The sequence below is a fragment of the Maniola jurtina genome, chromosome 4 (genome assembly GCF_905333055.1).
Source record: "Maniola jurtina chromosome 4, ilManJurt1.1, whole genome shotgun sequence".
Classification (NCBI taxonomy): Eukaryota; Metazoa; Arthropoda; class Insecta; order Lepidoptera; family Nymphalidae; genus Maniola; species Maniola jurtina.
In genome coordinates, this window is record NC_060032.1 from 5,495,521 (window position 1) to 5,598,523 (window position 103,003).

The following is a 103,003-nucleotide window of genomic DNA, read 5'->3' on the forward strand; positions in this document are numbered from 1 at the left end:
CCGGAAAACCAAACAGTTCCCACGGGATCTTTAAAAACCTAAATCCACGCGGACGAAGCGGCGGGCATCCTCTAGTATAGGTATTATAAAGTACGGTACCTTAAATATAGATATGGATATCTGTCGGCTCTATTTAATCGTATCTATCCATATCAACCTTTTACTTTTCCTATAATCTCTGTTTATTTATAATATGACGTGTTCGATAGGCGTTTGCGGATTAAATTTAATAAGACTACTCACGCTTCACTGCACTATGAAATTTATTTTAATCCCATTACAATTAATTTTGATTCCCGTAAGACATTTAGCAGGGCTACGGCTTTTGGTGATGCGATAGGCTGAGCGTTTAAAGACACCGGCTGCAACCAAAGATTTACTTAAGAGTCTCTATAAAATAACTTATTTCTTCATTTAATAACTGAAACTCTCTATTGTTGTATTTAATTAATTATTGCTAATTGTTTCCACATGCACGGATGAATGCTCTTATTACATGTGTGTAAAATTTTATAAAAGTGGTTGTTTCCTACGGTATGTCCATTATCTGAAAGATGTCTAGCGAAGTGAGACCTTTGAGGCTGGTTGTTTCTAAATGCTGGCATATGTATGTTCTTTGTATCGAGTTTTAAAAATTACGGCCTGTTTGACCCACATTATGTAGCTTTTTTTACATTCGGACCACTCAAGTTCATAAACCCCCACAAGTTCAACGGATTATAGCAAATTAAGCTTTTGGTTCCTTGTATATCATGGACTTCCACAAAGAAACGCTTTCTTCTATACATGGTTTGCTGCCGTTTGTTCACCTGTCTGTCGTTGGACCACCCACTGATAGTCTACCAAAACTGCACTTTCCAGTGCGGTGACCCAGCACAAGAATGCCGCCAACTTTTGCTACCAGCGTTCCTCCGAGCTAAGTATTGCATTGCCACTTCGTTACTCTGGGTTTTCTGCGAATCTTCTTATTGCATTCAAGACTATTCACGTACGAAAACAATTACGCTTCAATTACAAAAACTGTCCCTACATTTCTAGGCAACTTACCCGCGATCGATGGATTCATATCTTTCCATACAATCAATAAATAAGCAAGTGGCTTCCTATAGAAAGGTACCATGCAGAGTGTTCTTACCGCGAACTAACAAAATATCCGAAATGTAGACGAGAAAATACAAGCTTTTTTGTATAGGTATTTCCGCTTGTCTTGCTGCACTGAGTTGTCGCTTTTGCGACCCATGGCCCTGCGGCAAAGTAATTTACATTACGTTTATTTTACCAATAGTCCGGATGATGCGAGTTACGGGATGACTCCCTCTCGTGAGTCGTGTTAAATGTAAGCAAATGATCAATCGCCGATTATAGCTTTCCCGTGTGAACGTGCGAACGTCTTATAGTCTGAGAGACGGTTACTATTAATATAGTAACTAATATTTAATTTACATCTGAGTTACAACTAAAAACTAATAAAAATAATTAAATTAAAAACTAAAATCTAAATTTTTGAAACAAAGAACCTAAAACTAAAAACCTTAAAAAATATAATATAATAACTAAAATAAAGAAGTCCCTTTAGGCAAGGTTCCGAAGATACTGGCAGCGTTCCCCCTTTGGATGGCTAGACTAATTCTTTGTCCGAGGTAGCTGTCAGTTCTTCGGTCTCCTGTGATGATATAGTAACTTTATTATATTATGTAGGTATATAAAAAGGAGAAACTGACTGACTGACGTAATATATCAATGTACAACTCAAAGGGCCTGGATACTTGAGATTTTGCAAACTTAAGTTATTGAGGATAGAAATAAAAATATTTTTCAGGTAAATAAACTTTTACAAGTGCTTTTGAATCAAGTGAATCTAGCACCAGGTCCGAAATGCCCGAAGATCCAGCAAGAAACTCGGTGATTACTTTTTTCAAAAATTCAATTCAAATTATTAGTAGGTATGTCATGTAATATTTTAATAGAGAAAAGTCAATATGCTATGTGAAATATTAGAATTTCGCTGCGATCCGCTGCCAATGTCACAGGGTATGAATTTTCAAAAAGCTATTCTCGGCGCTGACCTACGTTAAATACAAGGCATTTCAGGCTTCTAGAATTTAAACTTTGCGTTGTCTTTCAATCAGTTAAAGAATTGTATTAAAGTAGGAAGGTATAGTTACATAGTTTTTAATTTTCTGATCTTCTACTACATTTTCTTACTTCTACTACTTTACCTAAAAGTATAATCCATCTACTGGTGACATAACTATGATCCTGCGTATATTATGTACCTATGTTGTCTTGCGGGCACCCGATTTAAAACCTAGCTCTTGTATTATTAATATTATATTTTAACAGTTTCTTGTTCAACATGAGCAATACGTATTCGTATGCAATTGTTAACATAATTTATATGACATTGTGATGTATCGTTGAATCTTTCTACGAGTTAAATAATATTTTTATAAACGTCCTTTGCAAAATACAAAAAAAAAGAACTAGACGTCGAACTGGGTGTAAACCCGTGTCGTTTCAGCTACGCTGGCTCTGTATAGATCATAAAGTTGCTAACGCGTTTGATATTATGTTTTGAACATTAGAAGATGCCTTCGGCTACATCTGCGTAAGTTTTGGTTTTTTAATGTAAGAATTATTTGATTATCCTGGATAACAAGTGTAAATTAAAAATTTTATAACTCCTCCGACAAGTGAAGGTTTCGTAACTAGAAAAGAGCAGATAACTTTCAAACGGCTGAATTGATTTTCTTGGATTATAGCTAAGAACACTCTCGATCAAGCCACCTTTCAAACAAAAAAACTAAATTAAAATCGGTTCATTAGTTTAGGAGCTACGATGACACAGACAGATACACAGTTACACACGTTAAACTTATAATACCCTTCTTTTTGGGTCGGGGGTTAATGAACAGCATAAGAAGTATCAAAAGATTTATGTACTTAGTTTACGACCTTGTAAACTATTTAAGGAACGTTAATAATAATAATCATATGTGTAGCTGGCAGACAGAGCTAGATGTTACTCATTATTTAAATAAATTAGATATGGTAAGTAATTATCCTTTAGATTCAAAGCAAGATACGATTTTTTTTTAACAAAACAAGAACAAATATTGTACAAAACCGCTTCACGACTTAATAAGCACATTATACAGGGGCTCGTGTCCCTTGAAAATTTATGGAGGAACACGATCCCAAGCTCCCAGGCGATAAATAGCTTAGCAAAGTAGGTAACAATGAAACCAATTCCTGCATGAAATATGGCACATGCGGGCTTTGTATCGAAATGTAGGTACAGTATACCTACATATTTTATGTAATGGAGCTGCATGAAACTAGTGCCTCAATGCCTTAAGATAAACAGTACCTACTTAGGTACACGACGCCATGATGACATGGCTCCGAAACGTGGTCAATTTCTATGATTAAATTGGTTAGCGTGGTTAGATAGGTTGTCTTGTTCTTACCGTTGTATGTAGTTCATACAACGGTATTATGCCTATTATTTTAATATTTGTTCTAGATCTAAAACTAAGAGAGATATTGATTTATCTCTCTATTACTCATTGAAGGCGAGCGGACGGACAGTGCTCAAAATATCTCTTGGTACCTACGTGATCAAATCAGAAATGAGGAATATACTTATCCGGGAAGGAGCCAGTGTACCAATAAACTCAATAGGTTACGAAGCTGAACTGGTAATGGGCGGAAGCCGGAGCATATGGCTCGAAAAACCAATAAACATTACGGTCTCTAGATGCTGTAATGGGGACCTTGCAGGAGACCCTAATATACCCAATATAGGAGTGATTTGTACACAACGTCATCAAAATGCAAAGACTTCTATGTATACAGAAGTCATTGTCAAAATGTGGATAAAGACCCAGTTTGTTACCTACCCACTAAGTAGTTACCTAGCTGAGATAACTATGTATATTGTCATAATTGAAACTGCACTCATAATGCATACGTTGGTATTTACTGTCAGCTGTCACTGCTGTCAGACTGGATATTTTATGTTGTTTCGCTAAAAATCAACTAAATATGACCTTGGCGCGCTACTCGCTATGCTATAAATAAACCACCAATAAACTCAGTAGTTTGATATCAGTCAGTCAGGACAAGTCGTTTAATATGTAGCCATGTAGTAATACCAAACCAAGTAGGTAGAAATGTAAATATCATTGCACTGATAAGTATATTATTATTATCTCTTTAGTGAAATTATATTTAGTGGAATCATTCGTACAGTGGTCATTGTACAAATGTGTAGTGTCGTAGTCGTTATCTTCGCGGTGTTATGTTGCGGCGCAGCGTCGAGTGAACAACCTCCGGCACGCTTGGTGGAGTTACCGCAAGGTCCCGTGCGAGGATATAGAGACACGGAATATGGAATTTATGCCTTTTATGATATCCCATATGCGAAGGCACCCACGGGAGCGGATAGATATAAGGTAAGCATTTTTGAGATAAGAACGTTTTGCTGTTTCCTGAGATACAGGTCTAACTTGTTCCGAAAACAGATGCACAATGGTTTCTGTTATAAACAAATAATAGTAAGTAACAGCGTTTGTATGAATTTAGTTTAATATAGTATAGTTATCAGCTATCAGAAATAAATGTTTTCATTTAAATATTTTAACTGCTGACGGCATAGGTATATTATTATACAGACAGACGGACGGACGGACGGACGGAGGGAGAGCAGAGGCTTAATAATAGGGACCCGTTGGCTCCCTTTGGGTACGAAACCCTGAGAGATTTTTCATTCAGAAGTGAAATTACACTGTTTTGTTCGCCAACTCCTCAATTATTCTTATCTTATAATATTATTATGTGTGCAGATAAGACAAAGGTGTTATAACTTTAGATAACAATATTTTAATGTCTATCTAATCTTCTAGGGTCCTTTGCCACCTCCGGTATGGTCTGAGGTGTTTGAAGCTGTAGATAGGGCGATAATGTGTCCACAGAACGAAAAATTTGAATTGCTTCCGGACAAAAGAACAATGCAAGAAGATTGTCTAACTGCAAGTGTTTATGTTCCCGAAACGAAAGAGAAGAACTTACCAGTTGTTGTATACATACCTGGTGGAGCCTATATCGCGGGATGGGGAAACTTAGGAACTCCCAAAAATTTGGTTACAAGTAAAAAAGTAATTGCAGTCACTTTTAATCATAGACTCGGTGCACACGGATTTCTTTGTTTAGGCACCGAAAACGCTCCTGGCAACGCAGGAATGAAAGACCAAGTAGCACTACTGCGATGGGTAAAAAATAATATAGCGAAATTCGGTGGAAATCCCGACGAAGTTACAATTGCAGGGTATGGCTCCGGGTCGTCATCGGTAGATCTTCTGGTGATCTCAAAACTTGCCAAAAATTTATTTAAAAGAGCAATTCTAGAAAGCGGCGCCAGTATCGCGGTGTATGGTCTTCAGGTAGATCCAATCAAAAGTGCAAAAGAATTCGCGTCTTTAATAACATCTGAGCATTTTGAGGACCTTGATGATTTAGAAAATTTCTACAAGACCGTTTCATATGAGCAATTAAGCTCAGCGAGAGTGATTACCAGAAGAGACTCTAATTTTTATATGGCACCTTGCGTGGAGCGTGATTTGGGCGAAGAAATGTTTCTAGATGATAGCCCAGTTGATATACTCAGAAGTGGAAATTTTAAAAAGGTACCCATGTTGTATGGGTTTGCCAGCATGGAAGGATTGTTTCGCATGCCACTTTTTGACCACTGGAAAAATTTTATGAATTCAAAATTTTCCGATTTCCTGCCGGCTGATTTAAAATTCAAAAGTGAAACTGAAAAGGAGCAAGTCGCAGAAAGAGTTAAACGATTTTATTTTGGAGACAAGTTAATAAATGAGGAATCCGTGTTGGCATACATAGATTACTTTACTGATACTATATTTGCGTATGCATCGCTTAAATCGGTCAAACTCCAGATTGAGGCTGGAAATAACCAAATATATTTGTACGAGTATACATATTATGACGACGATACACCTGCAGTGCCTTATACAAATGTACGTGGTGCGAGGCACTGCGCACAGACTGATATAGTTTTAGACGGATTATTCAACAAAACTCGAATCGATATTTCTGATGATCTGGAAACACATACAAAAGTCATGAGAGAAATATGGCTTAATTTTATGACAACTGGGTGAGTAACAAAATAATATAAATCATCATCATCATCAACCCATCACTGGTCCATTACTGAGTAAGGGTCTCTCAAGAGAACTCGCAGGTATGCAGGTTTGCTCGTAATGTTTTCCTTCACTGTTGAAGCTAGTGACTAATAACACGTTTAAAACGTACATAAGTCTAAAAAGTAAGAGGTCGTGCCCGGGAGCGAACTCCGTACCTCTCTAATAAGAGGCCGACGTCTGAACTCTGAACAACTATACGATCACCACTCTTTTACATAATGCACAGTAATAACAATAAATCTTCAATTATTTACGATACAGAACATTATCACACTAATATTATAAAGGCGAAAGTTTGTATGTGTGTGTGTGTGTGTGTGTGTGTGTATGTTTGTTACTCCTTCACGCAAAAACTACTGGACGGATTTGGCTGAAATTTGGAATGAAGATAGATAATATCCCGTGGATTTAGGTTTTTTGAAATCCCGTGGAAACTCTTTGATTTTCCGGGATAAAAAGTAGCCTATGTGCTAATCCAGGATATTATCTATCTCCATTCCAAATTTCAGCCAAATCCGTCCAGTAGTTTTTGCGTGAAGGAGTAACAAATTATATTAGTGTGAAGTGTGATATTAGTGTGATCTGTCTATTGGGTAAAGATTACTCTCATAATATATATTCGTATAACCGGGATTGACAACTAAGCTCTTCAGAGCACGGAAGAAAAATAAAGGCATAATTTGGAACACCAAAGTTGAACTAGAGCACCCATCTAGTTACTGACTTAAGTCAACGTTGATCATACAAGCCTAAACAATTATATGAGCTGAGTCATCTAGTCTAGTCATCTGAGTCCCTCCAATTATAGATCAATTTTTCTTTTCAGAATGCCGGTACCTGAAGATTCTAAGTTGCCTACATGGCGACCTGTTGGTGCAGATTGGTCTCCGTATATGTCACTAGGCAAAACATTAGAACTAAAGGATTCTCTTCTCAAGGAACGAGCCCTGTTTTGGGATGATATTTACGAAAAATATTATTTTAACCCAATACCACCTACTTCTCCATTGGAACATACGGAATTGTAATTTTTTTTGTAAATTATAAATTGTTACTGTAATTTGTAGGTTAATTAAAGTAACAATTAATTAATTATATTCGTACTACAAGAGAGAGTTCATTTTTTCTAGTGCAGGTGGGACGCGCCCAAATTTGACTCCCCAAGTTTACTACCTATTACTATTTAGTTTTATTACATAGAAATATGATTTAAATACTTACATATTTAAAATAACTTCACTGATTGACACTATTTTTCACATACGACTGTTTCGTCGAAAGAAGTCAAACGACTTCTAGAAATACTCGTCTGTGAAAAATATGCTTTGATACAGACCTGTTTTAAACTGCAACTTTGAATAAATTAATAACTATTTACTTATTTGAGAAAATATGGTTCATGGAATAGGTAGGTTTATGAGAATGCTTCAGTAACATCCAAAAGATATATTTATTTATCACCCTGTGGTAGAATTCATAGATAACAAACTACTCAGTGGTAGGATTAGTAAAATCACTGTTAGCAATAGTAATAATATATTATATACTTATTTTTGTATGTTATGTTTATGTCCCATTTTCATACTTGTATTATAAGTGTGCACAGGGGCATGTCTCTCCTTTATTCACAAATAAATAAAACACACTGGATTAATTTGTATTATATATATTATCATATTATTGTAGGTACCTAGTAGGTACGTACCTAAATACTAACTTACATACAACTAGGTATCGTAACTTTACACTATAACAATAATAACTTTGCACAGAGATAAGTGCATCTTGGAGACAAAAATAGTATAATATTAATACCGGAAATCCAAACAATTTCCACGGGGTTTAAAACCACCAAATCGACAGGGATGAATTCGTGCTACTTTGGTACTTTCAGCTAGTTTCAGTTAGTCATTATTGTAAGGTGGTACCTACTGTGGATCTGGAGATCACCGGCTCCTGAACTATAATGAAAACCTAAAATAAAAGCAATTATTTCAAGGCCTTTGAAAGTTGATAGACTATCTTACGCAGCTCATTATTTTGCGAAGGTATTTACATACATTTTATAAAACATGGGAATGAAACCCCTTATGTAAGTAATTAATGTGGTTATATATTTATTTTAATTAAGTAGGTACCTAACTACTCTTCTTTAGTCCCTACGTGAAAATTACTCATGTAAGTTTGTAAGTAGATAAATACTTATTCTTTGTGTACATATATATTTTTCCAACGAAGGTTTTTAACGGACATTTGATATGAGGATCATTCATTCTATTTGGCGGAACGAAAGAACGCGGCAATTAGTTGGCTGGGCAGCACTTTTTGTTGCCCAGCCAATTAATTGCAAGTTGAGCAAGACAGAGAAAGGCTTCGTTTCCATCGAGTGTCAAACAATTACACCTCATGACTTTTTATTTACCTTCCCACCTCCATAGACCTATCCCACTCATACTATACTTACATACCTATGTCAGAAAACTCCTGAAACTGCCTCATTTAATTTATATAATTTTGTATGGATAATCGTAATGTTATAGAAAAAAAAAAATACATTTCCACATTCCACTCTCCCTTTAACTACTAGCGAGAAACTCATATTATGCATTTTTAACTTCATTTGAGCCCCATTCCGAGCCCAGAGGGGCTTATTCTGCTGTAATAATGCAAGTAAAATGCACGCACATAACCTACAAGTTTGAATATGAAGTAACGCAGACTTCAGAAGTTTAAAAAAAATCTTTATTTTAAGAGATTATTCGCTTGGCGAATATGCCTCTCTATAAGTATAGCTACAATATAGTGCATTCTAAATCTAAACTAATCTAAATTAAAATCTACCCAGTAATCACCTTATATATAAAACAAGTGTGTAAATTAAAAATATATAACACCCCCGACAAGTGAAGGTTACAGTAACTAAAAAAGAGCTGATAACTTTCAAACAGCTGAACCGATTTTCTTGGATTATAGCTAAGAACACTCTCGATCAAGCCACCTCTCAAACAAAAAAAAAACTAAATAAAAATCGGTTCATTATTTTAGGAGCTACGATGCACAGACAGATACACAGATACACAAGTCAAACTTATAACACCCCTCTTTTTGGGTCGGGGGTTAAGAAGTAATAGGATTGGCATCGAGAAAAAAAACAGAAGTTATTGTTGTCTTTTCTCGATGCCAGTCCTAACCAACCGTAACAATTGCGTGGCCTCCGCCGAGAGCGGGTAGGCCAACGCAGTATTAATAACGCCGACAGAATTGGTGGCGGTACGAGTATATCTAAAAAGTCTTCTTCTATGTTCCTCATTTCGGGCACACTCCATTGAAATATGGACAACATCTTCTGGTATATTGCAAACACTACAATTAGGCGAGTTAACTCCCGGAACGAAGAAGATTTCAGAAGTTCAGAGACTAGGTACTGTACGTAATTATTGAAGTCTGCGCTTTTACATTTTCAAAGATAACTTTGAGATATATTTATAATAATAATATGTGAATGATGACTTAACTCACAGTTGGAGTATGCCCGACTAGTTTCAAACCCGTTAGGGGTCCTTATTCACGGGCTGCTGTACGTGACGCGGGAGACTGCGAGGCTGTGCCACGCAAGGCACGCTGTGAAGAGGGCAGCTGTTCGGGCTCCTCCCAACAGTTCCAGCAGGTCTTCGTCGCTGGCAGCGTCAACGTAGTCCAGACATGCGAAGCTAATGGTGTCCTGTTCCAAGGATGATTGCGTTGTCTTAGCATATATATATATATTTATAAAGCCGGTCAATGAATAAAACCCGGTCAAGTGCGAGTCGCACACGAAGGTTTCCGCAATATCGTACAAGAAATCTCAAACCAGTATAGTAAAAGTTTGCAAGTAAATGTTGCAAGCGCCATCATGATGTGATTCAAAAACCTAATTATTGCGGAAACACATACCTTTGTTTTTTTTTGTGATGGAACCACAAGTTCAGAGTTTTCAGATTTTTCCCTTTACTTGGGCTACAAGAACTACCTATCTGCCAAATTTAATGATTCTACCTCAACGGGAAGTTCCTTATAGCTTTCTTGACCGAGAGACAGACAGACAACAAAGTGATCCCTTTTTTCTTTTGAGGTACGGGTTACGGAACCTCCAAAAATGAAACCAAAAAAGGTCGAGTAAGTAAGCTGAATGAAGAGGCGACGGAGCGAGTCTTCTGGTGTAGCCTATTTTAAATATTATTATCATCAATCTTCCTCCCTCCACCTGTCTCCAACCTCCCCCATCATCTGCCTCCACCCCTCTCCACCTCCCTCCACCTCCCTCCACATTGCTTAATATATAACCAGTTAGTATAAATAGAACCACTATAATATTAAATTTATAGAGACCTTTTCTTGCATGCGTGTGCCCGGCCGCAGGCTGGTCACTAAGGTTCTATTGAGTTAATTATAGAACCTAACTTAAAATCACTTGTCCGTTGAAAATCTTTGGTTGGATTAGATTAGAACATAAATAGTTACTTACGTTCTATTGGGTTACTATACCTAAGATAACCTAAAAAAACCGGTCAACGGGAAGTACCCTGTAGGTTTTCTTGAGAGACACGACGGACGGACGGACGGACGGACGGACAGACAACAAAGTGATCCTATAAGTGTTCCTTTTTTCCTCTTGAGGTACGGAACCCTAAATAAATCTCTAAGAACGAAGATCTATCATTGAAAATGAGAATCAGTCATTAAAATAGATGATCGTTTGGCAAAAATAAAACGATCATATAAATACACATGTCGTAACATTCAGCTGCCTAATAAATAATACCAGATATAATTTAAAAGATACCCACAATCACACTTTTGGATTTTTAGTAAGTTTGAAGCACCCGAATCACAATAATTTGCCACCACCTTAAATTAATATACAACCCTTTTTATAAAGACTACAGTTCATTACGTCTTGTTGAAGGTGGCGGTGGCGGTAGAGGAGCCCGGTAGTATTTGTCAAAGATTCTATTCCAAAATAAACATCGCTCTTTAGACAGAGCTCCTAGAAGTTCTGGATTCTTTTTTAAGGCCATATGGGGCGACCAATGCTCGCCCACAGGTGGCCATGCTGGCACTTGGGAACTTTCAGGTTTTCTGTAATGAAAACATACAAAGGATGAAATACAGGGACATACACTCTTGGCAACGAGTGATTCATTCATATACTTCATCATTTAAAATAGGTACTTTATATTTAAAATAATACAATAAAACTTATCTTATGCCGTATAAAATATATTATACTGTACATAATATTTCAAACATTTCAACATTATATATTATTGCATTTAATACTTTAAAACAAGAGCTTTACTTCTTAAAAGCACACAAAGAAAAGGATGCTGGTGTGCAAGTGATAACTTACCCTGTAGCTATAAAATTTCCCCACAGATCTCTCATTATATATTTCATTGTTCGGAAGTCGTCGGAAATATTTCTTTCATCCTTTGATGATACCAAATTAACTCCATCTAATACCGACATTGTCTGTGCAATATGACTTGCTCCACGTACATTTGTATATGGGACTACTGGTGTACTATCATCCACGTAAGAGTACTCGTATAAATATATTTGATTATTCCCTGCTCTAATCTGCAGGCTTATAGATCTTAACGTTGGACAAGCGAACAAAACATCAGTGAAATAGTTAACATAATCTAATACAGTTTCATCGCTAACATCTCTATCACCAAAATAAAACATTTTAATTTTTTCAGCCACTGCTTCCTTCTCTTTTTCAGACTTGAATTGTAAATCAGGAGGTAAGAAATCAGAAAATTTTGTATTCATTTTATTTTTCCACGAATCGAATATATCAATCCGCATCAGTCCTTCCATATTTGTGTAACCATATAGCATAGGAAGTTTATCAAAATCTCCTCTCTTTAAAATATTAACAGGGCTATCTTCTAGGAACCTCTCTTCCCCGATATCTCGCTCCACACAAGGTGTCATTAGAAAGTCGGAATCAGTTCTATGAGTAACGTTCCCTGATTGTAGTAGTTCATACGAAATAGTTGTATAAAAGTCTTGTAAATTATAAATATCCATATCGCCATCATACTGCAATAATTTGGCATATTCCTTAGCATACCGTATGGGATCTACTTGGACACTGAAAGGAGAAAGGTTGGCACCACTCTCAGGTATAACTTTTGAAAACAAACCTTTTGCCATTTTTGATATCATCAACAGATCTACCGAGGTCGAGCCAGCACTGTTGCCAGATATTGTGACATCGTCAGAGTTTCCTCCAAAACTTGCGATATTTTTCTTTACCCAGCGTAAAAGTGCCACTTGATCTTTAATTCCGGCGTTACCGGGAACTTCTTTTGTACCCAAGCATAGAAAACCATGCGCTGCAAGCCGATAGTTAAATGTGACTACAATTATCTTTTTGGTAGTAGCCAATTTCTTCGGCATCATAAAATTTCCGTAGCCAATAATAAATCCCCCGCCATGTATATAAACAACAACGGGAAGATTGTTTTCGTCAGTATTGGGTACGAAAACATTAGCGATTAAGCAATCTTCTTGCATGACTTTTGTAGTTGTATCTAACCCGAATATAGACACTGGCATTTGTGGACATATAATCTTCGTATCTACAGCTTCCAAAGTCTCCAACCATATTGGCGAAGGCAGCGGTGCCTAAAAGTAGTTAAACGGGGTTATTACAAAAACCGTAGGCGCTGTTTACGTTTTACTTTCTGATACATTATATAGAATTAAAAGGCTTAGCAACTGCTTAAGCCGGGCCTAAGGTATTTGTAATTTGTAACAGTTAATTTTGTAACTGTCTCTGAGGTATATTATCTATTATAATTTAGTTTAAGTTGGTTGCTAACTATGAATAATACAACTACCATTACAATAATTTATTATTCAGTGGTTACCACTTGTACAAATTTGTAGATACATAAGCTAGACGTAACATTTTATTTAGTAAATAAATTCTGCAAGCAATTCCCAAACGGCGGATATTTGATTATTTATAAATACAAATATTAAAGTTCATTATGTTTCTGCGACGGAGATAATATGAAAGGCGGTACAGGATTGTTGTAATGGTTCTCATATATTTCGTTCCAAAGAGAACATCGTTCTTTCAACAAATGTTTTCCAAGTTGTGGGTTTTTTTTGAGGTCCATATACGGTGACATATGATCTCCAACGGGTGGCCAGACTGGCACTCCAACGCTTTCAGGGCGACTGAAAATGTTACAAAGGTTACTCTTAAGGTCCAAAAGCATTTGCGCTGAGCTGCGCGACGCGGATATGTTTTCTCAGTTTTATTGTACGGGGTAGAAGCCTGGACGTTAACGCAAGCAATGAGCAATAAACTGGAAGCGTTCGAGATGTGGGTACATACAGGCGAATGTTGCGAATCTCATGGAAAGATCGTGTTCGCAATACCACCGTGTTGCAGAGAATGGAAAAATCCATTGAGTTACTGAAATGTGTGCAAAGGAGAAAGCTCGAATATCTGGGCCATATAATACGCAACTCAAAATATGACCTGCTGCAGCTTATAATACAGGGCAAGATAAAAGGCAAATGTAGACCTGGCTGTAAACCAACATCCTGACTTAAGAACCTACGCCAGTGAAAAATATGATATTTATAAATAAAAGCTTTACTTCTTAAAAGCGCGCAAAGAAATGGATGCTGGTGTGCAAATGATAACTTACCCTGTAGCTATAAAATTTCCCCACAGATCTCTCATTATATATTTCATTGTTCGTAAGTCGTCGGAAATATTTCTTTCATCCAATGATGATATTAAATTAACTCCATCTAATAACGAAATTGTCTGTGCAATATGACTTGCTCCACGTACATTTGTATAAGGGACTACTGGTGTACTATCATCCACGTAAGAGTACTCGTATAAATATATTTGATTATTCCCTGCTCTAATCTGCAGGCTTATAGATCTTAAAGTTGGACAAGCGAACAAAACATCAGTGAAATAGTTAACATAATCTAATACAGTTTCATCGCTAACATCTTCATCACCAAAATAAAACATTTTAATTTTATCAGCCACTGCTTCCTTCTGTTTTTCAGACTTGAATTGTAAATCAGGAGGTAAGAAATCAGAAAATTTTGTATTCATTTTATTTTTCCACGAATCGAATACATCGATCCGCATCAGTCCTTCCATATTTGTGAAACCGTATAGCATAGGAAGTTTATCAAAATCTCCTCTCTTTAAAATATTAACAGGGCTATCTTCTAGGAATCTCTCTTCCCCGATATCTCGCTCCACACAAGGTGTCATTAGAAAGTCGGAATCAGTTCTATGAACAACGTTCCCTGATTGTAGTAGTTCATACGAAATACTTTTATAAAAGTCTTGTAAATTATGAATATCATCTTCACCATCATATTGCAATAATTTGGCATATTCTTTAGCGTTCTGTATGGGATCTACTTGGACACTGTAAGGAGAAAGGTTGGCACCACTCTCAGGTATAACTTTTGAAAACAAACCTTTTGCCATTTTTGATATCATCAACAGATCTACCGAGGTCGAGCCAGCACTGTTGCCAGATATTGTGACATCGTCAGAGTTTCCTCCAAAACTTGCGATATTTTTCTTTACCCAGCGTAAAAGTGCCACTTGATCTTTAATTCCGGCGTTACCGGGAACTTCTTCTGTACCTAAGCATAGAAAACCGTGCGCTGCAAGTCGATAGTTAAATGTGACTACAATTATCTTTTTGGTAGTAGCTAATTTCTTCGGTTTTATAGAATTTCCGTAGCCAATAATAAACCCTCCGCCATGTACATAAACAACAACGGGAAGATTGTTTTCGTCAGTATTGGGTACAAAAACATTAGCGATTAAGCAATCTTCTTGCATGACTTTTGTAGTTGAATCTAACCCGGGTATAGACACTGGCACTTGTGGACATATAATCTTCGTATCTACAGCTTCCAAAGTCTCCGACCATATTGGCGATGGCAGCGGTGCCTAAAAGTAGTTAAACAGGGTTATCACAAAAACCGTAGGCGCTGTTTACATTATACTTACTGATACATTGTATAGGATAAACAGGCTTACTAAAGTTTTTGTAATTTGTAACACTTAATTTTATAACTGTCTCTGAGGCATATTATCTATTAGAATCGTAATTTTAATTGCTTACTATAAATAATAAATAATACAACTACCATTACAATAATTTATTATTCAGTAGTTACCACTTGTACACATTTGTAGATACATAAGCTAGGCGTAACATTTTATTTAGTGAATAAATTCTGCAAGCAATTTCCAAACGGCGGATATTTGATTATTTATAAATACAAATATTAAAGTTCATTATGTTTCTGCGACGGAGATAATATGAAAGGCGGTACAGGATTGTTGTAATGTTTCGCATATATTTCGTCCCAAAAAGAACATCGTTCTTTCAACAAATGTTTTCCAAGTTGTGGGTTTTTTTTGAGGTCCATATACGGTGACATATGATCTCCAACGGGTGGCCAGACTGGAACTCCAACGCTTTCAGGGCGACTGAAAATGTTATAAAGGTTACTCTGAAGGTCCAAAAACATTTGTGCTGAGCTGCGCGACGCGGCTGTGTTTTCTCAGTTTTATTGTACGGGGTAGAAGCCTGGACGTTAACGCAAGCGATGAGCAACAGACTGGAAGCGTTCGAGATTTGGGTATACAGGCGAATGTTGCGTGGAGAGATCGTGTTCGCAATACCACCGTGTTGCAGAGAATGGAAAAGTCCACTGAGTTACTCAAATGTGTGCAAATGAGAAAGCTCGAATATCTGTGCACAACTCAAAATATGACCTGCTACAGCTATATACTCGTAATACAGGGCAAGATAAAAGGCAAACGTAGACCTGGCTATAGACGAACTTCTTGGCATAAGAACAAGTTCAATATGAGTACAAGGTCACTGTTTAGAACAGCGGTGAACAAAATCCAGTTAGTTTTAATGATTGCCAACCTCCGATAGGAGATGGCAATCAGAAGAATGAGTTTCACGTGAGTTACTCACAAATTAGTCGATTGGTTTGACTAATTTCTTAAACTGGACACTTTCAAGTTTCATTTTCATATAAACCTGTGCAGATGATACTGCCATTGGCGTAATAAGAATTCCATAAGCCTACTTTGTCGTATTTGTTAACAAATTGCAAAAAACCAAATTAAATTTGAATTTCGCTGGCAGACCCGTAATGGAAAACTGTATACACTTTGCCGCGCCGCGTTGCGTAGCCCAGCTCAAATGCGTTGGGAGCTTTATTTTTAAGGTAGAGGTTTATAGGTGACATATTAGTATCCATATTATATTATAAACGCGAATATGTATCTGTCTGTCTATCTGTTAGCTTTTCACGGGCCACTTAACAGATTTTGATGTTTAGCTTACATCCCAGGGACAGACAGCTAATTTTTATCCCGGAAAATCAAATAGTTCCCACGGTTCCCAGATACTCAAAGATCCATCCATTTAACCGATTTATATGAAATTTCGTAGAGAGGTTGCTTATGTCCTAGAAATTGACATAGGCAACTTTTTATTCCGGAAACAAAAAGTTCCCACAGGATTTAAAAAAAAACCTTAATCGACGTGGACAAAACTGCAGGAATGATCTTGTGTAATATATAGATGATATAAATTTTGGAAACAAAATATTCATACCCATATTTAGCAAAATTTGACCAGAGCTCCCTCATCAGGCTCTTCATTTCTTTTAAATCTTCGGATATGCCACTTTCATCTGTTACATTGAATTCAGCTCCGTCTAAAACTGCCATTGTTTGAAAACAATGTCCTGCTCCACGCACTTCCGTATGTGGTATTAAAGGTGTGTTATTGTCGACGAAAGAATACTCATAAAAGTAAATATTATTATTGCCAGCTTTCAATTGAAGATCAACAGATCTCAGTGTTGGGCACCCAAAAAGTATATCTGATACAAAATCAACATATGCCAAAATATTTTTCTCATCGATGGGTTTATCTTTAAAATAGAACTGTTTTATTTTTTCCGCGACAGTGACTTTCTCTTCATCATTCTTAAATTGTAAATCAAGTATCTGTAAACTCATATATTCAGCAAAGTTTTTATTCATAAGATCTTTCATTTGATCAAAAATACGAACATGAATTGTTCCCTCCATGTTAGCAAAGCCGTATAACACGGGAAGTTTATCGAAATCACCACTTTTTAGTATATTAAAAGGGCTATCCTCCAGAAACCTTTCTGCGCCATGCTCTCGCTCCACACAAGGTGTCGTAAAAATATTCGAGTCAGCTTGAAACGTTACGTTTCCTGATTGTAAAAGTTCATAAGGAGCACTTTTGTAAAAAATTTCTAATGCCTGGAGATCGTCAACATCAAATTTTAATAATTTTCCATATTCCTTGGCATTTTTTATAGGATCAATTTGAATGCTGAAAGGTGACAAGTTTGCACCACTCTCGGGTATAACTTTTGTAAATAAACCCTTAGCTGACTTTGATAACATCAATAAATCTACCGAGACAGACCCAGCACTGTAGCCTGCTATCGTTACATCGTCAGGATTGCCACCAAAATTTGCAATATTTTTCTTTACCCACCTAAGTAATGCTACTTGGTCTTTCATCGCAGCATTGCCAGGGATATCTGGTGTGCCTAAGCAGAGAAAACCATGTGCTCCGAGTCGATAATTAAAGTTTACAACAATAATTTCTTGGCCACTAACAATTTTTTTAGGAGTAACGAGATCTCCAAATCCCATTATAAATGCACCACCATGAACATAGACTATTACGGGGAGACTAGTTTTTTTGGTGTTTGGTACATATACATTTGCTATAAGACAATCTTCTTGCATGTTCTTCTTGTTCTGCATTAAATTAAAATGATCGGATTGTGGGCACACTATTCCTGTGTCCACGGCATCTAATGGCTCAACCCATTTTGGCGGCGGTAGAGGTGCCTAAAAATATTTCAAATACATATGATATTATTATAAAATTATAAAATAATCATGGAGCGTACCTATACACTAAACCCACCTTTGAAATTTCAATAAATAGGTAATAATATTGTCGACGTTACGTAATGCCTAATCGCCTACAGCGATATATACATTGATAACCTATATAATAAAAATAAAATATTATGTTTATGACTCGATGCCATACTTGATACTTAATTATTATGATAAATATCAGTCAGTTTACACAACAACTCAATAGTCGAACTAGGAGTAGAGCTAGGAGACTCATAAGTGAAGATTCTCTTCTACTGACGAAACATTTGTCTTGATCACCGCCGGATTATCCGTGTTTTAAATAGGGTATATTTTGGAGAGTGTACTCAGGAGCTTTTCGATCTTGTCGCCCCTTCACCTTTTTACCATCGTACAGCAAGACGTCTCGGCCGAGTTTCCGGCCGGTTTTTTGATAATTTGTTTATTTTTAATTTTTTTTCTATGATATAACGACAAATTTACGATTTTCGGATTTACGGAACCCTAAAAATGTCCTTGTAAAACACTGTTTCCCGAAAAAAAACTAAAACCCTTATTTTTGATGCTGGTAACCCGCAAATCAAGAAGTGGCAGGTGGGAACACGCGTTTGCATCCTTCGGGTACGGGACCCTAAGAATGAATTAGTTTTCCTCAAAATAAATGTACACACAAGCAGTAAGTTGTTAATTCAACATAATATTAACATAGAATTAACTTACGTAACTAACCGGTTTTGTGTAGGTAAGTATAATCATCACATCACAGTCAAGCCTGTTATATTCTAGAAACTAATATCTGCTTGACTGTTAGTTACCTAGGTATAGTTGCTTTTGCGCATCGTTCGAATCCGATTGAGTTGAAAGTTGAAACTTTGTACAGTTGTTGTTCGAACTTGAGATAAGGTTTCTGACAAAGTATCTTGAAAGTACGAGTCGCATTGCAATTTGGAACCCACGCTGGGCATTAGTGACCAAGTTTGGATGAATATGCACTGGTCCTGTCCATTATACTAACCACTTAATATAGTAAGAACTTATTTTATTACCCATCCTAATGCTTCGGCTACATTAAGGTTATCGTCAATGCCCAACAACGCGATAATTTCCACCGGTAAACAACGCGTTGAATTCAGTGGCCACACTAACGGTCAACGTCAAATGCCATTTACAATGCCGTTTACATTGGCGTTAAAATGTCCTTATTTTAAGATGGATGTTGACGCCAGTACACTGTATTTAATGAGTGTCAATTTTTATTATATGGATGTATCTATCATTACCGAAGGAAGAAAAAGAATACAAAGAAAGAGAAGATGGTTGACTATACAAATGCACAGAAAAATCCAGAAATAAGATGACATTATCATTACTCCACTTCATGTCTGCTCCTGTACATTGTGAATGCCGTTGATCAAATTAGCGCGTTGCTCACGGCTACATCTGTGGTTAATGGGAAACGCCGTTGAACAACGCGTTGATGGCCGTTAATGTGGCCGGGACATCATATTATGGTGCCTGAAGTGTAATTTTCATCATGCCACACGTGTAGCATAAATTATTATATTATAATGTAACATAGGAAAAAAATATATAGGTACGGTTATTCTAACATTATTACATAAATATTCTGTAATGTTACCTTGAACCTATCGGGTCCACTGGGTGCCTTTGCATAAGGAATGCCGTAGTATACGAATATGTCTTCATTAGGATCCTTATAACCTCGTACGGGGCCTGAATCTATACGCACTACCCGTGACTCTGTCTGCTCACTCACTGTATAGCTGACTACAGCAAACAAATAACATGCAACTACGTACAACCACATCCTGATAGCTACTGACGCCGACCGTGGTCGCAATGCTCAATTGAATTACAGTGGCGGCTATCTATTTTGGGGTTCCTTGGTAATTTTGATTACAAATGTGTTTCAATTTTTAAAATAAGATAACTATACCAAGTGGGGAATAATATGAAAGGGCTTACAGGTATGAACATTCTAAAACAGATTTTTATTTATTTTTATGTATAATAAATAGTTTTTGATTTATCGTGCAAAATGTCGGAAAAAATACCCGACTACGGAATTCTCGGTGCGCGAATCCGACTCGCACTTGGCCGGTTTGTTGATAATTTGTTTATTTTAATATATTTTTTGTATCATATGACGACAAATTCACGATTTTCGGATTTTTTCCATGCTGTAAGATCTACCTACCTGCCAACTTTCTTGATTCCAGGGCAACGGGAAGTACCTCATAGGTTTGCTTGACAGACCCGACAGATGAACAGACAACAAAGTGATTCTATAAAGGTCCCGTTTTTCTTTTAACCGACTTCCAAAAAAGGAGGAGGTTCTCAATTCGTCGGAATCTTTTTTTTTTTTTTTATTTTTTTTATTTTTTTTTTATATTTTTTATGTATGTTCCCCGATTACTCAAAAACCCCTAGACCGATTTGGAAAATTTTTTTTTTGTTTGAAAGGGTATACTGTGCAGGTGGTCCCATATAAATTTGGTGAAGATCTGATGAATATCTTCGGAGATGGAGAACAGAACTCCTCAATGGATAGGAGCAAATTGCTCGCGATCAGTGTAATAGCTTAGTAAACAGTAGGGTTTTAACTGGGCACAGCATATTATAGTACAGTGGGGCCACTAAAAATTGTGAAATAAAAAATTTTCAAAAGAAAAATAAAACCGACTTCAAAAACGACAAACACTAAAAAGTAAAAAATAACTTTTGTTTAGCTACACGTGTAATGTACCTAGGTATGAAGTCGGGCGAGCTTCACTCTTGGATTTCTAATTTTGTTTTAATATGCTCGCTCGACTTCATACCTAGGTACATTACACGTGTAGCTAAACAAAAGTTATTTTTTACTTTTTAGTGTTTGTCGTTTTTGAAGTCGGTTTTATTTTTCTTTTGAAAATTTTTTTGAAGTACGGAACCCTGAAAATGTCCTTGTAAAACACTGTCTCCCGAAAAAACTAAAACCCTTATTTTTGATGCTGGTAACCCGTAAATCAAGAAGTGGCAGGTGGCAACCCTAATTCCGCGCGTTTGCATCCTACGGGTACGGGACCCTAAGAATGAATTAGTTTTCCTCAAAATAAATGTTAGGTACACACAAGCAGTAAGTAAATTGTTAATTCAACATAATATTAACATAGATTAATTTACGTAGCTAACCGGTTTTGTGTAGGTAAGTATAATCATCACATCACAGTCATGGTCAAGCCTGTTATATTCTAGAAAAACTAATATGTGTTTGACTGTTAATTACCTAGGTATGGATGCTTTTGCGCATCGTTCATCCGATTGCGTTGAAAGTTGAAACTTTCTTCAGTCGTCGTTAGAACTTGAGATAAGGTTTCTGACAAAGTATCTTCAAAGTACAATGGGTGGCGCGGGAGTCGCATTGCAATTTGAAACCCACGCTGGGCATTAGTGACCAAGTTTGGATGAATATGCATTGGTCCAGTCTTTCCTAAATCTGTGGTCCTGTCCATTATACTAACCACATAATATAGTAAGAACTTATTTTATTACCAATCCTAATGCTTCGGCTACACTAAGGTTATCGTCAACGCCCAACAACGCCTTAAGCGACGCGATAATTTCTACCGGTAAACAACGCGTTGAATTCAGTGGCCACACTAACGGTCAACGTCAAATGCCATTTACAATGCATTAAAATGTCCTTATTTTAAGATGGATGTTGACTGGCGTCAACATCCATCTTAAAATAAGGACATTTGACAATACACTGTATTTAATGAGTATCAATTTTTATTATATGGATGTATCTATCATTACCGAAGGAAGAAAAAAGAATACAAAGAAAGAGAAGATGGTTGACTATACAAATGCACAGAAAAATCCAGAAATAAGATGACATTATCATTACTCCACTTCATGTCTGCTCCTGTACATTGTGAATGCCGTTGATCAAATTAGCGCGTTGCTCACGGCTACATCTGTGGTTAATGGGAAACGCCGTTGAACAACGCGTTGATGGCCGTTAATGTGGCCGGGACATCATATTATGGTGCCTGAAGTGTAATTTTCATCATGCCACACGTGTAGCATAAATTATTATATTATAATGTAACATAGGAAAAAAAATATAGGTACGGTTATTCTAACATTATTACATAAATATTCTGTAATGTTACCTTGAACCTATCGGGTCCACTGGGTGCCTTTGCATAAGGAATGCCGTAGTATACGAATATGTCTTCATTAGGATCCTTATAACCTCGTACGGGGCCTGAATCTATACGCACTACCCGTGACTCTGTCTGCTCACTCACTGTATAGCTGACTACAGCAAACGAGTAACATGCAACTACGTACAACCACATCCTGATAGACACTGACGCCGACTTTGGTCGCAATCCTCAGTTCAATTACAGTGGCGGCTACCTATTTGGGGTTCCTTGGTAATTTTGGCTTATGTTTCCGGTTAACGATGCAATATGTATTTTTATATTAATGTATAATTAATTAATATTGTATAATTTTTATATTAAGGTATAAGTCTGAGAATAATATTAAAAATTAACACTGTTATAGTATAGAATAGATATAAGTAAAGTAATCGATACAAGGTGGTTTTAAATTATTTGGACTGTAATTTAAGTCAAGGTGGTTTTAAATTATTTGGACTGTAATTTAAGTCCAAATAATTTAAAACCACCTTGTATCGATTTTTATAGCAAAGTCCTATTCAGTATTTGAGTCATTATCTAATCATACTATTTCAAATTGATTTCAACGAATAAGTATTTGCTATTGGTATCAAAATAACAACTGCGATAAATAATAATTAATTTGAGATTGAGCTTGCGATTACTAATTTAGACTCGTCACGACCAATCGCTGGGAGCCACTAAAGGTGCCCACGCACTCAAACTGAACCGCGACACCGCAGTGACGTACGCGCGTCGCGGCTGGAGAGAATATCGTGCGGGGCGCTGCCGCGATGCGCAGTTTAGTTGCAGTTCATGTCAAGTGCGTGGGCACCTTAAAGAGACAGTACCAAACCGTGATGCGCTACCCTTTAAGAGACCTATGTCCAGCAGTGGACGTATGAGTATATCTATTGGTTGTCGATGAAAACGACGGATAATTCTGGAGACTGAATTTCAGTCATCAGAATTAATCTTAGGTTCTCTCAAATAGCACACTGCTCAAGGTCAATTTACAACACGGAAATCTTGGGAACCCGGACGACCATTCATCTACCAGACAGCTTTCAAAAAAAAACCCGGCCAAGTGCGAGTCAGACAGCGCACCGAGGGTTCCGTTACTTGGGCATTTATTCAACACTAGCTGATGCCTGCAGCTTCGCCCGCGTGGATTTAGGGTCTGAAATCCCGTGGGAACTTTTGATTTCCCAGGACAAAAGTAGCCTATCCGTAATAGCCCGTCCCGGGGATGCAACGTGTTTCTGTACCACGTAAAAACATTTAAACGGATGATCCTTTAAAAATCACGAGGGATCACCAGGATTTAGGAATGCAATTCCTTACAGCATCAGGGTTTTGAGGAGTTGGGTCCTCGAAGTCAACGACAAAGTCTTTACTTGGTACAATACCTTCAATATCAATCAATTTATAACCGACAGTTTCTAAATCCCATCAGTATTGATGGTGAGGTCCCCTGCAGCATCAGGATTGAGGAGTTGGAATCCAATTTTTTATGAAACAATGTCACAAAGGTCCTCTATTGATAAAAAAAAATACGCAAATTGGTTCAGAAATCTCGGAGATTTCGGTGTACATAGGCAGAAAAACACAACTCCCTTTTTGAAAGTCGGTTAAAAAAGTAGCCTATGTTACACCCTGGTCAATCCTCTACTTGTCTGTGAAAATCCCGTCAAAATCGGTTCAGCCGTTCCGAAGATTAGCCTTTTCAAACAGACAGACAGACAGACTGACAAAAATTTAAAAACGTGTGATTCAGTGTTGGTATCGTTCAAATAACCATATGAGCTTAATATGAGGTAATTATTTCGAAATTACAGACAGACACTCCAATTTTATTTATTAGTTAAGTATTATTTATTTTGCACGATAGCAAAAAAGTTTCGGAGGCCACTAACCAGAGGCGCATTTAATTACAAAAACAATTTCCGGGTATTTCAGTTAAGGCGCTGGTGTAAGGGGATTGTAGTAGTATTTTTCGTAAATGTTTTCCCAGAACAATGCTCGTTCTTTCTGCAGCGAACCCTTCAATTCAAAAGTCTTGTTTAGAGACATGTGGGGCGACCAATCTGCTCGAACTGGGGGCCAAGCGGGTAGTTTAGTACCACTAGGAACGGGTTTACTGAAAAAAAAAATTATATAAGAGACATTATACTTAACTAACGAATACTCGCTGTGTACTACGCTAAAAAAAAATAAACAAAAGAAAATGCCTAAAATCATCTTTGCATTATTGTTTGGAACCGGTTTGGGTTTTATAACAGAGTCTATAACGGTAGAAACATTTTTTATATTTTTATTAAGATTAGAATTTACTAAAGCAACTTGGTTACATACCCAGTTGTCATAAAATTTAGCCATAATTCTCTCAGACTTTTTGAATGATTTTCATCAACAGAGGCTACACCGTCTAATATTGCAAACGATTGAGCGCAATGAGCTGCACCCCGTATACTTGTATGAGGTATATAAGGCGTAGTATCATCAAAATACGAATACTCATATAAATATATTTCATGATTACCAGCCTCAACTTGGAATTTCACTGATCTTAGTATAGGATACGTAAACATGATATCCGCAAAGTAATTGACAAATCCTAAAATTGTTTCATCTTCTACATACTTTGCCCCAAAATAAAATTGCCTCACTTTTTCTGCAACTTCTTCCATTTCAGTGTCATTATTAAATTTAAGATCGGCTGGCAAAAAATTGGAGAATTTCTCATTCATAAGAACTTTCCATTGCTCAAAAAGTGGTACGCGAAATAACCCTTCCATGTTGGTAAATCCGTACAACATTGGTACTGTCTTAAAGTTTCCTTTTTTCAGGATATTAACTGGATTATCTTCAAGGAAAGTTTCCTCCCCTAAATTACGTTCCACGCAAGGAGATAACAAAAATGTTGAATCTCTTCTGTTTATGACATTAACTGAATGTAGTTCCTCATAGCCAATTGTTTTGTAAAAATCTTGTAAGGCATTAATATTGTCATACTTATCAAAGTTTAGCATCATTGCGTACTCTTTAGCATTTTTTATTGGATCGGACTGAATACTAAAGGCAGCTATATTTGCACCACTTTCAGGAATGACCCTTTTAAACAAACCATCAGTCATTTTTGAAAGCATCAAAAGGTCTACTGAGGATGCGCCAGAACTAAATCCAGCTATGGTGATTTCCTCAGGATTACCTCCAAAACTTGCGATATTCTTATTAACCCAACGCAGCAACGCTACTTGATCTTTCATACCTGCGTTACCAGGTATATCTTTCGTTCCTAAGCATAGGAAACCGTGCGCTCCGAGTCTATAATTAAAAGTAACAGCAATCACTTTTTTACTTTTTACTAAACTTTTAGGCACAGCGAAATCTCCCCATCCCGTAAAAAATGCTCCCCCATGAACATATACCACAACTGGAATATTTTTTTCTTCCGTATTGGGGGCATACACACTCGCAACAAGGCAATCCTCTTGTATCCTTTTTGGTTTGTGAATAAATCCCATTAAGTTTCCTTGTGGACATATTATTTCTTTGTCCACAGCTTCATAAGGTTCCGTCCAATTTGGAGGTGGTAAGGGAGCCTTGAAAAATAAATCGTTTAAAGAATTGCAAAAAGAAGAATTCATAAATTCCAATAACATACCTACTCGTAGATGCTGATACATTTATTTAACACAACAAACTACATAGATATCTTTACATAACTACCTACCTTAAATCTCTGCGATCCAGTCGGTGCCGTGGCATAGGGAATATTATAGAAGATGTAAATATCGTCATCCGGCTGCTTATAGCCACGGACAGGTCCCTGAATTATATTCACCAAACGGGACTCAGTCCGGCTGCATGATGCAGCGGCAAAAATGTAACAAAAAAGTATGAGCAAAATCATCAATACCAGCTAACACTTCGCACAACCATTTAACAAATAGCCATCCCATAAAGTATCCTGCACTATCAAAATAATGCTATATAACGTCGTGTAAATGCGTCTAAATTAATAACCCTACAATCAAAATCGTTAGTTAAACCAGCGAATGGCTCGTTATATTATGAGTAAATAATATTCACAAGCAATTTTCTAATACTTAACTATTAGAAAATTGCTTGTGAGTATTAATCATGGTGATATCTCATGCGCAACGGTAACTACATTATAATAGGCACACTAGACATTGATTTTATACAAAAATACGTTGCAAATTATTATTTACTAGCACACTATGTACACGCGAGTTCCAAACATACCGAAATTCAGCCCGATCCGTCCAGTAGTTTGAGCTGTGCGTTGATAGATCAGTCAGTCAGCTTTGTATATTTAGATTTACTTCAAACTTTGAATATATCGTATACTCACATAAAGAATTAGGTAGTAACAAGTGTAAATTAAAAATTTATAACACCACCGACAAGTGAAGGTTATAGTAACTAGAAAAGAGCTGATAACTTTCAAACGGCTGAACTGATTTTCTTGGATTATAAGCTAAGAACACTCTCGATCAAACCACCTTTCAAACAAAAAAAACTAAATTAAAATTGGTTCATTAGTTTAGGAACTACGATGTCACAGACTGATACACAGATACACACGTCAAACTTATAACACCCCTCTTTTTGGGTCGGGGGTTAAAAAGATTCTTAAGATAAAGATTTCAAGAAAGAATGAATAATAAATAAGCAATAATAATGACTATTGCCACAGCTTTACATGTACATGTACAATGTAAAACTGTGCTATTGCTGTCTCTCTAATTAACAAAATGTACTTGATACTTTGTTATCGTCGAGGTGCTTAAACTTTACCGGCGGCCGTCATCATTGGCGCTATAGGATATCTGTAATATTTGTCGTACATTTCTTCCAACACTAGACTTCGTTCCTTTAAAAGAAATCCTTTTAATTGTAATACTTAATTTTAATGTGCTGAATTTTACTGTTTCTTTTTAAAACCGTTGCAGGTATATATTATACAAAACGCGGACGGACTGACAGACAGTGACTAAATGAAACTAGAATGGTTCCTTCTTTTACTCGAACTACGGAACCCTAAAGTGATGTAAACTACCTATATTCATATTTTATTATCTATTTCAAAAGTAGGTAAGTAGAGCATTGTTTTTTAGGGAATCATAAAAATTAATATTAGCATTACATACGTACCATAAATTGCACATTATTTACAAAAACAAATAATTCATTTTTTAACTTTGCATTTTAATTTTATTATTGGGTTTATTGTAATAAATTATATAAATAGTAATGTAAAAATAAATAAACAAATATATAATGATTTTAGAAAACAGAACAATCTTAAATTACTGGCACTATCATAACTTGGTTTTGACATCGTTGAGGTTCCTGTACTTGGTCGGCAACATCGGCGGTATGGGGTAGCGGTAGTATTCGTCATAGATTTTTTCCCAAAATAAATACCGTTCCTTTATAGGAGATCCTTTCAATTCAAAAGTCCTATTAATAGACATATGAGGCGACAAGTCAGCTCCTACTGGGGGCCACATCGGTAGATCGGATCCTTCTGGAGTTGGTTGCCTAAAAATAATGTTAATCTTTATTTTAATTCCAGCTTAGCACATAGTGGGCGTAATATCCAAATACATATTCTATTGATATTTTTAATCATTATAATTTTGATTATTGTCAGTTTTTAGAAGACAGACATACCTACTAAATATTAGGTAGGTATTATCATCATACAGTAGTTTGGTCGCAAAATTAATTTGTAAAAACCGTGTGAATATCGCTATAATATATTTTTTTTTAATTTATTTATTCGAAATAATTTTACGTTTTGTAGCTCGCCAAACTGGTGGGCCAGTTTGTTGGCGAGAGCATGAGATTAGTGCGCACAGCCAGATTTTGACAAAGTAATTTTGTTTTATAATTAAACTAGATGAAGTCCGCGACTTCGTTAGCGTGGATTTAGGTTTAAAAAAATCCCGTAGGAACACTGATTTTCCAGGATAAAAAATAGTGTATGTCCATCTCCAAGATGCAAGATCAGAGTACCTACCTCAAGAAGTGATGCCCACAGCTTCATACATGTGAACTTAGGTTTTTAAAATTTCTGTGGGAATTCTTTGATTTTCCGTAATCAAAAGCAGTGTGTGCTAATCCGGGATGTAAGCTATCTCTGTTACCTTTCGTCAAATCGACTAAACACATGCCGTGAAAAGTTCAGATGGATAGAAAGGCGCACTTTCGTATTTATAAATGACTAGAGGGTGCCCGCGACTTCGTCCGCGTGGATTTAGGTTTTAAAGATCCCGTGGGAACTGTTGTTGCCTTTGTCAATAACAGAGACGCAAGCTATCTCGGTACCAAATTTCATACAAATCGGTTAAAAGCGGATGGGTCTTTAGGAATCCCGCGGGAACTGTTTGATTTTCCGGAATATAAGCTAACTCTATACCAAATTTCGTCAGAATCGGTTTAACTGTTGGGCCGTGAAAAGGTAGCAGACAGACAGACAGACACACTTTCGCATTTATAATATTAAGTATGAATAGTATAATATAGTATATGGATGATTAGCACCGATTAATGGGGTTACCTATTAGTGCTTTGGTTATAATACTTATTGACAAACTAAACATGAATTAGGTACATATAAACATTATCGCTCACCCTTCTATCATAAAATTTAACCAAATTGGTTTCATAAAAATTTTTCTTTGTATCATATCATCTGAAACATCTTTTTCATCGATTAAAGTATTATTCCAAAATCCGTCCAATATACTGAATGTCTGAGCACAGTGTATTGCACCGCGTATATTAGTGTTCGGTATGAAAGGTGCATTATCCTCGACATAAGAATACTGGTATAAATATATCTGATGATGTCCAGCTTCGACTTGATGTTTAGCAGATCTCAACATTGGGCACGCAAACATGACGTCTGTATAATAATAAATGAATTCTTTTGCTGTTTTTTTGCTTATTTGTTTTTGACCAAAATAAAAACGTCTAATCTGTTGTGCGATTTTTTCTTTTTCATTTTGGTTTTTAAATTGTAAGTCAGCTGGCAAAAAATCAGAAAAATTAGTATTCATTTCATCGATCCAATCATAAAATTGAGGAAATTTCAACACTCCATCCATATCGGTAAACCCATACAGTAGAGGTAGCTTTTCGAAATTGCCACTCTTCAATATATTGATTGGGCTATCATGAAGAAATCTTTCCTCTCCTATATCTCGTTCTATACAAGGTGCCATAATAGTCACAGAATCTTTCCTATGTGTAATTTGAACAGAGTTCAGGATATCAAGAGGAACGGTCTTGTAAAACTGTTCCAAAGCTTCTATATCGTCGACGTTATCGAATTTCAATAATTTAGCGTATGTTTTTGCATTTTCAATAGGATCTAATTGGACACCATAGGGGCCAAGGGCTGCTGCACTCTCTGGTATAACCTTCTTGAAAAATCCTGCTGTCATTTTAGATAGTATTAAAACATCTACTGCAGAAGCTCCTGAACTAAAGCCTGATATTATTATATCTTCAGGATTTCCACCAAAACTTGCAATATTCGTCTTTACCCAACGAACTAGTGCTACTTGGTCTTTCATTCCAGCATTTCCAGGAACATCTTTTGTACCCAAACAAAGAAAGCCTTGGGGACCAAGTCTGTAATTAAAAGTTACGGCAATGATTTTCTTACTTTTTACCAATGTCTTTGGAGTGAACATATTTCCCCATCCTATTGAATAGGCTCCACCGTGAACTATTATAAGCACAGGCAGGTTCGTTTTATTTGTGTCAGGCACATAAACATTTGCAATAAGACATTCTTCTTTAATTACTTTTGATGATCTAAATATACTCATCAAATCACTTTGCGGACATATTATTTCTTCATCTATAGCGTCGAAAGTCTCTGACCATGTTGGAGCAGGAAGAGGAGGCTAAAATAATAAAATTATAACAATTATTCTACCTACATAAATTTTTATCTTTGCCTTTAATTCTAGATTAATTTACAATAATTAGCAAGAACTGAGTAGAAAATGATTCTTTACCTCCGCCATTCAGAGCAGGATAAATAAATCAGTTTTGCCGGCGGCGGGAAATTCTGTTTATGCACCCCCCCAGGGTTTATACAAAAAAGATTCTCACAAAATACACGAATAAAAGAAATCAAACAAAAACTGATAAAGTAGAAAAATATCATAATTTTTTTCTGTTATTAATTATACACAATACTTAGTTGCTACATCATTAATTTTACTTAGGTAAGTAGTAACTACTTGATAAAGCGATGCTAAGTTTTCTGATATTTATGCTGAATAAAAATTAATTGTGCTATCATAATCATCATCATCATCATCAACCAATAGACATAAGTAACTTTTTTGTAATGTAGCCACAAATTCACGGTTTTTTAGATTTTTTCCTTTACTTGTGCCATAAGCCTTACCTACCTACCTGCCAAATTTCGTAATTCTACGACAGACGAAAAGACAGTCAGACAAACAACAAAGTACTTAAAACAAAAAGTAGTATAAGGGTTCCTGTTTCCTTTTGAGGTATGGAATAAAAAACAATAAAATATATTTACCTTAAACCTGTCGTTTCCTGTCGGAACCTTGGCATAAGGTATACTGTAGAAGCTGTATATCCCTTCAACGGGATCTTTGTATCCTCGCACCGGACCCTGAGCTATATGTACTAATCGAGAATCGTTTTCACATAGTGCAATTTTATGCAAACAGAACAGCAAAAACCAAAACATAGTAACAAAATGGACAATTTATACGTCTGTGAAAAAAGGAAAACGACGACCCAAAAGCCCTACATAACTACATATTTTATTTATCTAGTAATTAATTAATTTATATACTTAATAATCATTATCGTTATTATGTTTAAGAGGGCTCTCTCCGTCACTCGCTTCATACAATCGTAGTTCCAATTTCATTTGAATATTAAGCAACCAAAGTCCATGAAATTTTGCAGACATATTCTAGAAGCTAATATCTGTGTCTGTGGTGTTTTAGATTTTTGTAAAAATATGTAGTTTCAAAATTACAGGAGCTCAAAGATTTGTATGCGAATTTTTAAGACCGCGTACCTTTGAAACCGAATATTTTAATAGAAATCTGGAAAACCACAGGCATAGATATTAGTTTCTATAATATGTCTGCAAAATTTCATGGACTTTGGTTGCTTAATATTCAAATGAAATTGGAACTACGTTTGTATGGAGCGAGTGACGAAGAGACCCCTCTTAATAGTCATTATCGTTATTATGTTTATTTAATAGATGTTTAAGTTTTAGAGTTCCGTTGCCGAGACAAACTGGGTAGGCATAGTTACAGATCTAACGCCTTTAGCACACTAGCATTGAAACATCTTTAATCTTTATGCCTGTAAAGGCATACCTAACCAATTAGTGTACCGCATGTCGCTAACCGCTAGGTATTTCTTTCTAGAAGTCGATGTACAATATTTCCTGCCGGGTACTCTAAATAATATAATCTTCATGCAAAATTTCAGCTTTTTAGGTTCAAGGGTTTAAGGTTGGATGAGTATAACCGTTGGTAAACGAGTGATTCAGGACTTTTCTTTTTAAATCAAATATCAAATTTGAATAATAATAAGTAAGACCACAAAAAACTTAATATTACCTTCTCATTTCTGGTAAACTAATCAGAATATAACACGTTTAGTGTGGAAAAGCTAACGTAAACTAAAGGAACCTATAAGTTTCTACGGAACCGTTGTCCGAAATATTTGCTCCCATTTAAACTATTTACCTACGTGTGCACTGAGCAAGCGGTAGATACACAAAATATACAGCGACACAACACATGAACTTGACATTGCTGATAATGTTATCTCTTTTGATAGCTATGGTTCGAACCTTGGTTGTTAAGATGGATTTTTGTAATACGACTAATTATATAAAAAATATCTACGAGTATGTATTATAACGCTAACTTATCGATATTATAATATATACTTAGTATATTCGCCAGTTAACACGTGTAATGAGAAAGTACCTAAATAGTCATGAGCATAGCCGTAGCCACTAGCTGGGAATTGGTTTCGAGGGGGGGTTTTATCCGGCTCTTTACCGAATATTTTCATGAGAAATAAATCTATTACTCGACTTGACGGGGTGAATACCTGGTTTGTTAGTGGAATTTTACCTTTCAATTTGACAGCAGGATAGAATATAAGAAGAAATAGGAGCGAGAGCGCAAAAGAGCTCATCCATACCAAAATTTTGTTTTAACGCACCTTACTCGCGGGGTTTTTTAAATCCCAAATCAATGGGAATGAAGTTCCAGACATCAACTAATTTAATATAAAAGCGCGAGCGAAGCGAGCGCAAAATTTTCGATATATTTATTATCTCGGCGGGGGTTTACCCCCCCCCCCCCCCTGCCTACGGCCATGGTCACGAGTATTCCAACAAATTACCTTATTATATGATAATATGGCACAATACGGAGAAGATAACAATGCTTGTTAAATTATAAAGAATGTAAGTATAGATACTTAACCACCCATCTACAATTTATTAGGTATTTACCTTACTCTAATAATGTCATTAGTCCTTACTCATTACGCAGGTAGTACTTCAGTCAGTAACTATAGGTAGTTCTCAATGACATTACGTATATTAGTCCTAGACTAATAACGTCATTGAGTCGGCATTAGATATTAGTAAACAAGCCACCGAGTGCAGAGGTCATGTCTGTCGCAGGACCGATGGCCGATGGGGTAGACGTGTTCTGCGGTGGACACCGCGTACCGGTAAGCCCAGTGTGGGGCGATCTCCAGCCTGCTTGACCGATGATCTGAAGAAAGTGGCGGGGAGCGGGTGGATGAGGAAGGCGGAGCCCCGTGTTTGGTAGCGCGCTCATGGAAAGGGCTATGTCCTGCAGTGGACGCATACAGGCTGATGGAATTTAATGGAAAGGGATAAAGTTAACCAGCACTAAAACCATATATTCATATCTGCCATGCTAACATACTATGCCAGCATGCCTCAAGAGGCAGTTTGAAAATAATCATTTTTAGGGGATGATAAAGAAAAATACTGGCGTACAATAAAATGGGTGAAATCATTTTCTGAAGCACGATAACTCCTGTTGTCACACTTCATGTACTACCACAGCATGTACACAGTTCCTAGGTGAAGTCGGTATCGCCGCATTGGACTACCCAGCGCTCAGCCCCGACCGCGACGTCGAGCTGAAAAAGAGAGTTCAACCAGAAATTCGGCTCCTTCAAGTGTTAAAGAGCTGAAATCGGCTTTGATAGAGGATTGGGAAGGTATCCTATAAAATTTCATCAAAAAGCTGATGAGGTCCATGAGGAATCGTCTTCGTGATGTAATTAGGGCTATGAGAGGCAACGCAAAATATTGATAAGTACCAAATAAAGATTTTTCTTAAAATTTTTGTTTATTTTTGTTCTGATCCCCAATTCAAATCCTTCACTTTTTCTTACTCCTTCACATCAACCAGGACAACTCTTGCACTGCATAAATATGAATAACTCACACTCGACCAAAAAACGCTTACTTCCCGGTCTCGTTCAGTAATTTACTATAATTTATCGCTCTGGCTTTGCCATCGTTCAGATGCTTGTAGTCGGTAGGCAACACTGGCGGTATAGGGTACCGATAGTATTTGTCGTAAATTTTTTCCCAAAACAAACGACGTTCCTTTAAAAGAGATCCTTTGAGTTCTAATGTTCTATTGATGGACATATGAGGCGACAAATCGAAGCTCACTGGCGGCCACTCTGGTAGACCCGACCCTTCAGGTATAGGTTTCCTAAAAATAAAAGCTATACAAAGTACCAATTTTTGATCGCCTCACGAAATGTATTTGGTTGTGGGTGAACGTTCTACACCAAGGACCATACATACCTACATTTCAGGTCTGTACTCTGTACTTCATTTCGTACGACTACGAGCTAGAGACCTGTGACACGCGAACATACAGACACTCGACTGATATTAATAGTGCTCTACTTTTACTATTTGGGTACGAAATCCAAAAAATGGAGGATATCATTTCCTATAAGGTAAATATAGACACCTTTTTTGTAAATCAAAAAAAAATTACAAAGGTACCTACCCAGTTAGTATAAAATTTAGCCAAATCTTTTTCATGTAAATTTTTCGTTGTCTTATATCTTCCGATACGTCTTTCTCACCAACGATTGTGTTATTCCAATATCCATCTAAAGTTCCATATGTCTGAGCGCAATGGTCTGCACCCCGTACGTTAGTGTAGGGAATGAAAGGTGCGTTATCCTCAAAATAGGAATACTGATACAAGTATATCTGATCATGTCCAGCTTCAACTTGGTATTTAACCGACCTCAACATTGGCCACGCAAATAAAACATCGCTGAAGTAGTAAATATAATTTAGAACAGTTTCTTCACCCACAAGTTTATCGCCGAAGTAAAAATGCTTTATCTGTTCCGCCACTTTTTGTTTCTCATATTCGTTTGTAAATTGTAAATCTACGGGCAAAAAGTCAGCAAAGTAATCATTCATTTCATTTTTCCAATGATAAAACTGTGGAAGTCGAAATAAACCATCCATATCAACGAACCCATACAGCGTAGGAAGCTTTTCGAAATCACCACTTTTTAGAATATTGACTGGACTATCATCAAGAAATCTTTCCTCTCCTATATCTCGCTCTACACAAGGTGCCATAACAGTTCCGGAGTTTTTTAAAGCCATAACGTTTCCAGAATTCAGGAGCTCATAAGGAACAGTCTTATAGAAATTTTCTAAAGCTTCTATATCATCAACATTATCAAACTTTAACAATTTTGCGTATATTTTTGCATTTTCAATAGGATCTAATTGCACGTTAAACGGAGAAAGACCCCCGGCACTCTCTGGTATAATCTTTTTAAAATATCCTTTCGTCATTTTAGAGAGTATTAAAATGTCTATTGCAGATGCTCCAGAGCTGAACCCTGATAATATAATGTCATCAGGATTGCCACCGAAACTTCTTATGTTCTTCTTCACCCAGCGAAATAACGCTACTTGATCTTTCATACCAGCATTTCCGGGGGCATCTTTTGTGCCCAAACAAAGAAAACCATGGGGTCCGAGTCTATAATTAAATGTAACGGAAATTACTTTTTTGGTACTTGTTACTTTCTTCGGAGTAAACATATTCCCCCAACCCATAGCATAGGCTCCGCCGTGAACGATTATTAAAACTGGAAGATTAGTTTTATTTGTATCTGGTACGTAAACATTTGCTATGAGACAGTCTTCTTGTGGTACATTAGATGGCGGAAGTATGCCCATCAAATTGCTTTGTGGGCAAACTATTCCTTTGTCCACTGCTTCGAAAGTGTCAGACCATACTGGAGCAGGTAGAGGTGCCTAAAAGGAAATTACTATTCAATTAATCATTTTGTTTAATCATTCAGTTTGTTTAATTAAATAGCAAACCAACACACTCAATTTGAGAATTATAAAACGAATTATTCGTACCTACTCGGTAGGTACCGTTAATCATATACCTGCCACAAGTCCAGAGTAAATTAAAAATTTATAACACCCCCGACAAGTGAAGGTTACAGTAACTAGAAAAGAGCTGATAACTTTCAAACGACTGAACCGATTTTCTTGGATTATAACTAATAACACTCTCGATCAAGCCACCTTTCAAACAAAAAAAACTAAATTAAAATCGGTTCATTACTTTAGGAGCTACGATGCCACAGACAGATACACAGATACACAGACACACAGATACACACGTCAAACTTATAACACCCCTCTTTTTGGGTCGGGGGTTAAAAACAAGGTAAGTATACCTAATATGATTTCAGCTCACAACAAATACAGAAGCTTGAAATTTGATTGATGTGTTTTAGTTTTATTATTTTAGAGTTTAGTTTTAATTTTAATCTAATTGGAAAGTAAAGATATCTGAAAATAGACTTTTGTTTAAACATTAAAAACCATAATACTAAAAAAACGAAAAGTAAATACCATAATACTTTAATGAAATTACCTTGAACCTCTCTGGTCCTGTCGGCGCTTTAGCATATGGGATACCGTAGAAGCTGAATATCCCTTCATCAGGGTCTTTATATCCTCGTACTGGACCTTGAGACAAGTGAACCAAACGTGAACCATCATTGTTACATAATATAACTGTGTACAAACAGCAGAATACCACAAGCCAAAACATATTCGTTATCACACCGGCGCGGCACACAAAAACTTCTGCTAATATGATAAAATTGACCCGTGAAACACTTTGCAAACTGATTCTCGATAATTAACTAATTAAATAAGTAATATTTGTATGAACCATTATTAATAAATATATAGGATTCCGTAGCAAATCGTTCCGTCAGTTAGCAAACAATACCTAAGAGTACCTACGGACACGTCTGAGAAATCAAAATAAAGGGATTTAAAAAAATATTGCATGTACATATTTATGTATTGTAATTACAGTATAATTTACTAATGTCCTATTTAGAGGAGAGTCCAAAATATTTTCCACGTCAGTAAAGCCACGTCCACACCAGCCGCGCTGTTGGTCGCGCAAAGCTCCGCGAGACTGCTATGCTTAGTGTAGGTAGACTGCTATGTCAAGCACAAAATTAGAAATGGCGTGAAATAAAACATTTTACATATTATGTACGTAGAACAGATGAGGAAGACGTTCAAAATGCATTTCTGATTTTCAACCTTCGCAAGCCCAATTATTATTTAACCATATTAATCAGACCTAGGCAACTCGTTCTATAAGTTGAAGCATTTTTGTATCACAAAATTCAGAATAGCGGGAAATGCAAGCACTCGTTAATATGACACTTCGGTCGACAGGAAATTGCAATAGATTTAGCCGAGGAAAATGTTCAAACGCTTTTACGACTAAATCTCAGCCGGCATTTCGGAAATTGTGCAACGATTGAAAAAAATAAGACTTTTTAAATTTCCATTGTTCCGGGTTTTATATTTTATATCTATTTACGGTAAACTATACTTACTCAAGATTTTCACACTAATATTATGGCCCTGCAAAGTAACAAGACGCCCGCGCCGCCGAATATGTCTTAAGCATAGACACTGCATCCTTGTATAAGCACAAAAGTTTTTAATTATAATATACACTTAAGTAAATAATGGCCGCGAATTCGTCCGCGTGGATGTAGGTTTTTAAAAATACATTAATGAACATAATAATCTATGTCAGGGATTACAACCCTCAATAATGAGGAAAGGAGGAAAAAGGATGCTGATAAAAAATAGCGTGAATAACAAGGAACCCAGTTTCCGCCGTGACCCGAATCTAAAATCGTGCACGTTTTTCAATTTTCCGCATGTCTATTGCAATCCCACTCAATTTCCACCGTCAACTTCAATAACAAATTAGTTCTGTGACCATTAAAAGGTTGTGGAGGAATGAATGCGGAGAAACTAAATGCTCAATTGAAAATAATTTTTCTTTTTATATCAAAATATTTTAAAATTTCAAACGGCCTGCAGGCCTCAGACTATTTATAGACAGCAACAACTTTTTTAATTAAGCCCCTTACAATTTTCAACTTATTTTAACTATGGACAATTCTTTGTCCATGACTTTGCCACAGTCTACGCTGAATATATTATTTACCCAACCGCAGCATAGCCCAAAATGCCCTCCTTTTGGGCTTTGCGTTTGACCTGTATGTGTGTCCGTCCATTAGCTTTCCGCTCGTAACTACTCAACGGATCAACCGATTTTGATAAAAATGATAAGTAGCTGTAGGTACGTAATAAATTTCGTCTTGACGGCGCGAGTGTCACTGACTGCCTACATAAAATTTAAAAAAAATGACGAATATTATGCGGTTATGTGCAGTATGAAAAAGAGGCAGTGCAACCCGCAGTCGGGGTGTTATGAAAACTTTTTAAATTACTTGTTAATGCAAGAATTCATGCCATAACAGTTTTAATTATGGCGCTAGTTTTCATTTTGGTAGGTTTGATATTTGGTGTCCTTATTTGGTATTATATTGCATGGTACCGCTAAACGGGCTGTTATAAAAAACCTAAACCAACTGGAATCTAAGTACCTTTAGCATCATAGCATGGCGATTCAACCTGCCTGGGGCCCCAGGGACTTCGTCCAAATGTAGGGACCTACGTACCTACTTTGTAGACGCATTAAGCACCTTGTAAATTAAGATTAAGATCGTCCGGCCGACCCTTACCTATTACACACAGACAGAAAAATAATGTTTCGTTACCTGTTAGGACGAAATACATAAGAAATGCGGTTCGTAGGAGAGGAGAGGGGAATATTAGTCTATGGGGCTTTAAAAACAACTCACATATACATATAATTAGTTTCATTACATTGCAATTTTATTGATCACTGGATCTACTCGACCTGCAGAATCAGCTGCTGCGGGAGCCGGTTCCGTTTGATGAAACGACCACGTCTCTGTCTACGGATGGTCTACGTAATAAAATGTGCTACAAAATATATTTTTATACACTTGAATTCCATACAATTATATAGGAGGACTATCTACAACTTTCAAACGAGTGGATATATCTATAAAGTAAATCGTGTATAACATTTTCAAATCGAATTCAATCTTTTGTCAGTGTACAATTTCCAGCCGGCCGCTATCGACAGATTTCTTCGTAAAAGCATTTTTGAATATTTCCCTCACTTAAATCTATGTCGTGCGAAGTGCGATGTAGAGTGCTTTAGCGAGCGCTTTCCATACCATTTCACGCTAAAAATTTAAATATTGTATTGAAAATACTACTGCAGGGTTTTGTTGTCACTATACTTGGCTCAAAATATGCTCAAAATGATAGTAAACATTAGCATAACCATTAGCTAGTATACATACCTAAATCCTAAAATAAATAGCTATTATTATCTAATGAAATGCCTTCATCCGCACAAGGTCAGCGTGGCCGACTATGGTCAAACCCTTCTCATTCTAAGATGAGACCCGTGCTCAGTAGTGATCCAGCGATGCGTTGATCTAATGGTCCTTTAGTCTGAAGAGGATCAAAGTACTTAATATTATCAGAATAATACCTGCTTAATAGGGAAAATTAAAACAAAAGAGTCCCCAAGCCTTCATGAATTTATTCCGGCGCAGAAAAATTTAATTAGTTCCCGTTTTAATGAATATTAATCGGACCGTCGCGTCGCGGCCGCTAGTCGAATTTAAGTACCAATAGGGCGGCTCAACCAACTAAGCCGAGGCGTCGTCATAGGCTTGTAACGATCAAGACACTGCCAAAACTTGAGGTCCTGTCCAGGTGCATACTAACAGAAAAGCAAATAAGTAGTACCTAATTAAAAATATCAAAAGACATGACTGCTCTGCCATTTTGAATTTTTTCCAGTATCACGCGGGATAATGTACCTAAGGATTTTAACAATACCCCTTACAATTAAATCGGTTCAGGAATTTAGAAGTTGTGGTGGAAAAAATAAACTCGCATATATACATGAACATTGAAACATTACATTACTTTTTTGAGCAGTCGTTTGATAATATCATGGTCAGATATTGTCACTACCACAGATTTAAAATATAATAGGTAGATACAGTAGGTATCTACCATTTCTTTATTATTGGGGGCTGTGCAAATCCTTGAGTCACTGTTCTGTCACGTGAACCGTCTCCAATTCACTGTGATACCGCCAATTATATCACTACCGCGCAATAAATTATAGAAAAGTTTTTTTATTCAGATAAAAGTTGGCCCTTGATTGCAATCTCACCTGGTGGTTAGTGATAATGCAGTCTGAGATGGAAGCGGGCTAACCTGGAAGGGTATGGCAGTTTTTACTAACCCCAAATTCCTTTGGGTTCTAAACAATATCGTACTGGAACGCTAAATCGCTTGGCGGCACGTCTTTACTTGTAGGGTGGTACCGAACTAGCCACGGCTGAAGCTTCCCTCCAGACCAGACCAGAGAAAATTTATAAATTATAAAATTCCAAATTTCGCCTGCCGGAAATCGAACCCGGGAGCTCCCACTGATAAGTCCCCAGTGCTCAGCACTTTGCCAGGAAGGTCCTCAAAAAAAGTACAATAACATACATATCAACAATTCACGCTGAAGGAACCAACGTCAATATATTTTCGCTTATTCAAATTGATCTCTTGATCAATTCGCCCAACAGAATCGGCTTTTGCGGTGAGACCGGCTGGCCGGTCCGTTCTGTATAATACAAGGAACACATCGGTCTACGCTAGCCGGCTACGCCGTGTTCCTGGTTAATATGTAAATTGTTTATTTTTGCACTTACTTTCACACGGCAGTTTATTTTTCTCATGAAAGGATAGGCCTAGCTAGTAGGTACCTACCTACAACAGAATAATTAAATCTTAGAGCTTTAGTAGCTTATCTATATACATATAATAAAATTGTAGAAAAGTGGTGTCTGTACAATGGAAATATATAAAAAAAAAGTAGCAGGGGTTGTTATTATATCGATGCCGAACCCGAAATTGTAATTAATTTTTTTTTGTCTGTTTGTCTGTTTGTCTGTGTGTTTGTGCACGCTAATCTCAGAAACGGCTTATTCGATTTAGATACGGTTTTCACTAATATATTGTAGTAAGCTTCACTTAGGATTTAGTGTTTATTTCATGTCAATCGGTTCATAAATAAAAAAGTTATGTCAATTTAAAGAATCACGGCGCCTCGCGCCTGAGCGTCCGTGGCTATATAAAGCGCGAAAAGTCACTATTCCACGCGAACGAAGTCGCGGGCACAGCTAGTATGTAACTAAAATAGATAAGTAGGTACCTACAGTACCTATAGTACCTATAGTACACGACAGGTCGAGATGGCAATCGGGTTGGGGACGCCCCGTACACCCCCGCGCTAACCCGGTGCGGGATAACGCAGGTGATGTGCGGGTGTGTGGGGCGTCTCCCCACCTCATACCCTGATTGCCATCACGACTTGTCGCGTACTATACGAACCTAGTTTTCCTCCGTCTGTTCCTATGTTCGAACCTAGTTTTTCTCCGTCTGTAGGTATCACTGTACTGTACCTCTCAGCTACGCAAGGCTACCTTAGTTATATCTAGTTTTTAACCGACTTCAAATAAAGGTGGAGGTTCTCAATTCGTCGGAATCTTTTTACACATAAAGGTAAGACATGTGCAGAATGACTGGTCTAAAGTTGCTTTCAAACTACGGAAATATAATATAATATATAAATATCGCTCACCCTACTTTTAAATGTCACTGTTCAAAATTAGATGTAAGTAATATCTAGTTACATCTAATAGTGTGAACAGTGACATTTAAAAGTAGGGTGAGTGATATTTATATAATATAATATTATATTCCGTACTTTGAAATCAACTTAAAACAATAGATTTAATGCCGTTTAGTTCACGCGTAAAAATACCCAGAATTGTATTCGGACAAAAAGCTTACGAATCTACGCTACAATTTTGTCCGATATTGTAATTTTGTTTTCGATACGGGCTTTTTGTTTTCGCCAATGAATACTCAATGAATTGATTGAAAATCTGGTGCTTTTGAATTTGGAACTAAGGAATGTAGCGGTTTTATTTTGGCTCCATTACATATTGGCCATTCAGTAGGTATGCCTACACTAATGCCGGCCTGTTTTTTTTTTTTTTAAATAATATTTGAACATTGTTTCAGGATAGAGCCAATTGACGTTTGTATGAAAATGCCTTTATGGTGGTAACTAGCCACGGCCAAAGCTTCCCACCAGACCAAAAGCCCACCACCAGGTTTTAAGAGCTGATTCGATTTGCCCAACTGCATATTTATTATATTAGGCATGATAAGCATGGCTAATATTCTTTTTAAAAAAAATCTAAAAGGAATTTAGGTAACTCATCCGATTGGAAGAAATTTTATATAGGTACTCTACCTATATAGTCATATTTATGGCCTATGTCACTTTTGAACAAAGTAACTCGAATAGTGAAAGAATTATTAAAGTCGGTTTAATAGGTTCAGAGTTTATCACTTACAGATAAACAAATCTTTTATCTATAATATGTATGTACCTATAGTAGGTTGGTATAGATAAAATTAAAACAAACTGCTATGTTTTATTATATTATATATTCAAAAATAATATACCTACCTAAATGTACATAATTTTTTATAGTCATTCGGTTTAGTTTTGATAGCACAATATTAATAATAACTAATTTACAAAACCATTTTAAAATACGTTCTCCGATAGGTCTCCTACAATACTTACGGGATTTTTTGAGAGCAGTTAGTGAGACGAAAAAAGCAATTAGATCTTAGACATTAATTTATTATCGTTCTTTTTTTTTAAACAAAGGAATTTAGTTTAGGAAGTTCAGGGAAAAGAAAAACTACATTATACAATTTACGGACATCGTTAAAAAAATATCTAAATATATAAAAGGAAAAGCTGACTGACTGACTGATGCATGCAGATAGCTATTATGACGCAGACATCCGCTAAGTAAGGATTTTTGAAAATTCAACCCCTAAGGGGGTAAAATAGGGGGTTTAAATTTGTGTAGTCCATGCGGACTTAGCCGTGGGCATGACCTAGTATAATAATAATTCATAAATATTCGCCACACTGACCGCTCTCAAAATATTACACAAAATAAAAGTGAAGATAGTCAAAATAAAAAAATAGTCGCTGTGAAGTTGAGATCAAATTTTATTACAACTAAGCAATATAAGCAATTTTATTACACTGATCAATCAGCATTCAGCCTACGGAGTTATAAGTTTGACGTGTCTATCTGTGTATCTGTCTGTGGCATGGTAGCTCCTAAACTAATGAACCGATTTTAATTTAGTTTTTTTTTTGTTTGAAAGACAGCTTGATCGAGTTTTCTTAGCTATAATCCAAGAAAATCGGTTCAGCCGTTTGAAAGTTATCAGCTCTTTATTAGTTATTACTGTAACCTTCACTTGTCGGGGATGTTATAAATTTTTAATTTACACTTGTTGACACGGAATAGTACCTACTTACATATTTTTAGCGACCCCATGCCAGGTACTTTATGAGAGCAAACTTAAAAATTCGCCTAGGTAGGTTACGCCTAGGTAGTTTAGGAGTTTAAACACAGGTATCAGGATAGTAAATGAACATTCTATACTTTAGTACTGCATTCTAACACCCCAATATTTTTACAATTTGTTGATGAAAAGGTTCTCTCCAAAAATGTTACAGTAATTATTATTATTTACTAAGTATTATTAGGAAACTAATTAAAACTGGTCAAGTGCGAATCGGACTCGCCCACGAAGGGTTCCGTATCATTGTACATGATTATGTACTTTTTAATTTATATGGCGGCCATTTTGAAATTATGAGAAGGGACAGCGGAGGCTTAGTTATAGGCTTCGGGTGCTGAACCCTAAAACAAGCTAGGTTATCCAATAATACCTATATAAAATTATAGGTACCCCATTATGAATAGCCGATAAAAATTTAAAATGTACTTATAAGTAGATTTAGAAGTTTAGAAAAATCTAATTTCGAAAAATATAGTAGATAATTTTAGGTAATATAGTAAGTATTTACCATTGGAATGACTTAGATATTATAATAATTTTATTATATAGTTTAATTTATTACAACTATACACATTTTTGCAAAAGCAATCGTTAATTCTTTAAAAAAATGATGATTACAATTTAATAAATTATAACTAGCTAGAATAAAGTAGGTATATTCTATTAAAATGTAAAATCATAATATTGCTTATAAATTAATGTTTTTAATGATAAGTCAATATTGTACCTGGCAACACTTAAAGCCTGACTGAACTCACAAATATATAATTGTAAACTGAGATTACATAATTGACCAAAAGTTCTACTTTTAAGAGTAACGTTTTGAATAAAATTCTCAACAGCTCAGCGGATGTGAACTGAAATCTTTAAGATAGATGATCTTATGTATATATTCGTGATGATTAACATAGCTTACATACTTCAAAAAGTTATTTCGTCTTATTTGTCCAGAAATTCTCCATAGCAAAAGTTGGAAAAATGGCCTGGTTATGTTCCCCAAAGACAGCCCGAAGAGCACTGAAAGACGTTAGTCCTGCGCTTGATTTCTCTCTGGTCGTGACGGATTGCCGTTCAATCGGATTGAGAGAGTGAAGGAAAAGAGAATGGACCTGTTTGCACTATAATATATCCTGCTTAGTTGGTTAGTCTCTATTGAAATTTTGATGTTTTTTTTATGGAACCACTGTTTATACCAGTTATTAAAGTAGCCGTGACAATGGTGCTAATTTAATTGGACACACTCTCTAAACTGAACTGACAAATTTAAAAGTGAAGAGTGAATCATGAGTGATATGTAAATTTTAAGTTTAATCTTTGTAATAAATGGACATTCGCAGTGCACACACGCTGAGTTGTTCGATTCAAATCCAAAAAAATATAAATTAAACTAATTTAACAACAAGACTCCATTGAATTCTTATGTCCAAACTGAACTAAAATGAGAGATCTAAATATATTGCTATCCTTTTCATAATGCTCCCATTTGTATATTATCTATGATGCTCACAGTGAAAAATGATAGCACTATAGTGCGTTTTATCGAATAGTACCTATGGCGTTATGTTGGCTCCCCTGTCCGTTAGGTGGTCATTGGCACCATATTGGCATGAGAAGACGCAAATTTTGTTTATTTTCATTTGATTTTCATTTCATTCATTCATGAAAATCAAATGAAAATAAACAAAATCTGCGTCTTCTTATGCAAATATGGTGCCAATGACTTGGACAGACAGGGGAGCCAACATAACGCCATAGGTACTATAGAATAGAATAGAATAGATTTTTATTCAAATAAACTTTTACAAGTGCTTTTGAATCGTCAAATAATTTACCACTGGTTCGGAATGCCGTTCCTACCGAGAAGAACCAGCAAGAAACTCGGCGGTTGCTCTTTTCAATTGTGCAATTTACAATAATATTCTATACTATACAAGCAATTGCAGACCCGCGCATTGCTGGAGCGAGTCAAATCCATGCTTTTTTATCATTTACATAATCTTCGATTGTGTAATATGCTTTTGCCAGGAGCATACTTTTAATGGATTCTATTCGATGAAACACACTATACATTTAGAACTCCCAATTTAGAGATTGTGTACAGCAAAATAATTAGCCACATTACTTCTTTTAAGTAGAACTAATAGGACTTAGATGAATAAAGCACAAAATAATTTACAACATCTACCTAACTATAATACTTAAACTGGACCATTAAGGCTTAGAGAGTAGAAGAGTAATATACATAAACAGTCTTACTTTTAAGTGTTCATACTCACACCAACATATACAGCTGGAGCATGGAATAATGTGTACATTATACATAACAAACCTTAAAGCCCAGACATTTCAAGGTAACAACAGCAAAGAGCTTTACACTGCACCACCCTTGGAGACAAGACCAACCAGAGACAAGGCCTGCCTCGTCTCTATGGTTCCAAGTACGTTGCGCTCGCGGTGCGGCGCCATACGAGACGTCGTAAAGGCTTCGTCGTCACCCGAGCTATTTTGCAGCGGGTTAGCGCGGGGGCTGTGCGGGTGTGCGGGGCGTCCCCACGCCTCATACCTCGATTGCCATATCGACCTGTCGCATACTATACAGATTGGCTATTTGGTATTGGCTATTCCAAACTAAAATGTTTGTCGGTTGCTTATTACTTGATGTCCAGTGTCCTGTGTAGTTGACTAGTCTTTTCTAGAGAACATTTTAATGACCTTGAAATGGCTAAGCGACAAGCACACCATATATGTATATCGTACTTAATTTGGAGCCTGAAGAGCGGTTCACACGATGCACACACTAGCAATTCAATACATATTCATCTGTTAAAGTAAAGACTGTTCGACCATTATCTTTTCATAGCCCGTCGGTGGCGGATATCTGAAGTTGTCTAATATTATATCCAGAATAGCACCATCATCAACTGAAAAGAAAAAACAACAGAATTTATGAATAAAATGTTATTTGATGAAGTGATTTTCTTTCAGAAAGTGATTGTACTTCAAAAGTCTTGTAAGACATCTTTAATATTAAGAATGTAATATGATTATAATTATCTTGAAATCAATTCATACTTATTTTAAAAAATTTGAAAGTGTGTTTGTTTGTCTTTCTAAGAATAACGTTCATTTTTACATCTTTTGGACAAAAAGATGCTCAAGAGCTGTCCCAACTCCCTTGAAGTGTGGAATACTTTCCTCACATATCAATATGCCACATTGTAGCATATAATTTAGTGTCTAGTATGGTTTTAATGATCCTTTGTCTTTTACTAAAAATGATTCACTAAAAACAGATTATTTAGTACTGTGCTAATTAAAACTTACCATAAAGTGCAGGATACACAGTGCCTCTAACATTCCTAATAGGTATTTCCATATTCTTGCCGTTCAGGAAAAAATTGAGCTCCACATGATCATATGCCACTCCTATCACATCTCCCTCTCCAGGCATCACTGCTGCTTTCTCATTCCCTTTCTCACTCTCTGGTTTCTCATTCTCTGTTTGGTTGTCATGATTTGCTGTAGTGACTAGGATCTCTGTGGTCGGGGAGTCCTGTGGTGCAGGTTGGAGGTGATATAATTCTACATTGTCATGTCGAACTGTACCATCACTGTTGAGGCACCATGAGTCTTTGTCTACTCCACCTGAAATGAAGTTTTGTAAAAAGATATTGAATAAATCTTATTTGCATACTAAAAGTTGAGTAATGTGTGACAATGATGAAGAATTAGGTGATGTCCATAATTTCAGACATTATTCGTAAACAAAAATGTGTGATAATTTTATGAAGACCTAGATAAGATGCCTACAACTTTATCACTGTGGATTTAAGTTTTTTTTTATCCTGTGGAAACTTTGATTTCTTGGGACAAAAAATAGCCTATGTCCATCCCCATGATGCAATATATCTTGGTACCAATTTTGTCAAAATTGGTTAGACAGACTACAATCAAATGATGGCAGACAAACAGACAAACTTTCACATTTATATTATTAGTATGAATTAAGAATCCCTACATAATTTTATGCATAACTTTTTCTTGTTTTAAAGCTATATAAATAAGCAATAAATCTTCCTTAATGAATTACTACTATCTCTAAATAGTATAAAATAAAGTAGACTGTCTCTTCGTATGCTTACATTTTCAAACTAGGCAAAGGATTTTAATGTTGTTTTCACCAAAAGATAAGAGTGATTCAAGAGGACGGCTTATATGCATAGTTTAATATTGTTCTGTGTTAATTTGCGATAATCTACATTGCTACAGTGTGAAGCCGGGGTGGTTCACTAGTAATTTTTTAAATATGAAACTCACCATGTACCCTATTAAGATCAGCATCTCTTGTGGCCAGGCCAACCGCCCAAACTCCTCCCTGCTGCAGTTTGACCTCAAAGTAAGCTTTGTTTTGTACAAGTGGAGCATTGCCCAGGGCGCAACCAGACCCACAGACTCGCTGGCCTCCTTTCACTATTACTACTTCATGTCCTGGAATGGAAGAAAAAATATTTAGGAATGATTTGTACTTACTTTTATATCCCTGCCAAGCCAAGCTTGAGTTGGCTTGATGATTAGCATGGCTAATATTCTTTTTTTAAACTCAAGTTTGTAGACTCAGCCATTTGCATCGTATGTTGATGTGTCAGTCAGTCAGACCTTTTTATATTTCTGTCACACACAGTATTTAATAAAGTTACACAATATATCACACTAATATTATAAAGGAGAAAGTTTGTAGGTGTGTGTGTGTGTGTGTGTGTATGTTTGTTACTCCTTCACGCAAAAACTACTGGACGGATTGGGCTGAAATTTAGAATGGAGATAGATTATACCCTGGATTAGCACATAGGCTCCTTTTTATCCCAGAAAATCAAAGAGTTCCCACGGGAATTTTAAAAAACGTACATCCACGCGAACGAAGTCGCGGGTATCAGCTAGTTCATAATAATTCGGAAACTTTATTGTATAACTAGATGATGCCCCCAACTTTGTATGCGCAGATTTTTAAAATTCCCATGGGAACTTTTTGATTTCCGAGGACCAAAATTAGCCTATATCTATCCTCAGGATATAAGCTATCAAAATTCGAAAAAGTCAAAATCGCTTAAACAGACTGATCATGAAAAGATAACAGACAGACAGACACTGTTAAATTTACAATATTAGTATGAATTTCACTAAATCATAACAACAGATATAACTTTGAAAGTACAAGATGCAAGATAGTCACAATTTAATAAGAACCTATAACCTATAATTAAAATTTGTATTACCAACACACTCATTTTAATAATAAAGTTAATATCGCAATAGGTATTCGCACACGGAAATATTTAACGATATAGACATATGTATAAAATCTTTTGTTCTGTTACAAAATCGAAGTTTTAGACGAAAGCGCCCACCCACGCACTAAGCCTGAAAATCAATGAAACCAACATCACAAAGAACTAATGAACTACTAATCGTATTATTATGTAAAACGGATGTCAGTAACTGTAAATAAATGAAATAAAGCGTTCTTTACCCATATGTAAAGTATCTAACTGTACAGGATTACTCTTCACACGTATCGGCACACTTGGCGTCAGTGTGAAGCCGTTCATACAGTATTTGAAACAGCAAAACATTTTTAACTATCACTTTGTCTTTTATTTTATATTTAAATCGATTTCAGTATTTAAATAAAATGTGTTTTATATTTTTTTCTAAATTATTTACTCGTTATTGTTGAGACTACGTCATTTTCAAGTGACGTTTACGTCAAGGACACGATGGCAGTTGACAGTCAGAACTTCGTTCATAACTTCATAAATACCTAAATACAATATATACATTTTTAAACGTAGACCACATAATAAAATGAAACTGGATTGATTCCACTCTGGTTCCAAGTTCAGCTCCTTGCTGCAGCATCTCGGCTGTTACAAACAAAAGTAAAAACGGGGTAACTTTAAAAACAACATTCATATCTATGCCGATTAAAATTTATTATTTACAATTTTTATGTCCAATGTCCAACATGTTTTCCATGTTAATCACGCCTCTAAAGTTACCCGCTTTCACTGTGCAACGTATAGATAGATTTAAATAAATTACCGTTACATTGAAACCACCCAAATTTCACAGTCATGACTCATGAGGCATCATCCATGTTTCAGTCACTCCTAAATACTTCCTGTTAAGTACCTAGGTATAGCTACTCAATACCCAGGTCACAAGGTCACAGCGATAATGTCGGTTTGACAAATAGGTAGATGGCAGGTACCTAGCTATCTACCTAGTCAAATAGTTTACTTAGAATTAGCCGCGCAAATATTATCCTATTTGTATTAAATATTGATCCATATAAATATTCTTACGCTCTAATTGGCTTGGTAACTGGATCTATTATATTAGTCTGTTTTCTTTTTGTTCTTTGTTTACTTTTAAAATATTTAGATTCATAGCGAAACCATTTACTACTACTACTACTACTACGGTTAATATACATATTCCATCATATCTAGTACCTACAGGTACTTACGATTTGAATAATTTTGTATGTTTGTACGCGTACTTCCCAGTATCGTCATCATCATTAACCCATCGTCGGTTTACTGCTGAACATGGGTCTTGGTCTCAGAATGAGAAGCGTTCCGGTCATAGTCCACCACGCTGGCCAGGTGCGGATTGGCATACTTCACAGATTTGATAGTCCGAAGGAGCTTTATTAGTTCTAGTTTGATGTTCTATTCAAATGCAGAGGCTAATAGCAAGCAGATTAAAGATAAATATGGATTGCTAATCAATAAACGGAAGGTAGGTAAGTAAATAGGTACCTACCTTTTTTACCTATTGAAGTTCGTCATTAGAAATGCCAGCACGTATGTAAATTACAAGTATACCTATGCGTACACATTGCCAACAAATGTTCCAGATTTACGTAAAGGTTTTTATTACTGTTTCGTTAACTTTCCCTATCGATATTCACCTACCTACTTGTATGTCATAGAATATATACCTACCTAAGTTTAAACACAGGTTTAGTCATTACTCATTAGGTACTCATGGTTCGTTTCTGAAGAGTCATATAGATGCTGATCAAATAGAAATCAGGAGAACCAGAGTAACCGACATAACTCAACGGGTTGAGAACCTGAACTGGGAATAGGCAGGGTAGTTCAAAAAACTGATAGACGTTGGGGTCCCAAGATGCTAGAATGGCGAGCTCGTAACGGAAAGCGCAGCGTTGGAAGATCCCTCACTCGCAGTGGCGTGCACACTGCACAGGGTTTATAGCCAGGGTAAGCATAAAGGTATGAACTTATTTTCTGGCAGGTTATAATGGAAATTAAGTGTTGATTTATTAAAACTAGGGTAGGCAGTACTTTTATACCTCTATGAGCTGCACGCCACTACCCACTCGCAGGAACAGGCACAAACGAATCACAGGGAACCTAGATTCAGGAGCGGCGCAAGACCGTAGCATGTACAGAGACCTATGTCCAGCTGTGAATCTCTATCAGTTGATAATAATGATGATGATGATCATGATGACGCATAAGTTATAACCACTTATGTAAAGAATTATGTCTTTAGACCTACATGGCATTGTCTCTTCCGACTACCACCCAAATTCTACAGACTAGTCGTTTTCGCCTTATATCGTTTTGCAAACAAAATTTCACCATGACTAACCTTATTCCAATTTCCAACGTGTGTAACAGTTGACAATATTTTAAACACGTAAAACTCGAAACAATGTTATTTTTGTTCTTAATGAATGGACAATGCAAAAAATATATAAAAGAGGCCACATCAATATTTCTACACAAATATTTAGGTAAGCAGGATCTATTTGCCTGTGTGGAGAGATAAAGAGGAAGACATTGTTTGTAGTTATAGGTAGGTACATTTATACATGAGAGATTACGTTCTCGGAAATCTCGGAAGTGGCTCTAATTAAACAGTATGTAGGTACTTAAAAATGATTTTCAAAAAATGTAGGGTGCAAAAAAAACTGAAAGTTACAAAAAAATGTTCTCATCGAGAAAATTCGTACCAAAACGTCGTCAACAAAAGTTATCTACTTATAGTTTACTAGAGGATGCCCGCGACTTCGTCCGCATGGATCTAGGTTTGAAAGATCCCGTGGGAACTGTTTGATTTTCCGGAATAAAAAGTTACCTATGTCATTTACAGGGACGCAAGCTACGTCGGTACCAAACATACAAATCGGTTAAGCAGATGGGTTTTTAGGAATCCCGTGGGAACTCTTTGATTATCCGGGATAAAAAGTAGCATATCTCCGTCCCCGGGATATAAGCTAACCCTGTACCAAATTTCGTCAGAATCGGTTAAACTGTCGAACCGTGAAAAGGTAGCAGACAGACAGACAGACACACTTTCGCATTTATAATATTAGTATGGATCTTATCTCCATAAATGCTATAATCATCAATATCAACCCATCGCTGGCCTACTACTGAGCACAGGTCTCAGAATGAGTGTGGTGGACTATAGGCTAAGCTCTTCTCACTTGGAAAGGAGACTGGTGTAAAGGCTATAGAAGATTATGATAACAATTTTTTTTATTTATAAATAATGTGACGTCATAAACTAAGTATGCAAATCACAAAAATAATCTAGTCATATCAATAATCACCCTCCAGGATAAGATGCCTCCGAGATCCGGACGCACGTTTCCCCCATATAAAACGCTGCGATGCGCCGGCGCATCAGTTAGTGACAGACGAGAAGTCAAACACATCAGAACGTGAGTACATACTTATTTTTTTTTAATTTAAAACAAATAGGGACCAGGGAATCAACTTAAAATATAAATAAATTATAAAGTCTGAAGAATGACGTTGAAGTCTTTTACTTTAAAATTGTGCTTCGCACTTTAAACTTAATCAAGAGACGTTTACGTATCTATTTAATTTAATAAATAACTAATCCAAAATTTTCTTCCATAAGTTCGTGAAATATTTTTAACTGTAATTAATAGCACTTGTAAATTATTAAGTTGATAATCAAATAATATTATTTTGTTGTGATACAAAAATAGCTTTCTAGAATTAATTATTTATTATTTAATAGTGATCACTAGTCGTAAATTCTAACTATAAGAAAGTAGAAATTTAAATATCAGAAATCTATATTGCATATTTATAAAGCTTCGTTGTGGTAAAATTTGATATAAGTAGGTACACTATACCTATACATTATATGTAAAATAGTCTATGCTAATTCTTAATAAACTGGCTATGTAATAGTTAAAGAATTATTAAAATCGTGTAGTAGTTTCATGGTTTATCAATTACAAACAAACAAACAGACTCCTCTTTATTTATTTATTATCTAAACCTAACAAGGATTATCGACTAGCTATATGCACCTGTCTACCTACTTAATGATCGGAATGCGTTGCAATGCATCTTTGTATGAATGACTCGCGCGCCACCGTGTACGTTGATGGTATTATCTCATAAACCTTCCCGCAAGTCCCAACAACACTTGTACAAAGTTTGAAACGCTTGGCAAACATACAAAGCTTCCAGTTTTAATTAGGTATATATTATAGATCTACATGGTGTTTCACCAATCATTTAACTATTGTTAAAACTATAGTCAAGTGGATGCATTGGGAATTTAAATCAGCCTTTTTTGTAAGCCTAGGAAGGCTAGGATAGATTGAATTAATATCAACAGATATTTAACCCTTTATCATCAAATTAAGTTTTACGGATACAGTATACTTAGTTTTCTATTAGATATTCTTCGTGCATACCTTTTTACCTTATTAAAGTTTCACTGGCATGAGCATGACAAAATTTTTACAATAGGTAGGCTACTTACTACTGCAAATAGGTAAAAATAAGCAATTTGTTTAAAAATAAGTAGGAACATACACACTTCAATAATTGTAATATTAACATGATAAAGTAATTAAACATCGGCCGGTTCCTTCAATTTATCAATCAATACAACAGCAAACAAATTAGACGTGCCTAAACGAAACATTTATCGTACGACCTATCCTAAAACCAAAGAGTTACACTGCTTGTAATACCTACCTAGTCCTAAAATCATTTAAAATGCGTGTGTCTCTCTGTTTGTTACCTAATTTTGACGGTGGAACTAATGAAAGTTTGGTTGTACAACTTGCATTTTAGAGAGAGACTAGAGCCTAGATTTTTCTGCAGGAAAATAGCTTAGTCTCACATGAAAATGATACTCCATGAGGATTAGGCAAGTTGCGGCAATAAAGTTGTAATAATTAAAATATTTTTCATAACTAAAATCTCTTACTAGGTAGGCTAGATATATTAAGAAGGAAAACAATAAACGGCGGCTAGGTACTTATCTATACTATTATTATTATTTTTATTACTAATAAATAAATTTGAAGTGTCGTGTCTGTTTGAATGGGCTAATCTTTGGAATGGCTAAACCTATTTTAATGGGAATTTCACAGACAAGTAGAGGATTAACCAAGGAGTAACATAGCTACTTTTTTAACTGACTTTGAAAAATGGAGTTGTGTTTTTCTACCTACGTTCAGTGTACACTGATATCCCCGAGATTTCTGAACCGATTTGAGTATTTTTTTTTAATCGTTAAGGAAACTTTGCGACATTGTTCTTATACAATTTGGATTCCATGTCCTCAATCCTGATGCTGCAGGGCATATGACTAATCCACGCGGGTGAAGCTGCGGGCATCATCTAGTATTAAATACATGAGTTGCTAGGAGTGGAACGAACCATCTTGGGGACAAGGTCGCTTTCTACGCCCCTAAACCGGTCCGAATTCCAGACTTCTGGTAGGATTACGCAACTCATTGTAAGATGCAGTAAAAAGTGTTTGTAAACAACTTTCTAGGTACCTTAGGTTGTGACACAAATGCCTACATTTGTACAAAGCATTTTTAAAATAATAAAGTCAAGTCATAGAGTTAGGTAGAGAGAAATAGTAGAGAACTGTAATTATATTTTTATATAAACTTATTTTTAAATCAAATGTTTAAATATTAGGTATATCTATTATTAAAGAAAACCCTCCTTTGCGTTTACGTTTTTAAAAAACTATAAATTCAAGGATCAATGAACTCTGACTACGTTTTAATTTTATTAAGTAATAAAAACAATAAAATATGCCTTATCAAATTAAGTTAATCATACTTTTAACTAAGTATCAATTAGTTCGAAAGAGAAAAGTTTATTGAACGCTCGATTTTTATGGGAATAGTCTAGTGATACCTACTTCAATTTTGAAACTCGTTGAAGTCTTTTATATGAAGCTAACTTACACGACTTAAAATCAATATTTTTTATTAAGTACCTATATCGATTTCTATAAATAGATTTTCGGAGTTATTTTAAATCAAGTAATAAATATAATTACAACCTACTTCGATTAAAATAACAATAAATACTTACTACTTAGTAATAATAGTAGAAGTACTTACCTACCGATTAGGTTTTTTTTAGATAGAGATACATAGAACAAGAAAATATTAGCTAGTGATTTTGTCAGTTTACACATGGAACTACCTGGAGGAATCAGCTTCGCTTCGCGTCCAGCTAAGTATATGTCCATTGAGTATTATGGCACGGTGGCGTGCTTTTTTTATCATTAGCCCTTGACGGCAATCTCACCTTCTACACGGTATCTACCGGAACGATTAATCACTTGGTGGCACGGCTTTGCCGGTGGGGTGGTAAGTAGCCACGGCCAAAGCCTCCCGCCAGACGAAATTCGTAGATCTTTTAAGTAAAACAAAATATTCCATCAGCCTGTAAGCGTCCACAGCTGGACATAGGCCTTTCCAAGAGCGCGCCACCAAACACGGTCTTCCGCCTTCATCATCCACCCGCTCCCCGCTACCTTCTTCAGGTCATACCAAAACATCGGACAACATGACGATTTTGAAAACAAAATGTATCCTAAGTTTTTAATTTTTTTGTATATGAATTGTTGCAGACAATGAAACAACTACTTTTACTATCGGTGCTAGCGGTGGCACACGCACAGTTCCCAAACGGTCGCATCCTGGAACCTCCAGTCCCTACGCAGTGTGTACAGAGGGTTATACACGAGAGATTTGCTGACAGTAAGTACTTCACTACCCATATCATAAATGCGAAAGTACGTGCAAGGATATTATGTTTGTTTGTCTTCCAATCACGCCGCAACGGAGCAAGGGATCGACGTGATTTATTTTTCGTGTTTATTTGCGGCCCCTTTGTCATGGGAGCTCCCTTGAAAAATAATTTTATTTGAATTTCTAATTCAATATTCGATTGCAAAATTTTAGGTTCTATTTTCGTCTACGAGGTAGATACAGCTGGTGATACGCGGGCAGACAAACAGACAGACAAACGCGCAGACAGCAAAAAGACAGTAATAGGGCTCTGTTTTTACCATTTGAGTACACAACCCTAAAAACAAATCAAATATCTTTCGTAAATTATATAGCGTATCAATTTCATTCGCTTTATTTTATTCAATAGAAAAAAATCGATGTAGCTTATTCTATCTATCTCACATAAAATCTAGCGTCACATAGGTAGATAGAGGTACCCACCTAGAAAAAACCCAACACAAAAAACAGCTGGTGTTAATTACGACATCAAGGTTTTGTTACGTTAAATTACGCACGCAAAAACTTTAATCAATATAAAAAATCTCTATTCACTCATTCAAATACCTATGATGATGAATAATTACTTATGTGTTAACTGCTATTAATCGTAAAATTAACACCAAATCAAAGCTAACAATTAAACGCGGAACTGGCTGAGCGGGAGTTTTTATTGCCAGTCGAAGATGCCCACAATTTTCTGTCTCTCTCTTCGCGTCGTGTTCCGCCCGGCTACTGAGGGTATGACCCCTTCCACCAAGGATGCTTTTGTGAACAATGTTGCCCCAATTCATTGCGACATGCAACTTTTGTGAATCTTACTATATGCTGCGGGCTTGATCCGACTAACGTATTGAGCTACATTCATCTCCCTGACTAGGTCTCTTTCCGTCAACTTTGCAAGTAATCACAATCTTTTGAAGGTTGTGCCCCTCTCTTCTAGTTAAGTGAACAAAATATCGCAGATCCTCTGGAGGAAGATGATTTTCGTTATTTTTAGCTATTTTTAACCGACTTCCAAAAAAGGAGGAGGTTCTCAAATCTTTTTTTTTTTTTAGTAACGATGCGTTGAGGTGCGCTATCCGCGGGATTCGGAGCATTCTTCTCGAGCACCACATAATATATTGCAAGCGTCGATGACCTTTTATTTTCCATGTCTCGGCCACATAAATAACGGGGATATCCTCCATATCCCTCTATGCAGCTGACATGTACCACTTCTGAGCCTAACCATTCCAATCCGCCTTTGTTAGGGACCTGTCCTTTATCAAAGGCTCGCTATTTTCTTCGCTTATTTGTTCTATCCTGTTTAAAAGAGATGTAATTTCAGTCTCAAATTCTGCTAGAAGACTTGAGTCTTCAGTGTACCGTAAGTTGGTAAATGAATCACTTTATAGAAGAGACTGTGAATAATGATGTAGGAATACTTACAAAATTCTGTTCATCCTAAAAACTCAAGATAACAGTATTTTTCTAGGAAAACCGAACGCTTATCACGATTCTCTCCCGGATGTACGATAAGAGTATGTATCTACAGCCTAACTCAAAGGCGACAAACCAGTTGTGTACCTCAACGGGACTTTGAGAACTTATAGCGATAAGGCTCGCATTACATTAGTTCTTCAAAATAAAACAAAATAATAAAACTTTTATGCTAATTCCCGTGTAAAAATAAAAGTGTATTCTTAGTTTGTAACACTATGAAATAAGTTCCATAATATGACCTATTTTAATATAATATGACCTATATTAAAATTTTAAGAAACCTATCAGAGCCCGGATAGCTCAGTCGGTAGAGCATTGGACTTTTAATCCAAGGGTCCAGGGTTCAAGTCCCTGTTCGGGCGGCAACTTTTTTTGAGCTACATATTTCTTTTAAGTATTTTTCCTTCACTTTTTACTTTTATTATAACGAGAAAAACTTTACTCTCGTTCTACTTTTATCATAAGAAATTACTTTTTACATCAAATTAAATACATAATTGGGTTTAATCAAACAATAGCAATTGTTTTCTTTCAATAAGAAAGTAACTTTTCTTTCGACAGGTGTTCTCAAGCGACAATACAAATACAATAGCGTCGATCATGCCAGGTGCCTACATGGTTTAATTACTTAGGGTTTATTTCTCGCAAAACTCAAGAAAGTGTGATTTTGTTTTGGAAGTTTACGACACTAGAAAATAAAATACAAAATGTATAATAAACAATACTTAATTACCTAGAGAATTTGCGATAAAATCTCAAGCTCCTAGACTAGACTACCTAGATGTTTGAAAACTGTAAAAAAATCACCGAACTCTATTATTTTGTATGGCACAAGATTTCCACTTGTATATGACCTATTATATTATATATTACCTATTATATTATTATATCCATTTCTGTGAAGGTACAAAATGCAACGAAACATTCCATCAAAAAACCTGATAGATATTTCTTTATTTTTTTAATTAAATATATTTTCTTTATCAGATAAGGGCTACTTCTTCTCATGGCGGGACCCAGCGTTGCGCGGTGTAGAGGAAGATTGGCTCAGCGCAAGGAACTACTGTCGTCAGCGCTGCATGGACCTCGTCTCCTTGGAGACCAGCGACGAGAATGAGTGGGTGAAAGCGCGTATTGTGCAAGATAAGGTAAGACTCTTACTATGAACCATTGAGAAAAATCTTTCGACCAATTTATGGCAGGTAGGTATGTACCTAATCTTGTTATCTTGTTGATTGGTGTAGGTATATATTACACATTTTAGCCATTAGTGTGAGAAGGTATCAACTATCAACCCAAGTAGTACCTTTTGGTGGATAAGATAATAATTAGGTATTCTAGCTCACAAAACTTAAAAAAAAAATATGTATTCGAAGATAGTTTAACGTGTAAGTAGTTACATGAAGTTGAGCTGTTAACGATTATAATTAATTAAATAAAATTGGTAGGTATCATAGGTAAGATAAATCTTTGACGCACAACCATAAAACTAGAATTTTGCGATGACTGTGACAGTATTATACTTACGTAGGAGATGTCTTTGCTGTTAAAATTAACGTCACGGTCACAACCTGAAAATAAGAACTAAAGCATTGTATTGGTCACAACTATTTTGCGCCGGACAGTTGGGTAAGAGTTGCAAAAATATCACAAAACTAATTGAAGTAGGGAATAGGCACAACACTGTTACTTACAAAAAAAAAGTATTACACACGAATACCTAATTACTTCGCTTTACAAATGTTAAACTACCTACTTAAGCAGGCAATAGATGGAAGGTTAAACTCCTTAACAATGTAGCTCTACCCTTGACCTGTCAAGATTTTTTAGCACGCTCTGTATTTAGGATTTAGGTAGGCACAAACTATTGTTTGAGATTCACAGTAGTTAGGTAGGTACCTAGTGGTGAACCTTCCATTCTCATCAACTCATTGCTGGACCATTACTCAGCCAGGGTCTCTTCTCAGAATGAGAAAGGTTTAGGCCATAGTCTGCCACGCTGGCCCAGTACAGATTGGCAGATTTCACAGTCATGGAGAACTCTCAGACATACATCTTTTCTCACGATTTTTGGATATTTAATAGCTTAATACGCAATGAACTCCGAAAAGTTAAAGGTGCGTGCCCGGGATCGAACCTCCGACCCCCCGAAAAAAAGGCCGACATCTTAGCATCTAGGATATCACCGCTTTCATTCTCAGTCATATTATAGAACCTAAAGTATAACGATTTACTCTGGAAATCTCTAGTTACTTTCCTACCTAAGATTAGCCAACCGTTAGCAGGTAAACGTACGAGTATATCGGAATATATCCGATTATTCACCTAAAATACGCGTTTGCTTGCTAAATACCCGCATAGGTGCAATGAATTTTTAAATACTAAAAGTAGGAATAGAAAGCAAAATGCAACACAGTCCAAATTTTATAGAATTCGACGTGCCTGTTATCCGTAATGTTACAAATTTTCTATTTGTATGGAACATGTTTTGAATTTAACAGAGTTTACTGTATTGTCATGCAAGGTGGGTAGTTATTGAACAATAGTGAATTTTACTTTCTTACGTTTCACTTGTCGCAAGTATTGAATGGTTTTTTCTCACAGCGCGACGTAGAAACCTAGTTTTGATAGGCAGGTAACTTCACATTTCTTTATCGCGATTCACTTTGAGAAAAAATTAAGGAAATGTTAGAAAAAAAAACACAAAACCGTGAATTTTTGGTTAGTGGTTACATTACAAAAAAATATGTTATTTCTTGTACGGAACTCTTTGTGTGCGAGTACAACTCGCACTTTAGCCGGTTTTTTTAATTAAAGGCTAGTTAATTGTTGGGTTATTATTAAAAACTAATCTGAATTTTTAGAAATGATTTAAGATTAATAATTTCTATGAAGTGAGTTTAACTAAATTGATATTTGACTCATTTGAACGTACGTTTTATCTATATTGTTGTAGGTAAAATACATCTGGACATCGGGTCGTCTCTGCGACTTCAAGGGCTGCAACAGACCTGATCTGCTACCGAACGAAATCAACGGCTGGTTCTGGACTGCCGAACTGCAGAAGCTGGCTCCCACCACCAATAGACAGCAAAACGACTGGTCAGAAGGCGGCGGTATTGGCAAACCACAGCCTGACAATAGGGTACGTTTTATACCTACTTATTCTCTACCAATAGGTCCGATCGCGACTTTACTAACTTCAGGATTGGTATGCCCAGTACTGTATGTCGTGAGTCCTGACACGACGAAGGCAATTGGACTTATTACTCATTGGGTATATAAAGACGGACTGAAAGTTGTCTGTATCAGTCAAATGTTGTCAAATGCAGTTCGTCTGTATCCTGACATAGTACCTACATTCTGCACATTAATCTGTCGTGGCACTTTGACGCTTGCGTGCCGACTTCTTAGACAACTTGAAAATCGGAGACGGCTAGGTGTAATTATAATTATCATGTACTTAGCTACCTATGCGTTGTGATCTGATAGATGTACAAGTGTAAATTAAAAATTTATAACACCCCCGACGATCCAAAGTATTTGAGTTTTCCAAAACATTATTTTGAAATAAATAATTATGTATTTAGGCAACGTCCATCTTGACAGCTTGACATTTGTCTATTGACATAATATTATGAACCTAACGGTTATCTAACCTCCTTTTCTACAAGAAAACTAGAAAAGAGCTGATAACTCTTAAACGGCTGAACCAATTTTTTTAGATTATAGCTAAGAACACTCTCGATCAAGCCACCTTTCAAACAAAAAAAACTAAATTAAAATCGGTTCATTCGTTTAGGCGCTACGATGCCACAGACAGATACACAGACACACAGATACACAGATACACACGTCAAACTTATAACACCCCTCTTTTTGGGTCGGGGGTTAATAAAAAGGCTTTGTGACTGAGTACTGAGTAGGTATCCTTACATCCTTCTTTGAAACAAGCAAAACAAACCTTGTTCCAATATTACTTCACATTAGCTACATGTGACGCAACAGAAAAGCAGGCGTCAACTTGTTAAGTAATATTTGTCATAAACTCGTTAAATCCGCAAATAACACACAATGAAAACGAAAGCCGACGTGAATATTTATGGGCGCGCGAAATAATCACCGAAGGGCGTACCCGCATGCCTACAACCCACTTTCTCCAAACCGGCAAAAGCTCATCGGTATGCAGTGTGCGTCAGCCTTAACGTCCGACGTCGTCGGGGTGATATAGTATACCTATTACCTACGTCCTATCCAATATATTGTATGAGCTGATGCCCGCGACTTCGTCTGCATGGATTTGTTTTTAAAAATCCCGTGGGAATTCTTTGATTTTCCGGAATAAAGGAGCCTATGTCAGTCTCAGAGTCTTTAGTAAACCATGCAATAAACCACGTCGATCCATTACTTCGTTGCGACGTGATTGAAGGACACACCAACAAACATACACACATTGCATTGATATTATAGATAGTGATGAATTGATGATGTACCTACTTACTGCTTTCACGTAGGTACTTAGGTATTCGATACAACTGACGTAAACCCATCGTTTAGGCATCACTTTGTAATGGTGTTAGAAAAATTCATCGAGGCGAAATTTTTGCGAGGCACGGAGGAAACGAACAGTCACCCATCCAGTTGATGACATGGGTGAACGAACGTTGCTTAACAGTTAACAATCACAGTCGAATACCTATGCGGTGTCACAACTAAACTTGTTGCTATTCAATTATGTTATGAGTTTGGCGCAGCGTACCTACTGTAATAATTTAGAAATGTTTCCGTATTATCTTGCAGTTTGTTGTCAGAAACTTGTAAGTGATCAGCGTTAACTTTGCGGTTATCCGGAAGAACTGCATCCGCTTTTCGTCATGATCTCACAATGGTTACTCAAATACGCAGCCAAGGCCTTTATTGCATAATTCTTCTCAAGCTGAGTAAAGCTTGTTTCTATTCATCCCTCATTATCTAATCGCCTTCGTTATCAATAGGACCACAAAGTGCGGAATTTGCTTGGTTAACATGACTAATGATAACGACCACGTAGCCCTCGAGCCACTCCATATAACCTGGAAATAGGCCTTCGTGTGAGCGTGACACCACATACGGTCCTTCGCCTTTTCATCCACCCACTTCCCGCTAACTTCTTAAGATCACCAATCGGTTTAGACTAGTTTGGAGGACATACCACATTAAATTACGAGTATGTCTCTAAATTACAGAAGGTTAACGAAGCTTTTATTTATTTCTAGGAGCTGATCCAAGGAGGTGCAGCGGAACATTGTGTAGCGATTCTAAACAATTTCTACAACGACGGGGTACATTGGCATGACGTTGCCTGCCACCATCGCAAGCCTTTCGTCTGTGAAGAAAACGACGCGCTTCTAAAATACGTCCGATACACCAACCCTAATCTGCGAGTTTAAATTATAATGATAATAATTAATTTATTTAAATAATTAAGACATCATGTCTAGTGTAAATTATTCAATCATGTATTTTTTAATAGAGCAGCTAAAAAGTTTTAATACAAGTTTTTATAACAAAATACCTGTAAAATGAATCAAAACTAATGATTTTATTGTTATTCTATCCAATTTTTTATTTTGAGCCTTCATCAATCATTGGATTTGCCAAATAGAAGCAATGTTTGGGTTTCGTCTTAGTGGTTTTGCAAAAAAATAAGGATTAAGTATTGCTATCAAAAAAGACTAAGTGGCTCAGACGAAATATCAGTTTTATCAGTCTTAGATATAAGTTTTACCTCAAAATATCATATTTATTGAATTAATTTATATAAATGGTAGTCGACCAAGAATATCAATAATGGAGAATATTTAAATAAGATGTACCCTACATTATTTATGTCAATAAAGACTGCTAATAAAATTATTTAATGTTTTATTTAACACTAGCTTTAGCCCGCGATTTCATCCGCTTTAAGCATGTAATTTATCCGCTTTACTTCTGGATAAAGTAGTATTCTAATGGTAAAAGAATTATTAAAATTGGTTCAGTAGTTCAAAAAACAACAAACTACAAACAAATAAACAAACCTTTCCTCTTTATAAAGTATATAGACTATCTCCAGTAGTTACTCTCAAATCTCAATTTTTAAAGACTACCAGAGATTACTATACTTTTATCAATCCAGAAATAATATTTAAAGATTAGTATAATTTAAATAATATGCATATAAACAGTACAAATGCTTTATTTCTGGAAACAAAAAAACCTCTCTCGCAGTATAAATTATAAACCTATTTTAAGTTTATACCTTCTGGACGGAACTTTCTTGACCATGACAAACCAGAGGCAAATATTGCAAAAATATACAAGTGACAATAGCATGGTAATTTGCATCAAACGGTACAGGCGTAGGAAACTCAACTTCAGTCCAAAACTGCAACAATATTTCATTGGTCCATTAAAACTAATAAAGACTGGTGCACAAAATATCTTATAAAGGGCCAGCACAGATACAACTGCAAATTCTGTGAGATCCTCTTTGGATACATTTAATGACTGATTAAAACAAACAAAGACAAGGGGGCCAACACCCTTTTAGAGGTTGAACTTCCAAAAATCCTTTCTTAGTGGATGCTGTTACAAAAGGAACCTACTGTAAAAATGTCATGTATCAAACCCTAGCGGTTTGGGCTATGTGTTGATAATACAAGTCAATCAGGCAGTCAGTCAGGACTTTGAATTTTATACAAACAAAATTTATAACACTTCTTTGCTTTATATCAGTCTGCATATATTATATATCTCACAGTATTATTTCAATTAATTGGAAAGTCGATAAGTTAATCAATAATCATAAAGTAGTTCTTGGAGCAATAATGCTTGTGCAGGCCCTTAAACTTAAAAATACATAGTCACAATTCACTTCTCTTGAATAATGGTTTATTAATTACTCCCACTTACTCTCTGTTTGCTAATTCATCTATGGTTATATCAAATGAATCATTGGATTGGTGAGGGTCCGGTAGATCTGTAAAGTCCTTGTCAAATTGCTCTTGCAAGCAGCATATTCTTTCCATGATAAATAACAAAAGTATCGCCCAGAAGTATTCAAATTCAAACATTTCCTTCATTTTTTCCCTTCAACCATTATTATATGATATCCAAACTTGGTTTTGATGGGAGGATCTGTGTATTTTGGGTTCGTGACTGATGATATAGGCAAGGCAAATGCAGCATCCTGGAAGGGGCCGACCATCGACCCACGAGTCATCCAGCCGAGGTCCCCGCCTTGCCTCGCCTTGTCTTCACTGTAAGCAGCCGCTACATCAGGGAATTTTTGACCTGCTTTCAATTTCTCCAAAGCTTCTAAGCACTTGGATTGTTTTTCGCACAATATGTGTCTAACTTTGACAGCTGTCCCGCCTTTTTTCTCCTTTGCTGCAGTTTCTAAATTCAAAAAACATTTTCATATGAGAAGTAAGAACCCAAGTGGATCAGAGTTAAAATCGTAATAATACTGTTTAAAGCAAGGTAAAAGGTTCTAATCACTGATTTCTACTAACACAAGAGTGGAAGATCAGTGGTTCTAATCCTAACCTTTCGTTTCACCAGCTGATTTTCCTCCAGCGGCACTTTTTGATTTTCCTTTGTCTGATGATTTAGGTGGCATCACAGTAAAAAACGCAGCCCTAAATGGCACAGTAACACTAAAATTACAAAATACAAATACAAGAGCTTAGCGAAAAAATTTGAAAAATAAGTTTTATTTATTTAGAAACCATAAAAAGGCGTTTTTTTTTTCTCTCTCTCGTCTGGCTTTTACAATGATTAGCCAATGTCAAGTTTGTAGTTATTTGTAACAAGTTAGCTAAACTATACAAGTATGGACCCCGTCTGTGCCGGCGCTCGCCGACATATGCACGGCACCCTCTTAGAGCGCTTTCCAGTCAGTTTTAACAAAAAAAAACACACTCCAAAAAGGCAGAGCACGCCCGCCAGCTAACACCAACACAGACGAAGTCCTACGCAGTAATTACTAATTAGTATCCTCTATATCTGTGACCAAAGAGTATATAAACACTACGTGTCTGTGACAGTTACAGACCATTACATACTCTTTGGTGACAGTACCTATCACAGACCACGAAATACCTATCGTATCATATACACCTATATAATGTCAGTATTATTATTACCAATTATTACCTATTAATTTTGATATTTGTTTTCATTTTTATTCATTTTCGTCATAATTATTTAAATACCTAATATTGAAGTGAACGTTAATACCTTAACCATTAAGATGTTAAAAAAGGTATATTATATATTTTAAATGAAAGGTAAGTGCTGGAATTAACAATGCAAGTTGTGAATTGTGATGTGTTCCTATGGAACCAGTTTATGGAATGGTTTTCAAAGGGAAATATAAAATAATAATTGTGATTGGCACAGACAAGTCCCCGTTGACTGATACGATGGGGATTATGTACGAGAAGCGGCCGTTAAAACGGCCTAGACTGGGGCCCCCTGACGTGTACCCTCAAGAAGCTCGCCAGAAAGAGGACGAACTCACGTCCGCTAATGTTAAACACGGCTTCACAACAACACCACAGTCCAGCGATGAATTTGGCACAGCTCGGAATTGTAATTATTCAACATCTAAGGTGAGTAGGTTTGATCTATCACCAAACCATTTTAGAATTAAGAACCCCGGGGTCTCATCCTCAGTTTCCTTCCTCGAATGCGTGTTCTCTCTTTCCTTTCCAAATATAGGTAGGCCTACTTAGCACTCAGCAAGTTTACTCTTACCACAGTAAGTATAGTATGTAAAGCATAAGTAAGACATAATTGAGCAAGTAAAAGCATAAAATTGAAAGAAAGTTTTTAAAACTTTGCTTTAATCATACCATATTGATCGAAATCAAGAAGTTAGGGTTCTATTTTAACACAGTTTTCTTCTGTTTTGCTTGAAAATTACTTCAGAGTTGTATTCAGTTGATCAAACTTACAAACTTTAGACTCTTTAGCACAGTTTTAGGCTGTGTTGCTTGGAAATAAGTTAAAATTTGTATTCGATGGGCCTATAACCAACAAATTGAAGATAAAGTCTTACAGTTGAGTTAAATCAATCAAACATGAGGATATGGGCAAGGGCTAATAAATAATTAAAATCTCATTTTCACATTCTCCACTTTTACATTTTTAGATTGGCCAATTCTTCTCTGGTATACTGTCTAAAAAGGAAGAATTGAACACATTACCTGATTGTGGTAGGAAAAGGCAACAGGTAAACCCAAAGGATAACTTCTGGCCTGCCACTGCAAGAACTAAACCTCAAATTGAAGCTTGGTTCAAAGACTTAGCAGGTAAGCCTTATTACCAAAAGCCATGATCATATGACTGTATTGTACTGGGGGCAGAAGTGTGTGGACTGAAGTCGCACAACATAATTTGATGCAATGATTAGGCTCAAGTCAGAGAATTAGGGTGAGCGGCAGCGAATGGTGGCAGCAATAAGTGAACATGTTGCTGACTGCTAGTCACTCTCTGGTTATCTGCATTTTGAATTTCCAGCCAAATCAGTGCAGTTATCGGGGCATAAAGGAGTAACAAAGATCCAAACTTGCATATTTATAACACTACCCTCCATACTATACATACTAATATTATGAATGCGAAAGTTTGTCTGTCTGTCTGTTTGCCTGTCATTGAAACTTAACAGATACACTTGCATTTAAGTGTAAAAATTAAAAAGTATATATTCATTTAATATTGTGGCATCTATTGTAATATTGCTTATAAAATTATGTTACTTTTTAGGTAGCAAACCACTATCCCAGCTTGCAAAGAAGGCACCAAATTTTAATAAAAAGGAAGAGATATTCATAACGTTGACCGAGTATCAGGTGGCGATGCCGCGAGCTGCTTGGTTCATCAAGCTTAGCTCTGCCTACACTGTGGCTGTGTCTGAGGCCAAGATTAAGAAGAGGCAGCTTTCAGATCCTACTACTGGTATGTTTCTATCAGTTGTGTACACGGGCTTAAAACTAGTGTAGGCATTAGCAGACAGGGCTCACTAAGTCACATGACCTATCCTCTATGACTGCGGGAGTCACAGTTGGCTTCTATGATCTTAGAAGAGAGAGGGATAGATATAGGCTATCTGCCAGTGGAAGTGCTGTCAAAATTGGTCCAGCTGCTTGGGAGATAAGCTGGAATAAACAGCAAACAAAAATTATTAACACTGTTTTTGTTATAAGTACTGTATTCATTCAGTAAAAAGCTGTTATTTTGACATTACAAACTGGCACTTCAAGTTTATTTTTTTTTATCTAGATACATTTACAAATACAATTTGTTGAAAACTTTGCCTATCCATTTGTGAAAACTTAATTTTGTGAAAAATTCATATAAAAATCCATACAGTAGTTTCTGCGATTAGATATTATTTATTAGATAGACAATCTTTATGCAGTGACTTTGTTTATAATAAGTAATAATAATTAAGTATTAATATATAAGAAAAATAATTTGAATGCTGCTGTTTGTTTTTTATGGCTTCAGTCAAACGAGTGTAATTTCTTTGGTTGTGAGTCTCGTAATCTATGTCCATTTTTTCATTAACTAATATGCAGCGTAAATTACGCGACTCAAAAAATTACTCTCGTTTGGCTCAAGCCTAAGAATCTTGGAACCTAACACATTTTTATGCTAAGAACATAGTAATAGTAGTAAAAATTATTTTTATTAAAAAAAAAAAAAAAAAAATAGTAGTTAGTAAGTATATTTTTCCAGAATGGACAACAACACTCATTAAGTTCCTCAAAGACCAAATACCAAAGTTAGCTGAGTACTACCAAAGCTCCGTGCTGGGGAACATCTCAGACAAAACACCGCCTTCGCAATCAGGTACATCATCATCATCATCATCATCATCATCATTATCAACCGATAGACGTCACTGCTGGTCAGACTATCTCTCGTAGTGACTTCCACTCCCCATGATCTTGCAACGCCTGAATCCAGTTGCACCATGCGACTCGTTCGATTTTGTCTGTTGGTCTAATCAGGTCCATTAAAGTAATTTATGCAAGACTAGCTAATACCTAGGACTAGGAATTCTTTAATTTTGCTAGATGAATAGTAACCTACTAAGTCTTTATAAATGGTGGATGCATGCATTATAAATGGATATTGCAATTTAAAAATTATAAATAGCTATAGCTATATCCATGCAAAAAATCACGTCGAATCGTTGCGGTTTGATTGAAGAACAAATAAATACATTTCGCATTTATAATATTAGCAGTCATTCCGCTTTATTCGCACTCATTAAAATAATTATTTTTGACAATGTTTTAAGTTACTTTTTGTTAGCTAACATTTTCTTTGTAGGGCAAGGGACCCCTAGTCACAATTCATCAGGCAACCCTCCAGGAGGCACAACCCCCAATTCGACAGTGCCAAACTCTATGCACTCTCCTGGTAACTCTAATAGTGGTATGTACGAGTAGGTATATTATTTTAGTTTCATCCCTGACAAGAAAATAAAACACCATGCCATATTGCGGAAAACTAGTGGACCTATACAAGACTATGTATAGTGAATCTATACAAGACTATATACTTAGATTACTTAGTAAGGGCTATTGTAATGAAAAATTTTTAAATGCAAAAGTAGTGGCCCCCAAAGCTATATTTCTTGTCAGGGTAATACTTCTATCAAATCCAATTATTTTGTAAATTTTTTGACACTAGGCAACTTCGATAGCAATAAAACCTATTATACCTATTATTATACCTTATAGACCTATTAGTTAAGAGATTTTTCCACTCCATTACATCAGCCTGTAAGCGTTCACTGCTGGACATAGGCCTTTCCAAGAGCGCGCCACCAAACACGGTCCTCCGCCTTCCTCATCCACCCGCTACCCGCCACCCTAGAGATTTGTCTACAACTAAATAAGCTTGCCTAATCCAATCTGAACTTGCAACAGTGGCTTACGAAGGTCATAGATTAAGAACCAGGGATGAATACCCAAACCTGACTAAGATCTGTTTTTGTGCAATGCGTAGTCATACATGTTAAGATTAGACTTATTTTGCACTACAGCATTTTTCAAATTACAGGGTTAGGTTCTTCAACTCCAAATTCGACGGAAAGCACAGACTGGCGACAAGCATTAAGACAGTGGAATTACTGTTGTCGTTTGTCCCGTTTCCTCCTTGACGAAGGTCTTCTAGACAGGCATGACTTTCTTACGTGGATCATTGAATTGCTCGACAAGAGGTCACCTGATGATGGACTTTTAAGGTAAGGCAGCCCTAGTGATGGGCCGCCATTTTTAACCTACCTCAAAAAAGGTTCTCAATTCGTCGGAATCTTTTTCTTTTTGAAGCACGTTGAAGGTGCCATAAGAACGCACCTTTTATAACGCACCTCACGTAATTTGAAAATTGTGACAGCCTCTCATATAACGAGTAAACATTTTCTTTCAGACTATTTCTGCCACTAGCGTTACAGCATATGAGTGAATTTGTTTGCTGCGAAGGCCTATCCCGTCGACTCGCAACCTCGTGCGCTAAGAAAGCAGCCGCCATATGCTCAGTTTTGTCTGATACAACTTTGAGAGCGCTCAACCAACCTGCTGTTTTTAAAACTGATAGAAATGGAGGTAGGACATATAGTTTTTAAGTAATTACATATCACTTTCTTTAAAGGCGGAAGAAAACATCGTGAGGAAACCTGCATGCCTGAGACTTCTCCATAATATTCTCAAAGGTGTGTGAAGTCTACCAATCCGCACTTGGCAAGTGCGGTAGACTATGGCCAAAACTCTTCTCACTGTGAGAGGAGGCCCGTGCTCTGTAGTGAGCCAGCGATGGTTTGATCATGATGATGATGACTTAAATTAAATAAATAAAATATCGGTACCGGAAGTATGAATTTATTTGTTTTGTTTTGTTTTTGTTTATTAAGCACACAATACAGATAATGACAATAATAATACAATATTACAATAAAGCCATGAAAAAAAAAAACTAGCCACTCTCCAAAAAAAAGTGTGTACATATGCAGTCAATAACATAATGGACGTGTCGCTTAGAACAGCTATACACAAAAAACTAAAATTTTAGAAAACTAGAAAACAGAACTAAACAATAACAAAAATCGAAAATAAATTAATTGTATCGTAACATTTAAACTTAAGTAAATAACTTAACCTAAAAACTAAGACATTAGTTGAACTATTGAGATATTATTATTGTATGAAGGAAACCTTGAATAACCAGAAGAACCATAATAGAACATTTTTAATAAAAGCATTTTGAATTTGTCAGCCATAAGGCGACGTCTAACGTAGATGGTTCAAAGCGAACATGATTGCGAACTTCAATAGATGTCAACTGTTTGTTGTTTGCCGCGCCACTTACCATTCGCGTCAAAATCGCTTACGTATCTTACGTGAGCCATTTTGACGCAAACTTAAATCGAAGTGTAAGACATTTGATGGATTAAAAATCATAACAATCATAATCAATTTGTCATAGTAAGTATTGTTCTTCAGATGGAACCTCACCCATGTCACCATCAGCAGAAAGCAATGGCGACGTAAAGCCAAACATCTCCCAAATAAAACGATCTACAACTCCAGCTGACCAAAACCAAGGGACTCCCAATCCTAACCATTCACTAGGGACCCCTAATCCTAATCATTCCCTTGGGACTCCAAATCCTTTAGGAACCCCTAATCCTCAGCAGCCCATGGATATACAAGTTAAGGAAGAAAGGGTTTCTCCTGTAAGAGATACAAAACCAAATTTGAATACTGTGATAACAGCTGCATTGAACCCTGTGCAAGTTGGCTTTGGAGAAATACTGAACTGCTCCTTCCATAGAGATGTTATTATACAACTGGCTACTATTTTGCAGGTATGTAACACATAAAGATACGATGATTTTAGCATCAACAGCAAAAAAAGTTAGGTAAAAATCGATTTAATAGTCTTCGTTAACTTTCTCAATTTATTAGATATTTAAAAAATATCAACAAGATTTGGTTAGGCTGCATCACTTTATCTGTCAACTTCAAACTCTCGCCCATATCATGGTTTTTTTTTAAATTAATTTATAGACTAGCGCTTGGCTGCATACAGACCTGCTGGCAAGTGATGATGCAGTCTAAAATGTAGCGCGCTTGCCTAAAAGATGCCTATTCACCCTTGACTTTAAGGTACCCATATTAAAAGTGGAGGTGAAAACTGATGCCTGAAGAGTGTTCCATATCCTAGCGGTTCGGATTAGAAACCAGGGAGCCAATCGCTTCGTACGTGTCCGTGGAATTTCAACTACGTACGGATGCAGACCTTGACGATGCCTTGCGGTACGATGGTAGAAAGGTGAAGGAGGAACCAGGTCAAAAAATTCTTGGGCATATTCTCCGAAGTATATCCTGTGGAACACCGATAGATAGGCAACTTTGTGCCAATGTGTCTCGAAAATAGTATAATTTTATTGTAAATCACACAAACGTATGCAATTGGGCTAAAGTATAATTCCTATTTCAGATTATCTGTATAGAATGCCCTGCGGCCATGGTTTGGTCTGGTTGTGGGTCGTCCCTACAAGGTTCTCCCCTAGACTTGCTGCCTCTGCCGCCCTCCGCTCTACCTATGCCTCATATGGACACTATGCTCACTGAAGAGCATAGGAAGGTGGTAAGTAACATTACATCCATTGCACTCATAAACATTCCTGTGAGATAAATCGATTTTTAAATTGTTGATTATAAACAGAAGTTTTTGCTTTAACCATTAGAGCCTCGATATCTCAACGGTTGAGAAGCGGACTGAAATCCGAAAGGTCGGCGGTTCAAACCCCACCCGTTGCATTATTGTCGTACCCACTCCTGGCACAAGCTTTACGCTTAGTTGGAGGGGAAAGGGGAGTTTAGTCATGATTAGCATGGCTAATATTTTTTTTTTTTTTTTTTAAAACCCTTTCTAAATAATTGAATTTTTTAGGTATATGAAGCAGAACAAGAAATAGCAGCTAGAAGCAAAAAAGCAGAAAGCAAATGGTGTACAGACAAATGGCAAACAAGCTCACAAGGTAAGCCGTCAACAAATGTAATCATTTGTTTTATTGATTTCACTGAACTTTAGCAATAAGAGAAGCTGATATTTGTCGATTTTTAGGCTTCCGTACCTAAAAAGGAAAAAGGAACCATTTTTCACTTTGTCGTTACTGTCAAGAAAACATATAGGGTCCTTCTCGTTGACCTAGAATCATGAAATTTGGCAGGTAGGTAGGTCTTATAGCACAAGTAAAGAAAAAAAGCCGAAAACCGTTGATTTGAGTTCCATCAGAAATAAAGAAATGTGTTCACATAAAATTAATTTACTAAATCACGTATAGATGGCGCAGTCTTTCATTAACTTGCAGTGTGCTACATAAAAGTGTTAGATATATCTTGTACGATGATACGGAACCCTTCGTATGCGACTCCGACTCGCACTTACCTTTTTTTTTTTAGCTCGTGTGCTAGCTGTTTTAGAAGCGCTGGATAGGCATTGCTTTGATCGAGTCGATCCTAATAACAATTTGGACACATTGTATAAGGAAGTATTTGCCAACTGCATGCCATCCAACAAAGAAGGCAATCCGGACCCTAAAGATCCGGTGAGTTTATTATACTGGATTTAAGTTAATACTCACACTACAGGTAACTTATACCAGAGGTGATGCCACCAATTGGTACACCTTTTTTGCATGACATGGTTTTATGGATAACATTATTATCACATGCCCTATTTATGCATCTGCCATATTGCATTTAGTCATTATGAGTTCTCAGACCAGCTGGCCTAACTCGTGTTATTTATAGAGATAAGATGAGTAAATGCATAGACAGTATTTTCTCGTGGAATGCTTGTTAGGCTTGCAGGGCTTGTTACAAGGCAGGGTGGTACTGTTTCTACCGTCGTCAATAATTAATTTACAATTTATCATCACCTGAACTTAACTCGATATATTACTTTTGGCTTTCAAAGGCGATTCTAGTTCAATAACTGAGTGTTGAATTTGTTATCTATCCTATCGAGTTCTTATGTCATTAATAGAGTTACGAACTTTCTTAAATGCTCAACCCAGAAAATCAAATAGAGACAACCTTAAAAACTTGTTGGACTATACGCGACGATCTTCTAATTACGTGATTCTCGTATACCCAGGAATGGGCATGTTCGTACGCGGTAGTACGTGTTCTATGCGAGTGGGCGGTGTGCGGCGCGCGCTGGGGAGAGCACCGCGCCATGGCGGCCGCCGCGCTCCTCGACCGGAGGCAGCACCATCACCAGCAGCATCATGAGCACCAGGGTGAGTGTGGCGGTTTCCACATACAGACGCTAGATGACGCTACTCGAACTCATATGAAGGATTCTACAGCCATTGCACGCTGCGACAAAGTAACTTATATGTCGCTGCAAATCCTCAGTCGCGCTTACGAAGTTTTCTCAACTATTATATCAAATACAAGTTCGAAAAGTCACGAAAGTGTACCTCTGTCCGTCTATCTGCTAGATTTTCACGGCTCATCCGTTTAATCGATTTTGACGAAATTTCGTACAGAGATAGAAACATAGGATATATATTTTGAAATGGGAAATGAAAACCCTGTTGTCTTCGTAATGTTTCATGATAAATGTATGTTTTTCAGCTGATTAATTTTTTACTGATTTTGTTTTAGGCTCAGACGACAAAGAATCCGTCAGTTCTGGTACGGGTCTGTACAATGGACCGCCAATATTTCAAAATTTACTACTGCGATTTCTGGACAACGACGCACCCATTCTAGGTAAAAAGAATTATATAGGGATTTGATTTAATTTGATAATCATAACATTCTTAGCTTTTGTCAATTGCCTGCATACAGATGAAAGCCCGAATGCACCGCCGGGCAACAGACAGCAATTCGCTAATCTGGTACATCTGTTCGGTGAATTGATTCGACGAGACGTCTTCTCTCACGACGCCTATATGTGTACACTTATTTCTAGAGGTAAGACAACTTATATACTACTATAATACTAACAAGTTTTAATGTATTGTTCAACTAATCTCATACTTCTCTAGAAAATTTATTGTACAAGAAAATAACACAGGTGTTTAACTTATTTTAGGCATCAGTGGCTCAACCTAATTTTTGGATGTATTCCTTGTTGAGGCAATAAATAATTTATTATTTATAAAGTTTTATTGTTTAAGTCATGAAAAGTGAAAGAGTTTTGATCATGTTATGCTAAATAAACCAACTAGTTAGTCAGAATGTGTGGATCCCCATTGCAAGGACTATACAACCAGGGTACCTATCGTCTTTATCTGGAAATGGAAATAAAGAAGACATTTGTGTTTTTTTATCTCAGGAGATCTCATTTCACCGACGGAACCGACTTGTTCCGTCTCAAGTGCTCACACAGTGGCTCCACCGGCCACTAGTACCGGCACTACGCATAACATGGACGACGATATATTCGCAGGCATCGATCTTAAGCCAAAGATGGAGGTAGGCATTAAGTGAGGTTTTGAGTGTGTGCGTGTATGCGTGTGTACGTGCGTGAGCGCATGTGTGTGGCTCAAAAATACTTGTTGACAATGATGCAAAACACTGAAGTGTTACATTACTATGTGATCCATTCAGTTTTTGATTTTGTACAAATACTTGCACAAACTCTAGATATAACTATTTTTGTGACAGGAAAATGTACGAATGGATTTGGATGACTCGAAAATAGATGACGACTTAGACAAATTGCTGCAACACATAAAAGAGGACCAACAAAATTCAATGGATGCACCAGACAGTCCCAAAGATCCTGGAGAAACGTCGCATAGGTTTGTATTATAATCTATTATTGACAATTTCTGATAGTTTTTATCTAAAGCCTAACATAGGCTTTATTGTCAGAAATATTGTTTTCTTTAAATATTATTTATATATTTTTTATAATTGAATAATTTTAGTATTGGTTTTATATCGTCGTTGTTTCCTTTTATATCGCCAACAGTGTCAACTCACCAATGATGGGAGCGAGTGGAATGGGTATCGCAGGAATGCAGTCTATGGGAATGGGTCCTATGTCTGTACCAGGTATTTAGAATATTATTGAATTATTTCGGCACAGATTTTACGCTTGCTTTGCCTACATCTCATCTCAGATGATTTGAAATAGTACTTTCATTTTTCGGGACATAGAGGCTGGAGCAATGTTACTTAAACTCGTGCCAATAAAGAAACGAATCGAAACGAAGCTGTGCTAATCATCCGTCTCACTTACACGTCATATACAGGTAAAGTGTGTAACTGAGAGACAACGATTAACGCCGCCATTTTTGATGTAAAAGGACATAATAGTTATTGAATGAATAATCATGTTTGCTAATTTTTTAAATTGAATTTTTTCTTCCAATTTCTGCGTTATTTACTGAATTTGGAAAACCAATTAGAGCCTCGATAGCTCAACGGTTGAGGAGCGGACTGAATTCCGAAAGGTCAGCGGTTCAAACCCCACCCGTTGCACTATTGTCGTAGCCACTCCTGGCACGAGCTTTACGCTTAATTGGGAAAGGGGAGTATTAGTCATGATTACCATGGCTAATATTCTTTATAAAAAAAAAAAATTTTAGTTGAATTATTTCTACCAGCATCAGCATCTGTACATATGAAACAAGGGTGACCAGCCGTCTTGACTAACACTTTTCGACATTGCTTATCATTAGATTTTTTCGGCAGGCATGCGATCATCAAGCTCTAACGGAGGTTCCAGTACGGGTGCGGTGTCCAGGCATTACAACTACACGATGCACTTCCCGTTGCCGCCCACCGAGCCGGAGCACACGCCGCACGACGCCAACCAGAGACACATCCTGTTGTACGGCGTCGGCAGGCAGAGGGATGACGCCAAGCACGCCGTTAAGAAAATGACCAAAGGTATTACTTCATGTTTTACTGTTTTCTTTTGCTATTGAAGAATATAACTAGGTCAACAGGAAGTACCCTAAAAGTTTTCTTGACAGACACGACAGACAGACAGACAACAAAGTGATCCTGTAAGAGTTCCCTTTTTCTGTTTGAGGTACGGAGGCCTAATAAAGTAAAAAAACAATATTCAAATAAACTTTTACAGTATGTAAAGTAGTTATATGTGTAGTAGTAGTTTTTATAGTAAGTAAAGTATTAGTTTTAAAGTATGTACTTTTGAATCGACAGATGTATTTATTTCTGGTTCAGAATGCCATTTCTTACGAGATACATAAGAAACTCGATGGTTGCTCTTTTCTATTTGCTATTTTGCATGCCACTCCATGGCAGATTGTAGTTAATGTACCCTAAGTATAACGTCTACTGTACTCCTCAATTTATGCAAATAAATGAAATTATTTAAAGTCCCTTATCTTCCACAGAAATATGCAAATTGTTCTCTAAGAAGTTTTCGATTGACGTCGCAGAAGGTGGAAAGATTAAAAAACATTCGCGCAGTGAATTCAATTTTGAAGCTGTCACGCAAAAGTTCCAGGTAAAATTTTCACAAAATTACATTACCTGTATGTTTATAAAGGCGTCTTTATATTGATGTTTTTGTTGGTATTTTACACTTAGAAAACGCTAACAAAGCCATCATATTACTAAACTGTTTAAAGTATCTTCTTTCTCTCTCTCGCGCTTTCCGGTACAGTGACCGGCAAACAACTTGAGCATTGACGCGATTGGCTGGCGAGTGGCGTGTGCACGTGATTGGTTGATCAGTCAGCCTGGGTGCACGTGACTGGTTGATACATCGACTTTCGCGTCCCGGATTTGTCAACCTTCTCTCACTACACCTCTGTCCACGTTGTTTGCCGGCCACTATACGAGGTCGTCATACAGTACCTTGGGATCCCAATGACTATATACTATGATATACGCAGACGAGCTAATAGGTACGCGGTGCTTTCCCGTGCACAATTGTATAAAAATGAAAAGAACAATATCTCAGTGATTGGCCAGTCATGGGTGTGACCATTCCATAAAATGTAAGGGTGCATTTGTATAGCCCACTTATAAGGTGTTTTACCTTAAATATTACTTGCTTATATCTGTGCGTAAGACTAATTTTATTATTTGTATAATTATTTATTGTAAATATCGTACAATAAATGAAACTTTGATCCTCTAAGTGTCACTATATGCCGTATTTTCGATATACCTGTCTTTGGCATCCATAACGGGCTAGTAAGGAGTACCTAACGACCCGACGACCGCACCGCATTAGAAACACATGTGACTGACATTTTGGTCATAACTGAACATTCTATATGTCTGTTATCCGCGGCCAATGACCTGCGGTTCCATATTAGCGCAACCCTATTAGTTCGTCTCCGTGAACAAAATACAAGCCACATGCCCCTCGAAAGGTTCCTTCAAATACACGTAACATTATTTGTTATAGGCCATGTCGATGTACGAACAAGGGGCGGTATCATGGGCGGTGGGGGGCGCGGTGTGCGAGGCGCTGGCCGCATATGCTGCAGGCGCGACCACGTACCTGCCGCAGCCCGAACACGTGGCCTTCGCGCTCGACCTCATGGAGATCGCGCTCAACGTTCATGGACTCATTGAGACCTGTATACAGGTAATTCTATGCAGTTTTAGATAATGGGCAAACCAGGGCTTAAACGAAGAAGAAAATTCTGGCTTTAAAACCTTCGCCAAAGTTTGCAGTGAGTTGATCCGTGAATAAAGCCTAACTAGCCTTATTATTAGCTAACTTCCGATAGAAGATGGCACTAATAAAAGACACAAAGACAAAGTAAGTACATTTATCTTATTATGCATTCATACAAATACTGTGTGTTGTAGATACTGAAAGAGCTGTCCGAAGTGGAAGCAGCGCTAATAACTCGCGGTGCGCCCAGCAGTGGACTGGCTGCACCTCGAGCCTACACCTCTGCCTTAGCTCTCTACACCGTCGGCGCTCTACGAAGATACCATTCTTGTTTATTGTGTAAGTGCTTTTAAAACACATAATGACTGATAACTGATACTTTTGGTTATTACCAAACTTTAACTTGTCTTTCTATCTTCACCCCTCCCCCGCCACCTCTATTTCTCGTCCCCTCTTTTCTCCCCTTCATATTCTCCCTCTCTTTCTCTCTCTCTCTCTATCTCTTTCTCTATCTGCGTGGTATATAATGTTAATGAGTGACATTAATTAGATTTCAGTTTCGTAGAGGGTCGTTTCTGTCATTTATACCTGTGTGGCGTTTTGTCGGCCTCAATGTCAGAGACAACGCTCTAAGAAACCGTTCTCTTTATAACGTTCGATATGCAATATTTCCTGCCGGTTACTGTATATGTATTTCCTTATTTTGTACCAGTGTGCGTGGAACAAACCTCGGCCGTGTTCGAGCAGTTGTGCCGCTTAGTCAAGTGCGTGGTGAATCCGGGCGACTGCGGCTCGGCCGAGCGGTGCGTGTTAGCACAACTGCACGACCTGTACAAGGCCGCCGCGCATCTGTTCCACGCTCCGCACGCGGATACATTCGCTAACGCTTACCCGAAGATCAAGTAAGTCATTTTATTACCGTTACTAATTGAGCCCTAGGGCTTAATGAAATTGTAGTCAGTATCTGCCTAAGAGCGCCTCGGCCTTCGATCCTCAGCCTATTGGATTGCATGGATCTGACTTGTCCGTACGCCCCTGATATCATGGCAAGCATTCAGAGATCGCTTCAAAGCGATAAGGCTGCCAAATTGTACTACTTATTAATTTTGTTAAGTAATGTTTTATTAGTAGTTATTAAAAGTAATAATTCTTTTTTATTACAAAAGTCATGCTGTGATCGACGCAGTGCCGGTTTTTTTATGTTTCATACCCTTCCATACATATTACCACGCAATGGTACACGCTACGTCTACGTATACGCAACGCTTACGCAGCCTGTGTAAACGAGCTATAAAACCAAACCTGTTGCACTGCTTTACCTGCTCCTAGCAGCTTAACACTTTAAAGAAAATGGGGAGTATTATAAATATTCCCCATTACGTTCTGATGTTCTTAATTAAATATAGTATATTTAAGAACATCGGTGACTTCTGCGTAGTTGGCTCAAGCCGAAATTCGCCCAAGAACAGATTATTCTTCTTCTCTTCTTCTATATATCACTCTTGTTAGAGCAGTCGACGTCTTTAAGGGCAGTTTTTATTATTAAAAAAAAATTAATATATTTTTGTTTTTTCAGACAAGCACTGTATTCACCATTAACACCGACACCGTCCAATTACCAATATAATCCTCAGTTTCTAAGCGAATTCTTCACTAACCCAAGAAAAGGTATGTGCTTCGTTTTGACGACAGCTTTTTCTGCGATATTGATATATTTGTTTTCGTGGGTACGTATGTATGGTATTTAATGTAATGTTATTTTCAATAGGCAAAATCGAGATCTCATGGGCCCGTCAAGTAGCGGAGTCGCCGGCTAACCGATACAGTTTTGTGTGTTCTGCCATGCTAGCTGTCTGTCGAGAGGTGGATAACGATCGGTAAGAGTTTTTGCAAATAGCAAAAGCACTCTTGACATTTTTTTAAAACTTACTAAAATTTGATCCTTTCCTAATCGTATAATGAAACCGATTCGCTTAGAATATCGATGTACGATATGATTTTTCGAAATAACTAGTTGGATAATCTAATTTGAAGAGGAAGTTCTCTTGGAATTCAATTAGTCGGAATCGGAATCTTGGAATCGGAAAATAAAATTTCATCAGAACTATAATACCGTCGTACAGGGTTTTATTACGATGTGGTTCTTTTATCAACAGTGTAAACGAGCTAGGTGTGGTTTGCGCGGAGATGACAGCCTGGTGCAGTAGCCTAGCCGCGGAGTGGCTGGGGGCGCTAGTGGCGCTATGTGGGGCGCAGCACTACCCCGCCCCGCACACCCCGCACGCCGCGCCGCCCCCGCTTTACCCCGACCTGCTGCACCACAGAGACCTGCACGACGCGGCTGCACACGACGCGCTGGCTGTCTTCACCTGCATCCTTGTCGGTGAGCACTGTTCTATACAGCCTGGTGCACAGCCAAACCGCGGAGTGGCTGGGGGCGCTAGTGGCGCTGTGTGGGGCGCTGGACTACCCCGCCGCGCCGCCCCCGCTCTACCCCGACCTGCTGCACTTTTCTGATTGCTTTTCAGTTTGTACCAGTTTATGTGAAACCGATCATGTTTCAGCTCGCCACTGCTTTTCCCTGGAGGACTTCGTGCGTCACGCGGCTCTGCCATCGCTAGTGAAGGCGTGCGGTGGGGGTGGCCCCCTGCCTCCTAACGCACCGTCACCTGACGCCGGAGCGCGTCTTACCTGCCATTTACTACTGCGACTGTTCAAGACTGTGGATACGCCTCAGCCAGGTAAATAACTTTTATAGGCGAAGACCCAAAGTGAATCGAGCCCTGCACTTCCCTACTCCATCCTATATCCTCCATCCTATGGCGGCCTGCTTGAAGGCATTTTTTCTTGTCACTGTGCCAAAGATTAAAAGTTCGAAAATTTAAATTCTTTCCTTATCTTTCTCTTCCTGTCTTCCCCCTCTCTCTTCTCTTTCACCCCCTCTCTCTTCACCTCTCTTCCACTCTCTCTCTCTCTCTCTCTATCTTCATCTCACTCTCTCTCCATCTCTCCATTTCTCTTTCTCATGGAGACATTTATTATCTGAAACAGTGGGGTGTGGACAATGTCCAGTTCGGAATTTTTTCCCGTTAAATCATCAAGCGCAGTGCACAAGCCACGTATTGTCACCACAGGTCTATACAGCGTGTCGACATCGCCCGGGCCGGGCGGCGCGGGTGCGGGCGTGCGGCTCTCCTGCGACCGCCACCTGCTGGCCGCGGCGCACAAGAACATTGGCGTCGGGCCAGTCCTTGCCACTCTTAAAGCCATTTTAAGTAAGAAATTACCCTTATCTTATCCTCCTTAAGGCCGAAAATAATAAAAACTCTCTCTGCAATCTATCGAGAACTTACTTAGCAATGTTGTTGTATTATTTGTCAAAAATGTGCGTTCTTTTTTGACAAATAATAACTTTGCTCAGTTTACGCGACAGATTACATTTCATTAGTGTGAAAATTGTAGAAATCAATTTTGTAAAATGAACCAAAATTAGTTTTATTAATTTCTTCACTCGCTAAAACAAAATCAAATCATACAAGTTACGCCGATGTACCTGCGCAGAAGCCTATTTTTTGAATTGTACGAAAATATCTCGCCCAATCATAGCATGCGTCCACCCTCTATTGGCTGTTACCTATGCGCCATGTTTTGTACGTGCGAGTTATAAGCGAGATAGCGTCTCTGTTGTTCTCGTGTTTTAAATCTTAACGTCAAGCAATAAGGTCTGTATTTCATTGCGCTTTTCTGCGAATTTGTTGATGCGTCTTATAAAAGTGGTAGTACTGTACTAGTTGCGTCTTTTACCAGTGGTGGGAGATTCTACGGCTCGGGATGGCGGTAAACCTATCGGGAAGAAATCTAGTGAACTGTCACACATACTTGGTACCAGCGACACTGTGCCAACTGACGCTCAGCTTGATCTCATGTCGTAAGTACTTAGACTTTCAGCAAAAGACAGATATGAACAGACAAGACAGATTTTTGCCTAATATTATTGGTGAAATAGTAAATTGGTATTCGCAAATAGGGGTTTTAACTAGGGTACTACAACCCGTATCAATTTGCGACTGACTTAAATAATGTATCTGTATTCTGTCGAGAAGTTATAAGTTACTTAGGGCCTGTTCCACAACCACCAGATAAACTTTAGAATAAAGTCCTTTTGACAGATTCTCAATACAAAAACTGTCCTAAAGTCAAAATATGTTAGATAAAGTTTATCTGGAAGCTGTGAAATAAGCTCTTAGCATCGTTGTTAGTCACGTTTAAAGTTATGTTACAAATAGTATCTAAAGATTTTGAGGTATTTTTGACAAATAACGTCTCTTAGTAATCGGTCTTTCTGAAATCTGTCCGTAAGTTAATTAGCCACTTATGGCCGAAACCTGTAACAATCTGTCGATAAGTTACTCAGCAGCGTTGTCATTTATGTCAAAAATTGTAACTTTTTTGGACAAATAACAATGTTGCTAGTTATTTGATTTATTATCATCAGACTACAGATTAATGTTATTGATTTTAGCCGTTAGTTATTTTTGTCAAAGAAGACTATCCAATAATATAATAGAATAAATGTTTATTAACTTAACAAAACATAGTGTTTACAAGCTTAACTGTTAGCTTTTGCTTAACAATTTTAGACAAATAAAGTTTCGAAATAGCTTATCGATAAATTACTGATAAATCGAATATTATTTTGCGGTAAGTGACTTACCGATAGATTATAGATAGACTGATTAATTTTATCATTATTGGTATTTTAATTTTTTCAACATTTTTTAAACGCGTATAAAAATTAATGTGATATTTTATTTAATATATTTTTTTTAGGATAAGCGAAATGAGCCCTTGAGGTTAAACAATTCTTCAAACTGATAAGCAAATGTTTTTTATTCTTAGGATGGTAGATACAGAGATGAGTGGGGGCCATAGAACTCCTAGGTTTGTTTTTAATTTTATGAGTTACATGCACTTTCACGTACTTTTCATGCCTTCACGAGTGGTCGTTCTCATTCCTCATCCAAAAACATTTGTCTTGGAAATTATCATTCAATCAACTTAATGTGGAAACTACATATATTTATTTTGCGTATTTTTTATTATTTCTTCATGATGATAAAGCTTAAATTTCTCCTACGTTGATATCGGTCACGAATAAGAACACATCTTGATCCTAAGTCGGTTATACACAATCTCTAAACCAAATCAAATTAATATGTGTATTAATTATTAAGCTATCCTTTCTTTTGAAAACTATATAGGCTTGCGCGCAACAGTAATCATACCAATTAGTAGGTGATGACTGATGATGCAACGAAGGTAGAGCGCGCCTGCCTAAGAGGTAGCTTTCACTCTTCTTTTGAAGGTACCAATATTGTAGCTAGCTGGGAATATGGAAGCAATGTGTATTAGAACTAAAGAAGCGAATCGCTTCGTATGAGTCCATGGAATTTAGAGTACGTAGCCGAGCAGACATTTGCGATGCCTTGCGGTCCGATAGTAAAATGGCAAGGGAGGAAACAGGTCGAAGAACTCGGCACACTCTCCAAAAAATATCCTGAAGAATCTTATTCGCGAATCATTATGAAAAGGACTAATCAGAGGTTATTTTAGTAAAGAGATCGTCTAGAACCCAATATCTATGCTATTAAGCTCTATTCTGTACTGCTACGCTCACAAAACATACCGAAATCTATTGCGGACTATAAATCTATCTTATTTTAACTCTTACTTAAGACTAAGTAAATTAAAATATGCTATACCTATAGATATCAGCCTTACAGCATCGTAGTATGAATAGTACGTAACCGTCACAACCGAAGTACGTGACCGACATCAGCGTTAATGAAATTCAGGCAAAACAACGCTACCTTAATAAATAATTCCTGACAAAAAAATACGCTTGATAAATATACTGCACTGGTGCAATGTTCAACTCTTATACAATAAAGATACTTCCAAAACTTCGACGTGTGTGGTTATCTGACTTTTTAACTTGTCACATGTGTCGGTTTCCTTAAAACTGCACTAAAATCCTTGCAGTATCAAATACCCCTTGTTGCTTTGCTTCACTTGTTCCGCTAATTTCATGGTCATAACTCACTATTTGGGACTGCTGTATATTTTTGCAGGGTTATTAATAAATAATTAATTTTAAAACTGATTATTTCATGCAACGCTATACACGGATCGTACTGCGACCAACCCGTAATTGTCAATACATATGTGCGTTACAGCATAAACCCGTAATATTGTCAATATATTTTTGTGTGTTACGGCATAAACCCATAATTGTCGTAATATTTATGTATTATGACATAAACCCGTAATTGTCAATACATTTTTCTGGGTTACGGCATAAACCCGTAAATGTCAATTCATTTTGTGCGTTACGGCATAAACCCGTCATTGTCAATACATTTGTGCGTTGCTGCATAGGCGTGGCACAAGTTTGCGTGGCATTTTATACAATAACAAAAAACAATTCTTTGATCTGTGTCCCGTCCTAGTATTGTACCTATATTACTTAACCCCACGATGAAATGCGACGATTTTCCATAATATTTTTTTACAATTAGAACGTATTGCAATATTTGGCAATAATTGTATACTCGCAATACAACGGAGTGCATCATTCAAAAAAATCATGTCAAATCCATTGACCGGCAGCATTTTTTTTTTTGGTTTTCATCGACTGTTGTACTGTTTCACTATCCTCGGTGTTGTAGGAAATGGCCATTTTATTTCACGACTACATTGCAATCCTGTGTGGGGGAAATGTATAAATTACTGGTATAGGCCGCGCAAAACAAATAGTCCAGTCTGAATTCGAGGCGTATGACTGCGCATTGTACAATAGCAGATTTTGACCTGCGTAGACCGCCATGTTTGCAACCGTAGTTCAGATTGGAATACTTCTTTTGCGATCACTGTTTAACTTCTGTCGATCTAAGTTCACTCTATTTATTAACTCAAAACCTTTCTATACCCAAAAATATGTATATTATTATTTCCTAATGTAAAATAATCTATTTTCCATCGTTAATGTTTCTATGTAAATATCTTCTATGAAACCAATTTCTATTAAAGCGACAGTAAAATTAAGAAAAAAAACGGTCAAGTGCAAGTTCAACTCGCACACGAAGGGTTCCGTTCCAACGTACAAGATATAACACTATGTACTTTTAAGTTATTTTAAACTAGATGATGACCGCGTCTTCGTCCGCGTGGATTGAAGTTTTTTAAATCCCGTGGGAACTTTTACCTATGTCAATTTCCCGGACCCCAAGCTACCTCTATACCAAATTTCATCAAAATCCAAAATCGAAATTATTATCATTTGTTGTTATAGTCGCAATAGAAATACACACTGTGAAAATTTCAACTCTAGCTTTTATGGTTCATGAGATACAGCACGCTAACAGACAAACCGACAGAGAGTAATAGGATCCCGTAGGCACCCTTCGGGTACGGAGCCCTATAGTTGTGTGTCGTAAATTCTTTTCCGAAACGGAAAGTTTCAGTAGCTTCCATGCGCTAACTACCCGTTTTCAGAGGCAGTGGTGGCGTTGGATCAACCTTATTGGACTCTTCGCAATCTCTGTCCTCTTTGGCGCGACGGGTGTTGGCAGAAATATGCTCAGAGGAATGGGTGTTACAAAAATGTCTTCAAAACCCTGACGAGTTATACCAACCTGATATGCTGCTCGATTCCATGCTAACGCCAAGACAGGCCCAAAGGTAACGTAATATTATATTGGACTTATTTCAATTGTTGCACTTCTAAAATTTTGGCCTCAATATATATGAATTCCCATTTTCAGATTACTGCATATGATATGTTATCCTGATTCGGCCAGTCACACGCATCCGGACCTCGATCAAAAGACAATGATTACTCGTTTGCTTGAGGTAAGTTTATTATTATAATAATTTGCCTATGCAAATCTCTTTCCCTTATCTCTTTACCTTATGCCTAAAATGACTAAGGACGACCGTTGTTTGGACTCGTGCGAAAAAATTTTTTGGGCTCACATGTTAGAATCGAGTCCACGAACGTCGGTGACAAAGTTTTATTGCGTTAGTAGAGGTAAATCTGCGCTGGTCTGAAAATTAATATCGTTATATATTTTCAGAATTTGGAGCAATGGTCATTGAGGATGTCATGGTTAGACCTTCAGCTGATGTTCAAGCAATTCCCCAATGGTTCTTCAGAGCTAAGCGGGTGGCTTGACACAGTAGCTCGTGCCGTCATTAATGTGTTCCAACAACCTGCACCACCTCCTCCCGATAAAGACAGGTCAGTTTTAATCATAATTCGTCCCATCAACGATCAGTCCGAACCATTGGACCTAGAAAGCTGAAATTTTGCAGAGGTTCTGTTTAATAAGTAGACGATGGCTAGTTTTAAAATAATGTTATAAGAACAGAGTGTTAGTACCCCATTTTCCGTACCCAAAGGGTAAAACGTCTGTCTGTCCGTTTGACCGTCTGTCGTATCTGTCAAGGAAACCTATAGAGTATTAATTACAGTATAATAGGATAACCTATTAAACAAAAAAGTTGTTAGCTGAGCTACTTCGCTTGCGTGAATGATGCTTTAAATCTGCAAGTGTCGTAATCTGAAATTAAAACTAAGCAGTTTTATTTGGTTGCAGAATGGGTACCGAGAGGGGCGTGGTGAGCACCAGTAAGTGGTCGGAATCGGTGTGGCTGGTGGCGCCGCTCGTGGCAAAGCTGCCGCCCGCAGTACAGGGTCGGGTGCTGAAGCAGGCTGGACAGGTATTGTTATTACTTTTATGTACAAACTAGCTTACTACTTCGTCTGCGTGAACTTAATTAATTTTGAACTCCTATTTTACTCCCTTGGGGGTTGAATTTTCCAAAATCCTTTTTTTAGCCGATTCATATGTCATCAATGGCAACACACGCTGTTCCAAGATGTTGATGTTCAAGCACTGACGAATTTTAATGCTAGTCTAAATATATAGAAAAAGATGACTGACTGATTTTTCCACGCACAGCTCAAACTACTGGACGGATCGGGCTGTTTGGCATGCAGTTAGCTATTAGGACGTAAACATTCGCTAAGAAAGGATTTTATAATCGAGGAAATAGGGTAAGGGGGGTAATTTGTACAGTCCACGCGTACGATGTTGTGGGCTTAAGCTAGTTATAAATATAAATAATGAATTGTTGTGTATTTTGTCAGATATTAGAAAGCGGATGGGGCGCGGGCTGCAGCGGCGGTTGCGCGAGCGGTAGCAGCGGCGGCGGCGGACCGCATCGCGACTGCAAGAGCCACCAGAGCCCGAGCTATAAAGGGTAAGACAACATTATTCTTTTTCTCCCTCCCTTCTTTGTCTTTTCCGCTCTTCCTCTCTCTTCCCCGCTCTCCCATTCTGCATCCATTACCCTTGCCCTTCCGGCGTCTGTGTTTCCTGCCAAGTATAACCTAAATAACTTCAAGGCAAAAGTGAATAGGTTTCTTCTAGCCAAGGGCGCTCCAACCTAGACCTTTTTTATTATTCAATTTTGAAATTAATAAATAATCTTAATCTAATCTTAATCTTTGGCATGTCATCAAGATAAAAATTAGCCCATCTCACACTATAACTAGCAACGAGCTGTCTCAGTGGAACGGTATATTTAAATATTTGATTGTTATTAGGTCAGCTGGTGCGGGTGGTGGAGGCAAGCGAGGCGTAGGCGGGGGCGGGAGCTGTTCTTGCGGCGCGTCTGCAGTTCGCCTTGCAAATGAACCACTGTTGTCACTCGTTTTGACTTGTTTACGAAATCAGGACGACCAAAAAGTAAGCGAACGTTCATATCTCAAGTTAATTAGTCTTATAATGCATACATTTTGAAATTTCACTCGACATTGTAGCTCTATGTATGAACTGAAATGTCAGAAGTACGATTTTAGTTCTTAATTTAAAGATAAACCGTACCTTGGTGTGCTGGTGCACTAATAAAAGGTGAACCATATTTTGACATGACAGTTGTCACATAGAGCTAAAATGGCTAGTGCATGTCCAAATGTATGCAGTATGCACTATACATTATTGCTATTTTATAGTCATATAACTTTCGAACACTGCTAGGGCACAAAAATAGATTACACGGCCATTATATTTTTCTAGAAAACTTATTAGGTATGTCAGCACCTATTCTCAGGCAGGGTATTTCAACTAGGGTAAGCAGTACTTTCAAGCTTCTATGACGTGCATGCCATTGAATTATCAATTTGGAATGTAAACCAGTCAGTATTGCTCACAGAACGCTGTTTCCATAGGAAAGCCTCCTAAGTTCAATCCACGCGCAACTCTCACATTACCTGACGCACGCGCGTGACCACGAACGCAATGCGTGTGGCGACGCGTGGCACGACGAGGCCGCGCCCGATGCGTTGCAATTGCGTTTCTCGCTCGCGGGCGGCATGTTCGACGCAATCCGCCGCTCCTATCAGCTCACCGCTGATTGGGCGCTGCTACTCACGCAACTCGTCGCGCACCAGCTCATCGACGCGTACAATAATAGGTAACGTGACGCATAAATTGCGAAAAATAACCTTATGTTCTGTTTCAGGGGTGGCCAACTAGTATAGGGTTGCGATCCACTTTAAATTTTCCTGATCTATTGGAATCAATTTAGTTAATGGGATGTTTGCGCTTTTGTTTTTTCAGCCTATTTACCAAAATTAAGTATCATTAGGTCAGTCTTCTGTATTTTGGTCTGTTAAAGTAGACCGATTTTTACTTTTACATGTAGGAAAATGCTGATGTACACAAATATCTAAGTTGTTATTACGCGCTAGTTACACTTTTTCTTTTGTGTCATCGTGATCGACTTGGCTGATTTCAGCGATCAACTTGTTGGCTACCCCTGCTCTATTTAATAGAATATGTGCACAACCTTCGCCGTTGTCTAAGGAATAGGGATTGCGATCCGCGCTTTGGGGCCTACCTGATTAATAGGTAGTCCATCACCATTCACCGTGGCAACGGTGCCAGCTTGATGGGCACCTTTGGCCCAGGGGCAACCTGCGGCGAACTTTTGGAAGGACGACGTTCGCATTCTTACGGAAAAATCTTAATTAACTATTTTTAATAAAAGTTTTTATTATTGCTAATTTTGTTGTACATAATCTCTAAACTAAATCAAAATGAGAGTTCTAAATGTTTCTTTCAAAAGCTCTTTCGCTCCCTGCGGAAAACTATATTTAGCACTAGATCTATCAGTTAACAGATTTGTGTGCAACCAAATCAGCAATATTTTAATATGATTTATTATTTGCCAAGTCTCAGTAGATTACTATACTATATATAGACAGTACCAGAGGGCTCTGATGATCTCTGCCAGTTACTATCGTATGACAATACTAGTTTATGTCCGCATCAACTACACAAATTTGAAATCCCTATTGTACCCCCTTAGGGGTATTGAAAAATTTGAAAAATCCTATCACAGCCGATGTCTACGTCAAAATAGCTATCTACAATTCGCGTGTCAAATTTCAGCCTGATCCGTCTAGTAGTTTGAGCTGTGTGTTGATAGACCAGCCAATTTTTCCTTTTATATATTTAAAAGATTACATGATTCAATCAAACTGTGTCACTTTTGTTGAAAGACGCAGAAATAAATCGCAGCAAATAGGAATGTCATTGAATAACTAACACGTTGGTTCAGCATAAATGAACTTGTTAGATATCTTCAAAGAAACTTACAAATTGTATGTATTGTATATATTTCACTACATCATATATCTAACTTCTAATCACACCTCATAGTAGATTGATATCTATAAATAATAATAATCAACATTCCAAAACTACGCAGCAAGTCGAACCATTGGGAAAGCTCGGTGCTACCTTCCTTGTTCCATCACAAAGATCTAATATTCATCGTTACTTGCCTTATATCACCGTGAAACTCCTTCACAATTCTCACGCCGCTTCTGAATTCTGGGCCCCTGGTCGCTATGATTTTCAAATCTTACTCGTGAATTTAATTTGTGACGTCAAAATGTGATAATGTTTGACTAGGACCTCCGGGCTTAACTATCATAAACTTTGCCGTTTTTTTTTTAAAAAAAAGCGGTTATTTGCAAAAAGTGATTTTGAGTTCGCCAAAAGACTTGGGAATTCTCAAAACTAATGTTTCTAAATAATGCTACCTAGGGGCTAGGACCAAGGTTTTCAACTATATTTTTTAGTTTGGTCCTATGTAACTGTTTAGAAAGACCAGTTTTTCTAACTTCGCATGTTTTTTTAGCGATAGCTCACAAACTACTCTTTGAAGCAAAAGAATGGTAGCTTTTATGGTATGGCCTTAATGGTAGAACTTTTCAAGTTAGATACCGTGACGAGAGCGTTGAGGATAATTAGCTGTATTGTAACAGTCACGTAAGATGGTACAGTTTTTACGCGTTCTGGCATGTCGTGCAGTTTTTGGTGGTTGGTTGTATGTGTGGCTTTGATGGTTTCGGATATTGTTTTAACTCCACTGTGAACATTATGAAAAGAATATCACAAGACAATCGAATAATAAATAATTTTTAAATGCATACTTATCAAAAATTGCGGAATCTGCAGGATTTGAACCTGCGTCTTCTGGGTTCGCACCCGACGCTCTGACCGCTACGCCAGGGTTTCGTTTACTGCCAGTGACGAAATTTGTTATATTGTATGTAAGTTCACTCAGTACTGATCCGATTCCGCAAATTGCGATCAAAAATTACAGAATCGGCTGGATTCCGCAATTTTTAATTTAATATATATTTAAAAATTATCTAGAAATTTCCTTGGAGTGTAGGTAAAATACTATCATAAAAATCGAATAATAAATTGTATAAATAGTTGTCAAAAATGTATTATCACAAAATGTTCTCGCGCATGGTCAGGATTTCAATGTCATAGAGACTCAGGGTGCTTGCTGACTTCACAATAGACTTGCTGCGTAGCGTGGCCCCAAGATTGTGTGTCTACAATAAATTTATTGTAGTCTGTGTCACAGCAACTTGTTCACCACCCTGATCGACATGCTCGCCACTCTGATACACTCCACGCTAGCCGAGGGTAGTGATGACAACAACCGGAAGCACTACCAGAATTTGATGAAGAAGTTGAAGAAGGAGATCGGTGACCGCCACGGTCCGAGTGTTCAGGCCGTCCGGCAGCTTCTGCCTTTGTCGAAAAATACAATTATTGAGGTAGGTTGACATGGCTCACTAATCCATACTTCCATATCCATAGTAATTTTTATAATCCGGGATAATCAAAGAGTTCCTACGGGATTTAAAAAAAATTTTTTAGTAACTAAAACTAAAGCATAAAATTTTACATTAAAATAATATGAGAGTGTAGATCACATTCATCACACTAATCTTAATTTAACTTCAATACATTTAGTACTACAGAAGTACTGTTAGAAGTTTTAAACTTTTTGGGCGAAGTGAAAAGTATATGAGCATAAAATGCAACTCCGCTCAGTTGCTGTAACGCCCAATCAGCAAATCTGACATAACTTCAGGCGGAGAAGGGCACTTTATTCTTCAATGATGTCCCTCTGTCTTTAAAGATATCAAAAACTATAAAAAAATTGCTTCTTGTAATTTAATGAGCTCATTTTCTTGAAACATTAATGATAAGAGTTTTCAGGTAATAGCTTGCGAACCTCTTGGTTGCCTGGTGGACCAAAAAGGGAATAAGATTACAGGGTTCGACAGCGACAAAAAACAGGTAACAATCTTTCAAATAGACGAACTTAGGATATGAATAGTCCACGTTATTTAAAAAAGCATTTTCGTAGGGTCTACGACTAACAGATAAGCAACGCGTATCAAGTTGGGAGCTAGTAGAAGGCGGCAGAAATCCCGCCCCACTGTCTTGGGCTTGGTTCGCCGCTACCAAGATAGAAAGGAAACCGCTCACATATGAAAATGCGCACAGGTAACTTCAGGCTTACTAAAGTAGTTAAACAAGTGACAGATTAACTGTAATTAGGAGCTTAAAAAAAATGAAAATTGGCTCCAAAATTAATAGATTGGCAACCAGCCTAGCATCTAAAACAAACATAGCAACCTGATAATATTAATTAAGCATTTTTTTAATTATTCATAAATTGAGGTGATGACGATGACTATCTTTCGTGATTTTGTTTTTGTAATAAATATTGACGCATTTTTGACGCTTTAAGGCCGATTTTTCACTCGTTTAATAACTTTTATCTGAGGAATTTTGACGTTTTGACAGATTGAAAAATGTCAAAACCTTTTTATTCCTCAGATAAAAGTTATTTAATGATTAAAAAATCAGCCCTTAATTGCTCAATCAATTTAGTCATTAACTCATTACCCTCTGCTAACACAAATATGCTGGACTTGCGTGATTTTCGTCAATTTAATGTTAATGAGAGATGAGACAAGCTGTCAACATGTTTTGTTTTTCCCTTAGATTATTGAAATACCACACGCACAGCCTCGTGAAGCCGCTAAGCTATTACTTAGAGCCACTGCCCTTACCGCCAGAGGACCTCGATGCGAACGATAGCAAGCAGGTACTAATGTTTTCATGCTATAATAACACAAAACATTATATTTTAATTACTATATCAATATAATTCCGCCTCTGCACACAACTGTTTTTTTCCTTTTTCTTCCTTTTGTGTTGTGGTCCTTTTCATGTTATTGTGTGCAATAAAGATTTCATCTATCTATCTAATATCAATGTTCAAACTACGACTGCGACTTTAAGCTCATATTTGAATGTTTATTCTTTTACCGTGCGGGAGCGGTGTCGTGTAGTGGGGAGGTGTACTCCCGCACAGCGCGGCGTCATTCTCGGTTCAACGCTGTGGTGTGCGGTGTGCGGAATTACGGAAAAATTGTTCATGTTCACGTCTACCTTGGTAGCTGCGGCAAAATCAACTGACCACCACCACCGCAGGGACGCTAAATGCTGCGTCGTGACGCTGCGTTGCGGCGCATACCGCAGCGTTGTGCGTCATGATCACCAGACCAAAGCTAGTGAGCTATGACCTGTATGATTCAGGTGCTGGCATATCGATCTTGTCCTAATTTAAGTAGGTTTAGATTTACTTACAAATAGGTTTAAGTTACGTGTACCAACAGTAATATGATTGAAATAAGATTATTTATTGTTAAAAGGCACCGCTTGACTTGCCGCTAACTTCACTCATAAATGAACAGCGAAGTTTTGAGAGAAGTTAGCAGTAGGAAACTGCATGTGGCATTTAATTAAAATAAATAACATCAACGGTTAAAAATCTTTTGTGTAGGATAATGGAAGTTTGGATTCAAGTCCGACTGGCTCTGGAAAGGGACGTAAGATGTCGTGTAAGATGAACAACAAAATTAGCAAAAAGCCCAAGCCAACGACGCCGGTAAGTTAAAGTTTACTCACTGACTGACTGAACAAAGCAAGGCCTGAGAGTCTACACTTTATCTATCCGTGAATGTATCTGTCAAAGCATTGTAACTTGTGCATAAACACACTTTGGGCTGCAAATGTCAAATAACTTTAATCTGAGAAATAAATTTGAGGGTTTGGCAGTTTTTGTAAAGGAAATCTGTCAATTTGTCTTTATTCCTCAGTTAAAAGTTATTTGATGATTGAAAATCGCCCCTTGAAATTCACAAATACTGTTTTTAGTAGCTTGATACCTACGACTTCGCGTGGATTTAGGTTTATAAAAATCCCGTGGAAGTCTGTGATTTTCGAAGTGAAAAGTTACTTATGTCAATTACCGGAATGCAAGCTACCTCTGTACCTCGTAAAAAACGGTTAAACGTATGGGCATTTAAGAATCCCATGGGAACTCTTTAATTTTCCGGGATAAAAAGTAGCCTATGTCCGTCCCCGGGATATAAGCTAACTCTGTACCAAATTTCATCAAAATCGGTCAATCTAATGGACCGTGAAAAGCTAGCAGACAGACAGACAGAAAAACTTCGCATTTATAATATTAGTATGAATGGAAGTATGGATTTAATTGAAATTGAATCAAATGATTTTGACTTTGACTTGGTGACAGACGAACGGCGCGCCGGGGGGCATGGGACCAGGCGCGGCGGCGGGCGCGCAGCAGCCGCAGTTCATGCAGCAGCAGCAGTGGTTCCCGCCGCCAGGGGCTGGCCAGGGCTACTACAACCAATCCGGTGCTGGTTAGTGGAATCACTTTACTATAGCCATTCTGTTTTTGATTAATTAATAAACGGTTAGCTGCAAAAAGAAGGCAGGCCATTAGGAGCCATTCAAACTATGGCGTAAGCAGAATTTTAGTAATATTGAATGGCCCCGTTGAATGGCTCCTTAGACATCAATAGAATAAAATATTTTAACGTTTAAACTAATCAAGCTTACATGGACTAAATACGAGAGTATAGTCGTAACAATCTATTCTTAGAAAAAATATGTATGCCTACTATAGTTAGAGCCTGTGAGCGCCAAATGTATGTTATTTTGTAAACGCCGAAAGTTTCTCTGCACATGTCCTCAACACACGTAGAGACGATCGGCGACTACAAAGTCTGGACCACCGTGGCTTTGACAGGTAACAGGTAACAAAGATACCTATATAAAATTATTTCCCAAATACGTCAAACTATAAAGTGTAATATTTTATATTTTCTTAGGGATAGTATTATAAATCATGTACCCTCACAGGCTCTTAGGCTAAGGTTAAGACACTGTTAAAACGAGACAGCGTTATACCGCTGGCATACATCTTTCTCGTCTTAACTGAAACTTAAGTCTAGGCAAAATCAAAGTGTGCTCTATAGATTTCAACCTTAGTCTATACTGTTCATGTCGTTATCAGTGAGATAAGAGTCGTTATCAAGTGGAGAATAGCAGCATTAAAAATGAACATCCTGTAGGTGCCGGCGTCAGCCCGCGCGGCGTGGCGCCTCCGTCCAACACGCAGTCGAAACAAGCGCTCAGCAACATGCTGCGACAACGGGTGCCTTACTCACAGCTATCACAGATGCAGGTACAAAGAAATACTTCCCAGTATCACCTTTACACTTTGCAACTTCTGCATTGCAGATATATATTTTCAAGTTATAAGTAAGTATTACGCGTACAATCTGAGAAATGATCAACTCTGCTAAACTTTCATGTCAAATGTATGTTGAAAGGTCGGTTAATCGTATTTTTTAACCGACTTCAAAAAAGGAGGACGTTCTCAATTCGTCAGAATCGTTTTTTTTTAATGTATGTTCCCCGATTACTCAAAGACGCCTGGACCGATTTGGATTTTTTTCTTCAGTAGAATCTTTATTCCGAACCGCTGGTAATGTCACAGACGTGGCATGCATAAGAGACATTAGTAAGTACTACATGAAATAAATAAGTTATGATTTTGACGTAATACATTTTGTGTGTTTTCGTACCGAATAGGGTGGCGGGTACCCTGGAGCGCCACATCCGCGCGGCCCGTACCCGCGCCAGGGCATGCGCCAGATGCAACCCAACCAGATGCAACAAATGCAACCCAAGTGAGTATACTATAATACATTAATAGGACGTGAGGCCAAAGTTTTGAAGGCTCTGATGAGGTGCTGAGGAGCAGAGCATACACATAGCCCGGCTCATTTATTATTAGGCGGTATAGAGACTGCTTACCTGCGCTAACAAGAGTGTCACACACCCTTTCTGGCTTAAAAGTCGATGCCTATTATGAGATCAAAGTTACTGTAGGCCAGTGGGCGAAAATTGTGAGTGGTGACCCCGAATGTTTACTATAAAGGAAATGGTACTGCGAGAAGATTTGGTTGGCCTTTTGTCTTTTTGCCCAATTGTCTGAATTGATGAATGTCAGTGACTGAACGATATTGCTACAAAGCAATGTGACACATTCATATTTTTTAACCCAGTACTATTTTATTTATTATGATGATGCTGATGCATGGAAATACGGTACTTATCTATGGTAACCCAATTATTGTGAAAAAAGTAATTATAAAATCATTTATATGATTATACAAAAAATTCTCTGGCTTTTTAGTCAAATGAACCCGATGGGCGGTATGGGAGGAATGGGACCGATGACCCAAATGGGCGGCGTCCAAATGGGTCCCAATCAGATGGGAGCGGCTCAGATGGGCGGCGGGCAGATGGGAGGCGGACAGATGGGCGGCGGACAGATGGGCAGCGGGCAAATGGGTAGCGGACAGATGGGCGGTATGGGTGGGCAGATGTTTGGCGGACAGTACGGCGGGATGCAGCAGGGTTATGGCTATGGGCAGCCGATGATACAGGGAGGGCAGCAGCAGATGTTGAATCAGGTACGCTAGTACACTCGCGAAACAATATTTTTATAATTGTAGGATCGGCTTGCGCTTTACCTAGGTGAAAAAAACACTAAGTTGAAGAAGAGGGCTTGCGCTTGACGACAATCATGCCTTAAAAAGCCAGAATAAGGTCTGAGTTGGAGTGTGCTTGCCTAGAAACACCGCAGATGTCAATACCGTTAGAAACCTTAGCCGTTCTTATCACAAACGTTGAGCAATGAAGTCGGTTTAAAACGTTTCGTGCGAGTAAATTCCATGTTGACCACATAAGATGACTAAAGACGCTCACGGTCTCTCACTTAAGAAAGCTCCCATTGACTATTAAGTTCCCCAATCCCAAGATGTGCCCACGTGAGAGCATTACGCTACTTGAATCCACATTCATAAGCGGCACATACTCGAGAGCGAGATGCGCGATATTTTGATGACGCAATTCGGTTGATATTATAGATTTTTTTTTTTGTAAAACTAATCATTATTTTATTTACAAAGTTGTCCCATAATTTGCCCTACTATATAAAAAACAAACAATGAAGTAATTTATAAAAAATATTTTGAAATAATTACCAATCTCTTACAGAAATGAGTTTCTATTTTGTTATTACTCTTTCTTCTAGGGAATGGGTCAAAGTGGGCAAATGGGTCAAATGGGCCAGCAGGTTAACCCAATGGGTCAGAATGTGAACTCGATTGGACAAAATGTTGGCCAAATGAACCAAGGGGTTGGTCAGTCTTCACAAATGCCGCAGGGCATGGGTCAAATGGGCCAAGGAATGGGTCAGATGGGGCAAGCGATGGGTCAAATGGGGCAGATGGGGCAGGGTGGCGGTATCGGCGGTATGAGCAGTCAAACGGCGCCGATGGGACCGCAGGGGGGCAACGCCATGGGTGGCTTCCCCGGACAACAGTCATTCCAACAGGTAAGTTTTATGAGATTTTACTTTATATTATTTAGAGGTTTAATGGCGGTGATTCTGATGTCTTTCTTTAAATTAGAGTATCTGTATTTCTTTTTAATGTTGCTAAAAAAGAGCAGAAAATTAATTTTAAATTAAAAACCTAGTACTATTCAAAAAAAACACTACTCAATACAGGCATCTAAAGTAACGAGGTTTGACAGTTTTCAATGACAATTTATCTTAATTTCACGTGTTTTATTTGTAGAACATGATGGGTGGTCGTGCGAGTCAAGAGGCGTACCTGGCTCAGCAGAGGCAAAACGTAAGGCCGCCATACATGCAGGTAAATGTCTGTTAAAAAATTGATAAATTTTGGTGCTAAACTTGCTCAATACTAAACTTATAATGAAAATAATATAAATCAAACAAAAAGAAAATATACATAATAAGCTACTATTTATCCCCATAATATAAGAGGTTCCCAGTTCCCAGAGATTTTTGTAAAACCTGAATCCACGCGGACATCAGCTGATATCTATGGTTTTTTTTTAAATTAAAATCTTGTTCACTATAGCAAGCCCCAAACGTAACAATGGGTGGTATGGGTGGTGCCGCGCCGCCCTACCCGAGAGCAATGCAGCCGGCCCAAGCGGGCCAGTACCCGCAGATGGCGCAGCAACAGCGCATGCGGCAGCAGATGCTAGCCATGCAGCAGCAACAGCAGCAGCAGCAGCAGGGCCCCTTGCATCAGCACTTGCAACAACGACAGTACCAGCAACCGTATTAAGAGAAGTTTTCCTAGTTCACTCCCCATCTCTCTCTCCATACAAACGTGGTTTGATTCTCATTTATCATAGTAGTTTCATAGTTACACGTGCTCGAAGATTTGTAATAAATTTTGTTTAATATTCTAATGAGAACCAAACTACGTTTGTTTAGAGCGCGCTAAGAATAAACTAGGTTAATCGATCAAACGCATTCCAATGAACAAACGAATGAAAACGAAGTAGCGTTAATCATTCTGTCTCACTCACATAATACACAGTATACGGGAGATCGAATGATTTACGCCGCTCTTCTCAATTAGTTTCTTTAATGGCACGCGTTATACCGATAATAATTTAAAAAAAAAACTACTTCACTATATTGATCTTTTAAATTGTGTAAGAAATGGTGCTAATTTGGTTGTGTACATTATCTGTATTCTAATGATGCTGTTATGGTGCTATCCTTTTCACAATATTTCTTTCGGAAAAGGATAGCGTTACATTACGACCTTTCAATTTTAGAGATTGTGCACAACGGGATTAGCACCATTACCTATTTATAAAATCTGGAAGTATACTTTTTTTCTAATCTTTACATTTGTTAGTTCTGTAGATACATTTTATTTTATTAGGTACCTGTCTTTTTTAAGAAAAATATGATTTGCATATTTATTGGCATAGGTACACCTATTTTCATTTTTATATCAGTTACATAAGGACGACTGTCCAGAGCTGGTAGAGAAAGTAGAAATCCTTTTGGTGGTGAAAATGGTTTAATTAATCGGTTTACATGAAATTGTACATAATAAGTATAATTAAAAATAGGTGTGTACGTCCGTTTCGCACCGATGCTAGGTAACGAAGGCTTCGAGTGTGTCTGCATTCTGTATATGGTGTTATTTGACTCTGCTGGCACGTTTCGCTGATGAAGGAAGTCGTCCAGCGTAACACCTCCCCCATTGGATGCGCAATTATTCGGTGATGCTGAAAGTGAAGCCGAATATTGCGGCATACTGGTAGTATTAGTTCTTGATTCATGGAACAATGGTTGAGTTGCTCTCTCTGAGGGTTTCATCTATCTCCTGTAACAGCATGATTTTAGTAGATGTGTTCTCCGGATAAGTTGGTTCTTCAGTCAGTAATATCTTCTGCTCGCATAATTTTGAAGAATTGACCTTCGGGCATTCAGCCTCTATGTAAATGAAACCCTTAGAATTGGTTGATATAAGGATGTGCAAGCGGTACTATAGTATTACGTTATTTGAAATAAGCTAAACTGATAAGATACGCTAAATGTAGAATGAAGTAATAGTCTTTCTACTAACAGTCAAATAGTCGAAGTAAGCTATAGTTATAACTCGGGATTTCTTGCATATTTCATCGAGAAATTTACAAAAACTCGAGCATTGAGCATATAGCTAAAATTGTTCATTAGTCTTATTAGTCACTCTGTGACATAAGTAAGAACTTTACTGATTTTATCTGATTTACTGGAATGGTAGTAGCATCTAGTTCTTAAATTTAGGAAATCTTTTTAAAATAGGTAAAAGTATCGAGGACAAAGTTATAAAAGTTATAAATGGTATAAAATAGATTTCTAATTAAAAAGCATTAATTGAATGAAATAGTATACTTATAGTGTAGTCCTATCAGTAGGATGAAATCCGATCGTGGGAATGTCGCGAGGACTTGGAAGTTAGATTAGATACCTAACTGCTAAATTAAAATGTAATACGAAAATTTATTTTATTTGAGCCTTTTTAAATCGGGATTTTGGAAAGGGTTTTTTCCGGTTTTTTCTCGAAGTATATATGTATATAGCTTGGTTGTGAGTAATTGAACTTTGGATAGGAATTTCGGGATTTTTGGGTAAGTTAATGCAAGTGGTGTCAGTATTAGATGAATTTCTGACAGTGGATTTTGAAAATTTAACAGATTTTGAATTTTTAGAGCGATTAACGCGTACTGGTATAGTTTCTTTCAAGTGATCGTCTGCAGTAGGCTTTACTTTCTTAACAATCGTAAAATTGTATTCTGCTAATTTTAAGTTCCAACGTGTAATACGAGGACTCGGGTCTTTTAAATTCAATATATCAGGAAAATCGGAAATTATTTTAAACTTTATGTTAAATAGATATGGCCTAAAGTACTTAGTGGCCCAAACTACTGCGAGAAAGTCTTTTTCTGTCTTGGAATATTTAACTTCGCTATCATTTAAGGTTCGGGATGCATATGCAATAGGTACATTGGTGCCAATATGGCCTTGGGATAGTACTGCATTTAAAGTCATATCAGAAGCTGAGGTTGTCACGGTAAATTCCTGTTTAAAATCGGGATGAGCTAAAACTGGGATACTTTTTACAAGGATTTTACAATTTTCGAAAGAATTAATGAAATCTGAATCATGATTAAGTTTTGCTCCTTTTTTCAAGCAAGATGTTAAAGGCTTGGTCGTCTTTGCAAAGTCTGGTATAAATCTTCTGTAAAAACCAAGGATACCTAAAAATTCTTTGATTTCCTTGCGACTTTTAGGTAATGGAAAATTTAAAACATGTGAAATATAATCTGGGTTCGCTTGTATGCCATGCGGAGAATAGATATGGCACAGAGGCGTTTCGTGTTTAAAGAATTCCGATTTATCTATTTTAATTTTAAAATTGGAACTCCTTAATCTTTCTAAAATATCACGTAAATTCATTATATGTTCCTGTAATGATGTAGAGAAAACTAAAATTTTGCCTAAGTAAACTATGGAATTTGGCAGGCTTTGAAGATTATTGTTAGTAAAATTTTGAAAAGTCTCATTATTTAAATTAAGACCTAGGGTAGTAAAGTACAAGCACCTTCCTAATTTGTCTAAAACGTCGGTTAAATTTGAAATTGGATACGAATTTTCCATCGTAGAAAAGTCAAATTGTTGGAATTCATGACTTAAATTTTCATTTTCTAAATAAAATACATCGGAATATTCTTTGGCTAAGTTAATTAAATTAGTAGCCTCTTCTTCATTTAACTGATCTATGGGCAAACGTGATAATATGAACTCGTAATTCTGCTTATCGTCAGCAGCGGTGTCAATTTCATTTTCACACCGGGTCGACATGTATTCTTGGGAGTTATTATATTGGTCAGATTTATAATAATTTACAGGAATTTTGGTTTCTGGAACTTCCAGTAGATTTAATTCCACCTGTGGGCAATTTTGTGGACCAGGGTAAGGTTGAAATGGGATATAAGTACTTGATGGGTATTGAGGTTCTGAAGGAACGTGTTTTTGGGACATTGAATATCTTCTTGATCTAGAAGGGAATTTCGTGTCACTGTTATAATTACGCTGTGAATAAAAAGAATAAGGTCTGCGAGTATGCTTATGATAATTTTGGAAAAATATAGTTCTATTCTGCAGATGTATTATATTTAATTCTTCTTTGGCAAATGCGAGAGCAGTCTGTAATGTGGGGGGTCTCATACATCTTACTCTTGACCCTAAAGGTTCTCTTAAACCTTTTAAGAAGGTTTTAAGGGCTAATTTTTGGTAAAGCGTTCTTTTTACATCGACAGTAGTTTTGACAGTATCGTGTAGCTCTACGTACGTAATAAGTGTGCAGAGTAAATTTTGAACCTTTTCGTAAAAGATTTGAACTGTATCAGAACCTTGAATTAAATATGTTAAGTCTGTGAGTAAAGCTATTTCGTCACGGTAATCGGAAAAACTGTTAATTAATGTAGCTTTAATTTTATTCCAATCATCGGAAATTCCGTTGGCTGATATGGTTCTTGCTGCAGATCCAGTAATTTTATTAAGAATACCACTAATCAAGGAAAGGTTTGAAAGGTCATATTCTTCAGCGGGATTTATAAATGAGCGTACTAATTGGTCGGCTAAATTTATAAATCTAGTTAGTGTGTGAGAATTTCCATCGAAATTCGGTAAAAACTTAAGGGACTTATTTATTCTATCTAACAATTCTACTTGACTAAGTTCCGGCATTTTTTTTTTAAATATAACTAAGTAAAAACTATCTATCAAATAATTAATTAACAAAAATTCATCAAATTAAAATAGTACTGTAATTAAACTACGCGGGTGAGCAAAGATCGTAATATATTATAGTACCTACCCTGCGCAAAAGTTAATATAACAACCAATAAAAAGGATTTCATGTACTTACAAAACCCAAGTCGCTGGCGAGCTTCGATCCATCGATTTCCAGTATGACTCGAAGTCTTCAGCGGCAGCTCCTATGACAGTAGCTCCTGGTAGGTTCTCTAGTCCTGACAAGGAAGTTGAAGGCGTTGACCTGATTTTTAGGCGATGCACCACGACGACCTTGAACATCCAGGACTATATCCTTTAAGACTGCGCCAGTTACATAAGGACGACTGTCCAGAGCTGGTAGAGAAAGTAGAAATCCTTTTGGTGGTGAAAATGGTTTAATTAATCGGTTTACATGAAATTGTACATAATAAGTATAATTAAAAATAGGTGTGTACGTCCGTTTCGCACCGATGCTAGGTAACGAAGGCTTCGAGTGTGTCTGCATTCTGTATATGGTGTTATTTGACTCTGCTGGCACGTTTCGCTGATGAAGGAAGTCGTCCAGCGTAACATATCAAAGACTATTATTATTATTGTTTATACATAACATATTATTTGGAATGTTATGTTTGTACTAAATATATAAATTAAATGTATTCCATTGCATAATAAATGCTTGTAATTAAGTTACGTAGCTCATTATAAAGATTTTTGTAAGTAATTTAAGCTACTTATCTATAAATTTTTCATTTTAGGGAATATTTTTAGATTGAATTATAAAACTGAATGAATTTATTGTGTCCATTTTATTTTATTTCATAGGACTCATTTTTCTACATCAATTTATTTTTATTTCTTTTATTTATAGCCTTTACACGTTTTTATTACTGTACATCTTAATCAACTAATAATATTATAAGTTCTAGTGTAGTAAGTATATTACTACAATAATAAATTTTCATTTACTTTTAATTCTAGTATCTAACTTAATTGTTAAGTGTATTGTAGGATAAGAATGACTAGAAACCGTATACAAATTATGTAATTAAGATTAATTATTATTTATACAGTACATAGTATAATTTTATAAAGTACATTGAAAAACTAAATTAATACTTATTTGTAAATATTGATGTAAAATATAATAATAAATGT

The 103,003-nt window shown here is 37.1% G+C and overlaps 9 protein-coding genes, 2 long non-coding RNA genes and 1 other non-coding gene across 23 annotated transcripts; 5 read left to right on the forward strand and 7 right to left on the reverse strand.

The window, feature by feature from the left end:
* Positions 1–4,086: 4,086 nt before the first annotated feature.
* On the forward strand, positions 4,087–9,150 carry LOC123864782 (para-nitrobenzyl esterase-like). Its single transcript, XM_045905460.1, has 5 exons — positions 4,087–4,457; positions 4,908–6,181; positions 7,057–7,258; positions 8,916–8,926; positions 9,140–9,150. Exons 1-3 carry the CDS (start codon positions 4,269–4,271, stop codon positions 7,256–7,258), a joined length of 1,665 nt encoding a protein of 554 aa, XP_045761416.1. The 5' UTR covers positions 4,087–4,268; the 3' UTR covers positions 8,916–8,926; positions 9,140–9,150.
* A 610-nt stretch (positions 9,151–9,760) lies between these two features.
* Positions 9,761–22,725, reverse strand: LOC123864780 (para-nitrobenzyl esterase-like). 7 transcript variants are annotated; one of them, XM_045905457.1, is made up of 4 exons: positions 19,892–20,162; positions 11,620–12,908; positions 11,164–11,348; positions 9,761–9,951 (listed from the first exon to the last, which is right to left on the reverse strand). In XM_045905457.1, the coding sequence occupies exons 1-4, from the start codon at positions 20,078–20,080 to the stop codon at positions 9,941–9,943; spliced, it is 1,674 nt and encodes a 557-aa protein (XP_045761413.1). In that variant the 5' UTR covers positions 20,081–20,162; the 3' UTR covers positions 9,761–9,940. The 7 variants fall into 7 exon arrangements, with proteins under 7 accessions (XP_045761413.1, XP_045761412.1, XP_045761411.1 ...); XM_045905456.1 differs by lacking the exons at positions 9,761–9,951; positions 11,620–12,908 and adding an exon at positions 13,949–15,237 and having other exon boundaries at positions 11,021–11,348; XM_045905455.1 differs by lacking the exon at positions 9,761–9,951 and having other exon boundaries at positions 11,026–11,348.
* On the forward strand, positions 19,311–28,680 carry LOC123864837. Its single transcript, XR_006795847.1, has 3 exons — positions 19,311–19,477; positions 22,989–22,995; positions 28,669–28,680. It is a non-coding gene; the product is annotated as an uncharacterized LOC123864837 (long non-coding RNA).
* LOC123864784 (cholinesterase 1-like) lies at positions 24,287–26,542 on the reverse strand. The gene is made up of 3 exons (XM_045905462.1): positions 26,182–26,542; positions 24,801–26,050; positions 24,287–24,585 (listed from the first exon to the last, which is right to left on the reverse strand). Exons 1-3 carry the CDS (start codon positions 26,359–26,361, stop codon positions 24,405–24,407), a joined length of 1,611 nt encoding a protein of 536 aa, XP_045761418.1. The 5' UTR covers positions 26,362–26,542; the 3' UTR covers positions 24,287–24,404.
* LOC123864781 (juvenile hormone esterase-like) lies at positions 27,778–31,249 on the reverse strand. The gene is made up of 3 exons (XM_045905458.1): positions 31,051–31,249; positions 29,115–30,397; positions 27,778–28,019 (listed from the first exon to the last, which is right to left on the reverse strand). The coding sequence occupies exons 1-3, from the start codon at positions 31,222–31,224 to the stop codon at positions 27,797–27,799; spliced, it is 1,680 nt and encodes a 559-aa protein (XP_045761414.1). The 5' UTR covers positions 31,225–31,249; the 3' UTR covers positions 27,778–27,796.
* A 2,449-nt stretch (positions 31,250–33,698) lies between these two features.
* LOC123864778 (juvenile hormone esterase-like) lies at positions 33,699–36,700 on the reverse strand. The gene is made up of 3 exons (XM_045905447.1): positions 36,509–36,700; positions 34,589–35,871; positions 33,699–34,282 (listed from the first exon to the last, which is right to left on the reverse strand). The coding sequence occupies exons 1-3, from the start codon at positions 36,686–36,688 to the stop codon at positions 34,024–34,026; spliced, it is 1,722 nt and encodes a 573-aa protein (XP_045761403.1). The 5' UTR covers positions 36,689–36,700; the 3' UTR covers positions 33,699–34,023.
* Positions 36,701–46,283: 9,583 nt separating this feature from the next.
* Positions 46,284–49,296, reverse strand: LOC123864817 (SPRY domain-containing protein 7). Its single transcript, XM_045905519.1, has 4 exons — positions 49,067–49,296; positions 47,857–48,027; positions 46,864–47,184; positions 46,284–46,460 (listed from the first exon to the last, which is right to left on the reverse strand). Exons 1-4 carry the CDS (start codon positions 49,167–49,169, stop codon positions 46,363–46,365), a joined length of 693 nt encoding a protein of 230 aa, XP_045761475.1. The 5' UTR covers positions 49,170–49,296; the 3' UTR covers positions 46,284–46,362.
* Positions 49,297–52,191: 2,895 nt separating this feature from the next.
* Positions 52,192–63,045, forward strand: LOC123864819. The gene is made up of 5 exons (XM_045905521.1): positions 52,192–52,297; positions 55,510–55,639; positions 58,142–58,302; positions 60,111–60,299; positions 62,410–63,045. Exons 2-5 carry the CDS (start codon positions 55,513–55,515, stop codon positions 62,581–62,583), a joined length of 651 nt encoding a protein of 216 aa, XP_045761477.1. The 5' UTR covers positions 52,192–52,297; positions 55,510–55,512; the 3' UTR covers positions 62,584–63,045.
* Trnak-uuu lies at positions 57,444–57,516 on the forward strand. Its single transcript has one exon. It is a non-coding gene; the product is annotated as a tRNA-Lys (tRNA).
* On the reverse strand, positions 61,859–75,517 carry LOC123864841. Its single transcript, XR_006795851.1, has 3 exons — positions 75,406–75,517; positions 62,217–62,226; positions 61,859–61,871 (listed from the first exon to the last, which is right to left on the reverse strand). It is a non-coding gene; the product is annotated as an uncharacterized LOC123864841 (long non-coding RNA).
* On the reverse strand, positions 63,356–64,921 carry LOC123864826 (peptidyl-prolyl cis-trans isomerase NIMA-interacting 4). Of its 2 annotated transcripts, XR_006795839.1 has the most exons (3): positions 64,724–64,921; positions 64,088–64,573; positions 63,356–63,560 (listed from the first exon to the last, which is right to left on the reverse strand). XR_006795839.1 is itself a non-coding variant. In XM_045905530.1 (2 exons), exons 1-2 carry the CDS (start codon positions 64,794–64,796, stop codon positions 64,254–64,256), a joined length of 393 nt encoding a protein of 130 aa, XP_045761486.1. In that variant the 5' UTR covers positions 64,797–64,921; the 3' UTR covers positions 63,356–64,253. The 2 variants fall into 2 exon arrangements, 1 of the variants encoding a protein (XP_045761486.1); XM_045905530.1 differs by having other exon boundaries at positions 63,356–64,573.
* Positions 65,277–98,510, forward strand: LOC123864752 (mediator of RNA polymerase II transcription subunit 12-like). 5 transcript variants are annotated; one of them, XM_045905378.1, is made up of 49 exons: positions 65,277–65,466; positions 65,579–65,790; positions 66,333–66,492; positions 66,947–67,138; positions 67,922–68,035; positions 68,522–68,626; positions 69,257–69,440; positions 69,626–69,801; positions 70,696–71,060; positions 71,696–71,845; positions 72,152–72,239; positions 72,664–72,809; positions 73,361–73,505; positions 73,876–73,983; positions 74,038–74,187; positions 74,552–74,691; positions 74,884–75,020; positions 75,194–75,276; positions 75,919–76,116; positions 76,590–76,702; positions 77,615–77,797; positions 78,025–78,169; positions 78,543–78,732; positions 79,407–79,498; positions 79,599–79,707; positions 79,987–80,213; positions 80,395–80,571; positions 80,965–81,105; positions 81,638–81,758; positions 82,730–82,771; positions 85,385–85,570; positions 85,654–85,741; positions 85,966–86,129; positions 86,488–86,611; positions 87,042–87,154; positions 87,501–87,642; positions 88,125–88,369; positions 90,833–91,040; positions 91,489–91,569; positions 91,640–91,779; positions 92,284–92,386; positions 93,128–93,232; positions 93,884–94,013; positions 94,728–94,840; positions 95,251–95,348; positions 95,858–96,137; positions 96,761–97,063; positions 97,308–97,385; positions 97,617–98,510. In XM_045905378.1, exons 1-49 carry the CDS (start codon positions 65,460–65,462, stop codon positions 97,827–97,829), a joined length of 7,314 nt encoding a protein of 2,437 aa, XP_045761334.1. In that variant the 5' UTR covers positions 65,277–65,459; the 3' UTR covers positions 97,830–98,510. The 5 variants fall into 5 exon arrangements, with proteins under 5 accessions (XP_045761334.1, XP_045761335.1, XP_045761336.1 ...); XM_045905379.1 differs by having other exon boundaries at positions 90,845–91,040; XM_045905380.1 differs by having other exon boundaries at positions 74,062–74,187.
* Positions 98,511–103,003: the final 4,493 nt, after the last annotated feature.

Excerpts from the sequence above, each read along its gene's own strand:
- LOC123864784 (XM_045905462.1), bottom strand. The coding sequence starts at position 26,361 with ATGATTTTGCTCATACTTTTTTGTTACATTTTTGCCGCTGCATCATGC. Across the intron at positions 26,051-26,181 it reads CTGGATCGCAGAGATTTAAG|GCTCCCTTACCACCTCCAAA; the intron begins GTAGGTAGTTAT and ends TTATTTTTCAAG. Across the intron at positions 24,586-24,800 it reads CTAAATTTTATGACAACTGG|TAAACCCGTTCCTAGTGGTA; the intron begins GTATGTAACCAA and ends TTTTTTTTTCAG.
- LOC123864780 (XM_045905451.1), bottom strand. The coding sequence starts at position 20,080 with ATGTGGTTGTACGTAGTTGCATGTTATTTGTTTGCTGTAGTCAGCTAT. Across the intron at positions 15,238-19,891 it reads GTGGACCCGATAGGTTCAAG|GCACCGCTGCCATCGCCAAT; the intron begins GTAACATTACAG and ends AACTACTTTTAG. Across the intron at positions 13,470-13,948 it reads GGAAATTTTATAGCTACAGG|TCGCCCTGAAAGCGTTGGAG; the intron begins GTAAGTTATCAT and ends TAACATTTTCAG.
- LOC123864826 (XM_045905530.1), bottom strand. The coding sequence starts at position 64,796 with ATGCCACCTAAATCATCAGACAAAGGAAAATCAAAAAGTGCCGCTGGA. Across the intron at positions 64,574-64,723 it reads ATCAGCTGGTGAAACGAAAG|AAACTGCAGCAAAGGAGAAA; the intron begins GTTAGGATTAGA and ends TTTTGAATTTAG.
- LOC123864782 (XM_045905460.1), top strand. The coding sequence starts at position 4,269 with ATGTGTAGTGTCGTAGTCGTTATCTTCGCGGTGTTATGTTGCGGCGCA. Across the intron at positions 4,458-4,907 it reads CGGGAGCGGATAGATATAAG|GGTCCTTTGCCACCTCCGGT; the intron begins GTAAGCATTTTT and ends CTAATCTTCTAG. Across the intron at positions 6,182-7,056 it reads CTTAATTTTATGACAACTGG|AATGCCGGTACCTGAAGATT; the intron begins GTGAGTAACAAA and ends TTTTCTTTTCAG.
- LOC123864778 (XM_045905447.1), bottom strand. The coding sequence starts at position 36,688 with ATGTTTTGGCTTGTGGTATTCTGCTGTTTGTACACAGTTATATTATGT. Across the intron at positions 35,872-36,508 it reads CAGGACCAGAGAGGTTCAAG|GCACCTCTACCTGCTCCAGT; the intron begins GTAATTTCATTA and ends ATTTCCTTTTAG. Across the intron at positions 34,283-34,588 it reads CTAAATTTTATACTAACTGG|GAAACCTATACCTGAAGGGT; the intron begins GTAGGTACCTTT and ends TTTTATTTTTAG.
- LOC123864819 (XM_045905521.1), top strand. The coding sequence starts at position 55,513 with ATGAAACAACTACTTTTACTATCGGTGCTAGCGGTGGCACACGCACAG. Across the intron at positions 58,303-60,110 it reads CGCGTATTGTGCAAGATAAG|GTAAAATACATCTGGACATC; the intron begins GTAAGACTCTTA and ends ATATTGTTGTAG. Across the intron at positions 60,300-62,409 it reads AACCACAGCCTGACAATAGG|GAGCTGATCCAAGGAGGTGC; the intron begins GTACGTTTTATA and ends ATTTATTTCTAG.
- LOC123864781 (XM_045905458.1), bottom strand. The coding sequence starts at position 31,224 with ATGTTTTGGTTTTTGCTGTTCTGTTTGCATAAAATTGCACTATGTGAA. Across the intron at positions 30,398-31,050 it reads CAGGAAACGACAGGTTTAAG|CCTCCTCTTCCTGCTCCAAC; the intron begins GTAAATATATTT and ends TTATTATTTTAG. Across the intron at positions 28,020-29,114 it reads TTAAATTTTATGATAGAAGG|GCAACCAACTCCAGAAGGAT; the intron begins GTGAGCGATAAT and ends CATTATTTTTAG.
- LOC123864817 (XM_045905519.1), bottom strand. The coding sequence starts at position 49,169 with ATGTTTTGCTGTTTCAAATACTGTATGAACGGCTTCACACTGACGCCA. Across the intron at positions 47,185-47,856 it reads TGATCTTAATAGGGTACATG|GTGGAGTAGACAAAGACTCA; the intron begins GTGAGTTTCATA and ends ACTTCATTTCAG. Across the intron at positions 46,461-46,863 it reads TGTGTATCCTGCACTTTATG|TTGATGATGGTGCTATTCTG; the intron begins GTAAGTTTTAAT and ends TTTTCTTTTCAG.
- LOC123864752 (XM_045905378.1), top strand. Across the intron at positions 81,759-82,729 it reads GCTCAGCTTGATCTCATGTC|GATGGTAGATACAGAGATGA; the intron begins GTAAGTACTTAG and ends TTTTATTCTTAG. Across the intron at positions 97,064-97,307 it reads GACAACAGTCATTCCAACAG|AACATGATGGGTGGTCGTGC; the intron begins GTAAGTTTTATG and ends TTTTATTTGTAG.